At 43.3% G+C, this 132,036-nt stretch overlaps 3 protein-coding genes across 4 annotated transcripts; 2 read left to right on the forward strand and 1 right to left on the reverse strand.

The window, feature by feature from the left end:
- The first annotated feature begins 5,454 nt into the window (after positions 1 to 5,454).
- On the forward strand, positions 5,455 to 39,050 carry TTC13 (tetratricopeptide repeat domain 13). Of its 2 annotated transcripts, none has more exons than XM_056852391.1 (19): positions 5,455 to 5,523; positions 12,760 to 12,852; positions 14,470 to 14,586; positions 15,144 to 15,254; positions 16,292 to 16,374; positions 17,635 to 17,776; positions 18,209 to 18,383; positions 20,195 to 20,351; positions 20,877 to 21,007; positions 22,303 to 22,435; positions 23,419 to 23,511; positions 26,288 to 26,371; positions 28,301 to 28,385; positions 29,260 to 29,369; positions 30,794 to 30,929; positions 33,016 to 33,095; positions 34,853 to 34,931; positions 38,145 to 38,224; positions 38,911 to 39,050. In XM_056852391.1, the coding sequence occupies exons 2-19, from the start codon at positions 12,763 to 12,765 to the stop codon at positions 39,020 to 39,022; spliced, it is 1,998 nt and encodes a 665-aa protein (XP_056708369.1). In that variant the 5' UTR covers positions 5,455 to 5,523; positions 12,760 to 12,762; the 3' UTR covers positions 39,023 to 39,050. The 2 variants fall into 2 exon arrangements, with proteins under 2 accessions (XP_056708369.1, XP_056708368.1); XM_056852390.1 differs by lacking the exon at positions 5,455 to 5,523 and adding an exon at positions 9,848 to 9,892.
- Positions 39,051 to 44,974: 5,924 nt separating this feature from the next.
- On the forward strand, positions 44,975 to 69,221 carry C7H1orf198 (chromosome 7 C1orf198 homolog). Its single transcript, XM_056853271.1, has 4 exons — positions 44,975 to 45,322; positions 56,993 to 57,043; positions 66,550 to 67,095; positions 68,962 to 69,221. The coding sequence occupies exons 1-4, from the start codon at positions 44,975 to 44,977 to the stop codon at positions 69,016 to 69,018; spliced, it is 1,002 nt and encodes a 333-aa protein (XP_056709249.1). The 3' UTR covers positions 69,019 to 69,221.
- Positions 69,222 to 83,903: 14,682 nt separating this feature from the next.
- CAPN9 (calpain 9) lies at positions 83,904 to 121,442 on the reverse strand. The gene is made up of 20 exons (XM_056852331.1): positions 121,230 to 121,442; positions 114,870 to 114,939; positions 113,366 to 113,484; positions 111,624 to 111,757; positions 110,487 to 110,655; positions 108,049 to 108,132; positions 107,610 to 107,695; positions 106,316 to 106,393; positions 103,562 to 103,722; positions 102,399 to 102,556; positions 99,421 to 99,629; positions 95,869 to 95,905; positions 95,319 to 95,399; positions 93,416 to 93,473; positions 92,274 to 92,338; positions 91,208 to 91,276; positions 89,577 to 89,655; positions 88,754 to 88,870; positions 86,533 to 86,591; positions 83,904 to 83,959 (listed from the first exon to the last, which is right to left on the reverse strand). Exons 1-20 carry the CDS (start codon positions 121,440 to 121,442, stop codon positions 83,933 to 83,935), a joined length of 2,073 nt encoding a protein of 690 aa, XP_056708309.1. The 3' UTR covers positions 83,904 to 83,932.
- Positions 121,443 to 132,036: the final 10,594 nt, after the last annotated feature.

Below are 132,036 nucleotides of genomic sequence, written 5' to 3' on the forward strand. Positions count from 1 at the left end.
AAGAGAGGCGGGGGAAGGAGAAGCCGCAAAGCATCTCGGCGCTTGTAGTTTGGCAGCCGCGCGCTGAGCGGCCGCCGCCCGGGAAGCTGGAACTACAACTCCCAGAACGCAGCCCGGCCTCCCGCGCTCGGCCCTAACCGCGAGGAAGGGAGGAAGGGAGGGGGCGCAGGTGCGTCTGAGCGGTTCTGCGCAGGCGCGCTGGGAAGATGGCCCCTGCCGCCGCTTTTTGGGGCTCTTGGGCCAGCCTGGCGGCGCTGCTGGGGTCGGTGGTGCGGCCGGCGTGGGCTCTGACCGAGCAGTACCCGGCCTTGCCCCTGCTCCGGCACGAGCTGTACCGCCCTCAGGGCCAGGGGGGCCGAGGCTGCCCGGAGCTCTGGGGGGCCGACTGGGGTCAGGAACAGTATGCGGCCGCCGACTGTGGTGAGTGGCGGGAAGCAACAGCGAGGAGGAGATATTGTCGAAGGCTTTCACGGTCAGAGTTCCATCGGTTCTTGTGGGTTATCCGGGCTGGGTGACCGTGGTCTTGGTATTTTCTTTCCTGACGTGTCGCCAGCAGCTGTGGCAGGCATCTTCAGAGGAGTAACGCTGAAGGACGGTGCCTCTCAGTGTCAAGTGTGTAGGAAGAGTAAGATATAGTCAGAATGTCAAGTGTGTAGGAAGAGTAATATATAGTCAGAAAGGGGGTTGGGTTTGAGCTGAGTCATTGTCCTGCAAAAGTATCTAAGGTAATGTGCTGGAATTTCCTCATAGATCTATGTATCTATCTATGTATCTATCTATGTATCTATCTATCTATCTATCTATCTATCGATGTATCTATGTATGTATGTATCTATCTACGTATGTATGTATCTATCTATGTATGTATGTATCTATCTATGTATCTATCTATGTATGTATCTATCTATCTATCTATCTACCGTGTTTCCCCGAAAATAAGACATACCCATAAAATAAGCCGTAGCAGCATTTCTAAGCATTTGCTTAATATAAGCCATACCCCGAAAATAAGGCACCCCGGGGCTGGTGTGGAGAAGACCAGGAGGAGCCCAGCTGAGCAGATGCAGTCTCCCGCGGCTGCTTCAAAGGCCCGGCAACCAGCGCACCCGGGGCTGGGGTGGAAAAGACCAGGAGGAGCCCAGCTGAGCAGATGCAGTCTCCCGCGGCTGCTTCAAAGGCCCGGCAACCCGCGCACCCGGGGCTGGGGTGGAAAAGACCAGGAGGAGCCCAGCTCAGCAGATGCAGTCTCCCGCGGCTGCTTCAAAGGCCCGGCAACCAGCGCACCCGGGGCTGGGGTGGAAAAGACCAGGAGGAGCCCAGCTCAGCAGATGCAGTCTCCCGCAACCGCTTCAAAGGCCCGGTAACCAGTGTGCCTGGGCCTCTGGGGGCGGGACCGGAAGGGGGTGGTAAGGGGAGGACGGGAGCCGAGAGGGAGGACAGTTCTGGTTCCCTCGGAATAAGACATCCCCTGAAAATAAGCCATAGTGTGTCTTCTTGAGGAAAAATAAATATAAGACAGTGTCTTATTTTCGGGGAAACACGGTATGTATCTATCTATCTATGTATCTATCTATCTATGTATTGTGTTTTGTTTGAAAATTTATTAAAAATCTTTACCTTTGTTATTTTTTTTAATGTGCTAATCATTGTCCTGTAAGTATCAAGACAATGTGCTAATGAGGGTGTGGTATGTTAATATGGAATACAATGGTTCCATATTAACATAAAAAAGATACAATGGTTCCATATTAACATACCACACCCTCGTTAGCACATTATCTTGATACTTACAGGACAATGATACTTACAGGACAAAGTATCAAAGGTAATGTGCTAATCATTGTCCCGTAAGTATCAAGATAATGTGCTAATGAGAGTGTGGTATGTTAATATGGAATGCAATTGTTCCATATTAACATAAAAAGGATACAATGGTTCCATATTAACATACCACACCCTCGTTAGCACATTATCTTGATACTTACAGGACAATGATTAGCACATTACCTTTGATACTTTTTGCAGGACAATGATTCAGCTCAAACCCAACCCCTTTCTGACTATATATTACTCTTCCTACACGCTTGACACTGAGAGACACTGTCCCTCAGTGTTACTCCACTGAAGATGCCTGCCACAGCTGCTGGCGAAACATCAGGAAAGAAAATACCAAGACCACGGTCACACAGCCCAGATAACCTACAAGAACCAACAAGAAGGAGCCTGCCCAGCTTCCTCCTTCATGGTGCTGGCTAAGGGCCAGTGCGATGCATCCAGTAGAATATCTTTCCTGGGGTGCTGGTGTAGGGTTCCCCCATGGGAAAACGTGCAGCTGCCTTCTACTGAATCAGGCCCTTGGCCCATCAAAGTCAGTATTGTCTGCTCAGACCGGCAGCGGCTCTCCAGGGTCTCAGCCTAGAGGTCTTTCACATCACCTATTTGCCCAGTCCCTTGAACTGGGGATGCTGGGGATTGAACCTGGGGCCTTCTGCATGCCAAGCAGATGCTCTACCACTGAGCCATGGCCCTTTCTGTTCCTGGCACTCCATGTAGTCATTCCTTACGAGTGCCTGTATGCGAGAAGGCCCTGCAGCCAGGTGATGTAAACCATATTACAAAACCTAACCATCTGTTTAAATGCCACTATGTTTTGTACACATGTAGCTGCCTTATACTGAATCAGACTCTCGGTCCATCAAAGTCAGTACTGTCTGCTCAGACAGGCAGCAGCTCTCCGGGGTCTCAGGCTGAGGTCTTTCCCATCACCTACTTGCCCAGTTCCTTGAACTGGAGATGCCAGGGATTGAACCTGGGGCCTTCTGCATGCCAAGCAGATGCTCTAACCCTGAGCTACAGCCCCTCCCCTAAGCTCTCCAGGGTCTCAGACTGAGGTCTTTCACATCACCTACTTTGCCCAGTCCCTTTGACTGGAAGTGCCGGGGATTGAACCTGGAACCTTCTGCATGCCAAGCAGATGCTGTACCACTGAGCCATGGCCCCTCCCCAAATTATTGTATCGAACACATGAAGCTGTCTTCTACTGAATCATACCCTCAGTCCATCAAAGTCAGTTTTGTCTGCTCAGACCGGCAGCGGCTCTCCAGGGTCTCAGGCAGAAAAAGGTCTTTCGCATCACCTACTTGCCCAGTCCCTTTAACTGGAGGTGCCGGGGATTGAACCTGGGACCTTCTGCATGCCAAGCAGATGCTGTACCACTGAGCCATGGCCCCTCCCCAAATTATTGTATCGAACGCATGCAGCTGCCTTCTACTGAATCAGACCCTCGGTCCATCAAAGTCAATATTGTCTACTCAGACCGGCAGCGGCTCTCCAGGGTCTTAGGCGGAGAAAGGTCTTTCGCATCACCTACTTGCCTGGTCCCTTTAACTGGAGATTCCAGGGATTGAACCTTGGACCTTCTGCATGTCAAGCAGATGCTCTACAGATTGAGCCATGGCCCCTCCCCTAAGGAGAAGGAAGGCTTCCCAATCCCCAACAAGTAGAGGAAATTGTTAGGGGGAAACAGTGTGCATATTAAATGCTGTCAAGCAGCTTCTGACTCAGGGCGACCCTATGAATCCATGTCCTCCAAACCCTCTTATCTTTAACAGCCTTGCTCAGATCTTGCAAATTGAGGGCCCTGGCTTCCTTTATAGAGTCAATTCATTTCTTGTCAATCCTTCCTCTTTTCCTGCTGCCTTCAACTTTTCCTAGCTTGATTGTCTTTTTCGGTGACTCTTGTCTTCTCATAATGTGACCAAACTATGACAGCCTGAGTTTAGCCATTTTAGCTTCTAGGGTCAGTTCAGGCTTGATTTGATCTATAGTCCACTGATTTGGTTTTTTTGGCAGTCCACGGTATCCGAAACACTCTCCTCCAACACCACATTTCAGAGGAATCTACTTTCTTCCTAGGCTGAACTATTTTCCTTGATACATTAACTTTCTACATGCAGGTCATTTTAAATATAGGTCAACATTTAAACATGGAATAGCGCTCCCTCCTGCAGCTCTGTTCCGGGAAAAAGTCTTGATCACTTGACCCTGTCGATGGCTGAAGGACACTGAGTAGGGCTTGTAGTGGCGTCCTCTGGCTGTCTTCTGATTTTGAGAGAGCAGTTCCTATTGAGTTTATAGGTTCAGTTTACACAGAATTAAGAGATTAAATGTTTCCTGGGCTATACCACTTAAAGCTTCTTTGTAAAAGGCACTGTGCTCTCCCTCCCCCTTTTCTTCCTGCACATAGCCTATACCTGCACAGCCTGGATCTCTTGCCTTGCTGGTCCTCAGAAAGAACTGTTGGCTGGGAAAAGAATAACTGTTTTCATCAGATTGTAGTTGCTAAACCCCACTCCCTCACCTCAGAGGTCATCAGTAGGAAATGCTGCCTGGAGGGCAGTTGCCAAAAGGTAACACAATTGATGGTGAATTCAGGGAAGACAAGATAAGCTCCATTTCCTTTTGGATTTACCATTTAAGCTTAAAAATCACAACTGTTCTGTGTGTGTGTTGTGTGTTTGCCATCAAGTCACAGCAGACTTCTGGCGACCCCGTAGGCTTTTCAAGGCACGAGATGTTCAGAGGTGGTTTGCCATTGCCTGCCTCCACTTCACACCCCTGGTATTCCTTGGAGGTCTCCCATCCAAATACTTGCCAGGGTTGAGGCTGAAAATGTGTGACTGTCCCAAGGTCACCCAGCAAGTTTCCATGGCAGAATGGGGATTCGAACCTGGGTTTCCCATATCCTAGTCCGACTACTGCCTAACAATTGGCACGTAAAACTATCCTATTTTGGTCATCAAAATGTTTTTATACAAACACCTGACACAGTTTTATACCTATAATTTAGTGTAGTTTAGTCAGCTGTGTATAAAATTAAACATATCCGGGGTTTTCATACACTTCAGGGCTGCTGCAGATCAATTTTACTCTGCCCCATTTTGGATACCAACTGCCTTTGTTCCAACTGTTTACTGGGCTTGGAACTTGTACTGCAGAGTTCAAAACATCCAGCCTGAAAAGAACAATCTTTTTGTGCTTGCTCACTTAAAAATAATGTTGGTGATAGTTCAGGGTTTGGGTGGATATATATTTATTTTGTTAAAATGAGGACTGGTGCCCATAAATACTGATACAGAGCAAGCTGTGTGTAAGGTGCTGACTACAGATTGCAAAAGAAACACACTCTTTCCCCAGAAGGCTTAGTAGACTTTCAGAATTGAGCATCTTAAGTGCTAGTTTCCACTTAGAACCACCCCATTGTTACAATTTTAAGGAGACACTCAGTGTTTGAACAATTAGTCAGGAAATGTTGTTTCCATATCATTCGTTCTGTGAGTAGTATTATCTTCTACATTTTAAATTCTGATAAAGTGTAACTGTTTTAAGATTGAGCATACTGATTAATCATGGAAATGTTTCCTTTTAGATTCTTCTTTTTTGAACTTCCATGACTCAGACTGTGATCTACGAGGGTCTCCAGCTTGTGAATCCCTGCTTTCACTTAACACTGAAAAACTTTTGGTACGTTTTGTTTGTAAATAAAGGCTTGGATGCTGTGGAAAAATTCTGCTTATGGAAGGGGAAAACATGTACTGATTCCCCTATTCTGCTGTAGACTTCCCACTCCCGTTATGCTGTTCCGTAGAGTCCCCTGTCTTCTAGCATTAGCAGCATTTTGGGAATCCTGTGTGTTATTTTTGGGGTGCCTAGGTGTGTAGCCTCATCGGCTCTGCGACTAGAGGTGGATATAAAGCAAAATTCAACCATAGCTTGGTCTGTAACAATCAAGTTCCGGCTGTCCCTCTGTCTGGCTCCCTCTCAACTATGATGAACTGGCTTCGATCTGACTCCTATTCCAGTTCTTGGAGCTGATGTATAAACAAGAAACTTGCTGATCTGGGGATTTCTATGACTGTCAGAGCTAGGATTAAAGAATCCCTGTGTCATAGTAACAGAAAAGCTTTAGGAGCTGGACTGGCAAATGCTCATAGCTGATATCAAGTGAGTCTGCTCGCCTGTTGATCTGGGTTTTATTGCTTCATTTCCATTTTCCTACAATAAATATTTATCCTGCCTTATGTATGTGTGTGTAAAGTGCAGTCAAGTCGCATCCGACTTATGGCGACCCCTTTTTGGGGTTTTCATGGCAACAGACTACCAGAGGTGGTTTGCCAGTGCCTTCCTCTGCACAGCAACCCTGGTATTCTTTGGTGGTCTCCCATCCAAATACTAACCAGGGCTGACCCTGCTTAGCTTCTGAGATTTGACGAGATCAGGCTAGCCTGGGCCATCCAGGTCAGGGCATCCTGCCTTATGGTTCCTGCTTATTGTAGATTGCTCTCCTTAGCCCATTTTAACATGCTCCCTTTAGCAGAGCTAACTGGTAGATTTAGAGCAGAAGTTATGTCCCTGTGGAGCTCAGGTTTTTGAATCCATTACACATTTTTTTGTTTTCCTGCAAGATGTGTGCCAAGCAAAGAGCAATTATGCTACCTCTGCTTATGGCTTAACTATCCAGCCCGTTCTGTGACTAACACCCCATTCCAGGGGTGGGGGGAAGATCCATAGGAATGACCGTAGCATGACCGTTTAACCCGGGATAATGGGCACTTAAGCCGTCCCGGGTGGCACACATGCTGGCCCCAGGACGCCATCCCACCACGCAGGGTTCGGCCACCAGCACAGCCTCCTGCCGGCATTTTCCCAGCATATTTCCCCACACTGGGGGCCTGGGAGGCATTCTCGGGGTGGTTCCAGGTAAACTTTTGAATTTGAAATGTGTGCATCTGTTTATTGTATTTTTACGGAATGTCTGTATCAGGCATAGCCTGAGTAAGTCCAAGAAGCCATTGTCCTTTATGGACCATTTTATTGAGAATAAGCTGGAACTGGAATAAATTTTGGTTCTGGTGGGAGCAGAGATGCAATGACATTCCGTTTGCAGGGTATAAACCACTATTGAGTGCTTATGAATCAATATTGGGTTATCAATATAGTAGCAATTTTGCTGTGTTGCTGAGGATATTCATTTCGCTCGATGATGATGAAATTTGCCCTGTGAATTAGGTTAGGCTGAGAGTGTGTGACTGGCCCAAAGTCATCCAGCAAGCTTCCATTGTGAAGTGGGAGATTCGAACCTGGGTTTACCCAGATCCTAGTCGGACACTTTAATTTTGAACTTGCTCGTGCATCCCCAGACAGAGTTAAATGCTTCAAAGCCTATTTTACTTCAGTGGATTCAGAGGGGTATAATTCTGCTCAGAATATGCTGTGAATCTTAGTGGTGTGACTCTTATGAGTGTGCCTCACTAGCAGAGAACTCTTTCCTCTGGTAGAAAGATTCTTCCTGTGGTGCAAGTGAAAAAGGCGTGTTCTGCCAGAGGAAGGTTGGTATTAATGGAATGCGTTCAGTAGGAGAGGCTGCAATACTAAGCAGAGTTTACACCCTTTTAAGTGTGCTGGCGCCGATGGGTTTAGAAGGGTGTAACTCTGCTTCGGATTACTCCGTTAAATTTAGATCTCTTCCTGTTGAAATCGATGAAATGAACGTTGGCGAGATCGTGCGCTTATTGTTACTTTGGTGTTATCAGGGTTAACTTCTTGAATGTTTTACAGAGTCAAGCAAAATTGTTTGTGGAACAAAAAAGAGTTCCCTTTGCCACCGATGATGACAAGACAAATGAAGAGTTGGGTAAGATGTGTGTGATCTGTGCCTTTAAGTAGATTACCATGCCTGAGGAGCACTACAAGTTCTTCTGAAATGGGTGTATTAAGACTTATTAATGCTAAGTCACTTTTAATTACTGCAACGACTACCCACAGAACAGAGTTAGGTTGGGGGATCTTGACTTTTTTAAACTATTCTTTTTTTTGCTTTCTGTTCCTTTAACTTGGGCTGTCCATCTTAGTTATACACAGACTATCACACCTTTATTAAGAAATGTCTTAGTGTGAATTCACATGTGCTGCTTTAGATGTTTTAAACAAAAATTGACACAATTACCCACTTGGTGAAAAATAAATCTAGACCTGCACAGGTGAACCTACAGTTATTTCTTGTCTCTCCTTTGGCATTCCCCCAGCATTCATTACAGCTCATTTAAGGGTGCACCACTAATTCATTGCTGTCTCCATGTTATCCTCCCGAGCAGTTTTCTTTCCACAAACACTAGATTACTGCAAGTGTACTGCTTTCAACAGTTCATTTTAAAAACTTGTGCTTTAAGATGGATGTAAATGGGTCGTAGGAGTGGTTATATGTGTGCATGTTTAGAAGTGGCTTCTAGAATTTTGCTGGATAAATGTGTCATCTCTAGAACTCTCACGCTCTTTTTAAGGCATGGGTTTGTGTTGAAGCTCTTTCTTAGCGTTAGGGTAACTTACCTTGTAGCGGCTGGGAGGAGGCTTGCTATTAGATCCCATCAAGGGATCAAGCGCCACACACATTTCATTCTTAGATTCTGGATGAACAGGTTGTGGTGACAGTACCAACATTTATTACACCCATGATTTTTTGTAACTGAACAATATGTAAAGAGTTCAAAGGAGGAAATAACAAATAGCAGTTTTCCTCTGTGTTGGTTAGAGTACCATGATACTAAATTCTGGCTGCTTTGTAACCTCTAGTTCTGTTTGAGGGGAAGGCATTCTATGCCATAGTCTGTATTGGAAGTTTAATTTTTATTTTAAAACCAGCTTTGCTGGCTACCAGTTCAATCCTAAGGGGGGGGCAGAATGGGCTTAGGAACTGGTATGACCCCTGCCATGGCATTAGTGCCACTTGCACCGTGCAAATGACACCAACGCTGCACCTGGCCCCTACTGGAGTCAGGGAGTGGCTTGGTAGTGCCACACGTGGGCGCTGGCGCAGCTTCGGCAGCAGGACACCACAGATGCTCGTGCCGGCGCCAGAGGGGGCGTTCCTGGGGCGGGGCTGACACTAGTTGGCTCCCTAAGACTTTTTGCCTTGGGTATGCCCCCTTTTGCCAGCATAGACTTCCACCTGCAAAAATGGTGGCATCATCCCATGGAACTGCGTAGAGCAGTTCCATGGGGCTTGGGGGAATTTCCCAGTCGGCTTGCTCGCCGTGTTGCAGCAAACCAATCAGGAGATGGCCGCGCCAGAACTAGCCCCCCTTAGGATTGCACTGTAAATCAACAAAGAACCTTGTGGCACCTTAGGTTAACATATTGAGTCTGAGGCGATAAGGTGGAATAGAAATGTTACACATTGATAAATAAATGTATTGTGCCATAAACTTGTGCGCCAGAGCCCTCTAGATAGGTATCTGTCTCGTAAGTAGAAATGTGTGCTGTGGAGTAGTGGTCAGACCCAGATTCAAATCTCCATTCTGTGCACAAGCTCTGTAGGTGACGTTGGGTCCATCGCTCTCTCTCAGCTTCCCCTATCTCAGAGGGCTGTTGTAAAGAGAAAATGGGGCATGGGAAACCATGAATGCTCCTCCGAGTTGTTTGGAGGGAGGTTGGGGTAAAAATACACTAGATGGATACTAACTCTACAGGCCAGTGCCCATTAACAAAATGGTCTTTTAAAATGTACGCTGATGCAGACTACTCTTTACAGAGTACACATTACATATACTAAATATTGATGGCCACTGGAACTGTTTGTTGATTTTTAGCATTCAGTACTACTGTATAACAGGCTAGAAGGGTTGGGCCTTCTGGAAAGCAGACTTTAAATATTTACTGCTTTCAACTCTTCAAAGCTGTTCAGCAACTCTTTGTATGTGTGACAAATGTGAAATTCATGGAAGCTTGAAATTCAGATTCATTAACCCATAATGTTATTTTGGCAGCGGTTGCTTATGTATTGATTGGCAGTGGCCTTTATGATGAAGCTATACATCACTTCTCATCCATGCTTCAGGTAACTTTATACACCTTTTTATATAAACTTCCCTACTGAAATTTCCCGATGTAGGGTATTTGCCTTCTTGGGGAACAGAAACAGAAGGGGAAAGCTGCTTCACAATCCTCCATGACGCAAAACACAACAAGTGCACAGATTTAACAATTTTTTAAAAGAGGCATGGGTCTGTGGCAGATGCCGCTGGAAGAACGTTCTGTGGCAGAAAGAGAGATACACATGCAGCCAGAGTCTCTGAAATGGGGGGTGGGGAGAGCAGGTCAAGGAACTTTGTCAAGGCTGCTGAGACTTTTGGCCAGACTGCCGGGTGTGTGTGTGTTCAATGCAACATCATTGGTCATGGGGGGGGGGGGCAGTGGCTCAGTGGTAGAGTATCTGCTTGGCATCAAAAGGTCCCAGGTTCAGTCCCCGGCATCTCCAGTTAAAGGGACTAGGCAAGTAGGTGATGTGAAAGACCTCAGCCTGAGACCCCGGAGAGCCGCTGCCAGTCTGACTTTGATGGACCAAGGGTCTGATTCAGTAAAGGCAACTTCATGTGTTCTTTATGTGTTCATGAAAGGGGCCAAGAGTTACCTAAGTTTGAAAAAATTCCTTACGGGTGAACACTGGCTGCTTCTCATTCTGTGTGGTACAGTCCACTGTGTGCTAATGATTTAAGCATTAATGCATTGGAATATATTTTTGCGTATGAATAAACTGGATGAGATACAAGGCATAATAAACCAGTGGTCTGAAACTAGCAGTAACCTTCACAGTAGTAAATATGAAGGCTTCGGTCCAAGGACACACAGAGCCACTCGCGGATCTTTCCTGCCCAACTCCCTTCGCCCACCAACCCCCTGAGACCTCTGAAAAGCTGATGTTGGAGGTGGCAGGATCCATAGGGAGCTGCAGAAAGGTGGAGACCATGCCAGCTGCTTCTCCCATCTTGCTGTTCCCGCACAAAAATCCCCCAAGTGCTTTTCAAATGTGTGTGAAAGTTGAAGATATGCCTCCCCCTCCCTGGATCTTGGCTTGTATTGGGAATGAAGGCAATCTAGAATGTAGCATTCACTATTAACGGCTTGTGGGCACTGGAATCTTCTAATTGTATTGTGTTCGTAATAGGAACAGCCGGAGCTCATTAGCGCAATTTATGGAAGGGGGATAGCATATGGAAAGAAAGGACTTCATGTGAGTATCTTAACGTTTTTGAAATGGTACACAATAATTATATTGCTTGAGCTGCTCTTTACAGAGCACACGTTGCAAATACTAAATATTGATGCAGTAATGAAACTACACATTAACAGAACGCGTGCATTAGCAGATTAAATATGTAGCAAGAACTCAAACATTTAGCCTTTTTTTGTTCTGGTGCATCATGTAAATGACTGAGGCTGGTATCGAAATCCACATAGGTAGTTCAGCATTGATGGGAAATAATTGTTTGGAACTCTAAACTGGCAACCCCCCATTGAATATGTGTTTGCAAAGATTTAAGCATTCAAGGAAGAAACAATGAAGATTTTATAACCTTAGTGAAGGACTGGGGTTACTGTTTAATAGCTTCGCCTCTCAGCGGTTTTGTTGCCCCGGTCAGTGCCACAGTGAGTCATCTGAATTTCCTGGCCTGGTTGGGAAAGGGCAGCATAGAAATCTAATAAATAAAAATTATTAGTATTTTATTTACTTATTTATTGAATTTATATACCGCTCTATCCCGGCCAAGGCCGGGCTCAGAGCGGTTCATATCGCTAAAACATCCACTGAATAAAACAGTCAATACTGAGATAATATCTTATTTAAGAAGTTAAGGCGTGATGGATCTTTCATTAGCATGATATTAAATGATTGACTGCTAAACGATTTTGCTGTAGCTGTTTTGTTTTCCCCCCATAATTTTAATACTGCTAGGTATACTCGCCCTGAGCGAGGAAAGACCTGTTTCGGCCCTCATCAGGGCAGTGGGAGTCCCCTTGGGGAGAGCTAAGATACACCTAAGAAAGTAATTTTGGATTGATTCTAAACTGATAAGAATATCATCTTTCCAGCCCCATGCTTCCATAAAGGAGGTGTGGTACGACCTTGCTTTTGTATAGTTTTAGGACAGCGTCTATAAGAAAACCTCCCTTGGTGTAGAAAAAACATAAAATAGACCCCACTATCCTTAATGCAGAGGCCCTAGAGATGTTGCTAGGTGTGCATTCCAGTTTAGGGTCTCCTTGAATGTGACTCCTACAACAGTCGATACAAAAGTTACGCTGAAACGATAATTCCTAAATCTAAAACCTGGCTGGCGATTCATTCATAGTGCACAGGTTAGCAACCAGCCTGGGGGGAATGGTCAAGATCTCCAAGTTAAAGAGCACCAATAGAGGAAGGGGAAGGGAAGCCAACAACATTGTTGCCCTCCACCATAGGCCAGGCGTTTTTTTAACCATAGGCCTGGTTTTGTTTTTTAATTTTACAAAAAAAAAAAAAAGAGCACTGCTTAAAACAAAACAATGGTTTATTTTAACTGCGGTTAGTTTGTGGAAGCAGGATTCATCTCACAGGCAGCTGTCAAATCCAGATTTGCCTTAACAAGAGCTGCTTTTGTTGCCTTTTCTCTGTAGCCTGGGAGGGCGTTGCCAGAGAACAAGCCAGGATTAAACCAGGGTTCGCCCAAATTGTCTAAATTCACGCATCATGCAAAGCCATCACTTAAGACTAAATGTGGTTAATAAACCAGCTTCACATCCTAGCTTTATGGACCTTAACCATGTTTAATGGAGCGGCTTGCATTCAGACAATCTTCTAACCATAGTTAGCTTAACCAAGCTCTATTTTCTGTGATATCTGAAAGGTGCCAAAATTTACTGCTGCTTATATTTTCACTTTTTAAGGATATGAAAAATGCAGAGCTTGCTTTGTTTGAGCTGAGCAGAGTAATTACCCTGGCACCAGATCACCCAGAAGTATTTGAACAGCGAGCAGAGGTAACTATTTTTTCTTTTTAAAGGGGCTGGATTTCAGTACTTTATGCAGTTCTTTTTCACTTTTGCTAGAGTTCTTCTAAATACTTACTGCAATTTTTGTTGTTGAAAATTCTTGTCAAAACAGTATGCCTCCATTACTGAAAAGTCTGCATAATTGCAAGAAGAAACATGTACTTGCAATATTTGTAAAAACTTGATTTAAATTAAGATTTGATATACACAGATACATAGCCGTTGATTGATTAATGAATAATATTTTGCATTCCTGAAACCTGTTTAAGTAGATGTTTTGTGTAATTAATCGGATTAATATAAACTTGTTAAGGGTCCTATCTCGTAAAGAGGTAATTACCTCCTCTTTATGTGTGCTTGTTGTTTTATTTAAGGTTACCTGTAATAATTGGCTCAGTTAGAACTTTTATAAATTCTGCAGATGCATTGCCCACTATTTGACAGGAAAGATTAGATTAACTGTATAGCAGCAAATTTAGCACACTAGATTAATTATATCCATAGCAGCAAACTCAGTATGGTTTATTATATTTATTTGTCTTTCTATGTACTGTATTGTTTGTAGTTTTTTTTATTTGTATATTTTGTATTGTTTGTATTTTTCTGTATCTGACCTGGATGGCCCAGGCTAGCCTGATCTCGTCAGATCTCAGAAGCTAAGCAGGGTCAGCCCTGGTTAGTATTTGGATGGGAGACCACCAAGGAATACCAGGGTTGCTGTGCAGAGAAAGGCACTGGCAAGCCACCTCTGTTAGTCTGTTGCCATGAAAACCCCAAAAGGGTTGCCATAAGTCGGCTGCGACTTGACCGCACTTTACACTCTCAAAAAAGGTCATTAACATTTTAGGAGCCCCGTGACACAGAGTGGTAAGCTGAAGTACTGCAGTCCAAACTCCGCTCACGACCTGTGTTCGATCCCGACGGAAGTTGGTTTCAGGTAGCCAGCTCCAGGTTTCCAGTTGGTTTCAGGTAGCCAGCTCCAGGTTTCCATCCTTTCGAGGACGGTAAAATGAGGACCCAGCTTGCTGGGTGTAAAGGGAAGATGACTGGGGAAGGCACTGGCAAACCACCCCGTAAACAAAGTCTGCCTAGGAAACGTCGGGATGTGACGTCACCCCATGGGTCAGGAATGACCCGGTGCTTGCACAGGGGACCTTTACCTTTTTACTATTATATAATAAAATAAAAACATTTAAAAAGAAAGAAATATACCATTTCAGTATAGTCCCAAATATAACTTTATTTTGTTTGTGTACCACAATTGTAATCTGCCTCTCAGCTCAAAAAGCTTCCAGGGCAATTTGCAAACTAAATTTATTCAGACCACATGGTGTAATACACTAAAAGTTCCCACAAAATCATAAAAGCAACAGCAACCATAAACTGATACCTGGCCTTAGCATTCCTTTACCAGTTTATGTGATGAATATGGGATCATGTGCTCCAATGAATTTTTGTATGCAGTTTCTTCTCTACATAACAGTACCCTTGTTTAGTGTAAATATTGCACACAAATTCTCAATTGTTTGATTATTAGTACTGCAATTTGCAAGTTAAAACTGTGTTGAGAAATGAAGGATTACTTGTGTGTTCTTGGATTTACAGATACTGTCACCTTTGGGTCAAATTAGTGACGCGCTGGCTGACCTCACCAAAGCTATTCAGCTAAAACCTTCAGCACGACTCTACCGGCATAGAGGTACTCTTTACTTCATGTCTGAGGTTAGTTTTTAACTAGATGCCTTTAGGGAACTAGTTGATAGATATTAATTCTCAAAGCTGACATCTGAAAGAGAACTGAAAACTAAGCTGCATGCTAATATGTATATCCTTTGAGGTTTGCAAGGTAGATACTTCACTTCCTTCTGAAATGCCCCATCTCTAACACTGAGGCTGGCTTACAAAAGATATCTGGGAGGCTGCCTGAGAAATGAATCTGATATCTTTGATTGGGAGAATGCTGGGTGCTAAATATTTATAAAGGAAGGATATGAGGAAGTAACACTGGTGTATTTGAAAGAAATCAGTATTTCAGTGATGTGATACAAACATAATTTCAGCATTCTCATAAGGCACCATCTCAGTTAATTTCTAAGTATTGCTATTTCAGAAGTACAATTAATAACTGATACCCTTAGCAATTAAAACAGCTTATTTCCAGAGACCAGTTTTATGGTCAGGAAAGTATTATGTAATTGTAAGGTAATTAACCTAATCTTTATAATCTAGATGGACTGAGCAGGTTTCTCTTTCTGACGGAAGTTGTGTTTGTTCAATAGGACTATGCAACAGCCTATGAAGACTTCCAGAATTCCCTTGAGCTGAATAAAAACCAACCTATAACTGTGCTTTACAAAGGGCTGACATTTTTTCACAGAGGGCTGCTAAAGGTAACGATTTTGAAATATGACAAAGTTTTGAAGGGCTATAAGATGCCTCAGGGTTTTCTACTGCATGGGTTTGCCAGAATACTTAACGAGTTGGATCCAGTAGTAGATTTCCACTAAAAGGTTTTTGCTGAATCCCTCCACCAACTGCAGACTCACCCCTCAAGCTTTTCCTCAGCGATCCCTGTCCCTCAGGAGAAGCATTTGGGAGGGCCTTTTGGGCTGCAACAAGATGGGAGAGATGAAAAAGTCCCATTCTGACAATGGAAATCCTTTCCACTGGATCCAACCCAATGTTTCCATGAGTGAAGTCTGCTATGGCGTACGTACATATGGAGTTCCCTTGCGTTTAGTCCGTTTGTCTATTGAGCCATGTCTGCTCTGACTGGCAGCTCTGTAGAGTCTCATGGGAAGATCTTTCCTTCTGTGTTCAGTTTTAGCTCTCTGGCTGACAGATGCTATCAGTTTTCTTTTCCTTCATATATCACTGAGGGTGGGGAGAGCCAGGCTTGCTTAACTTCCTTGCATTAAAAACAGTGAGTCTTAAAAGTGACTTCACTTGGCAAAATTGTGCCAAGTATTTTTAATTCTGTTAGTTCTAACATAGTTGGGCAATGAGGATTCAAAAATGTTTGAAACCTCAGCAGTTCAAAATATCTCAGCAATGATGTCTCAGTTTGTATCTGAAATACTTCATGGTAACTTCAGTAGTTCAAATAATGGAACTTCTGTAACTTTTCAGTTTGCATTATTTTTTTTGAGTGTCTGGAATCCTTGATTAATATTTCATAGATATTGTTAGATAACATTGGAAGTCTTTCCCCTGGTAGTATTTGCCTATACAAGCCATACTTCACATCTTCCATTAAAATATTTACATGGAGTTGGATCCAGTGAAACCTTCCATAGAGTTGAGAATGACAGTGGCAGACAACTTAGAAGAAGGGAGTGTTTGGTTCCAAACATTATCATTCTAAAATCCCAGCAGGCATAATACATTAAAATTGAAACAATGTTAACTATTTGTGTTTTTTAAACAGGAAGCTATTGAATCGTTCAAAGAAGCCCTGAAGCAGAAAGCAGATTTCATAGATGCATATAAAAGTCTGGGGCAAGCCTATCGGTAAGCAACATCAAAACAGCTTTTTTTAAAGTATCACTGTTCAGCCCGAACAGCTTTTCAAAGTTATCATTGCTCAGCCCTTATTTTGCAAAGAACATAAAGCAATCCCAAGGTTGGAGCTTATTGGGAAGAGGGATTTTTCAACCAGACATTATGCTGATCTGCTGACAAGATTGGACGTCACAGCAATTTTTCTACCATATCTTGCAACGATTTAATGGGAAGAAAAGGTATCTGAAGAAGAATTTGGAATAATAATACTGGTTTGGGTCCTATGTAATCTTTCCGCTCACAGAAGGCACTTTCTCAATTTGGGGGTGGGGGGATAAGTCTCACCAATTCCTCCCTCACTGCAGTCTGATAGGCCCCGTGAAATCCTGTCCGTGGGAAGCACTAGACCTCCTGGAAATGTGTGTGAGGGGGTGAAATGAGGGGACTTCAGTGGGAAGTAAAAAAAATCTCCCTTTCACAAGTAAAAAACTTAGGATCTAACCCAATCCATTTAGCTAAAATAACCTGTTATCTTTCCTGTTCCCTACTTTTTAAGGTTCTTTTTAAAAATATATATAAATATTTTATTAGGTTTTTGTGTAATACATAGGAGGAAGGGGAAAAGGGGGTAAGGAACAGTTATCTTGACATGTCTTATTGGGTTAGCGTCTAGGACAGGTCTTCTCCGGTCTTGTTTTTTTCTTAGCAATCCAATTTCTATTCTAATCTAATTTCTGTTTTAAGTTCATTTCTTCTGTATAGTCATTATGTAATTCATAAAGATCAAACAATTATTCTAACGTTTCTCACTTTTAACTATTCTAACTTGTACCTTGAGTCACAATAATATGTCCTTTGTTTATATCTTAAATTCACAGTATATCTTTGGTAGAACAATTTCCATTTCTGTTCATGTTCTTCCGGTGGTTTCTTCTTCATCCAGTTAGAAAGTTTGGCCATGTCTGCATATTCATACATTTTTGTAATCCATTCATTTAAAGATGGTATTTTTTTTATCCTTCCAATATCCGGCATAGAGTGTACTTGCTGCAGTCATACTATATAAAAAGAGTTCTTTGTCTTTTTAAGATTCTTTAACTTTTTAAGGTTCTGAGCAACAGATGTGTGAATGAATCGCACATGCAGTATTGGCATTTTTGGTGAGGATACTGATTTTTACAGATTATGCTGACTGTCATTAATCTTAATTGCTTTGTTGAATGAAAATGTTGTTGCTTTTTGGTATTTATCACTTCATGGATACATCAGAGAACTTGGTAACTTTGAAGCTGCTACAGAAAACTTTCAGAAGGCTTTGATGCTAAACCCAAATCATGTCCAAACGATACAGCTCGGGGGAATGATGCTGTACCATCATGGTAGCCTAGAGGAGGCTCTGAAAAACTTTAAGGTAAGCACTGGTACAGTTACAGTACACTACAGTTATGACATGCATGCTAATAACTGGATGTTGCAGATGCATGCTCATATGTGCGTATATATATAGGATCTGACATTTACATTTTGGTTACATTCTTCTAAGCACAACTAGTTATATGACTAAATTTATCAGATATGCCCCTTGATGTGATTTAGCGTGATTTTCCTTATGCTGTCATAACTGGTGCTGAAAATACTTACCTGTGTTTGATTATAGAACATAATTAAGAATTATTTGAAGATTAGGCTTCATTGCAGAAATTAATGGGTGTTGATTAAAGTAACATTTTGGAAAAAGAATTCATTTTATTCATGTTCATGTTTTCCGATAAAGTTATATGAAGTGGTCTGTTATATGAAAATGTATGGCTGTGTTAGATCTATTTTTTTCCCAATATTTTAGAGATGCCTGCAGCTAGAACCATATAATGAAGTGTGCCAGTATATGAAAGGTCTGAATCATGTCTCTTTGGGACAATTTTATGAAGGAATTAAAGCTCAAACTAAAGTTATGTTAAATGATCCTCTTCCTGGTCAGAAAGCTAGTACAGAATACCTAAAAGTGAAATATCTCAGAGGTAAGTTGAAGCTGATTTTGGACTCAAAGTCTACATTGGACTCAAATCTGTATAAATGTAATCATCATACTAGAAAATTTTTAAAAAGAAACTTATACCACCTCTGTGTTGAGCAGTATGCAGCTTTTATAGGTATCCAGATCATACCACAATAAATTCTTGCACATAAATATAAAAAATTATATACACTTGTTTCAGAATAGAAATCTCATTACAAGAATTAATTGCTTGAATCTGGTTCGGTCCCCTGTACTTTTAAAACTCTACATACAATGGGCTGGATTTAAACTCCCTCTTCTGTAAGTGGAATGGCGTTTCCTGTCACACAAAGTTTCTGCTAATTCTGTCTTCCATGTCCCAAGCTCAGGAGTGGTTTTTTGAAAGACTGTAGTGGGAAGGGAGAGGTGGGAAAGATCTGTTCTGCTAACAGAACTCAATCAATCAATCTTTAATTTACAGTGATTTGATCAAATCAAAATAACATACCATCACCATAACACAATATTAATTGCTCAACAAATCCATAGATAAAAATTATCGACACCATCCCAATAAAATCCCATTTCTGAAATGGACCATATTCTAAATTCTAAAAGGTTTATCTAATAGCATTTACTATTTATGACTTACATCTTTCCGTGCCTTATATATAGCGACACAAAGTTCAGCCACACATCTTGAGATTAAAGGGTTACTATCTTCCAAAAGTCGTTGAGTACGAATTTCATCAGACAGACCCATATTGTTTTTTTTTAAAATTTCTTGGATAGTCTTGACTCTTATCTCATGATGGAGAGGACAATACAGTAAGGCATGCTCACTAGTCTCGATTTCCTCACCATTACATGGGCAAGTTCTTTCAGAGAAGGGGATTTTCCTATACCTGCCTTCTACGACAGCCAATGGCAAAGCTCCACACCTGGCTAACGTGAAAGCTCTTCTAAATTTATTCACCTCCAATGTTGTCAGATATGGGGCTGCCCTCATCAAATGCTTGGATTTCTGTGAGGCTATAAAACCAGGCTATCTTGCGAGGTCACGCTGCCTCTCAGTGTCTTCTACTTTTTGCCTATTTTTTTCTACTCTTTGCCTAACTGAATCTTCTAACAGAACTGTACTTGCAGTTCTTTGCCTCTAACACAATGTATAAGTCACACAAGTCTGCTTGTATGTTTGCATGGCTTAAATCTCTGTAGCAGTTGCTATGGTGAACAATGGGCTCACAGTCCAGTTTTTAAGAGGCAAGGTTGCAATATTTTTCTCCTGTTTCATTTTATAGGCTATCTTTGTGTGTTCTACAACACCCTTCTCTCTTTTTTGTTCCGGTTAGCTTTTTTCTCATTAAAGAGCAAATTTCTACAGATGTGTCCATTTGCACCATGATAAATTTTATGTGGTTTGCCTGGGAGAGAAGTATGCACTTCAGACAGGTCTTAGGAAATAGTCAGGTGTAATAGCAGTAGTAGCAAATCTTCACTGAAAAAGGCTACGCTAATGGCAGTAACTTCAGGACCATATAGTGCGATTTGTACTTGACGTTCCACAAAAACTTGTACTGCGTTAATGACTTAATAGTCCTTTCGCATGCAGGAAAAACAATCAGAAACGGCACATGCCACTGATAAGTGTGGATTGCACATCTTGGATATGATTCTCTGTAGGTGCTTTGGTTAGTGTTTAAGGAGAACTTCAGGATTATAAACGTTTAAAAAGTAAATCAAAATAGTAGATCATATGAAGAATATTCAGTCTGCAGGTCTTTTAATTTGCCTAACGGGCAAATACTTCAATAACATTTACTTCCTTCACAGAATATTCTCGCTATCTGCATGCACATCTTGATACCCCCCTTACAGAATACAACGTAGATATGGATCTTTCTGGAAAGTTTAAAGAACATTGGGCCAAAAATCTTCCTTTTCTCATAGATGACTATGAAGAACAGCCAGGGTTACAACCACATATAAAGTAAGTCATTTATTGCTTCTTTTAAGACTTGAGCATTTTTTTCTGCAAAAATTTAATAGTGACGCATAAGTGCTTGCTTTTCAACAATCAGCACGTGGCTCTTTGTATAAAATACCTCTGAATTGTTCATTGTGAGTAGCTGCAAATTTTGGGTGGGGACGTCATATCAAATGTGAGAAGTTTTCCAAATATTTTGAACCCTGCCCAGCCTTTGACAGAAACATAGTGGCTGTAACAGTATCTCCTATATTATGCATTTTTGTCATGATTATTTCAGTAAAAAACAGAGGTCCAAGGATATGACCAGGTGACTTATAAAAAGGCTGTACATTTGGAGTGTACCATTTAATCTTCTTGATAAGATTCAGCTGTGTTGCAAATGGCTGTGTGGAGACCCCATTGCCTCTGCAAAGGCATTTGCAGCAACGAGAACTTCGCAGAGAATTATCTCCGTGAGGAAGCTGCCTCCATTTCAGACTCTTTGGGGATCGCCTTGGTGTTTAATATTTTGCTTATGATTTTAAGGGATGTGCTTCGTCAGAAATTTGAAAACTGTAAACCCGAAATACAAGAGATGATATGTGTAGCTGATCATTTGGGTTCACTGATGCAGTACGAGACCCCGGGATTTCTTCCAAACAAGAGAATCCATAGAGGTATGCTGGAAAAAACATTACCCTATTTTTGCTTCCACCTTCAGGTAAATTTGCGAGACTGCAATTAATACAGAACTTTAAATAGTGCTGGTGGGCAGTTTTAAAACACTTCCTTAAAAAAATTAGGTCAGTCATTAAATAAAAATGCTCTCATTTTTGAAGCTGTCACATACTATAATATAGATCTTGCCACTGTGGTGGATGCCCTGGTAACATTTAGATTAGATTACTGGAATGCACACTGTGGTACTGCCCTTGAAAACTGTCGGAACACTATTGTTGGTACAGGGTTCTGCAGACAGAGTGTTGCCTGGAGTGGGTCGTAAGGACCATAGCCCTCCAGTCTTGATCCATCTGCATTGGCTTCCAGTTGGCTTCTGGGCTCTATTCAAGGTGCTGGTATTGACCTTTAAAGCCCTGTGCAGCCTGGGACCAACACACCTTAAGGACTGCATCTTCCCATATGGAGCTACCTGTGCACTCTGGTTATCTTCGGAGGCCCTGCGTTGGTTGCCTCCACCATCTGAAGCTAGATGGGTGGCAACCCGAAAAAGTGCCTTCTCAGTCATGGCACCAAAACTTTGGAACTCCCTCCCCAGCAAGATTCGTCTGTCTCCCTCTATGGATGTCTTTCACCCACAGGTGAAGACTTTTTTTTTTCTTTCGTCTGGCTTACCTCCAATAATAGTTACTAGCCTTCCTTCTAGTATTGTTTGTATTTTAATTGAATTATTTTATAATATTAACTGATTTTTAATTGCTTTAATGTTTTTGTGTTCACTGCCTTGTGGACCTTGATTGTGTAAAAAGGCGGCATAAAAAATATTTTTAAAATAATGGGTGAATAGTTTTTAAAAAGAGCCCCATGGTGTAGCATGGTAAGCTGCGGTACTGCAGTCCAAGCTCTGCTCACAACCTGAGTTCAATCCCTATGGAAGTTGGTTTCAGGTAGCCGGCTCAAGGTTGACTCAGCCTTCCATCCTTCCGAGGACGGTAAAACGAGTACCCAGCATGCTGGAGGTAAAGGGAAGATGACTGGGGAAGGCACTGGCAAGCCACCCCGTAAACAAAGTCTGCCTAGGAAACGTCGGGATGTGACGTCACCCCATGGGTCAGGAATGACCCGGTGCTTGCACAGGGGACCTTTACCTAGTTAAAATAAGCCTCTAATGATGATTGTAAACATCAGCCCTTATGCTGACTTGCCGCTGCCATTGTTATTATTATTGCCATTGTGCTTATTGCCCCAAAATACAAGTGGACATAACTAATAACATGCTGTGTTTGTTGTTCAGCAATGGGGCTGGCTGTGCTAGAAATAATGCAAGCAGTGCAGCGTACGTGGGTGAACTCGAAAGTCCGAATAAATGGAAAATCCAGGCTGATGCTGTGGAGAGATATGTTTGACATTGCTGTGAAATGGAGGAGGTAATCAAGGAGAAGAGAGGCTGAGTCTTTACGTTGTGGATTTGGTTACCTTAGCAAGGTGTACAGAGTTGAACTGTAGGCAGGTTTCATAAATACAGGCAAAAAGTACCAAGGCATTTGCGTATATAGATTTTTATAGTTCTGTCTCCTCACTTTTGCTGTGGATTCCATCTTGGATATGTGTCCGATGAAATGGACTCTGGTCCAGAAAGTCAACAGGAATGTTTAAGCTGCCACGAGGGTCTTTGTTGTTGTTTCTGTCTGTAGCAATGTACTAATATCCTTCTAGCATTTATCTTCTGCAAAATAATTTTTGATATTAAGGCCTATGTGAGCATTTAGTTAAAAATTCTTCTGAGGGAGACCCACATTTAGTTTTTGTTCGAATATCTTGATAATCCTGCTATTTTTAGCCATTTTAATAGCACATCCATTTTGTATTTGTTTTTATCCTATACTATTTAACTATGCAAATTTGCTTTCTTTGATAGTCTATGACTGCAAATAAATTATTGATATCTTGATATTAAGTCTTATGTGAGCATTTAGTTAAAAATTCTTCTGAAGGAGACCTGTGCTGCCCTCCTGCTGCTGGCCCCAGTTCCTCCCCTCTTATACTCCCCCCTTCTCAACCCTCCCATTTGTGCTTTTTTCCCGCAAACCCCCCTTGACCAATCCTTCTTTTTTTAAAAAAAACAATTTTTTAATGGTTGGTATGGCCTGCACATGCACTGAACGTTATAAGTTAGCATGTGTGTGTATGTAATCCTCTGTGTTTGTGTAGTGTGTGGGCGTGCAGATTTTCCTGCACACTGGGGATTACCTCAAGTTTGTAATAATTTCTTCCCTATCCTGAGGGTGGCCTTATTGTGTAGATTGTTTTGATACACATGGTGGGGGCCCTTTGGGGAATCATATATGTGATCATTTGAATCTATATAATTGTCAGATCCTTAACCGTGCTAATGCAATATCTCTTTTAGGATTGCTGACCCAGACCAGCCAGTACTATGGGTAGACCAAATGCCATCTCAAAGCCTTAGTAAAGGATTTAATAATCATATCAATTTAATCAGGTACGATGAAGTCTTTTTTGCATTGAGAGTTGTGCCAGAATCCTGGGCTAGTGCGTGGTGCAATATGTCTTGATGTTGCTGCGCGCCTGCTTTTGCTGGTGATTTTTAAAAATGTATTACAGCATGTTTCTTCCAGTGAGAACTTAGTGTTGTGTGTTTCTTTGAAAACAAAATATAGTCCGGGTTTTCCATTAGTTCTTTTAACAGCTATACTTGTACAGCTGTTCTGCTTTGTAGGCGAAATAAATATTCTCCATAGATCTGGGTTGTCTGATTTCACTATTGCCCTTCATTCCTTATTTGAAGTGGCTCTTCCTAAAATGCTAGCATGTGTCTCTAGAAGGTAACAATACATCTGGAGTGAGTGAATTCTGCGTTACAGTGTGCTTCATTACAAGAAGGCCCAGTGGTCCACAAAAGGGATCCAGCCATTATTGCATATACTCTCCTTTCCTATATTACAAAACGATGCATTGGAGTGCTCACTGAGACATGAAGGGAAAATGGCAGAAATGCCAATCACAGGGGTTTGCATTCAGGGGTTCATGTGGTCTTCCAAAAGAGTGCAGTTTTCCCCTATATTATGAGCTATGGAATCCTTGTTATGATCCATTACTTTTATTTCTGAAATTATTAAAATGTGTGAATAGAACACCTGTTGCAGGTAGAGAAGACCATATGCAGTTTTTCAGTGTATCCTTATGGACACAGTCCACCAAGTAAAAAACTTGCATCATGCTTGATCATCATGCTTGATCAGAACTTCCATGCAAGTACTGCTAATTACTGGTGATGATACTCCAGTGATGCAGTGATGCAGACAAGAATGCTCTGCAGAGCGGCATACATCTGTTCATATTGACAATCCCAGTGCCCCTTAGGGCAAGAAGATAGCATATAATTTTGATAAAATAAATATACATATTTATTTTACAAGCAATCTACTCAACTGCCTATATTTTACAAAAAGTACCTTTTTGGAGGTTTTTTGTGTTGTTGTTTTAGTTCTGCCTCTACCAAATGTGTCAGTTTTTCAAGCTGGTGATGTTTCTGCTCAACTGTCTTTGTTCTGTATCCAAATCCATTGTAAAAAAAATGAATTATTTGCACAGCAAATGGAAGATCTGAAGTCTGCTGGGTGTGCACAGATATAGGTTTTCAGTATCATTACAATGTTGTGCATGTGCAGATGTTCCTTAGTGGCTTTGGCCCTCACGGCATTGTAATAGCTTCAGCTACAAAGAGAGAGGTATTGCATTAATTTTAAATATAGTGAAATTAAGCTTACATTTGTGCCGAGTTACCCAGTGTTTGTGCCTTGAAACATGTCATCAGCATGTGTAACTGCAGGATGTACCATGAGGGAAAAGTATATAAAATTATCAACTTCCTTTCTTCTCTTAAAGCAACCCTTGTTTTTGGGCAAACTGTACCAGTGAATCTACCTTAAGAGCCCTATTTTCAGACTTCTTTTGGTAGCAATTCTTGATTGGGCACAGTAGTTTTGTTAAAACGAGTAGGGCAGTAAAATGTAACTGAACATAACAAACATAGGGAAATGGACCTCTAGGTGGATTACGTAATTAACCCCTGTGATTGACAACTATTATTGTCTTCTGGTATTTGCAGCTATAATGTTTGCTCTGTAAAATCTTGTTTTGTAGACTGGGAGAAGGGAGAGGACTTCAGCCAATGCAATAGCGGCATGTAGTTTCCCCATTGGGGTCGTGTATGGTTGGGGTATGAATGTGGTGTAGGGTTAGCAGGAGTCAAGACAGATCTGCTCATTTGCATTTGTTCAGTACCTTAATGTGCTTCCACTGACTTGAATGGTGGGACTGCAACATTATAAATGTGACGCTTCAGAAATATTGCTTCCAGCGGATACTGTTGTCAGTACTAGAATACTGTCAATGCACTTACTGTTCATTTATATATTTTGTCACTTCTAAATAGTAATAACAATTGCTGGCAATTCTTGTATGTATAAAAATGCACAAATTATGTGTTCAACCTTGCCACGTGGACCTCTAGCTGTAATATATGATGTAGTGGTTAAGAATGGTGGTTTGGAGCTGTGGAGTCTGATCTGGAGAACCGGTTTTGATTCCCCACTCTTCCACATGAGTGGCGGAGGCTAATCTGGTGAACTGGATTTGTTTCCCCACTCTTACACATGAAGCCAGCTGGGTGACCTTGGGCAAGTAATTCTCTCTCAGTCTCACCTACCTCACAGGGTGTCTGTTGTGGGGAGGGGAAGGGAAGGTGATTGTAAGCCGGTTTGATTCTCCCTTAAGTGGCAGAGAAAATCAGCATATAAAAACCCAACTCTTCTTTTTCTTCTGTAATAATGCTGTTAATAATCTACTAGGCAACGTTCAGTCTTGTTACTGTACTTTTCACATTCTAATTGTGCTAGTTTTTAGACCGTGTTCTGCAACATTCTGCAGAAACAAAAAATGATGAGCATTGATGCATGAAAGATAATTTTTCTACCATTACGTGCCATCACAGAGAAGTACCATGAATCATACATTGGGTTCCCAATTCACATGTGATAGCTAAGCCCAAAAGGCCTTACCAATGCTTAGCACAGAGGGAATGTGCTCAAACATGTCCAGAATCCTCTGCAGTGTTCAGCAGGCAAATTGGTGTTGAAATTGTTCCTTGAGAAAAGTTGAACTCCACTGACTTTCTATATAGAAATTGTGCATTTGTATTAACAATATGTAGATGCCAACTAATGTCCTGTTTTTAAACATTTTCTTATCTACAGGGGGCAGGTTATTAATATGAGATACTTTGACTATTTTGAAAAGATACTCCATTTTATAAAAGACAGAATCCTTGTTTATCATAGGTAAATATACTCTTCCTTCTCTTACATTAATAAAAGTATTTTTTTTAAAAAACCATCAAGCTAGGCACTGTATAGGCTTACATATTCTAAGATGATGAGACCCCCAAGGAGAGGAGGAAGGCACACAAAAAACGCTGAGGTATGAGGCTTGGGAGAAGAAAGATGCTTTCAGATGTTTAAAAAAGATGCAAGCAACGAGAGCATGGATGTTGGGAGGTAGTGAGTTCCAGAGGCAGGAGGCTCAGGCAGCATGAAATAGGCGTATCACCGCATTTGTTCAACTCAGTTTTTCGGAATACCACCACCACCACACGGTTTGCCCGTTTATACTTATTATTTGACAACTCATCTTTCTAGAGCCTTCTGTTTAGCTAGACTGAATGCTAACCCCTCTATGGTTATGCAGGGCAGAATTTTGAATATACCATACCCAGAAAGGACCTGTCCTTGCTCTTCTGGCTCTATCGATTCACTAGCTCATGCCCTCTTGGAATGCCGCTTTTATGAGGAACTTCGATCACGTTATATCTCTCCCCTTTTAACATATAAATCTAACGCCTCCGTGTCTGACATAATGCCTTTTTAATTAAGTGACAGGGATCCCAAGGCTACATTGTCAGTGGCAAGATTTATTTCAGTCCTTATATCCCTCAAACATTAGATTTACGCTGCTCAAGATCAATGGATCAAGGAGCTTCTAAGGGATAAAGGAAAGGAAATGAGGAGTAATCTCAGGTTGAATCAAGAAGAAGCTACCAGCAGAATAAAGTCAACAATGGCAAATGGAAAAGAAGTTTGGGCAGGGGGAACCAAAGAGTGAAGAGATTCAAAAAGCAGCCTAAACTGAGATGGAAGGCAGTGAAGGGAGTGTTAATAGAAGAGAAAATGTCCAAAGTGGGATGCAGCAAAAAACAAATGTGCAGCACTGTCACAAAGGTGGAAAGGGGGAAAAGGTGAAGCAGAGAGCAGAAAACCAGGAAGAAAATTGCAGCAGCAACGGAAGTAATAAACCAATGGTTTTGCAGTGGCAGGAGACAAAAAGGAATGCATTTTAGTTCTTTTAAAAGTTGGAAATGGCAAGTGGCTTGAATAAAAGACGAGAGGAGAATCAGAGAACTCCAAGGTTGAGAAGAAAACAGAATCATTATCCCAAGAGAGAGATAAGGTGATACATACACTGAAGGAGGACAAACCAATATTTGAGCTTTAAATAAGATAGCAAGAATAATCTAGTCAGAAATAGCGGCCAGACACGCAGAAATATTAGAAAAAAGAAGATAAAGATCTGGAGAAGTATAGTTGCAAGCCATCAGGATAGAAGGAAATGAAAAGAAGGCACAGCGGACCTTAGAGCAACTCCAGCTAGGAATTGCTGGAAATCATTATTGTTTATACGTGTGTATAATACGTTAATACATGTGTAAATGTATTCACCAGGACAGGTGAAAATTAAACAAAGAAATTCATGGCCCCATAAGAGCATTGTGATACCAAAGGCTGAAGATAAGGAAAGCAGCAGTGGAAAATTGATTAAGTGGTTTAGCAAGTAAAACATAATAGGAAATTGGAGAGCAGATTCCGTCTAATGGCAAGAAAGACATACTCAAAGGGACTGAATAGTAAATTGGTAGAAAGAAATTGAAACAGTAAGACTCTCAAGAGCTGTTTAAGGGAGTGGTGATAGATTACAGTGGGCAGCCATGTTTGTCTGTCTGTAGCAGCAGAAAAAAGCAAGAGTCCAGCAGCACCTTAAAGACTAACCAAAATTTCTGGCAGGGCATGAACTTTTGTGAGTCACAGCTCACTTCTTCAGTCAAGTCAAGTGTAAGTGCGTGTGTGTGTGTATGTAGTTTGCTATAATTAGGCATAAATAGCAAAATAGATTAAATGCATAATAAAAATGCATTCACCCTATTATCTAACTTCCAGTACTAATAATCACAAAGAGCTGGTAGAAGTTCGAGAAGCCTTGGACCAGGTACAAAAAGTAGAAGACCTTCTTCCAATCATGAAGGTAATTCCCCCCGCATGCAAGTACAATACTTGGCGAAGAACTGAGAAATTAAAAACTCTTCAGTTCAAAGTTTTTAATAGACTAAGAAAATAATTGCCATATTATAGAGGAGTTGAGGGCGGTGCTCCTTTCTAGTGGTGGGCCTCAGGAGGCTCTGTTGCCAGAGGTTTCAGACATGATGCTGGTTTGTGAGAGGAGAGGAAGAGCCTGTGCTGCCGCTCCTGCAGCGTAATGTCTGAAGCGGGACGCTTATCCTCTTGCAGAAGAAGGTACAAAGGGTGGAAAGAACACAGCTGAGGCTGCACATCTCATGATGGAGAGCTGTGATCTACTCTGCGCTTCTGATGTAAATATAATATAAATGCAGGTGCCCAAACTCTGTTGCCCAGACCCAATTAAGCAGATTTTAATTGGGGAGGTGGGGGGAGAGAAGTGGAGCATTCCATGCACGATAGCCTGCTGGCAATTCATATTTACCATACGACTGCTTAATTAAGAGTAAAATAATTAAGGCTATTAAAATGTAGAATACTGTTTTATGCGAGTATTTCTAGCATTTCTGTAGTGTGATACGTTTAAAACCAATTCTATTGGTCTGCTATTAAGTAAATGTACCACAGTCAAAGTTTAGAGCCCCTTATGGTGGCTGTCACCCAAAAAAGACAAATATTCCTTCCCCTTAAGAACCCCGGTGTCAGGTGAAATTCTCCTAGCAGTGAGAACATCTGTTGTATGTTTCCTGACATCAGAGGCCTTAATGGGAAAGAACATGTGTCCTTTTTGGACCCAGTGTCGGTAGCTATCTTAAATATATATTTTAGTAAGCCACAAAGGACAAAATATATCTTGTTTTCCATTTTTTTGTGTTTGAAAGCAGTTAAGCAGTAAAACGAGAGATGGGTTTACTGTCAACACCAAAGTCCCCAGCCTTAAAGATTCAGGACAAGAATATGATGGATTTACTATTACCATAACAGGAGATAAGTATGTTTATTTTTTATTGTTTGTCCTATACCTACATACCCTTAACAACTTACCAACCTTTATTATGATTAACACTTCAATAAATTAAAGCTGTTTCCAAAATTTCATTTTTTTTTCTTTTGGAAAGTATATCCTGTCCTTTAACTACTACTTTATTACTCATTCTAAAGCCATAAATCCCCCAACATCCTAGAGTGATTTTACTTCACAGCATATAGATTATACATATGCTGCTGTTTATACTGTCCCTGTAGGAAGCTTCTGTAGTATTAAAAAAAGGTAAAGGTCCCCTGTGCAAGCACCGGGTCATTCCTGGCACATGGGGTGACATCATATCCCGACATTTACTAGGCAGACTTTGTTTACGGGGTGGTTTGCCAGTGCTTTCCCCAGTCATCTTCCCTTTACCCCCAGCAAGCTGGGTACTCGTTTTACCAACCTTGGAAGGATGGAAGGCTGAGTCAACCTTGAGCCTGCTACCTGAAACCAACTTCTGTCAGGATCGAACTCAGGTTGTGAGCAGAGCTTTTGACTGCAGTACTGCAGCTTACCACTCCGTGCCACGGGGCTCTGTAGTATACCCAAAGATAATTTTGATGCCAGAGATTGCCTGCCAAACCTCTTAATTCCCTTGCTCAGCATAATCCTGTAAATATAACGACATTGTAGTAATTACACAGTAATGGAATTGGGTCATAGTAGGTTGGTTCCAAACTCGCCTTCCACGAGTGGAATTTCATTTGTACTCACACAAGGGCAAGTGACTCTTGCTAATTTCTCTCTTCCCGCTGTGTTCATTTGTTGCATCTTGTGCCGTTGCAGTTGGTTCCCTGCCTGACCTTCTGGAGCAGCGTTTCAGATGGTGTGGGAGGGGGTAAAGTGGGAAGGGAGGTGCAGAGAGAAGACGTTTCACGAGCAGAAGTCTGCTCGTGGTTCTTTGGATTCAACCCCATAGTTTTAATTCTTCAATTACTCTGTTACACATTTCCTCTTTCGAATGATCCCTGCTCAATGTACATGGAAACCTGTTAATGGCTACGAGTGCAAACACTGCTTCTGCCCAGGCTTTATGGTCTATATCAGTGGTTCTCAAACATTTGGGGCCACCGCCCCCTTGGTTCCACAAACTCAACCCCAGCACCCCCTATCCTATAAAAAGCATTATTCAAAATAGGGGCTTGCATGACCCACTAAAGAAGATAGTGGAATTCCAGTGGAATTGTGTGTGTGGGGTGGGGGAGACCTGCAGAAAGAGTTGTCTTGTTTTTAGCATTTGGAGTCTGAAGGGGAAAGTTCATTTTACGTTTCTTTCATTTCTGCATTTAACTGACAGTGGTTGGAATGAAATTTTAAAGAGACTGATCATTGTTTCTATAGCTATTTCATGCACATTTTGATATGAACATTCATACACATGTTTTTAGGGCTGGGAATACATTATTTTCACTGGAAACACAGACAACGGAGGAAAGAACGCAACTGTATCATGCAGAAATGGATGCTCTTTATAAAGACCTAACTGCCAAAGGAAAAATACTTGCTTTATCTGCCGAGCTTGGGGTAAGGTCTTCCATTCCTTGCTTATTTTTATTGTCTAGGATCCATGAGCCCGAGTGGGCTGTAGATTGTTTTTTCTCCAACTAATGTCCCTGTTCCACTTGGCAAGCTCTCCTTGATCTGTTACAAGGGCTCAGCTGATCAAAGCAAAAGAAGTAAAAAATTCCACCGGGCCAGCACAGGCCCCTTGTGTGAGCCAAAGTAGCTCCTGGATTCCAGTCATAATCTCTATATCCATTAAGTACATTCCTTATTAGCCAAGCCGGATTCCATCTCTAGAATGTGCTTTTAATACAGTGTTTCAGCTGTGACCTGTAATAGATCATATATTGCAAGCTGCTGTTCTGTTTTGTTGGTTCTGTAGAACCTTTTTTAACTCTACAGGATCAATGCATGAAGCCAGATTATACTGAGTTAAACCACTGGCCTGTCAAGATCAGTATTGTCTGCACTGATGGGCAGTGCCTCTTCCAGGGTCTCAGGCTGAGGTCTGCCTCATCACCAACTAGCTGGAGATGCTAGGGATTGAACCTGTGGCCTTGTTCAGCTTGCAAAGCAGATGCCTTCCACTCAGCCACAGCCCCCCCTTATATTTATTTGTTTCAGTTGAATTGATTTACATATGATTTAATGTCTTCTGTTTTGTTAGCTGTGTTGTGGGCCTGATACACTAAAATGCAGTTGTCTTTAAAAAAATATCACGTTCTTTGTTTCTACAAAGTACAGTGAGGAAAAAAAAGTATTTGATCCCCTGCTGAATTTGCCCATTTTCCCTCTGACTGTACTACAGCGTAGTGTGTTACCAACTGTTCCATGGTGACTATGGTCCCAGCTGCCCTGAGATCATTGACAAGTTCCCCCCGTGTAGTTCTGGGCTGCTTCATCACCGTTCTCATGATCATTGCAACTCCACGAGATGAGATCTTGCATGGAGCCCCAGACCGAGGGAGGTTGATAGTTATTTTGTGTTTCTTCCATTTGCGAATTATTGCACCAACTGTTGTCACCTTCTCACCAAGCTGCTTGGCAATAGTCTTGTAGCCCAGTCCATCCTTGTGCAGGTCTACAATCTTGTCCCTGACATCCTTGGACAGTTCTTTGATCTTGGTCATGGTGACTAGTTTGGAATCTGATGGATTGATTGCTTCTGTCAACAGGTGTCTTTTGTACAGGTACTGTAACGAGCTGGGATTACAGGTAAGGCCTCTTCCTTACAGGAAGTGCTTCTAATCTCAGCTCATTACATACAGTGAAGATACCAGGTAGCCTGACATCTGGCTGGTTGATAGGGGATCGAATCTGGCTGGTTGATAGGGGATCGAATCTGGCTGGTTGATAGGGGATCAAATCTGGCTGGTTGATAGGGGATCAACTACTTATTTCACTCATTTTAATGCACATCAATCTCTGACTTTTGTCTTCTGGGTTTCTGGGGTTTTTCTTGTTGTTATTCTGTCTCTCACAGCTACAATAGATCTACCATTAAAATTATGGACTGGTCATTTCTTCGTCAGAGGGCAAACGGGCAAATTCAGCAGGGGATCAAATACTTTCCCCCCTCACTGTATGTGATAAGGTTCTTGCCATGTTGCAGTGGTGTCCTTTCAATAAAGAATTATACTCACTGTGGAATACATTGTAATGAAAATGCCAGAAGTGTTTTGATAAATTCCATCCATCAGGTTTCATTTCCTTGATGTACAGTTTTAAATGACTCAAGGCTTGATAGCTATTTATTAAAAAAAAGAGAATGGGCAGAAATGAATAATACTTGTGTTTGTAATGTTTGTGTAAATTGGGTTTGAGCGTAAGAAGTAAAACTTAATATTACTATATAAAAATGGTACTGTTCTAATAGTGTTGAATTGATGACCTATTACAATTCGATATGATTTAGTTGCCGTTTCTAACATGGGCAGCAGAGAACTCTCGCTGGGATGTAGGTAAATATTTTAGAAATATCTAAAATTAGAAAATATCTCCAACTGTAACATGAATCTGTATCGCTGAATGTGAGCATTTTTTAAATTGCTTGCTTATGTGTGCGTTGCATTTTCTCAAGCTAAATACATGGTGTTATTTTGTTTAGGAGGCAGATGCTGTGTGCAATCTGATCCTGTCTCTTGTGTACTACTTCTATAACTTAATGCCTCTATCCAGAGGTTCCAGGTTAGTATCTTTCTTCCCATACCATAATTATATCCATGGCTAGTAACATTATACAGGTCTCTTAAGGGCTTGGTACAAATATGCATCACTCCAATGAACGGTGCTGCTAGCACCATGCCTTTCCTTTTATTTTAGGCTCATCTGACCAAAGGTCTTGAGCATAACGTACATAAGATAAAATAATTTTAACATGCGTGGTGTAGTGGTTAAGAACGGTGGTTTGGAGCGGTGGAGTCTGACCTGGAGAACCGGGTTTGATTCCCCACTCTTCCACATGGAGCTGCGGAGGCTAATCTGGTGAACTGGATTTGTTTCCCCACTCCTACACACGAAGCCAGCTGGGTGACCTTGGGCAAGTCATTCTAAGAACATAAGAAAGGCCCTGCTGGATCAGACCAAGGCCCATCAAGTCCAGCAGTCTGTTCACACAGTGGCCAACCAGGTGCCTCTAGGAAGCCACAAACAAGACGACTCTCAGCCTCACCTACCTCACAGGGTGTCTGTTGTGGGGAGGGGAAGAGAAGGTGATTCTAAGCCGGTCTGATTCTCCCTTAAGTGGCAGAGAAAGTCGGCATATAAAAACCAACTCTTCTTCTAAAATGTACAACAACAGTAACTTTAAATTGTTAAAATACTTGAAACACTTTAAAATTAAAATAACAATTACCAATATATGAGTTATTTTACATGCATAACAATAACTGCAATAATAATATCACTAGTTAACAATAGTTTAGCTTTGTTGTGCCTTTAAGGAGACTATTATTATCAGATATTTCGCAACACATTTGGTTATTTCTGGGTCAGCATTACCCAACAGAAATGGGACCACCCAAGAGTCAGCAGGAAGATGATATCTTGATAAAATGGGTGCAATTCAGGTGGCTCTGGGTATAGCCCATAGATCACAAAATAACAAAAGGTGATGTGTCAATTGCTCCTGATGTGCAGACACATAGCCTATCTGAAAATGGGATTTTATCAAACCAACAGCTCAGTTCAGCTGTCGGGAGGACATTCAGTCTTACGACCATAAAAACTCGCTTATGGCTGGGAATTGTAAGAAATCTTGAATATGAAGGGAGGGTGGTTGGTGGAAAAATTCCTAGAGCAGCAGAGGAGCACACTTGCCTTGCCCTACTCAATGTACTCACTTGGTCAAGGTCTTGTGCAGTACAAGCAACACCTGATCATGGATTAGATCCCACCAGTTTTTCCACTGGTGAAAAGGGAAGGGATTCCTTTTGACCACCAAAAAAGCTGTGTTTGAGATCGTAGGACCTGATTGGACAAAAGCCATGTGGAACATAGGTTATAGCGAGGAGGGGAGTTGGGAGAGATTGAATGCTGGTGTCTGACTGATGTGAATGAGAGTCTGGTTGAGGGACCACTGACCTTACTTGGGGGGGTGGAAGTCACATCTAATTTGGCCCATAGCCATCTCTCAAGGAAAAGATCACCAAGTGACCTGTATGTCAACACTTACCTTTCCTAGGTAGCTGAGTTTCCCACTGAATGTCAGTCTGAAATAGCGGGTTTAGTGAACTTCAGAGAATAAGCATAATACAGATTATGAATTTTCCAACAGCTGTGAAACATACACAGACTGTGCATACATTACTTCAGGACACTTACAATACAGACTCTCTTTAAAGATATCTGTTTAATCTTACCTGTCTAAACTGTAAGTAGTTTTCTCTGAAATTTCCAAATGTGCCAGTCCACTTGACGTGCATTTATTTTTTATTTGTTTTTAGTGTAGTGGCTTATTCAGTAATAATGGGAGCACTGATGGCAAGTGGAAAAGAAGTATCAGGAAAAATTCCTAAAGGAAAGGTATGATGTGTTTAACCCATGCCACATTAAACAAGGGCAGCTTGTAACACTCTTGTGTCACGCTTACATATAACATCTTCTATAAAATATATTGTGGAAGTGGTTTGGATGCATATATTGTAAACTTTCTGGTAGCAGTTAGGAAACTCCCACAATTTCTTCAAGGGAAGACATCTTTCCAATACCAAAATGAAATTCGGGAGCATTTCTGTTTGTGTGGCTCACAGCCTTAAGGAAATAAAACTGTCTGTATACAGGAATAGCGGTGTGTACTTCCAAGGGCTTGTTGCTGTTATGACTTTCTTAAATGAGGTCCCATTTCTCAGCCGATTTAATTCCCAAAGTGGCTTACAACAAAGCAATAAAAAAATACAATCGGTATCCAAATAGTTGAAATCCAAGGACAGCACCACATTTTGCATGCCCCAGGCTAGCAAGATGGTATTTACTTGCTTTTAAATAGCGGTGGTTGGGGAAAGGGTGTACTATGAGCGTCCTTTGAGTGGACTTTCCATAATCTTGGTGCTGCTTCTGAAAAGGCCCTGTTCTGTGTCGCCACCCACCATAATTCTGATGGTAGGGGTACATGGAGTAAGAGGTCCGAGGGAGTAATGCGTCAGAGGGTGACTGAAGTGTATTGTATGGTTAATATGGCAAGAGACAGATTTCTCAGATTTAAATGCATTTTCTTCTGAAATTATGCTATCACCTTGAGCATTTCACAGTTGTAGTGCTCTCCCTAATCTAACAAAGGACAGCTCTGAGGAAGGGAGGCTGAGGAATCTCCTATGGCAGTGGTCGGCAAACTCATTAGTCAACAGAGCCAAATATCAACAGTACAACGATTGAGATTTCTTTTGAGAGCCAAATTTCTTAAACTTAAACTATATAGGTAGGTACACTGTTTATTAACTTAATAAACGTTAATTAAAGTTTTAAGTCTTAATTAAACTATAGGTACACTGAATAAAACTTGATATCATACTTAATCTTATTTATTGACAAAAACTAAATTGTAAGTAATGTATCCATAAAATTAAATCATGACAATGACTGACAAACACTTAATGTGAACAATGGCCTTGCATCTCCTTGGAAAGTTTGGGTAAGTCAGGTTTGTATGTTGTTGTTTTTAATTTTAGGCACGATTCCAGGTTCTCATCAATAAGACGACTTCTCAATTTACTCTTGATAATCAACGTCCACCTGTCCTTCGCCCCCACCTGCAATACAGAAAGGGGGCGGCGGCAGCAGACCCTCTTCCAAGGCCCACAACCAGAGCCGCCACACACCCCACTGCAAATCAGGAGGCAATTTCTGCACTCAGCCTGCACAGGCCCGACCACCTCACCTCATGGGCGCCACTGCCTATAGCGCTGCCTTCCCCACCTCGAAGCATGGTGTCCGCTGCACCACTTCCCCCCCCCCAATTTTTGTGTTTTCTGAGGAGATTCTCCTGCTCCTTGCCCCCTACGCAAGGTCAACACCATTGGGCAATGGCAGCGGCAGGAACATAAAAGCTGTCCTGGACACTTCCTCTTGGAAGCGTCCCTCCGGCGTGCCTCCCCTTTCCCCTGGTCTCAAGGGGTCACCTTGAAGGCAGGGGGAGCAGACATTTTTAAAAAATATATAAGAACCCAAGAAAGGTGTAGTGGAAATCAGACCAAGGCCATTGATGCACGGGAGGTTTTGCCTTGGGATTTGCCGCTCTCCAGATGCACATCCCCCCCCCCCGAATTCTCAGATCTCAAAAAGAAGCCCCAGTGCAGAGTTTTGAGAATTGGGATGGGGGAAATGTGCATCTGGAGAGCGGCAGAGCCAAGGCAAAACCTCCCGTGCATCCAAGGCCCATCAAGCCCAGCCACCTGTTCACACAGTGGTCAACCAGGTGCCTCTAAGAAGCCCACAAGCAGGATATATATGCGTGTTTATTGATTTGGCTACCAGACCGGACTTTTTGCAGGCGCCTGGAGAGCTCCCATTGGGGCCGCCGAGGGAGCGCGCCCAGTTCCCAGGAGACGCCAGGGCAGCTCGGGAGCCTGCCCTGCTGCAGGGCTCACAGACGCCGCGTCTCTCTGTCTTGCAAAGGCCCGGGGTGGGGGGGGGGAGGGAGGGCTCCGGCTCGCCAGGGAGGAAGGCGAAGGTCTGGGCCGGCCTGGAGCAGGTGATCAGCTGCATCTCTCGGATCCGGACGCCAGAGGGAAGGGGAGAGGAGGCTCGGCTGGCGAAGCGGGCAGGGCGCTGGCTGCCGGCGCAGACCTTTGCACCCGGCTCGGCCAGCCGCAGCACCCCGGGGGCTGGAGAACCGACGACGCCTCCCCACGTCACCTGCCTTGCACGTGAGGAAACCAGGGCCTGATTGCGGATCCTGGGGGGGGGGCCTTCGGTTCAACGCCTCTGCCAGCACCGCACCGCCAAGCAGAGAGGGAGACCCGACGTCTGCGGCCCCATTCGCCCTCCTCCGAGGAGACCCCGCCGGTCCCAAGGACGGCGGCTCTCACCAGTCCCCCAGGCTATGAAAAATGACCCACCACCACTCGGAAAGAGCTCCGTCCTCCCCCTCCCCGCGGTTCATAACCCAGCTTCGACCCCAGCATCTCCCCCACCCCCAGCCAAAAAGGGCACTTTGCAAACTCCGGCTCAGACCCGAGGAGGCTCTGGCTATCAATCTCCGTCGCCGTCTCGTGTGCACACACTCAGTACTAGGGCGCTTTCTGCTTTCTTCCTCTCCTGGTACGGCAGAGCCGCACTCAAGGGGCCAAAGAGCCGCACGCGGCTCGGGAGCCGCGGTTTGCCGACCCCTGTCCTATGGGAAGGGTCAGCCCAGACGATGAAACAAGTAGCTGAATTCTGTGCTGCAGTATACAAGATCCACCAGACAAAGCAGGGGCTTGGCAATGTAATCTAAAATGGAAAATGTTATATTAATCTGAGGTTTGTAGCTAATTTATTTATGTTTTTAAGAATTATATATCCCATACTTTTAGATACTGTATCTTTTAATCCTACTTGGTAATTGATATGAATATTTTAATGGTTTTGCCGTATTAATACATCTGATTCTGACAGTTGTAGTGCTCTGTAGCAGCCCCATGTATGCAAAAGATGTCGGAGGTGTACAGGTCTTCCCCATACGTGGGTATACAACCACAGCCTTGAAGCTTAAGTTTAAATCCTTTTCTTTAAACGTTCAATTGTTGTTATGTGTTCCAGTTGGTTGATTTTGAAGCCATGACAACTCCTGATTCCGAAGCCTTCAGTAAAACGGCAAAAGATTGGCTGAATCTGAAAAGGTAACATTATTAATGTTGACTCAGTCTATTGTGCATCCTTTAAACGTTTTTACCGTCCACTGAGCAGTAATCACTATTATAAATATTTCAGGCTCATAGAAGTATTTTTCGCATTTATATTCACTGCAAAATATAGCCTTTGTACTTAAAACTTCCACCATCAAGAAACTATCCCAGTCAGTATTGAAGTGGAAAAAGCTGAGAAGTTGAGTCGGGGCACATGTTAGAGGAAGCATGTATGGAAGCTTACTGAGTGAGAGAAGGAAGAGGGCAATCTACATTAGAGTTCGCTTTTCGCAAAGTGAAAAACCCTTCACTGGAGTAAGACTTATTTCCTTGTAAGAAGGAGTTCTTCCTCCAATCAAAGCTTTTCTCACTGAGCAGAAGGAACCTTTCAGTCTCTCTGTGGTGCTCTGGAGTATAACCATTTCTATAGCTAGCTTCTTTCACTGATTATTGTGGTGATAGTATACAACTTAACACCACATATTGCGCAAAAACTTCACAGTACGAAATAATGAAGTAAACTCTTTACGAGTCTTAAGAAGATGCCATTATCTGATTCTCCAAACAAAACCTTAGATAAGTTCTAGATGAATATTGGAGCCTTTGGGGTACTCATCCAAAATATTTGAAGAAAATGTAGAAATGTTGTTTCTATTCATTTTTCTATTTTTCTTTTTCAGCATTTCACCTTCTTACAAAAGTCTTCCATCAGTATCGGAATCTTTTCCAACATTACGAACCATGCTTGAAGTCTTGAGTACAGATTCATCTCATTGCCTTAAAAGGCTTTAGGTGCTGTATAATTTCCGAATAAAAGAGCAATGATAACTTCTTCTTTTGTATGTTGTTTTTGAAAGGAAAGATTGTCTGAAAATTGAGGGGGGGTTGCTGATATTTCATAGCAATTAAACATATTAATTACTTTCTTTTGGGGACTGTGTATGAAAGGAAGCCTTGTCAATAACTGAGAATTGTTGGAGAGAATGTGGTGACCTGTTACATTCAATGCCTCTACTTCCTGATAGCTGGTGGTTAGCAGCCCAATTCTATGCAGGGTATGGTTTCCTTCTGTCAGGCGCATGAAACTCTGAGTTTGGACTTAGAGGCAGCAATCCTGTGCACACTTTATTATTTTACAAAATTTATATCTGGCCTTTCTGCCCTCATAAGGCCCACCAAGGTTGGCTAACAAATTAAAATATACATAATAAAATAACATTTTAAAACCATTACCCTCCCCCACAAAACATATCATTAAAACAATTAAAACCAGAACAAAACATGTAAGGCATAAAGACTATAAGTAAAACAATGGGCAAGGAAGGATGGATCATTGAGGGAATGCCAAACAAAACAAAATCTTCACCCACTGGCAGAAGATGGCAACAGAGCCAAACTAGATGTTACAGCATCCATAGGTCAGACCTATGGATGCTGTCACCATTTTAAAGCTGGCCTTGGGCCATTTAAAAATGCTGTACAGTGCTGTGGGACCAAGCATTCTTCTCCCCCCCCCCCCCGCCTGTCTTTTCAAGTAATGAAACAGCCCACGGTGGGTAGGGAGGAACAAGAGCCCCTCGTCCAACCATGCTGAAGGCCCGCTGGAGAAGTGTATTGAAGCAGCTGGATGGAAACAAGGAGGACTGTAAAGGATGGATTTTGTTTCAGGAAGTCAGTGAAGCAGACAGAGCAGGGTCAAGAGTAACTGACTATCTTAGTCAAGAACAATGAAGAGGAGGAAGTTTGACTTGCCCTGGATTTCTTCCCCCCATCCTTTATCAAAGCGAGCCAATAGCTAGCAGGCTGCATACACAGGCATTGCCAATAGCCGAACTGAAGCCTTTATTGGCATAAGTTGCCAATAGCCTGACAATGCAAGGGAGCTTGGGATGGCATCTGAGGATTCTGTTTGGCAATGGGACAAGAGGCAAGCAGCGGGCTGTCTGGAATTTACAGGCATTATGGCTTGTACCCAACCAACGGTACATGGAAAGCGCACAAAGTATTTCCACTCTAGTCTTGCTTCCAGCCCCTGGAATGACCATCCATAGGGTGGTAGAACCCATGCAGCTGTTCCTGCACAAACTGTGAGAAAACTCATCATCCCATGCATTATGGTTGGATATGGGTCTGTCCTCTATTATGGTCCTCTGGAAAATTAACCAGGCTTTGTGCAACAAACCGATTTAAACAACTACATTTTATTGTGATGTGTGATTACAGCCACTGACGAACAGACAGGGAAAGTCAAAGCAGTAACAAACCCAACTGGGTACATTATGATTATTGAGACTGTGTTGATGCCATGGGCAACCCTCCTCATTTGATGAAGAGAACTCTGCTTCCTCTCCCATCTCAGCAGCAGGGCCCTTGAATAGCAATTTCACTTCTCCATTAACTGAAGAGAGGAAGAAGAAGAGTTGGTTTTTCTATGCTGACTTTCTCTACCTTTTTAAAGTAGAATCAAACCGGTTTACAATTTCCTTCCCTTCACCTCCCCACAACAAGACACCTTGTGAGGTAGGTGGGGCTGAGAGAGTTCAGAGAGAACTGTGACTATCCCAAGGTCACCCAGCTGGCTTCATGTGTAGGAGTGGGGAATCAAACCCGATTCTCCAAATTAGAGTCCACCGCTCTTAACCACTGCACCACACTGGAAAGTAGATATATCCATGATAGGAAGAAGCACAAACATGCTCATTACATGGTAGGGCTTTTCCATTTTAGCTCAATAAATGTTCTGTTGCTCTTCAAGATCTTCCATACATTTCACTTAAATGTTATTTCCCAGGAAAAAGCACAGTGCCTTGTAACATGGAAAACTGGTTATTCCTATACTTGAGCCATTTCAGTCTCAGTGTAGAATCTGGTTGTATATCATATTTAAAACATTTTTATGCCACCTTTCCACCCAATCAGGGTCCCCAAGTTGGCAAACATTAAAACACTTGAACAATTAAAAAAACATTTTAAAAAACATTTAAACATTATAAAACAATTCAATAAAATATCCAATGCGATATTGGTTGTGATGTGAGTGGTCCTATGAAGTTTAAAAAGTTGTGTTTTTATTACAGATCAGATCATTTTTTGTTTTTAATGTATATGCCATAGCAAGAATGGAGACAATGAATGGTACTAAATATGGATCAATAATACAGATTAATTGTTTGAAAGACCATTTGTACTCTGCTTTTCCTCTTGCTTCAAGGCGGTTTACAGATTAAAACCAGATAAAATAAAGCCCCAAAATATGCCCTCCAAGAAAGATGCCTGCTGTTTATACCTCATCAAAAACCCTGGCAAACAAACCAGAGTTTCTGGTCCCCACTGCAAATATAACCACTTTATATTTAATAGGGGTTAAATAAAAATGTATTTTGACAATAACATCTAATGTTGATGTCTGTAACAATGCAACCCTAGACAAAATTACACCTTTCCAAGACCATGAATTTGAAGGGTGTTAGTCTGTTTAGGATTGCACTGTAAAATAAAACATATTCCTAGAACAGGAATACAACGGGTTATAAAGGGATAGAATAGATAATGGGCTAAATCTGCTATACTGACATGCCACAGAATCTGTGTTCATCTGAGATCTGCATATATTTGGAACTAGTGCTATAAATGCTTTCAATACTTTACAGCTTCTTTGAGCATAAAAGTAACATAGCCTGTTATATTTTGATTTGGAAATGCAACTTAGAGCAAAATAAAGCTGCCTGAAAAACTGCCACATCCGGTTGCCTAACCACCTCTTACATTCTGGTCTTAATTATTGGTTTCTGGATTGACTCTCTGCTAGAAACCTGTCGTCTTATACGTCACGTATGTCTAAAAGGGAGGGCTCAGCAGACTGTTCTAAAATACTTTTTTGCTACTTAGAGTTACCTCTCATTGTTTTCAACAGTTTGTTTGCTTTGTCAGAGCATGACTTTCTTGCCTCCCCGCTCCCACTACAGCCCACAATGCCCCCTGCTGCTTTTAGGGGGCAGAGGACTCCCATCAACAGAAGGGGAACATTTGGGCTGCAGCGGGAGGGGGAAAGGAGCACATTCTGCTCTGCGAGTGGACATGTTGTGCTGCATTCAAGCTTTACTAGCATGTAGCATCACCAAGCTAATTTGTTTTAAACCAAGGGTGTCACAGATAAGGCCCGCGGGCTGGGGCTGGCCCTTTGAGAGCCAGCGTGGTGTCGTGGTTTGGAGCGGTGGAATCTGATCTGGAGTACCGGGTTTGATTCCCCACTCCACGTGAGCAGTGGAGGCTAATCTGGTGAACTGGGTTGGTTTCCCCACTCCTACACACGAAGCCAGCTGGGTGACCTCGGGCTAGTCACAGTTCTCTCCGAACTCTCTCAGCCTCACCTACCTCATAGGGGTCTTTTATGCACGGCTGTTTCCCTAGCCGTTACCTCTCTGACACCTTCGGGTCTTGGTCTTGATTATGCATGCTGTTTCCGACCATCAGATATTGCCTCGCTCTCCCCCTGCGTTTCCCCACGTTTTCAGGGACCGGTTTTATCTCGGATTTGTAAATGTGGGCAAAACGGGTAGGGTTGCCAGGTCCCCACTCACCTTTGGCGGGAGGTTTCTGTAGAGCAGGGGTGGGGAACCTTTTTTCCGCCAAGGGCCATTTGGATATTTATAACATCATTCGCGGGACATACAAAATTATCAACTTAAAAATTAGTCGACCAAGCCCCAAGCAGGCAGCTGCCCCAGATGACCCCCACACACACACACGGGCAAGCAGACAGGCATCCAACCAGTGGCGCACTCGCCCACCTGGTGGCACAGGATGGTCTGTTGCACCAGCCAGGCGTAGCCATCCAGCCGCACATTGGAGTTGCTCCTGCTCTGCATGGTCGGGGCCAGATTCTACAGCCAGCTCCTGCTACCTCTGCCTGCAGGGATGAAATGAGGACACACTGGCTAAGAACTCACCCCCCCCCGTGCGTTCTGTCCCTGCCCCCTTTGTCGCCACTTTCAGCCCCAGCCCTCTTGTAGTACAGAGGGAATACGTTTCTCCATGGCCCAGGTGGGAAAGGGTTAACACAGTTTCTTGGGCGGTCCTAGCAGCTCCATAACTAACACTCTTCTGCAAGGGGTGAAAAGGGTTCCTTTTCTCAGCAAAACACACTCTGCCTTGAATAGAAGCTATTCCTGTCCACGGGAGGGGGTGAATCACCAGTCTTAGATCCTTCTGAGCTAGAGATCTGCCAGGATCCACAAAGGGCCGGACCAAATGATTTCACGGGCCTTAAACGGCCCCCGGGCCTGACGTTCCCCACCCCTGCTGTAGAGATTGTGTGTGTGTGCGCCACTCCGCACCCCCCCCCTTGCTGATTCCTCCCGCTCGGCTCCGTTCCTTGAAAGGAAGGAGAGTGAAGGGGAGGAGAAAGGAACTGGGGGCGGAGCCAGGGCCGGGGGCAGAGCCAAGGCCGGGGGGCGGAGCATCGGGCTGAAGAGAGGCGGGGAGCCCGGCTCAGTCCCCAGCACAAGAGCCGCAGGGAGGGAGAGAGGGAGGCGGTGGTGGCGGCGGCCCCTCTCCATGGCGTCGGCGATCGCGGCCTCCCGCACGGCTGTCCTGGGCGGCAAGGTTTTTTAAGAGAAGGAAAATACAAATTTTATATTTTAGTGATATAAATTTACTATATTTTATAGTATATAAATTTACTATATTTTAGTGATATAATATATAGATATAGTGATATAGTCACATGGTGAAGATATAGATATAGATATATATGATATAGTCACTATAAAGATATAGTGATGTATCTATAGATATAGTGGTATATATAGATATAGTGATATAGTCACATGGTGAAGATATATATATATAGTCACTATATAGATATAGTGATATATCTATAGATATAGTATATAGGTATAGTGATACAGTCACTATATAGATATAGTGATGTATCTATAGATATAGATATAGTGATATAGTCACATGGTGAAGATATATATATATAGTCACTATATAGATATAGTGATATATCTATAGATATAGTATATAGGTATAGTGATACAGTCACTATATAGATATAGTGATGTATCTATAGATATAGATATAGTGATATAGTCACATGGTGAAGATATATATATGATATAGTGATATAGTCACTATATAGATATAGTGATATATCTATAGATATAGTATATAGATATAGTGATACAGTCACTATATAGATATAGATATAGTGATGTATCTATAGATATATAGTGATATAGTCACATGGTGAAGATATATATATATATATATATATGATATAGTGATATAGTCACATAGTGAAGATATATATATATATATATATATATATATATATATATATATATATATATATATATATATATATATATATATATATATATATATATATATATAGTCACTATATAGATATAGATATAGTGGTATATGTAGATATAGTATATAGATATAGTGATATAGTCACATGGTGAAGGGAGAAACACTGGTGTGACAGCGCATGTGTAGAATACAGGAAATCTGTGCAATAGCAAGGCTATGCGATGGTTTTCCTACTGCGCGCCACTCCGCTGATTCCGCCCGCTGGGCTCCGTTCCTTGAAGGGGAGGAGAAAGGAACGGGGGGCGGAGCCAGGGCCGGGGGGCGGAGCGTCGTGCTGAAGGGAGGCGGGGAGCCCGGGCCCGTTCCCTCACAAGAGCCGGAGGGACGGAGAGAGGGAGGCGGTGCCGGCGGCGTCCCCTGCCCATGGCGTCCATGGCGGCGGCGATCGCGGCGTCCCGCACGGCGTCCCTGGGCGGCAACCGGCCGCTGGACGAGCGGGAGCGCAAGCGCTTCAGCTACTTCTCGTCGCTGAGCCCCATGGCGCGCAAGATCATGGCGGAGAAGGAGCGCATCCGCCAGCGCTACGGGCCCGACTGGGAGCGCCTGCCGCCCGCGCAGCAGGACGACCTCATCGACCGCGGCCTGGTGGAGCCCCGCGTCCAGGCCCGCTACGCCGCGCACCGCGGCGCCCCCGCCGCCCCCGCCCCCGCCGCCTGCTACCCCAGCCTCCGCCTCCACACCGGCCAGAAGGTGGTGCGCTTCGGCGACGAGGTGAGGCCGCGCCGCTGCGGCTCTTCGGCACATGCTCAGGGGGCGGGGGGCCTGGGGTTGGCCGCTCTGGGTGCAAATCTTCCCCCATCCGAATGCTCAAAGCTCTGCTTATTTTTAGCCATTTAAGCATGGGAGGTTTTGCCTTGGATTCGCTGCTCTCTAGGTGCACATTTCCCCCCATGCAGATGCTCAAAACTCTGCTTATTTTTGGTCATTTTAAGTATGGGAGGTTTTGCCTTGGATTTGCCGCTCTCTAGGTGCACATTTCCCCCCATCCAAATGCTCAAACCTCTGCTTATTTTTGGCCATTTATGCATGGGAGGTTTTGCCGCTCTCTAGATGCACATTTTCCCCATCCACATTCTCAAAACTCTGCTTATTTTTGGCCATTTAAGCATGGGAGGGGTTGCCTTGGATTTGCCGCTCTCTAGGTGCAAATTTTCTCCATCCACATTCTCAAAACTCTGCTTATTTTTGGCCATTTAAGCATGGGAGGTTTTGCCTTGGATTTGCCGCTCTCTTGGTGCACATTTTCCCCATCCACATTCTCAAAACTCAACAATAAGCCCCCCCATGCAGAGTATTGAGAATTCAGATGGGGAAAACATGCATCTAGAGAGCGGCAAATCCAAGGCAAAACCTCCCATGCGTTTTTGTTTTTAGATTCCCCCAATTAATTTCAGTAGGATGTGGGTTGCATAATTAACACAGATTCTGGACCCATTGGCCAGCCTGCTTTTTAGACACTGAGTTTATGCACGGGAGGTTCTGCCTTGGATTTGCCGCTCTCTAGATTTACATTTTCCCCATCCTGATTCTCCAAACTCAACAATAAGCCCCCATGCAGAGTTTTGAGAATTCGGATGGGGAAAATGTAAATCTAGAGAGCGGCAAATCCAAGGCAAAACCTCCCGTGCGTAAATGGCCAGAGCTTATTTTTTAGTTTTGAACATTCGAATGGGGAAAATGTAAATCTAGAGAGCAGCAAATCCGAGGCCAAACCTCCCATGTGTAAATGGCGCATTGAGCCGATGCGTTTCTGTGAAGCTCTCCTAGGATTGAGAGAGGGCAGGGAAAGGCACTTTCACACAGCCCAAATAATGCACTTTCAATCCACTTTCAATCCACTTTCAATCCACTTTGAAGGTGGATTTTACTGTGTGAACTGGTAAAATCCACTTGCAAATGATCGTTAAGGTGCAGTGAAAGTGGATTGAAAGTGCATTATTTGGGCTGTGTGAAAGCGCCCATAGTGTACTTTGGAGGATCAGGCGGTATAGAAAAATGGTTTTTCTTTACTTTGAGGCAGGATTCATGTGAAGGGCTGGTCAGAAATCGTTCTCGGTGCCAGTGCTTGGAGTCTATAGTAAGAAGAGATTAGGGTGTAAGCAGGTACAATGCCCGCTGTTCTCTGACCACGAAATTTGTAAGCGGTTCTGTGAGGGGTATTAATAAGGACTAATAAATGGTTTCCATTATAGAGAACAAGGGTAACGTCTTAGCAGGCTTGAGTCTTAGTATTCCTCACTGTTGAAATTCAGAGGCCAGGTTGAGGAGCGGGCTTCTGCTTGTGTACCTCGCACTGATTCTTGAGCTTAAGAATTTTTGCTTCTGCAGGTGCTGAAGCCAGTGGGATTTCCCAGTAGTCTGTAGTTGAAGATTATTAGCTGTGTCAATAATAATTGCCCCTGTTTTTTAATTGTTGATGAAGTGTGGTTTTGCTGCGGCATCTTTTCTCCCTCTCCCCTAATACTGGAACACGGGGTCATCTGCTAAGGCTGGAGAGCGGGAGATTCAAAACAGATAAAAGGAAATATTTTTTCACACAACGCATAGTTAATTTGTGGAACTCCCTGCCCCAGGATGTGGTGATGGCTGCCAGCTTGGAGGGCTTTAAGAGGGGAGTGGACATGATCATGGAGGATAGGGCTATCCATGGCTATTATTTAGAATGGATACTGGTCATGCTGCATACCTATTCTCTCTAGTATCAGAGGAGCATGCCTATTATTTTGGGTGCGGTGGAACACAGGCAGGATGGTGCTGCTGCACTCGTCTTGTTTGTGGCTTCCTAGAGGCACTTGGTTGGCCACTGTGTGAACAGACTGCTGGACTTGATGGGCCTTGACCTGATCCAGCAGGGCCTTTCTTATGTTATTGCGTGCATGCCGGCTGTAGCTGCCACTGGTAATAAGCACTGTCAAGACTCATGAAAGAAACTATTGCTCCACCATAAAAGAGAAGCTTTGAATGAGGTCATAATAAGAACAGGAAGCTGGCTGTCATTGTTGCATGTTCTTTATGTGTGCTTGCTACCAAATTCAGTACGTATTTAGGGCTGCCCTTGTAGCTTGTCTCTAGGAACACAGGCTAGATTTCCAGAAAGGTGCCATGATACGGTGGTATGGCCTAAAGTTATACCATGTAAGATGGGAGAACCATGTCTGCTCCCTCCGCTCCTCAATGGAATAGGTGGGATAAAGTTGGGGCGGATAAATAGGGGTGGCTGGTGGACTTACTGTGGCAGAAGGATCAAGCCGAGCAAGGAGATGCATGAAAGTATGCTGAGAAGTTGGCCTGCATGTTTATATTGTATTTAAAACCGCCTGTTGCTGAAGGATGGGGGGGTGGGAGGGAGAAGAATGTAAGGTGTTTTAGTGACAGTTTTTTTTTAGTGTACTGCATGAGATCAGCTCACTAAATACAGTTCACTGCATCGTCCATGAAGTCCCCTTAAAGTCCTGCACATGCCTAGGAGTTCATGGGAGGTACTTTGGTATGAAGCGGAAATACACAAGCATGTTGCTGTTGCCATAACTGAGGGGGCACAAATAATCACATTTATGTCACAATGGCAGGGATGCTCTAGGCTGATCTTGCATTGAACAGGGTTGGACTAGATGGCCTCTGTGGCTCCTTCCAACTCTATGATTCTGTGTTGTATGACAGCTATGGTGTCTGTGTGGCCGAGGACAGGTACATATGAGGTCGAAGTGACTGCAGGGCAACTGTAGCTGTGTTGAATTGGTTGTAAATATTTGTTTCAGTTCTGTTACCTTTGCCACCGTGATATATTGGGGAGTCCGCTTCATTAAGTCGCCGTTCTTTCCTTCCGCTGTATCTCCATCCATATGCATGGTACATGCCTTGCAGCTAAGCTGTTTACGTACGTTGCATAATTCATGTAGCTTTTAGAGTGCCACAGGACTCTGCCTCATTTGCTGCAATAAGCCAGCGTGGCTGAATACATTCAGAAGCATCAGAACGAGACACTCGTGAGTTTAACCTCAGATCCGCTTCAGATTTTGTTGGAAACGGATACTGAGAACTTTTCTAGCTGTCCAGATTCGCTGGAGATTGGAGGTGCATAGTGAAGATTCCTTGCAGTGCTGGGTATAGTCACAATGCCGGCTAGTCAGTGGCTTATTAGCTTGAGGAGTCATGGATGACTGAAAATGTTTAAAATACAGAATGGGAGTGAATATGAAACTTTTCCTTAGCTATGAGATCCTGGCTGCTTGAGAGCCAGTGTGGCGTAGTGGTTTGGAGCGGTGGAGTCTGACCTGGAGAACCGGGTTTGATTCCCCACTCCTCCACACGAGCTGCGGAGGCTAATCTGGTGAACTGGATTTGTTTCTCCGCTCCTACACACAAAGCCAGCTGGGTGACCTTGGGCTAGTCACAGCTCTTTCAGCCTCCCCCACCTCACAGGGTGTCTGTTGTGGGGAGGGGAAGGGAAGGTTTGAGTCTCCCTTAAGTGGAAGAGAAAGTCGGCATATAAAAACCAGGGAGCCTTATCTGTTGCTACCCATTTCACATTGAAGACTCTCAAGGCTCCCCTGACCATAGTGTTAAAAGCTTATGGTTACTGATGTTGTATCTCTCTCTCCTTCTCCCGCCATGGTGGCTTGGGAGGGGGGAATTTCTATTGAGGAAGTGTGGGGTGGGGAGGATTTAAATGCCCCCTTCGTTTAGTGCCAGGGTCCCATCACAATTCAGGCCCTAATCGATTCAGGCCCCCAACGGTTTCTTTTAAAGCACTGGTTCCCAACCAGGGGTCCGTGGACCCACAGGGGTCCGCGAGAACTAAATTAAGGTCTGCGAAACAAAGTTATAAACCCATATTAAATAATATTTTCAATTAAAAGTTCTCTATTATAAATATATATATATTCAAATATTATTCTAAGTTTAATGTTTAACTAACAGTTATGATTAAAGTTTATTTTCAAATTCTCTGAATTTTTATTTTGAACCTTGGGGTCCCTGCACCGAACAAAAAAGTCCTAGTGGTCCCTGGTCAAAAAAAGGTTGGGAACCACTGTTCTAAAGGGTGATCCAATCACAAATTTCCTGTGAGATGAACAGTCTTGCTTTTAGTAGGCTACTTTTGCAAATGTGCACGTGTAAGAGAACACAACTGCTACACATCTATCAGAACAGTAGCATGATTGTCTGTTTCAGAATTACAGAGCTGGTTATACTTGGTGTGTGGCAGATGTTTAGTAATATGAATTACAGCAAACATTGAAGAAAACATATCCAGCATGCCTAAAAAAATGCTAAGGGACAAAAGAAAACAACTCAATTAATCTAAAAGTTCAAGCGAGAAATAACATAATTTATAAAAAGAGCATGCTAACCGTTCATTTGTTTAGCAACAGATGGTAGGAAGTTATTTTCTAAAATTAGATTTGAGGAAACATTTACATTTGTCTCTAGGAGTCTGGCAGACCTTTCCACGCTTCTTCAGGGAAGCCTGGCTGCATAATACTATGAATATTCCAAATTCTGAATGTTTTTAAGAGACCTTCTCAAAATGTTGGTCAAGTTTTCCCCTTCTGCCATTGAGCCAGGAAAAATGAGCGTGTGGAAAAAGCAGTTTATTGGGGGTGACACAGAAGCGCGCTTAGCTTTGAGCTTTCAACAGTTGATGGCTATTTGCCGCAAAGCTGTTGGGGGGGGGGAACATCTGGATTTATACATCAATTGGAAAAACACCCGTGTTCTTTCCAGTATGTAGCACAGCTGGAAGGGTGCCAAAGTACATACTGAACACTAATTGGTGTTGCAGCAGGTCTTGTAATTGGGCTTCATTTCCATATGGAGGATTGAAATAATGCATGTAAATCAGGCACTGTTGTGTTGAGCCCTTGGCTTCAGTGACAGCCTTGCAGAGAAGCACACAGATATAAACACTTCAACAGCATTTTTGATTGGAAAGGGGAGACAGGCTCTATTTGAAGAGCTCTGTGGGTTTGAGCATGGACATTTTTCTTTGAACTGTAGCACCCCCACCCCACACACAAGCTGTATGACAGAGGGCTTTGGGACATCTTTTCAATCTCAAAAGATGTTTGTTGTGTGGCTGCTCTTTAAGAAACATCAGCTAACAGCCTGGCTGGACACGCAGAACAAATTCTTTGGAGCCTGGCCCTTCCTTTGTATAGCTTTCCTTCCTGACCTCCTGGAGGACAAAGTCTGACTGAAGGTATAAGAATTAGCAAGACTAATCAACTTTTAAACTTTGCTAAAATAAATATTATGGTTTGAATCTAGCCAACATTTTTCATTAAATCTTGCCCAGTTCTCATTAGAACCTCTGCGGGTCCCTTGATTCCCAGCATAGTCCTTTTGTTGGTCAAAGGGGGCTTCTGCCTCCCTTTTCCACTGTAATAAACTACTAATATTTCAAATACTGCACTATCAGAGTGTATAAGTATTTTACAGATATCTACTTTGTATCACTGCAATAATAATTGCAACCTGAAAAATATGTAACTGAGTGGAATAACTGGAGGAAGAAAATAACCATAATTATTTCCACCTTACATTTGCAATCCTGCGATTCCATTGGTCAGCCTAACATGGGATTATTGATAGAAAACACTGTGTTCGTTTGTTTTAGGATTTCCTATGCCTATATCGTTTATAATAAAGTAATTAACATTAGGTTGTTGATTGATCAACACTGGGTTTAGGCTGATAAATTCTTGACAGCATCACATCTTAAAAACGGGAATAAAAGCTACGTGTCAACAGCTGCTGTGGTGATCAGCTCTCTGTAAGGGCGGCTCCGTGAGTGACGTTGTTGACAGATGTGTCCGTTGACTGCAGAGTATACCTTGCCAAGTGCTTCACATGTGCTGTACTGGCACCGCACCTGGATCACAGATCCCCAGGTGCAGTGTGAAAGCGATCCTGGTGCAGATGTTTCAGCTTTCCAAACCAGAACTCTTGTATAAAGGAGCTTCTGTTTTCTCAGGGTATGATTGGAAAGAGGAAGCCAATAACAGATGGAGACGGGGGGATCCTCTCCCCCCCCCCCGTGACAGATTTTATTCCGAACAGCTTTATGCTAGCCAGCCGTATGCATGTAAAAATGGGATCTTCTATAATTGTGGAAATAATGGGTAAGAATGCTCAGCCTAAGAGTGGAGTCTTCCGTCAAATAAAGGCTGCTTCTGTGCTTAGCAGAACACAGAAGTAATTATTTTGCCAGTTCTCTCTTCTTGTTGCAGACCTCTGACCTCACCCCCGTACTCTTTCTGGAGGTCTCCCCCCTCCTCCATCTGGAACAGTCTTTGGGAAGTATTTTGAGCCGCTGCAAGAGAGGGAAGGGGGGAAGTCCTGCAGTCCAATTCTGCAGACATCAATCCCTTTCATCCACATGAGTTGCCAGTGGATCCAATCCAATCTTTTTAACATAATTAAAGACATACAAGTTCTGGATTTAACCATAACTGAAGGATTGCATTTAGGTAACCACAGTCACTGCTGGCAGTACTGTAACTGCTTCATTGCATTGCCAGAAGATACGGTAAATGTCTCCTCTGGTCATCTGGCAGGACCAAGTTACTGTTCCCACTTTTATTAGTTCCATGACGTATCTTTGCATAGCATTTTATAATTATTTACCTAATGTTTAATATATATTGTGAATTCTGAGCTTACTGAGAATTTTAAAAATGTGATCTTCATTAGTCAGTTGTACTTCGTCTGTGTAACTTTTATACAGTTGTGGTTGTTTCATGCCTTATACAGTATGGGATTTTTTGGCTATTATTTTACCGCCCATAAATGCCACTTCCTCTAGGGCTGCCTTTTTATTATTTATGCAAAAAATTATATCTCAGCAGCAAAGGCCCTCCCAACAGTGCGATCCTGGACTTCAGTCTAAGCCTGTTGGTTTCAGTGAACTTAGACCGGAGTAACTGTGCATAGGATTGTACCGCAACTTGCTTACAATTAAACTACTGCAGCCTAAAAACACAGATGTCTTAAAATAATTTTAAACCACTGCAGTTAACCACCCACGGTAAACTCTAAAACAGCACTGAAAGTTAAAACAGAAATGTCTTGCCTGTGAAAGCTAGCAAATGAGCAAACTAGGCGGACCTCCTCTGGTAGATTGCTTCGTGGAGAGCAACTGTTGATCGGTGCTGCAGAAAAGCCCTTTTAGATACCTTCCTCACCTCAGAAGAAGGTAGGGTTATTCAGAGAAGGTTGGAAAGAGGGGGCTATCAGTCTGTTTCTAGCAAGGTAAAAGAAAGGCCAGTGGCACATTTAAAGCCATCTTAGGCGCCTAAAACGACATAAAGGCTCACTTCTTCAGATTCCCTCTTAGGGGCAGGTTATAAGGAGGAGGAGAGTACAGAGGGTTAATTCTATTGTGAGACTTCGAAGGATAGATCCACTGATTGGGGAAAAGGAGAAATGAAGAGGTGTGAATCCAGTTCTAAAACCTCAAAGCGGGACCTCATTGTACATGTGAAACAGAATGAGCAAATTAGCACTTAGAGGTTTCTGTACAGTACGGTTTTCACTTGAGTTCTCTACCTGTTGAATGAATGAAGAGAAATGCAGTTTCAGGGAGGTGGGCATACTGTGGAAACTGAAGAAACAAGAGGTAACGCAACTGCACATGATAATCCAGTTTATCAATTGTATCTATTACAGTTAATAAACTGGATTATCATGTGCAGTTGTGCTACCTCTTATGTGGCTGGGGAGTGGAGTGGGTAAGAAATCCCTGTGGTGAATTTAACAATTGTTTGGTATATTTCTAGGATGCATTTCCTCATAATGTGAGTTCGAAACAGTTTACAAGAATGTGCTAGAATAAACCTTCAAACCACTTGTATCCCTCCAACAACTGATAGTACCTTAAAGCCATCACAGAGTATTGAGTTAGGTGCTGTGTAGACAGAAAGAGGCGCCTGTTCTCAGGGAAAGGCGAAACTTGCCAAAGAAGTAGTAAGGTTTGATTAAGAGAGGGCTGACTCATGTACAGTCAGGTCCGGAGCCAGTCATTTTTTGGCTAACTACTTGTGCCCCCCCCCCCATTCCTAACCAATTTTCAAAAACAGACATCTGGTAGAAAAATAAAAGCACAAAACTTTTTATAAGACATTATAATTAATTATGAAGGAGCCCCGTGATGCAGCGTGGAAAGCTGCAGTACTGCAGTCCAGGCTCTGCTCACGACCTGAGTTCAATCCCGACGGAAGTTGGTTTCAGGTAGCCGGCTCAAGGTTGACTCAGCCTTCCATCCTTCCGGCTCAAGGTTGACTCAGCCTTCCATCCTTCCGAGGTGGGTAAAATGAGTACCCAGCTTGCTGGGGGTAAAGGGAAGATGACTGGGGAAGGCACCGGCAAACCACCGCATAAACAAAGTCTGCCTAGTAAACGTCGGGATGTGACATCGCCCCATGGGTCAGGAATGACCCGGTGCTTGCACAGGGGACCTTTACCTTTATAATTAATTATATTCCATAGCACTGTTGTGGTACTTACCTTAAAATAAAAAATATATAAATTGTCAGTTGCGTTTTTTTTTCTTCCAATAAAAAAAACGGTTTTTAAAACTGTGCCCCTCGGGCCAGTTCTGCACCCCTCTGAGGTCAGCGCCCTAGGCGACCGCCTAGTTCGCCTAGGCCTAATGGTAGCGCTGGCCCTGTGTACAGTTCGCCTGTGCAGGTGTGCAAGTGTATTGAAAAGAACCCATGTACACTGTTGCACAAACCCTGTAAAGACTCTGCCTGAGAGGTTCACGTGCTTCGATTGGGAAATTTTGATAATTCACTGCAAATTTTAGTTTCCCAGTGATTGAGTGCTTGCACAATTACCATTCATGATGCTGCCTGCAGGTTTTTCCCCCTACTTGTTTGTAGTGACATCTGCATGGGTATGATTATGTATGTTACAGCAGTAAAAGGAGCTGGTATACAGAGTTTCAAAACCTTCCTGTCCCGTTCACCCAAGCACTTTCTTCCAGGTTTTCCTGGTAGCTCTGTAAGAAGTCTTCAGTTGCCAACAGAGAGATCTTTTGTGTTGATTTGGGTAACAGAGCAGTTATTCGGAGCTGACAGTCAGATCTTCTATGTCATTCACTGCCGGGGGGGAAAAAAGATGCCGCTGTCTCTGGCAATTTTAAAATGCGGATGCCTTTTTCCTAACATGGTGCCTCAATGTCTGTTGTAGTTTGATGCATACTTTTATGTATTTGATGCTTTACAGCTGGCTGCAGAGGTCAGCTCTGTCACTGGATTCTTGTTTCTGGATGGCATGAGTTCAAATGTTCGGAAACCGGCAGCGAGGGACTCATCTCCTTAAATATGCAGCAGGCCTCAGTCCTGGCGTCCCCTTGGGAGCAGCGTTCTGCTTCTTACATGTTGGAAGCAAAAGTTCTATTTTGATCACTTAAGCAACCCCAAAGCATTTATTCTAAACTGTTCTTCAATGTTTATCAGAGTATTTAAAGCAGGGCTATTTCAATTTTTTGGGTCACATTATGAGAAGACAAGAGTCATTAGAAAAGACAGTCACGCTAGGAAAAGTTGAGGGCAGCAGGAAAAGAGGAAGACCCAATAAGAGATGGATTGACTCAATAAAGGAAGCCACAGCCCTCAGTTTGCAGGATCTGAGCAAGGCTGTCAAAGACAGGACATAGATTTGTAGGGTCACCATGAGTCGGAAGCGACTTGACGGCACTTAACACACACACACATTTCCATTTTCCTGATCCCTGAAGGGATGCATAACACTGCTAGCCTACTGTTAGCGCTGTTAGTTTTACCAGTCTAAGGGGAGGGGGCGTGGCTCAGTGGTAGAGCATTTGCATGGCGTGCAGGAGGTCCCAGGTTCAATCCCTAGCATCTCCAGTTAAAGGGACTAGGCAAGTAGATGATGTGAAGGACCTCCGCCTGAGAGCCTGGAGAGCCGCTGCTGTGTGAGTAGACAATGCTGACTTTGATGGACCGAGGGTCTGATTCAGTATAACGCAGCTTCATGTGTATACTGAAAAGACCACATAACCTGGAACAGTCTAGTAAGGGATGCATTCACACATTGCTGGATATTGCACTACTGTTACACTAGAGCAGTCATTTGCAGCTGGATTGTGTTGTCCACACAAGAAAATCCAGGTGTAGATAATTGTTATAGTGCAGTGATACAACAGTATCCAACAACGTGTGGATGCAGCCATGCTTCAAGTATGGACTAAGTGAAAATGTTAAAGGTGAACAGATATGTGATCCCTGTAGCTGCCCTAGCTTTTCAAAATCCCCTCTCCCTGAAGAGATGCCAAAGCTTGAGCTTCACTGTCTTCCTGAATAGGAGTAAGTAATCTTGATTCAAATTAATCATTGGCCAGTGATAGGGCAAAATGAGCATTTAGTACTTGGAGCTTTAAGATTAACATCTCATTATCCACATCAAGCCTTCAGGGTTGGTGCAAACTGCAAAATCAAATAGGGTGCTTCTGGGAAGCTTTCTGAGGGATTTGTCACATCTTTAGGGTCAAGTTCAGATAGAGGATGTTCTTCTGCAGATCTCAGGGATTCCAGGAGCATAATAGAGCTAACAGAAGTAGCTAACAACATTTTCAATACTGTGTGTGTGTGAAGTGCCGTGAAGTCGTAGCCGACTTATGACGACCCCTTTTTGGGGTTTTCATGGCAAGAGACTAACGGAGGTGGTTTGCCAGTGCCTTCCTCTGTACAGCTACCCTGGTATTCCTTGGTGGTCTCCCATCCAAATACTAACCAGGGCTGACCCTGCTTAGCTTCTGAGATCTGACGAGATCAGGCTAGCCTGGGCCATCCAGGTCAGGGCTTTCCATCCCTTTGTTCCCGTTAATCCATCAAAACTAGTGGTGCTAGAGAAGGGGAGATAATTTTGTGCTGTTCTGTCATTTAAGCCACAGAAGGTCATACCCACATTTTAGTTTTTTGGTGTTTTTTTTTTTTGGAGCTCGCCTATGGGTGATAAATGAGCCCCGAATAGCCCTGATAGGGCTATGTTTAGGCTAAAAACAAAGGAGGCGGTAGAATGTTTTACTTATTAATTCAGCAGATCTTGAAAGAGTCTTTGAAACTGGAATGCATCAACTTTTAATATCCTTATGCAGAGAGAAATCCCACATTAAGGGTATGAAGTGTTATTGAGCGATACAGAAAACTGTTAGGAATAATTTTATTCAGAAGATGAATATATAAAACTTGTGTTTGATTCAGGGATTTCAGCGTACATTAAATTGTGGATTTGTTGGTTGAGGTGGCGTGAGGGCTCTTCTTTTCCAGATGTTGCATCTTAGTTACATGTCTGAATGTTTTTGTGTTCAGAAGTGTGCATGCTAACTTGTGCATAATTTCCATTTCATTTCAGGATATAACCTGGCAAGATGAACACTCGGCTCCTTTCTCCTGGGAAACCACGGTAATTTTGCAAATCAATTTTATTCTTCCTGGTTGTTGTTATTTTACCTTGGGATTTTTAATGAGTGTAATTGGTAAAAACCGGTTTCCACTTCATTTATACCGAAGCCAGATTATACCATTATTTCAGTTGAGAAAGGATTCACAGTAGAGGGCAACTCCTTTCTGCCTGTTCCATGGTGGTAATATTGTATGAGGTTCTTTTTTGGGAACGTGCATTTTTGCAAATTCCCACTACCACCTTGGTAGGGAGCCCAAGTGACCCCTGGTAAGCCCCGGCAGTTGAAGAAGTTGCATTGCTAATATGCGCAGGACCAGGAAAAAAACTGCACTTCCCCCATGTGCATGACATCCCCCCTGCTCTGACTGTGATCTTTCCAAAATATCATAATAAAGTAAGTTTAGGGAAGGTTACAGAAAAACCTGGAAAGCGCATGAATGCACCATGTTGCTGTGTGGAAGCCAGCAGAAAAACCTGCTGTGCATTAGCATTCAGGCTGGACCAAAACCCTAGCGTGGAAGCGACCAAAGACAGAAGCAGTTTTGTTCTGGTTTTCAGTGCTCCGTTGTCCTCGTTGGCTTTGTCTGAAGAGGCAGCATCTTGATTTGACTTCAGAAACATTTATTTTTTTTTATTTTAGGGATCTTTTAATAAACAAATGGAGGATTCTCTGCTGACTTTGTGTTTTCTTTACCCCGCTCATACCTCAGTGGTTGTGTAATAGTCTGGAACGTAATGTTCTCAGTCAATTCAGTCAGCCAGGGGTTCTTATTTTCTGTCACTGAGCTGGTCTTTGGCTTCTTGGTTTATTAGCTTATGCTTAATATATATGTATTAAGCATAATATATTTGTTTGACAAACTCATTCTACAAGTTTTGTTTCAGTAGCTTACCAGTTTGTTCTTTTTTTCTTTTGTTTAGAAGTTGCCAAGACAAACAGCTTGTTTTGGCCGTGCATGCTATGTATTTAATGAAATACCGCGCATTCTCCACGAGTGAATAAGATATAAAAAGAACTCTGCAGTTCTTGTGGTCTTCTCCATTTTTAGTACAGGCTTGGTGAGTTTGATGCGTTGTGATGAGGACAGCCTTGAATGAGGACAGCCTTGGGGGTTTTGCACTCTTCTGGTTCTCTTTGCCACCAGGGTAGCCTTGGGCAGCACAGAGAGCCCTAAGTGAAGCTGCCAAAGGGCCTCTCTGGGAGAGCCAAGACGCGGCTTTCATGAGCTTCCTTCTAGCCTGAGTGCAAATGGCCATTTCTCAGGCTAGAAGAGAAACGGAGGCCAAGACAGACAGTGGGGGTAGTGCGCAAGCAGAATGTAACTGGCAGTGGCACCAGAAAGAAAGTCACAGACTACCAGCATTGCCAATATGGAGTTTGGAAACCTTTCTGAAATGTCTTTTTAGCTAATGCAAAGTTTTAGTCAAGAGCAGGGGTGTCTAACTCAGTTACGAGGGCTGGATATGACATAAATGTCACTAGGCCAGGCCTCCACAGCCCAGATTGAGAGTGTGTGGGGGGTGGGCTGCCTCGGCTGGCTCGCGGGACGGATAAGAGCTCTCAAGGGGCCGGATCCGGCTGTTGGGCCTTATGTCTGACACCCCTGATCTAAAGTATGAGTGTCAAACATACGGCCCGTGGGCTGAATCCGGCCCCTTGAGAGTTCTTACCTGGCCCGCAAGCCAACCAAGGTAGCTACCCCCTTCCACTCCTGAGGTGTCAATAATCAAAGATGGTTAAATAAAAGAAAATACTGTAAGAGTGTTATTGTTTTTAAGCATGTTTGTATTTTAAGTAAAAATGAAGTAAAAAAATAATATCATTAATTGGTTTTGCCTGTGCCTACTATAAAGTTTCTATCTCCGATCCCTGGCATTAAATTTTATGGAACACATGGCCCGGCCCAACCAAGTAACATTTATATCACATCCGGCCCTCGTAATGAGTTTGACACCCCTGGTCTAGAGTGTCCTTTCTTCTAGAACAGAGTTTCCCAAACTTTTTGAGACATGGAGCACAAGGAGATGTTTCGCGGAGCACCAAGTGCTCCTTGGAGCACAGTCTGGGAACCTCTGTTCTAGAATGTTTTGTGACTACAATGAAACCTGAGGTGTGTGTCTCATACATTTCCCCCCCAAATGTTGTCTTTTTTTTCCTGATGAGGCCTTGAAATGAAAATGTGGAAGGCACAACCCATAGAAAGATCCCATTTGACTCTCTTCTTTCCTACGCCATTCCCTGCTTTTAGGATTAAATTAGGGGGATGGTTACAGCACAGTGACGATGAGATTGAGTCCAGTTTGAGTCGTACCTCTCTCATGAACTCACTCAGCCCTCTTAGAAAAGCCAGTCTCTTCTCGGTCAGCTCCCCGCCCCCATCTACAATATAGGGTTGATGAGAACTGACCTTGGCTGTGCCATGCAACAGTATCTCTCTGGAAGGAATGCGGACGCGATAAAAGCTACTTGCATCACAGAGATTAGGCTAAAATTACTCTGGTGGCTGCTGCTGTGGGTTCAGAGAATATTATAAAACTGGGTGGAATGAAATAATCTTGTTAAACTGTTTACCGACCAGAAATAATCTTGTTAAACTGTTTACCAACTATGAATAAGAAACTTCTTGATGTATTCCTCCATATGGTAACATTAGCAAAGATAAATTTTGCCAGATGCTGGAAAGGAGCGAACTCTCCAAGCTTTTAAATAGTTGGTTTGTCAAAGTAAGAGATCTATGTGTTGATTGAATGAACTTACTATCAAAATAACAAAAACATCAGGGGAATTAGATAGAATATGGAATCCCACTATATCCAGGATGGAGAACACGCTTAAAAGTTTAGATTCGGTGGTGGTTCGTAAAGAGAGTGATTATTTAGAAAGTTATGTTTTATAGGTTTTATAAGTACTGCTTGATATTTGTTAAGAAGGTTGTTTTTTTAATGTTGTATTATGGTAAGTTTTATATATAGATAGATATAAAATAAAACTGTGCGGAATGTGAGAGGAAAGGATTGTATTGTTAATAGAAACAAATTTTTATAAAGGGCAGAAAAATTTAATTATTTCAGGACTAAGTAATGTAACGTTTGTGGCCTTTCTCTGGTTTGGTTATCTGGCTAAAGTTTCCCTGGCTTGCAGAAACCCATATTTCCACTGCATGGACTAGATATTCTATGGGCCAGGTATTCCAACAGAAGAATCAAATCAAATCACACCTTTATTTGGCATAAACCAACAGAAGAATCTTCGCAGGCCGGATTTATCCTTCAAGCATTGCATCTCCTCCCCCTGCCCAAATGCATAGCGAGAAATTGGATATGCAGTTTGTGTCGGACACAATGACTTTCAGATATTGTAGACTGAATATTCTGCAGGAGCAATCCTCCTCCATTTGTTTCAGTAGGCGTTGCTCTGACAGAGTCCATTGCAATCTAAATTAATCTTATTACCTTGCTGTGGGATTCTCCCCCTTTCTCTAAAGCCATAGCTGGCCCATAAATGACTTAATACCCCATAGAGCGTTGACTAAATGCTAGAGCATTGCAGGAGACATGCTGATGTCACTTCTGGTTGAGCTGGAAGTAGTATCAGTGCATTGGGATGCTGGAGACCCCCCATTTTTCTCCCCCTGCCCAGCTAAGCAGTGATAGAAAGGCCGACTGGGGTCCCTGCACCCAGTGGGAACATGGGAGCCCTACACTGTGGATGGAGTTTTGGGACTTCAGTAGCTTCAAAAAACATGCACATCACCTCCTTGCATGTGACATACAGAATGGTTTAACTCTGATGGGGGGAACACCACCACCCCAGAAGTAGCCCAAGTGGGTAGAAAGGGGGAATAAAACACAAACACAGAAGCCACCCAAGGGGGGGAGTGCACTGTTTTACTCCCTTCCCTTCATTTATTTTCTTTCTTTGTTGCTGGCTCATTCTTTCTTCTGCCCCCCTCCCCATCCCCACTGCTGAGACCCTGCATGTGGAAGCCAAGCGCTTCTTCTCAAGCCAGGGCAGGAAATAAAACAGAAGTGTTTGTGCTGCACCTTTGTTGGCTGCTGGATGGGAGAAGAGATGCCTGAACAGGAAGTACAGGGTTTTACTTCCTGCTCCAGCATCCCTCCTTCTCTCTCCAGCAGCCAACTGGGTGCAGGACAAACCCAAACACTTTATTACAGCCTTGCCAGAAAAATACATATGCTCATATACATACTATATGCTGATACAACATAATCCTTCTTCCTGGAAACTCAGTCCAAAATAGTCTGAATACATAATTACACAACTGATGGACGCCCTTTTGAGGTTAATCCTTATCCTCTTTAGGAATACTCTTAGATTGACGAATTTTAATCGCTGGTGCACAGAACCTGGCTGTGGAGGATGTAACCTGCTTGTTTTCCCCCAATAACAACATCTGCATTAGATCTGCTTGTGGTAACCCTGTGACACCTTTTATTAGGGGAAAAATGAGCTGGAGACGAGCCTCAATATACCAGGGACAACCAAATAAAACATGTGCCACTGATTCCAGCTCCCCTGTCCCACAGGGGCATAGTCTCTCTGATACTGGTATCTTAAAATGACCCTCCAACATAGCCGAAGGGAGAGCCTGGACACGTGCTAAAGTAAATGCTCTCCTGTGGCTTCCTACTTCCAACTGAAACGGATAGGATGCTGAGGCTACTTTGTACCTATTATTCTCTGATGATACGAAGGCCGGACACATCCTCCTGTCTTTCTATGTCCCAGATCCTCTGTTTAATTAGACTTTTAGCCTGTTCGTATCCCATCTGAGACATGACCTGTGGGTCCAGTCCTATTCCAGCCAGCTTCCTAAAGACTGCCTGTAGCCATGCCGATTTGAAATTATCCTTTAGAATCAGGGCGGAAAATCCCACGGGGTTGGTGGTAATTTTAAGACACATTAAGATAGAGGCCAGGCTCACTCTGGCCTCCACCCTCATCATCCCCGTCTCCAGGTGGATGTTAGCGTTTGACACAGAACTAGGGACTTGGAGGGCTGTTCTTAGAAATTTAGACTGTACCCTTTCTAGAGGTGCAAATTGTGATGGAGGGGCACCCAGCCATGACCCAGGGTGCAGGACAAGCAAGTCGAGCGCTTCTCTGCTTTACTCCTTAGGAACATAAGAAGAGCCCTGCTGGATCAGACCATTGGTCCATCTGGTCGAGCCTCCTGTCTCACACAGTGGCCGGACAGTTACTCTGGAGGGCCAATAATAGGGCATAGAGGCGAAGGCCTCCCCCTGCATGTTGCCTCCTGGTATTCAGAGGTTTACTGCCTCTGGATATGGAAAGGTTCCCTTTACTCACCATGGCTACTAGCCTATCCTCTGTCTAATCCTCTGTGTGCCTGTATAATCTTCCCATCTTCCTTTAGCAAATATTTCATTCCTTGGTCATCCAAAGGCTCAACTGTCTCTGTTCTGCTTCCTCCTCTGGATATATTTAAAGAAATGCTCATTGTTTGTCTTGAAGCTTTTAACAATCCACTCCTGAAATTCTCTATTTGCTTATGTAATTACATATTAACTTCTTCTGCCAGACCCTGTGCTCCGTTCTGTTCAGTTCATTGAGGCAGACCTTCCAGTTTTTTAAGAAATAGCATTTTTTGCCTTTTATGGCTTCCTTGACTTGGGTCATTAACCATACAGGCATCCTTTTAGATTTGGCAGTACCTTTCTAAACTTGGGATTGCATTCTATCTGGGCTTCAGTTAGTGTGGTTTTACATAGTTTCCAAGCATCTTCTATGGGACCGACTCTTGAGTTTGCCTTGTAGCTTCCTCCTCACTAGCCTGTTCATTTTTTGTAAAGTTCCCTCTTTTGAAACCAGACGTTACAGTTTTGGATTTTAGGGTAACTTTCCACTAACGTGAATGCTGAATTTAATAGCATTGTGGTCCCTGTTCTCATCTAGTGCAACAACATTGACATATTGTACCATTTCTTGACCCCTGCTCAGAACCAGGTCCAAGATCACTACCCTTCTGTTCCAATGCACATTTATGAGGTCTAGGAATATCATTTCTACAGTATGATTAGAGCACATGTTGTCCCAGTCAATGTGAGGGTAGTTGAAGCTACTTAGTACCACATTATCTGCTTTAGTCACCTCCCTTATTTCCTTCATAGTGAGATTAGCCTCAAAGATTTGGTCAGGTAAGTGATAGTACACCTCCACTTTTAAGTAACAGTTAGGGCCTAGTATCTCCACTCATCACAGTTCTGTCAGGGGATTCATGTCTAGCTCAGAGGTTCCCAAATTTTTTGAGTTATGGAGCACTTTTCAGGAGAGAAATTTGTCAAGGAGCACTAATTTTCACCTAGCACCTATATACTAAACCGAATGACAGTATATTTTTCTTTCCAGTCTCGGAGCACAGTTTGGGAACCTCTGGTCTAGCTTATTCCCCTTCTTGCCCTCTTTGATATACAACACCACACTTCCCCCAACACATCCCTCCCTGCCCTGTCTATAGATCTTATACCCAGGGATGACTATCTCACATTTCCCCATTCCACCATGTTTCTTAAACACCCTCTGTATCAATATTGTCATTTAGTACCAAGCACTGCAGCTCCTCCATCTTGGCTTGGAGGCTTCTAGCACTGGCATATAGACATCTATAATGTGTTTCCCTCTCCAGCAGCCCTCACCTCCCTCGGCCCCTTTGTTGCCATATATAGTCCTCCTTCACTATCCTACTCTCAACTCCCAAGGGATTACCTTGGTTTTGAGGAGAAGTACTTGGCTTCCTGCTGCTGAGCCCTGGTTGCTGCTGGGGTGATGGTGATGTGCTAGGCAGGGAGTAAAATGTTGCCCCTGTCACTCAGCTGATCCGGGTGCCCCAGCCCTCCCTGCTTGGGCTCCTTCTTCTCCCACCGTCCTGTTGATTGGAGCAACGCGCCCTCCATGCCCCAGCCTTCCTTCCTGGCATGTGCCACAGCTATTGTCATCGGGCACTGTGGGGCCCAGCAGGCAACTCTTTGAGGAACCCTGGGTTAGAGTATCAGACTTGGATTCAGATCCCTGCTGAGCCATGAAGCTCGCTGGGTGACCTTAGGTTAGGTTGAGAGAGTGACAAGCCGACCTCGCAGGATTGTTGTGGGGGTCAAATTAGTGTGGGAGTACCATATATATTGCTGTGAGCTCTTTGGGGGATAAAAATCCCTCTGTCAGCTCAACTTGTAAAACCATTGGATGGCAAGGTGTTCTGTCCCAGTGGCCAACCATTACCTGGGTACTTGAACTGGGAAGGGAGATGGTCATGACATTATGGACCAAAGCCACCTTTTGCCCCCCCCCCCCCAATCCATGCAGATCAGCTACAGAATGGATCAAACTGAGAATGGTTTGCCCTTCTCAGTGTGCCCGAAATGGCACCGTTCCTACCTAGAAAACCATTAGGTTAAGTGTAAGTTGCAGCATGAAACGCCAATTAAACTGAAAGAAAAACAGTTTCATCATTATTCAGTCAACTTGCAGGTTTTGCCACTTCGAAACTGGATAAACCAGACTTCCTGCATCCTCTGGGCTGAGTGACACATCCGCACACCAGCCTGCTCTTGGTAGCAGCGTGTTCAAAGCAGCAGGCCTTTCAAAACAACAATAGCAACTGGTGCAGTCATCTTTTCCGGGTGCCATAGTAAGGCAAGTGCTGCCCCTTGAAGAAAGCTGGTTTCTGCTGAGGACAGGCTGATGCGCTAGCAGCTTTTCCTCCTGCTCTTGGGGAAAGTGTGTGTCTGGGGGGAGCCAGTCCTGCGAGCCTTTCTTCCACCACCCCTTCCCCTGGCCCCTCCGATTACATTGGCAAATGTGGTGTTGAACCAAAACGTTTGCCTTTGGTCCTAAGACTTTACAGATCAGTGGCATGGATCTTCTCAAGCTGCTTTAAATTCAATTTAATTCTGTTGTTGTTGTTGTTGCAAGCTTGGGATTGACAGAATTGCAATGCCTCCATGATCGGCTCACTTATTATGAAGATGATGAAATATAGCCTGATGTTCCGATTTGCTTGAGGCCTGAATTGCACAGTACGCACTGCCAAGCCCAACTCTCCTAGCAGAAGGAAAAGCTGGGGTATGCATGAACACATGAAGCTGCCTTCTACTGAATCAGACCCTTGGTCCATCAAAGTCAGTATTGTCTACTCAGACCGGCAGCAGCTCTCCAGGGTCTCAGGCAGGGTCTCAGGGTTTCACATCACCTACTCGCCTAGTCCTTTTAACTGGAGATGCCGGGGATTGAACCTGGGACCTTCTGCATGCCAAGCCGATGCTCACTACTGAGCCACAGCTTGGGAGTGCAAGATGTGACCCCATCTAAGAAAGCATTCAATTTCTGTTTTTTAAATATGTTTTTATTTAAAATTTCCATTAACATACAAACAAACTTACATCCGTTCACAAACATACAGTATAAGCCATCATTCAGGGAGTATATTTTGTATTAAAACTATTGTCTAAGGCTTTCACTGTCAGAGTTCATTGGTTCTTGTAGGTTATCCGGGCTGTGTGACCGTGGTCTTGGTATTTTCTTTCCTGACGTTTCGCCAGCAGCTGTGGCAGGCATCTTCAGAGGAGTAACACTGAAGGACAGTGTCAGTGTCGAGTGTAGGAAGAGTAATATATAGTCAGAAAGGGGTTGGGTTTGAGATGATACTTTTTGCAGGACAATGACTCATCTCAAACCCAACCCCTTTCTGACTATATATTACTCTTCCTACACACTTGACACTGAGAGACACTGTCCTTCAGTGTTACTCCTCTATATTTTGTATTATTTGCTAAAATCTTACTAATCATTTGTTTAATCAAAATTCAGCTAAACTCCTTTATTATTATTCCCACTGCTTCCCAAACTATACTCATACTTAATGTTTTGTACTTTCCAGACTGTTTTTGTCTCGTGTTGTGTTATGATTTCCTTTGTGAATTGATGCTGTATACCTCTGATAAACTTTATCAATTCTTTAAAGTAAATGAAACCTGTTGAATCTTTCACCCCAAGTTAACCTAAGCCCTGTATACCTGAAGAAGGGACCTGTGACTCACGAAAGCTCATACCCTTCCAGAAATTTTGTTAGTCTTTAAGGTGCTACTGGACTCTTGCTCTTTTCCCCTGTGTAGGTATATAGGTATATTTTAGCTTCTTCCCTCAGGGCTAGCAGAATGAGTGATGCCCCAAAGAAGCAATTGCACTGCAAATCTACATAAATCGCACAATTAATGTAGGTTGTACAATTCCCTTTTTCTAGGCTCAGATATTGTTTATTCTAAAACATCAAAATTGTGTGCCAATGACATACCCCTTCCGGCAGATGTTAGGCCACAAGCCTTAGTCACCAGTGGCCTTGGCACAGTCCATGAAATGTGCCCTCCTTATCAGCTCTCCTTGGAAATCCTACAGCCCCCCTCTGAAATGTTCTAATTACTTTGCCCGTATGATGAGATTTGAAGTTGCCTTGCTTTTAATCCCCCAACAGAGTCAGATGGAGTTCAGTATTGCTTCTCTGTCGATACAAGAACCGGGCGGAGCGTCGTCACAGAACGAACAGAAGCAGCCGGTCAAAATGGCCCCAGGCCCCCAGATCCCCAAACCTTCCCAAGGTGGTAAAACAATAATCTCCGACGGGTTCATACCAGCCAGGAAAGAGGACGAGGCCTCCTTCTGGAAGATAAATGCTGAGCGCTCCAAGTTTGAAGGGGAACAGTCCGAATTCTGTTCTCTGACCCCTAGCCAGATCAAATCCATGGAGAAAGGAGAGAAGAGCCTCCAGCCTTATTACAGGCAAGAATCCGGTCCAAAGGAGGCATCTAAAGCAGAGAAGCCTAACGTCATGAAGCCTGAAAAATTGATCGCTCCCTTTCTTGCTACTACGTCTGTGGAATGGGAGAAACCTCAACCTGCCCTGCCTTCAGTTAGTACCAGTCAAGCCCTTCCCGGACCAAAGGAAAAACCATCATCTCCTGGGACAAAAAGTGAAGCAGCTGATAGCGGTTTCCTTTCAGACTTGCAGACACTTGGTCAGGTAAAGGCCAGTATTTATCCCTTGCCTAATATACATGAGTGGTGTGCAATCCCTCTACCCCTGCCCCAGTTTAATGGAGTTATGCAAGAAGATTAGGCATTCTGTGGAATGCTAAACCCTAACTGAGTTTCTTTTCTCTTGATCCGGAGATCGAACAAATAACTTTGGCCATTGCATTAATGCTAATGAGCCATCACTTTCTGGAGAGGGTGTTTTTTTAAATCCCATCACCTGTTTAAATGGCCTGGCACCCTGCACCCTCTGACCTAAACAGAATTTGAATGGACTTCAACAGAAGCTGCCTGTGTGTGAGTTTTAGCTGTGAAAGGCCTGAATGCAGAGGCTCTGGTGTGGTGCTTTGCATATGCAGGGGCTTCACCACAGGTGCTTGTCCATGTGCCAACCACATGTGTATCTGATATGTAAAGGGTGAGGATTCAATCATTATGTAATTACATTGCATGTATAAATGACAATCCGCCCGGAGGCCTGTGGCAATTAAGAATTTCCACTAGGCAATTGGGCGGAGAAGCTTTTTACCCGAACTCAGAAGTTTGTCCTTCCTGGCCTGGTTGTGCCACAGATGGCTTCCGTTCACTGCCTGCGTGCTGCCGTTAGGGGCGAGCGGTGTGATCCGCAGATTATGGTAACCGGTGGGAATGTGGAGCAGGCTATGGCTGGAAAGCATCTGATGCAGCCACCTTGCTGAAGCTGAGCAGGTCTGAGAGCCAAACGAGAGGCATTGGTTTTAACAGAGGTGGGTCCGGGTTCCCTGCAGCCACACAACAGCTGTGGGAGAGGGCTTTTACAAAATGAAGGCCGTCCTGTTTGGGCTCGTTACATATCCTCATCATACCCACCTATGCACCATTTGTTAATAAACATCATTATCACAGGATACATTTTAAACACCTAAATCTCTATACATTAACTATAATTAATAGTGTTTAAAATTTAAGCTACCTTCTGTCTAACCCAACTCTTTATGAATGTCTAGTTTGGCCCTGAGTCTGGTCAGTGGCTCTGTAAGCCATCTCGAGGGTCCACGGGATATAAATGTGATAAGAAAAGATGTTAGGAACACAAAGAAGTATCAGTGTCCTCCTTGTTGGACATTACGTGCTAACTTTCATCACCAGCATTGAAGTCTTGGTTGTCCCAGTGATTATATGTGTAGATTCCTGATTCAGAAGAGCCACAGCTGGCGCTGAGTGTATTTGTGTACCCAGGAATACGTTGTGCCCTCCTACGGATCCCTCAGTGGATCATCTTGACAGGAACATAGCTAGGAAGAATTTCTTAATCTGGTTTTAGTTTCAAGGTAGGTATCAGTACGGCTGCCCTGACCCAGATAGTCCAGTCTAGCCTGATCTCGTCAGATCTCAGAAGCTAAGCAGGGCTGACCCTGGCAAGTATTTGGATGGGAGACCTCCAAGGGATACCAGGGTCGTGACACGGAGACAGGCAATGGCAAACCACCTCAGAACATTTCTTGCCTTGAAAACCCCATGATGGGGTGCTATAAGTCAGCTGTGACTCGACAGCCAAAAAATAAAATAAAAATGAGTATGGCTATTCATGTTAAATATTAAGTTCTGGAGAAAGATGGGGAAGAAAGGAAGACTACAAAGGTATAATTCACCTGGAAAGTCTCCCAGACATTTTGTACAGGAGCATGGTCAATCTGCCATTGGTTCTCCTGAACAGGTTCACCCAGTAGAAAAGATGTAGTAGTGTATATTTAATATACTGTAGTAGTTATGTATACTGATTTGTAATTTTGTTATATTCAAGCGTTCATCTCTCTCTGGCTAGCGTTCCTATGCTTTTAATAATTTACATTGTCTAAAACTTGTCTCTTTGCAGAACAATGCAAGCAATGTTATCTTGAAGACGGGATTTGATTTTCTAGACAACTGGTAAAGAAGAGCCAAATAACTTCAAATCAGTTTTGTGGGGAGAGAGAAGAAGCCTCTCTCTCCTTCTCTTCTTTGTTTTGTTACAGGCTTTTATGTGTTCTTTAGAAACCAATTATAATTTTCCAGCTCTTTTAAATGTTGCCTTTGTATTAACACTTTTTGTAAAATCAGATGGATATTTGTATTTTGAAATGGTCCAGTGTTAGTGTGGGGTGTATGTTTTCGTTTTTACAATCCTGCAAAATTATTAGCCATGATGAGGATGGACAGAAGCCATTTCCTAATCATTGCTTATGTGTTAAGGACAAGGAGGGGAACCTGGCTTGGGAGAAATGTTGAAGCCTCTTAACAGAGGCACCTGTTCTCATTCTGATGTTAGTGAATAACAGCTAACTTGGCTACACCAAGAAATTACAACACAGAGAAAAAGTGTTATGGATAGTAAACAATTGAAGCACAAAATTCAAAATACCAAAATTCATCACTGTCTCTTTGGAATAAATCATAAAGAAAATAAGGCTGCAAATTTTTTAAGAAAATATTTTTGTATTGGTACGTTTAGTTTGGCTTATTTCTATTGCAGCTGACTCGTCTGTGGGATCTTTGGCAGTGGGAATATATTTTGAAATGGGAAGACTTTGCCAAAGGGGGGTATTCAAAGCTGTACTGTAACTGCATTTGAATAATTCACTGAAACTAAAATTGGGGGGGGGCAGTCATGGGAAAAAATAATGAAATATGGGATGTAGCCAGTCATGTATAGGCTAAAATTGCTTGATAAAAGTAACTTTGTGTGGAGAACAGAACCTCAGTGGATGATTGTACCAGTCTATAGGGGTGTAGATCACCTTATTATATCAGTGTACTTTATTTACATTGAAGCATTATGGGAATGCTTTCTAAAAACTTTAATAAAAAATTGTTTCTTTTCAAGACAGGATTATATAACTTCTGGTGCTACTTCCCTTCATGGGAATAGAATTCCCAGGTGTCTCACACCCTACCTGATGTGGTAGGTTTTTATCTTCAGGGGGGCTTGCCGCTTTTTTAAAACGTGAGAGTATTAAACATAGTGTTGCCCACTTGCAGCTTGAGTTGGTCCCGTTCATCATACCACTTTGTGATTCTACCGCCTCCGTTTGCCTCCTCCGTAGACCAGAACTCGTTCCTCTATGGTGTTAAAATGCGTGAATAGAAAAGTTGTGTTGGTTGCATTGCCATTTCAGACGTTCATTGTGGTTCCTATCCTGCCTCTGCTCTGCCCCATTATCCTTTAAGCCTTAATTCCCAGCAGCACAAAGATGGTCATCTGTCCAGTCCAATACCTGACTGACTTTCTCCTTAACCTCAAGAACTGGATTTACAAAATATTGGTCCCTTGAATCCTGAAGGAGCTTCTGCAACCTCAGATTGGGTTGTGTACCTTTAGGACAAAAAGCCAAATGCACACCTTTTCTTTGCATTTTAATCATTCCACACTGTTCTAACGTCAGTTACTACCAGCCTTCTCTAGATAGGCCGAAACAAGCATTCATTTTCCATTGTGTGGCAGCATAAGGCCTCTGTCAACGGTGATCTTAAAATCAAAAGAATGAGGTTGCTTCTGCATAAGTAACCTCTTACTCTGCTCTTTAATTATCTATTTTCTGTATATTCAGTCAGTTGCTGTCTTACATAACCTACAGTCAAATAATAGTGTTGAAAAACTTAGCCGGCTCGTGTATAAGAGTCTACCTTTAAATCTTAACCTTTATTCTAAACAATGGTGTATACGTTATCATAGATGGAAGTAAGATGTGGGGGAAGCGGTAAAGAAAATGCAAAGAAAATGTGGCTTCTGGGAGCTGTTTTACACTTTGTGCCATAACACGCATATGGGCATTTGCTGTATTAAACATTGAAGTAGGAAGTGTGTGGCACGGTATTTGTAACATTGGTGATGGATGATCGGACCCCCCCTAGCATGTAACTAAGCTGCAAAAAACAGCTATGTGCCACTAATAGTAACCTGTGCTGTGACGCTGTGAAAGGGGGGGGGGAGTAATTCATTAAAAATGGCCATCCTGGGCTTCTTTAAAGTCTCTGTAGGGGGGAAAGATGCGTAACCATATTGTGCCTATCTTTTTCTCTTGTGCTGACTTGCATTCTCTCCCTCTCCCCCCCTCTTCCCTCCTTAGGACTTAGAGCAGGCCCAGTGTGGGGATTTTCTATCAGGGTGGTGGTGTGTGGGGATAGACTGTTGCCGAAAGCACCTTCCCAGCATTGTAGCCCAATCCACATTGGGGTCCCACCCCAGCTCCTTTCAACAACTACATTTCATGTCGGAAGATCCAGTTGTTCCTCTCCAGTGTCAAATGTATTGTGCCCCTCAGATAGGTTTGATTATTTGCCGTGGGGGCCACAGTGTGCTGTGCATCTCCTCTTCCTATTTTACATGTTTGCCATAGCAAACACTGTGGTTTCTTGCAGCACTGGCATTCAAGTTTGAATTGGCTCCTGGGTGCCAGGAGCTATCATTTTGTTTAAAATGCTAACATTGCAACACTTTCTGGAATCATTTGAGCTATCAAAAGGGAAACAAACTAAAGAGATGCTTGCTACAATTCAAGAATGCATCCAAAGTTCTGATGGCCATAGATGATCGTCTTGTTGACCACCAAGTTTAGGGTTTTGCAGGTCACTTTAATATACAAGACAGGCAAAACTGTTTGCTATTTTAAAAAGCAACAAATAGAAAAGCAAAAGCTCGAGCACAAGTTTTACGAGCATATTGATATTTCTGATTTGCACTTTTGGGGTCATTTGAAAGGGAGTCTTTGCAATCTTGTTAAAGCCAAGTGACGTTGTGTGAATTTTCCGACTCAGGTTCCAGTTTTCCTTAGCTGGAGCATCAAATTAATAGCTTCAGTTTTAATAAATGGTGTAACTTTCCATCCTGTTTAGCTCACAAGAGGACCCTTGACTCAGTTGCTGACTCTTGATTTTTCCACGCAGAAGGTCCCAGGTTCAATTCCTGGTGTCTCCTGCTAAAGAAGCTTGGGTAGAAGATGCTGGGAATGGCTGTTTTCTGCCTGAGGCCTTGGAGAAGTGCTGCCACTCAGAACAGGGAAGACTTAGCTAGGTGGACCAGTGGTCTGACTTAGTATAGAGCAACTTTGTATGCTGTCATATGGGAGACTGTTCGGCCCATTCTGTGCTTTTACAAATGGAACCTGGTGGGTTTTGCATCTCTGGGTTGTCCTTTGGGGTTGTCATTTTACTCACTTCGAGTACAAGCTTATTACTTCCCTATTGCACAACTCCCATTCACGTCAGCAAGGCCTGCGCAGGAGCATACAAATTTGCCAACAATGTATGCTGCAGCATTCATCCCATTCGGACTTCCTTTTTAGGGCTTTGAAAGCTAAATCTGACGCTTCTCCTTTCGTTAGGTATGTTTTTTATTGAAGTTCATACTCAAAATTGTACTTGGTCACATTTTATATCAAATAATTACTTAATAAAGTTCACCTGATGTAGACCAGTTTCGCCTTCTTTTTCTTGGACCTGATTGTCATGTTAACACTTCGTTATATCAGTTGCTCCTTGTAAAGGTTGGCTTTCAGTGGACTCTTAAGTGAGTTTCGATACAGATAAGTATTCTTAGGGTTGCAACCAAAGTCCATCTGGGCATACGTGGTTAAGTCTGGTGGAACGGTAGGAAAGTGCCCAGAGTTCTGCCATGCCTCCCACTAGAATACCTTCCCACTCTTTGTGAAGTAAGTTGAGAACAATTTCCCCCTCACACACATTCCAAAAGATAACATGGAATATTGCTACCAAATGTGTTTGATGTGACACATGTAAACTTCCTTACTTAGAAAGGAAAACGGAGGCTGTAGTAAGCTAGAAATACTGGAGACAATTTGAGGAGAAATGGGGTTGCATGCAAGTAACACTTCAGTAGTCAGCAGTACAGAGAGCAACATTTCATTACATATCAACCCACATAACCCAGCAATACCAATACCCAATTCCGGCAGCCACCTAGTAGATGCTCCCATGGAGCAGTGTGTGTCTCGGAGAATAGAAAGACAGGAGGAGAAGTAAACTGAGGAGAGACAGGGTAGGGATGGGTGGAAAACGTATTGCCTATCCTTTTAAAGCAGGGAATCATTTGGGTTGGCTTAGTTCCTTTTACCCTCAAACATGCACATCATCTTAAGGCTTGTAGGTCTGAGGGAGGGTGCTTGGCAGAGAAGGGAGGAGGGAAAGCCAAGTGAGCAAGGCAGCAAAAATTTCAGGCAGTAAATCCGGCGAAGGAAACCTAGAGTGGATCTGTGTCTGATCAGCCTGTCGGAACTTGGGAGATATGCGAGTGTGCTGGTGCGTGTGCCAATTGATGCTGAATTCCACAATTTAATCACTTATTGAGTAATGAGCTGTTTCCTCTTCTCTGTCCTGAATCTATTGCTCTTCAACTTCATTGGGAGCCTCAAAGTTGTAGCAGTTTGGGAGAAGAGTCTCTTTCTAGTCTGTGTTATTTTATATATCTCTTCTTTCCATTCTGTGTTATTTTATATATCTCTAATGTGACCTTCTCCCCGATTATCTTTTTCTAAACCGAAAACGCCCGGACTCTTCAGCCTTTCCTCATAGGAAAGATGCTTGAACTCCTTAAATCATCTTCATTTCCCTCTTCTGCACTCTTTCCTGCTGTGCTATATGTTTGTTAGATGCACCCAACTGAACTGGAAACGGACTGGCCATGGCCGAAGGGAATGAAGACACCTGTTGCTGAGACTATAGCTCTCGGTACTTGATTGCATCAAAATATACAATGTAATGGTGGTCATGCTAGTTAGCTGGCTCTTCTAAAAGATTGAATACCTTGGCACGCAGGGGGATCAGATTAGATTATGCAGAGTGTCTAGTCCCACCAGTCCACCTCTGCTCTTGCCTAGTGATTTCTGTAAAATCTAGCAGATCGTTCTGGATCTGGCAAACATAGTTGGGCCAATAAAAAAAAAGGCAAGGAGTGATGTCAACAAAATCAAGGCATGTTGGTCTTGGCAACCATCACAAGTATCTGGGGCGGGGGGGTCAGTAATGCCATATAGTTATTCTCCATCTCTAGGTTAGAGCTTTACTAGTTCTTGCAAAACAGCCTCAATAGGAGAATTAAGCCAACACTTCTTCATGTCTCTTTGCATCACACTAATGGGTTTTGTTTGTGCACAGAGCAAGGACAGGGACATTTCTAGAGCTAGGTTTTATATGCATACATTTCCAATCGTTGTGCAGAAAAAAAGTGCAAGAGTCCAGTAGCACCTTAAAGACCAATAAAAATTCTGGCTGGGTATGAGCTTTTGGGAGCCACAGCTCACTTCAGAAAGCTCATACCCTGCCAGAATTTTTGTTAATCTTTAAGGTGCTATTGGACTCTTGCTCTTTTCTGCTGCTCGTGACAGACTAACACGGCTACCCATCGTGATCAATCATTGTGTGAAAAGGATGGCCTTTTCATCCTATTTCTACTTCATCACAATCACACGTGATAATGTGCATTTTCCTTATTCACATCCTTTATTCCCTGCCTTTCTTGCTGAGACTCCAGATGTTTTACAAAGTTTTAACAATGCAATAATGAACAGTGTAATAAACAATGCAATAAAACCGGATCACAAAAATTAGAAACTGTAAAGTTAATGTAATGTCATGAAATAATAGAATAAAAATAGAATGATACAGTGCAATAAAAACTGTTTCTTTCAACCTTATTAGTTGTGTTAAAAAAAAAAAAAGCCCCTTGAACAGTTTGGTTTTATGCATGCTGCAAAATTGTAGACTTATGGGAGCCTTCCTGGTCTCTTCAAGCAGGCCATTCCTCCAGGCGGGGACCAACAGAGAAAGCCCAGGTAATGAGAAAGGGATGGCACCTTCTTTAATGAATCTCAGTAATACTCTTTTACTGTTTTATAATTCACAGTGGAGGGATACACACACACACACCCCTTCTCACGCATCTCCATGAAAGAGCAGGCAACACTACTCCCACTCTGAGCCTGCTAGTGAACAACTCTGTACAATCATGTATGTTTGCAACGAAAATCTGTTAACTTACTTGGCTAATTGGATAACTTTGCCAGGTGGTTCTCTTCAGGGAATCTTCACATCTAATGGGTTATTCCCAACAGTTAATTCAGATTATAGTGCTCAATCGCCCTGTAGTTCAGTCTGCAAGATGTCTGCTAGTTGCACAAACTTCTCATTTATATTCACAGTTGAGGTGTGTTCTTGGTGGTTGTCATTTTTTTAAGCCAGTTACACATGTGTGTTCTCATACTACTCCCCCCTTCCACCAGTACTTCCCTTCCACATCTGTTTCGGCCACTTTCTTTGAGTACATAAAATATTTAAATTTCACAGTGAGCAATATATAGATATGAGGTGTCTCCTTGCGTTCAGTGTGTGTTAACAGAAAAGGTAGGCAAACTGTCCAGACAGGGAATAATTGGGCATGTGTGTTCTCATAATTCTTTGCCTTGGTCCTCCTTTTGTGCCACACAAAAACCAACCTATGAAACAAGTCTCACCGTAACTTAATCTTCAGTACACTGGGTGAGTATTCTGAGTTATATTCGTTTATTTATTATTATTTGTTCATTTGTATGCACCTTTCTCAATGGGGACCAAGGTGGCTCACATAATTCCCTTCTTCTCTTTATCCTCACCACAACTCTGGGAGGTGGATTTAGGCTGAGAATGTGTGAGTGGCCCAAGGTTACCATTATTGGGCCACTAACATTGTTGGTTTTAAATTGTTAGTGAACATAAGAAAGGCCCTGCTGGATCAGACCAAGGCCCATCAAGTCCAGCAGTCTGTTCACACAGTGGCCAACCAGGTGCCTTTAGGAAGCCACAAACAAGACGAGTGCAGCAGCACCATCCCGCCCGTGTTCCACCGCACCCAAAGTAATAGGCATTCTCCTCTGATACTAGAGAGAATAGGTATGCAGCATGACTAGTATCCATTCTAACTAACAGCCATGAATACTCCTCTCCTCCATGAACATGTCCACTCCCCTCTTAAAGCCCTCCAAGCTGGCAGCCATCACCACATCCTGGGGCAGGGAGTTCCACAAATTAACTATGCGTTGTGTGAAAAAATACTTCCTTTTATCTGTTTTGAATCTCTCACCCTCCAGCTTTCGCAGATGACCCCGTGTTCTAGTATTGTGGAAGAGGGAGAAAAACATCTCCCTGTCCACTCTCTCCAAAACCATGCATAATTTTATAGACCTCTATCATGTCTCCCCTTAGCCGCCTTCTTTCCAAGCTAAACAGCCCTAAGCGTCTTAACCGCTCCCCATAGGACAGTTGCTCTAGTCCCCTGATCATTTTGGTTGGTCTTTTCTGCACCTTCTCAAGCTCTGTAATATCCTTTTTTCAGCGTGGTGACCAGAACTGTACACAGTATTCCAAGTGTGGTCTCACCATAGGTTTGTACAAGGGCAGTATGAGAGCAGCAGTTATAGTGATATAGATAGAGTGATATAGTCACATGGTGAAGGGAGAAACACTGGTGGTATAGTGTATGTGTTGAATGCAGAAAATTTGTTAAATATAAAGGCTATGCTAGTTTCATTGAAGAACTCTCTTTCCTACAGAGGCAGGGGCTGTCCTCCTCACACACACCCCAAGCTACAGCCCTGCAACCCCCAGCCTTGGATGAAACTTGTAAATTTTCTGCTCTAGAATCTAGGCCTATAAAGTTTTCAAGCACAAACACAAAGTTTGCCTAACTTTAAAACAAGCTGGATCTTCTCCAACTTCCATAAATAGAATTGGCTCGTTCTTTTCTTCAGACTATTATACAAACTCTTAACCACAAATCCACCTCTGTGCAATCCAACAAAAATAACTTTCCTGGTCAAACGGATCAAATCACTATAAATTTCAGCCAAGAAAACCCAGACAGCATACAGCTCACTTCAGGAGGAGACAGAATGGAGTTTTATTTGTCAGTTCAAATTTGTTGGCGTCTTATTCTGTAGTGATTATTAAAACAGAATCTCTCAGATCTGTGGAGCCAGTTGCATTATGTAACTACAGGGTAATTCCAGTTTAAACATATATATGGAATTATAAGATGATCTTGGTTGAAGTTCAGCAAGTCCTAGCCCTCCTGATCTCCATACACTCCAGCATTTTACAGCTAAAAGAGGGGACAGACTGAACCCTTGCCTAGGGTTGCCAACCTCCAGGTACTAGCTGGAGATCTCCTGCTATTACAACTGATCTCCAGCCAATAGTGATCAGTTCCCCTGGAGAAAATGGCCACTTTGGCAATTGGACTCTACGCCATTGAAGTCCCTCCCTTCCCCAAACCCCGCCCTCCTCAGCCTCTGCCCCAAAAATCTCCAGGTATTTCCCAATCTGGAGCTGGCAACCTTACCCATGCATGGAAAAAAAAAAAAGGGGAATAAAACCCAACCTGAAAACAAGCTGGGTACCCAAGTTTGGGTAGAAAATATATATATATAAATATATATAAATACTGAAAATATAATTTATTTGAAGCGCTATGTAAAGGTTAAAAATATTTAAAAACATTGAAATAGCTATTAATGTGATGGGGCTCCAGAGGAATTTTGGAAAGAGAACTAAAATTTGGAATACTTGGAAATGGGTTGTTTGAGCAGATTATAGCATATACTTATGCATCCAGAATACTATCAAGAATACATATAATACTAAATGCTACAATGCACAGTACATGCATTAAGAAGTAAGGATGCTATTGCAGGCCTAATTGAAGACTCTCTGCAGCTTGTTCTTTGAATAAGGATGGGGAAGGATCATGTCCATAGTCAACACCCCTTCTCTATTTTGTTTTTCTTAGTCATCTTCTTAAAATGAAAGAATGAACAGCTACCACTACGGGAATCACACTTCTTGAAACAAGCATCACACATTTCTGCTTCCCAGTGGGTTGCAGGACAGGTCACATAAATAATAATTAAATGGAGTAAGGATTGGAATAATCTTAGTTCAGTCAAATAGCCAACAGCATCCAAAACTGTACTTCTGCCAAGCAATTAAGCTTGCATGATTGAAAAAACATTTTGTGGGTTTGTTTTATATTTCTTTTTCTTTCTTTTCTTTTCTTGTTTTCTTTTCTTTTTTCTTTTCTTTTTTGCTGCTCAGCAGTTTTAGAAAGCTTTTTCAAATTTTTAGATCATTTTGCAAATCCAACAAGAACACATTTGCATCACCCTTCAGGGAAACTGTCAGCCAGAAGTGAATTGAAAACTGTTAACATATTTTTTTAAAAGAAGGGCTAAAATGTGAAAGAACTGGTTTTAGAACAGGAAAACCAATTCTATTTTAGTAATACATGGAGTCATTTAATACAATAGAAATCTGTGTTTGCTTCTACTTTTAATTAGACAGATGTGTAGCTATCTGTCTTTCACTGATCCAAGGAGATTGAAGAATAACTGTGCATTTCATTTTGGGCTCTGTGGGTGTGGGTGTGAGACATTTTAGCCTTCTTCCTTCGAGGGCCAAACTTAGCTGTTCTAAGCATAGACATTTCCACAGGGTCAAAAGAAAAAGAGAATTGTTCCCAAGATATACCTCGCCGTCACTGGTTGCTGCAGATAAGGTTAGCCAAGGAGCATTCGTTATATACGATGGTTCAAAACAGCAAATCCAGTGCCAAGAAATCTCGCCTTTTTAGCAACAAAGAGATTTTTCAAAATGCTACAACTTTGCTAGCTTTTCATGTACCTCCAATGTTATTTTGTGACCCTGACAGCTGAATTATTTATTATTACAAAATTCAGATCACTTTTCAATGAACAAAGGAGGTAAAAGAGGAGATAAGGAGGTATAGGGCAAGTAGTAAGCAGGAAAATATGTGACAGGAGTTAAGGCTTCCTTCTCCCCTGCAAAATGGGAGCCCTTTTCAGACTGGCAGCCTTTATGTGAACTGTAATTGAGAGTTTCATGCCAAGGTTTGGGTCTGTGAACCTTTAGGTTTTGAATTTGAATAGAAAAAAATACCATGTGAATCTCAGATTACATTGTGAATGTCAGACACGCATTTAAATTGCCGGATCCCCCACAATATGCACCAATGTGCCCCCTGAAAGCCTCCGACTCTTGGGCTTATTATGCTGAACATGTCCCTTCAAACACATTTGAACCAGCCACATGTGCGGCATAGTCTGTTGGAGGGGTTTTCTAAATAATAACGGTTTCAGAATTGAGCATAGGAGAGGCATTTGCAGCACTCATGAGCATTCAAGGTAGCGTAGATTCGATATTCCCATTTACAAAGCCAACTGAAGTAAGAGCTACTTTAATCCTCTCGTGTTAAAATGCACTCCTGCTGTGGGGAAACACCCCTGTAGGGGTTAGCAAGACATTTTCAAGGAAGATTACATTTATTGTTCCTCCGTCCTTTCCCTTGTACCTTTCTCTCTTTTTCTTTTGGCTTGCCTCCTCATTTCGCATGCTTTCTTTCACAAGAAATTGGGATTCCCACCATCATGACACTGATGACAGAAGTTTGGAGAACCCTTGAGATGTAGTTTGACGCCACACAGTAAAACAGAAGGTAACTGTCTTAACCACTGGATTATACTAGCATCGGTAAAAGCCAACAGAAGTTCACAGTGTATTGGAATCAACACAGCTGCTGGGCATGCAGCCTGAAAATAGCCTTTGTGAGCCAAAGATGGAGGATGTACAGTTATTACAAATAAGATACGAAGCAATGTTTTTGTATGGAAACTGATCTTTCAAAGGGTGTATATGTTTGTGTGTGTGTGAGAGAGAGTGAGAGAGAGAGAGAACGAATGCATGAACACACCATCTCTCTAAAAGGCCCTCCTGCGCAACCTTAGAGTGATATTTTCATATTTTCCAGATACCGGAAATTTCAAGCATATAAAAGCTTCTTTCTCAGCCAAGGAAGGGGAGCTGTGTTAAAAAGGCGCGATCAAAAACAGGTGCGAGCCTGCCTGCCTGAATGAAAGAGTCATGGTTTATTTGGGATAAGTCTTTGGTGGTGGAGGGGAGAGATTGTCTATTCCGTGGGGGGAAACAATGAGCGTGATTTTAGATTTGGCATTTTAAACGAGAGAAATTCAGAATTATGGCTCCCGCGGTAAATTTTAGCTGGGCCTTTAAACTGTTTTCAAAAATACTTGAATTTGTCATCTGAGCGAAGTGTGCTTTGGAACCAGTCAATGTGTCTGCCTCTTGCATGGAAGCTGTCTTGATCAGCTAAAAACAGACAGGACACTGTCTTCATGGAACAGTTAGATTTGATTTCAGTAGCCCCTTCGAGACCAACAAGAGTTTCTAAGATGCTACCGGACTCAAACAGAACTATGCTACGGCAGACCAACATGGCTGAAATTCTCTGAAACTGTCTTACTGAAAAGTACTTCAACCACCTTGCTTTAGGCAGCTATTTGTGTGTTTTTGAGGGGTAGGGTTGCCAACCTCCAGGTGGTGTCGCGACAATATTGCACTTGGACCACAGTATAGGAAGTTAATCAAACATATGTAGTCGCTATGGCTTAAGAAAATTATTATTATATATACAAAAAAACCAACAACACAATTTCTCTTACAAGTGTATAGTAATTTTTCTTGAGTATAATCTGGTTTTGTTACTTCACAAAAACCTTATATTTTATGTTTTACACTTTCTCTATGGCAACAACAAATAATTAGAACCATATACAACCAAAAAGTAAAGATAATTCAGGACCATATACAACCAAGGTGTATATGACCATACAAAGCAAGCAATCCCCCCCCCCCCTTACACAGTCATTTCTTTTTCAAAGCAATGATGTTTTGGGCTTCCTTGAGAAAACGGAATGGCTCCAACCAGTCCATCAGAAATTCTCCATTTGCTATAAGTAGGATTGTCAACCTCCGGGTGGTGGCTGGAGACCTACCACTATTACAACTGATCGCCAGGCGACCAAGATCAGTTCCCCAAGAAAAAATGGTTGCTTTAGAAGGTAGACTGCATGGCATTATACCCCAAACCCCACTCTCCTCAGGCTCCACCCCTAAAAGCTCCGGGTATTTTCCAACCTGGAGCTGGCAACTGGGGGGGGGGCGGTCTGGCAGATGCTCTCTCACTGCAATGCATTGAACACATAACTAAGGCTGTTACCGCACTAGGTATTCCCAGCGATGTATCAAGAGTTTGGAAATGTTATTAAAAACATCGCTTTAAAAGGGTTTTTGGATACTACAGCTAAAAAATGGTTGGAAGACGTCTTCACAGCTAAAGGGGCCAAAGTGCGAACAGTATTTTTTATAACAGTTTCAAACTCTTAATACATCACTGTGAATACATAGAAAGTGCGAACAGTATTTTTTATAACATTTCCAAACTCTTAATACATCGCTGGGAATACCTAGTGCGGTAGCAGCCAGAGCTTTGCACACTAGACATAAGTTACTGTGAGCGTGGTGTAGTGGTTAAGAGCGGTGGTTTGGAGTGGTGGAGTCCGATCTGGAGAACCGGGTTTGATTCCCCACTCCTCCACATGAGCTGTGGAGGCTAATCTGAAGCCAGCTGGGTGACCTTGGGCTAGTCACGGCTCCCTCGGCCTCACCTACCTCACAGGGTGTCTGTTGTGGGGAGGGGAAGGGATGGTGATTGTAAGCCGGTTTGATTCTCCCTTAAGTGGCAGAGAAAGTCGGCATATAAAAACCAACTCTTCTTCTTCTTCTTTTCAGACTCCATCACTAACTTAATATACTCCCTGCCATAATGCTCCTTTGTTTCTGGGATGATGGGTGTAAAGCATCAACTAAGAATGTGCCCAGAATCCTTTGTAATAAGGTGGAGGGTGGATAACGTGCACATCCAGTGCAGAAATCGGTAGTACCACAAGACAGGAAATCCAAATTTGGTGCCACAGTAAGTTATGATGTAGGTAAGCCCCAAATGAGTTTGGCTTGCTGAACCTTAAAACTTTAATACAGTTTTTCCAAGGATAACCAACTTCTTGCAAACATTTGTAATCAAAATCTCAGCATAAGTGTATTTCATGTGTCAAGCCTGGTTTGTTTGCTTTGTCCTTGACAATGTAGCACCAGAACTTTCAGTTCATTTTAACCCCAGGATAAGTGTGTGATCCCATCTAGCCAACCACATCAACATATGGAAGCTATGATTCTGACAAGACCTGTTAATCTGACCTCTTTTCTATTTCAGTCCCATTTCTTGTCCTCTGGGAAATTAATCGGATCAGCATTTCAAATCCACTCCTTTGTGGCACCAGGCAATCTGTTTTCAAACTAAAAATTGACTCAGGAAGGACAATTATCTATTTGTAATCTGTGTTTCACAGGTCAATCAATCAAAGCACAAAGGTTATTATGAAGTATTCCAAGGTTTCCAGTTTCATCTCTGGGAGCCTCATTTATGCAGGATAGAGAAAAATGCCACAAATGGTGAAGTTGCTGCAAAGAAGACAATGCCACGGCAATGCTGATTATGGAGTTCATATTTCACTCGGCTGTGAAGCTGAGTGCAGCTTTTAATAATCCACTTGATGGATTTTTATGGACATTGCACTTTCTATTTTCTGGGAATCAAGCTGTCAAAAATTCTTTCACCATGCATTTCTCACCTTTGGATAACAAAATATGGGAAGAAGGAGAGATTGGGACTGCAATCTGGGTGAGACATTCTTTTTTAACAGGGGCTTGGAATGCAAATTCTTATTTCCCATCTCAGTGAATTCCATGGAAATCTGTGCTCAGTGGCTGTGCTCAGGCCCCAGTCTTCCCAGATCACAGACATGGAATTTAGATGAGTTGAATTTCGATGCATTATTATGTTGTGCTTTCTGTAAAGAAGCATAATGCATCTTTGGAGGTCAGATGGAAGCCCCAACGCACAGTGTATGCTAGGTTGAAGAAAAAAACAGGCCCTACACTGACAAGTAAGGGTAGCTGAGGTAACAAACACAAGCCAGGTGCAATGAGAGGTCTACATATCTGATGAATCAAGAATTAAATCTCCCTTTCTACTTTTATGGGCAGCAGGAAGGGAAGGTAGACTTATAGGTAAGGTTGCCAGCTCCTGGTTGGGAAATACCTGGAGATTTGGGGGTGGAGCCTGAGGAGGGCGGGGTTTGGAGAGGGGAGACTTCAATGCCATAAAGTCCAATTGTCAAAGCGGCCATTTTTTCCTGGGGAACTGATCTCTGTCACCTGGAGATCAGTTGTAATAGCGGGAGCTCTCCAGCCACCACCTGGAGGTTGACAATCCTACTTATAGCAAATGCAGAATTTCTGATGGACTGGTTGGAGCCATTCCATTTTCTCCAGGAAGCCCAAAACATCATTGCTTTGAAAAAGAAATGACTGTGTAAGGGGGGGGGGGAATTGCTTGCTTTGTATGGTCTATTTTTTCATTCCACCAGTGTCAGTCCACGGGCCACCAATGACAGTCTGATTCCCCAGTTTACTGAGCTGGATTATAAAAACACGTGTGCACATGTGGAAAAAACAAAATGAGGATGCAATGGGAAGTTCTAGTGTGAGGCAACTTTATTGGGAATTAAAATAATGTTTCATAAAAATGGCAGTGATTATTTGCAACTCCTCATTTCATGTGATGTAAATGGTAGATTAGACTATTCTACTACAAATTCATATTTGCTGTGTGGTATATATAAATAAGTTACATACCTATCAATATTTATTTCCCCCCTTAAACTATATCGTTATGTGGTCAGGGTGAATATAAGAAAGGATGGCAGATAAAAGAATTCCCCATTTTCAATGACCCGTTAAAAAATCCAAGCTTTAGATCTTCATTTGAGAGACATCTGCAGGGAAAGCTCAGCAGAAACTATCTTCACGGAAAGCCAGACTGGACTTTGTCAGATGTTCATAGTCAAGTTGATAAACTAAAAGAGAGCGAGAGAGAAAGACCACACGTTACAGTCCATAAGCCCAATTCATCACTGACTGAAGACTCTTCATATTCTGACAGTGTGCTACAGTGTGTTGTAATCACATAGTCTACTCTCTTTAGCAGCAGTTAGTTCTGCACAGAAGTTCAAAAATGAAGGCTAAGCAGAAGCTGTGGTACTGGTTATTATCAGAAGGGGCTCCAGTTATATTTAAAAAGGTAAAGGTCCCCTGTGCAAGCACCGGGTCATTCCTGACCCATGGGGTGACGTCACATCCCAACGTTTCCAAGACAGACTTTGTTTGTGGAGTGGTTTGCCAGTGCCTTCCCCATTCATCTTTCCTTTACCCCCAGCAGGTCCTCATTTGACCGACCTCCGAAGGATGGAAGGCTGAGTCAACCTTGAGCAGGCTACCTGAAACCAACTTTCGTCGGGATTGAACGCAGGTCATGAGCAGAGCTTTTGACTGCAGTACCGCAGCTTGACACTCTGCACCACGGTTATATTAGGTAGGGCTTTAATGTTATGAGGTACAATTCCCCTCCCAGTTTCAGTAAGCAAGAAAATTCTAGTTGACCATATTGGCATTGCATTATACCTATATGCAGAACATATAATTAGGAAAGCTGGATTAGATTTAGATGAAGGTTGGAGTGAAAATTGAAGGGAGGAACATTAACAATTTGAGATATGCCGATGATACAACATTACTGCCAGAAAATAGCGAAGACTTGAAACGACTACTGCGGAAAGTTAAAAGTGCCAAAGCAGGACTACAGTTGAACATCAAGAAGACAAAAGTAATGACTACAGGAAAAGTACACAACTTTAAGGTTGACAATGAGGAAATTGAAATTGTTGAAGACTTTCTATTCCTTGTTTCCATCATCAACCAAAAGGAAGAGTGCAGCCAAGAAATCAAAAGGAGATTGAGACTGGGAAGGGCAGCCATGAAGGAGCTAGAAAAGATTCTGAAGTGTAAGGATGTGTCAATGGCCACCAAGATTAAGTTAATTCATGCCGTTGTATTCCCTATTACTATGTATATGGGTGAAAGCTGGACAATGAAGAAGGTGACAGGAAGAAAGTAGACTCCTTTGAAATGTGGTGTTAGAGGAGAGTGTTATGTGTACCATGGACTGCCAAAAAAAATCAGTGAGTTATAGATCAAATCAGGCCTGAACTGACCCTAGAAGCTAAAATGACTAAACTGAAGTTATCGTATTTTGGTCACGTTATGAGAAAGCAAGAGTCACTAGAAAAGACAGTCATGCTAGGAAAGGTTGAGGGCAGCAGGAAAAGAGGAAGACCCAACAAGAGATGGGTGGACTCAATAAAGGAAGCCACAGCCCTCAATTTGCAAGACCTGAGCAAAGCTGTCAGAGATAGGACATTTTGGAGGACACTGATTCATAGGGTCGCCATGAGTTGGAAGCGACTTGACGTCACTTAACACACACACATTATACCTATGGATTATTGATGGTGCAACCAGGAGCCAAGGTCTTCCCTGAAAAGTTACTTCTTGCCCTCTCCTGCACAGCATTAGTGGTGGCACTGAAGGTTGCCAAAGATGGACTTGCCATGCAAATTTACAGCCCAACTTCCAGGTTTAATTTTTATACATGTAGAACTCTAATCTCAGTTAGCCTTTTTTTTTGGGGGGGGGAAGGTTGTTTTGTTCTGGAATACACATGCCTCTGTACAAATAATGTGAAACAAATTCTGAAGTGAGAAGAAATCTTCCCAAAATAAGGGGCAGATGGTAAACCCTGAGGGGGAAAGTCATTTATTTATAGTGAAGCTAAAGAAGTCCACAGTCTCCCTGCACCTATGCAAAAGTATATTTGAATTAGCTCAGACTTCTTCACTGAATTGCAACTGTGTAAATTAAGGTGATATCAAATAATTTAACTGATTATGTGAGGGTGCAGAAGGCACACAACTGTTCCAGTTCCTTATTCAAATCCTCCTTGCAATACTGTTTTTTGTGGGGGGACCCAAAAAGGAGCCAGAGGTGCCAGAACCGGTGTTTTGACCGGGCACCATTGTATGTCTTCTTGCAGAGGACAGTCTCTGGAATATAAGGATGTATAATGTGGGGTGGTCCAAAGATTGTTTTGGGGTGCAGCTGGGCCCCAGTGTCTGTATGTGCATTGGTCCTGGGGGCAACCCACTTGGGAGCAGCTGGCGTAAGACCCGAACTTTGGACCAGGATCCAGCATGCACCCTCTCGGAGAGAAAAGTGTATGACGTGTGGTGGTCCAATCCTTATTTTAGGGTGCAGAGCTTTTAAATTGACCTCAATATCATTCAGGAACTAGGAAATGTGAATAAGGAACTGGGAATAGGGAATGGACTGGGAACTTCAGCATCCTGAGAACAAACCTGTTTGATAACTTTTACCCCCTTGCATTAGTAGTAAAATGTGCCCATAAAAAGTGAACTGCAAGTAGAAAAGATAAAAGAGAAGTGAAGAATCACGTTGAGAATGCTAAACTCAAATGTTTATCCTTTACAAACTTTCTAGTTAAGTACATTTTGAGTTTATGCTTTTTTATACTTACCTCGCTGATATTCAGATTAATGAAGTCTCTGCTTTTTGAGCTTAAGGCTTGAAATACCCCTGCAAGAAAAACGAGAATGTGACAAGTAGCTTCTGTCCTAATTTCATTTATGCCCAAACGCCCAGGATCTGTTGCAGTAAATGTCAGACACATAGAGAATGGTGACTTTTACTAACAGTTCTTGAGATTTGAGCAGTCTCGGAGGAAATGACAGAGATGTTTGTGTCAGCTTTTGACATCACCCATAACGTAAATAAGGGTGACATTTGAACATTCACTGAAAGCACTCATTTGAACATTGGGGGGGGGGGGTTTGCTGGTGATTCTTATGACACTTACTTTCAGGCTTCTTCCAATCTTAAGAATGGCAGATATATGCAAATAACTTAGGTAAACTGCTGAAACTGACTGCAAAATCTCCATGTGCTACCTTTCTACAGAGTAAGCTATTACCAGACTGTCAAAAATAAACATACTGTATTTTCTGGCGTATAAGACTACTTTTTAACCCAGGAAAATCTTCTCAAAAGTCGGGGGTCGTCTTATACGCCGGATGCTGAATTCCGAGCCGGACTGGAGAATCTGCCTGGGGAGCCGCCTCCGCTCTGTCCCTGTCCGGCAGAGGAGGGAGGGGAGGCGAGCCCAGCGAGGGCGCTCACTGCCCAGCTCAGAGTCGGGGCCAGGCGCGCCGGGGTGCACGGAGGGAAGTGCTCGGCTGTGCTCCAGCGGCAGCGCAAGGCAAGCATGCGGTTGGCTGGCCGGCTGGCCGGGGCTGGGGTGGCCACTCTCTTCTCCCGGCACAGGGTGTTTTGGCTGCCGCCTAGCACACCCAACATGCCCCCTTTCCTCCCCGGCCTCCGCTTCAGCTTCTGTCTTTATGGGCTTCCCCCCCCTCCAAACCCTCCTTTAGCCCCGCCCTCCATGGGCCGTCGGCTCAGTCCTCCCCTCGCCTTTAGCCTCGCCCTTCTCGAGGGCCCTTACTCTCGGCCCCGTCCCCCTCTTCTTCCCCGCTCCCTTCTCCCCTCGCCGACTCCCCCTGAGAGCCACGTCCCGCCGCTCCGGGTCGGCACACACTCTTCCATGCCGGGAGGTCGGCCCCCGGCCTCCTCCTGTTCCTCCCGCCAGCCCCGCCTCCCGGAGCGCTGCCAGCTCGTCCAGCCGCCCTCGCCCCCTCTTTCTCCCGCCCCGGTAAGTGGTGTTGTTTCCCCGGGGGTTGAGCCGCCCCAGGAGGACCAGGGGTGGCCGCGGGGTTGGGGCGCAGTCCCGAGGGCCGGCCCCAGGCCGCGGACTCGGGACAATCCCAAACTCTATATTTTAACTGTAAAAATGGGGGGTCGTCTTATACGCCCAGTCGTCTTGTATGCCGGAAAATACGGTACTTAGTTTCAAATGAGTGGTGAAGTTATGACATAGGACAGTAACTGTGCGATCTGAAGCGAAGTTATAGTTTGCTAGACTTAGAAGGGTGTAACTCTGTTTAGGCTTGCACTATGAATCTCACAAGTGCAGAACATTTAGCAAAAGAGTGCGGCTAGAATCTTGTATGCCTCATATTGGAAAAGTCCCAAGATCCCAACAATGAACGAGTGGATTTACAAATTACTTGATTTTGCTTCCATGTCAAAACTAACCTATTTGATAAAAAGACACTCATTGGATGACTTCAGGAGCAAATGGCAACCACTATATAATAAATATGCTTCATCACTGAATTCTGTCAATTGTTTTTAGAGTATTAACTAGATACATAAAATACAAAGATGATACATTTAGCTTTAGTTTTTAACAGAGGATATCTATATTATTACTAGGGAAATTATTAGTATGTACTTATGAAATATCTATAAAAATGAAGTATAACATATCTTATTGTAAAAAAGAGAAATAATTCTGGGCATTAATAGTCAGTCTCAGAAATTACAGGGTGTACTTCAAGTTAAATTGATTTCAGATATATGTTTGGAGTGTACTGACTAAACGTGGACACAGAAATATAATCTTTCCCCTTTTTCCCTATTCCTTTTTCTTTCTGTACCCCGAAAAATTAAATAAAATATATTAAAGAAACGTTTAGCAAAAGAGTGACCGCTTATTACGGACAAAACCAAGGCAATCAGAAGCACAAAAATAACACACACTGTCTGACCATCATGTGCTAACGGGAGCTGTGTGAAAAGAATGTCAAAGAGAACTAATGAAGGCTCTGTGATAGGATACTCACGGCATGCATTTTCTAGACGAATGAGACAGTTTAAGAAGTCATCGAATTCAATCTGGTATTGATCATCAGAGTATCTAAGAACCATCAGCTGAAGCAGGTAATTATTGAGCTGAAAACCTTAAAAAAGAGAGAAGTATGAGTTTCCTCTGCAACTTTCTGCCACTGCTCTTCTTCTAGCCAGCGTCTTCAGATTTTATTCAGTTCTCAGATGTGAAGCACGCCTGGTTGGTTGGGGCCCATTGCTCAGGTTGGTTGGGGCCCATTGCCCATTTTTAAAGCATCATGAACTGCCTTATACTGAATCAGACCCTTGGTCCATCAAAGTCAGCACTGTCCACTCAGACCGGCAGCGGCTCTCCAGGATCCCAGGCAGGGGTCCTCCACATCACCCACCCGCCTAATCCCTTCAACTAGAGATGCTGGGGATTGAACCCGGGACCTTCCGAATGCCAAGCAGATGCTCCACCCCTGAGTCACAGCCATCATGCTTGCAGTAAGCAGACTGTGTCACTGACTATCCATGAGCAGCAACTGCCAGTTGGCACCGACCTACGCCAATGTGGTATGGAGAACTGGCGGCATCCGCTCGTTTCACGTGAGCAAGACGACCTACTTCCCTCAAGTTAGATGCTACCAGTGGCCTCAAGCCCAGCGGCTGAGCAGACTGGAAGGCCACCGCAGCTCATTCCTCCCCACTGCCTCCCCCCCCCCAGACTCTTTCTGAGAGCACCCCTGTCTCTCTGCATCTTTCCCTGCCTCAGGCAACCATCTTGGATCACCAAGTGCCTTGAGGAAAAAAAGAGAACAACATCAAATTCTGTACCTGCTGCTTTTAAAGCAAGGCGAAGTTCATAGGAAGACATGGTGCCAGAATGATCAGAATCAAAATGAAGGAAGATGCCCTGCGTGGAAAAAGGTATAGGCAGTTCAGCAAACAGGAAATATATATACACTATTAAGCATTTGGACTATTCTGTCTGTTTAGATGTCTTTTTTCAGAAATTATGATTTTACAAAAATCATATAAAGAACTCTGATCTGCTTTGTATTGGGCTTGTTCTGGGTAAGAGTATATGAAGTCCCTCGTTTTATTAAGTTTAGAGGTACGAAGTCCCTCCTTTTATTAAGTTTAGAAGTGCAAGGGATAGCAGAGTATGCAACATCTGTGGTGTGCCTTTGGAACCGATAGGGCTTTTCCCCAAACAGTCTAGGGTTACCAACTGAAAGTTCACTGTCAGGTAACGGAGCCACACTCATTCCTCTCCTGAAAAATGGACTCCATTCACACATAAGGTTTATCATAAGGAGAAGGATCCTTGGAAATCCTTGGCTTGAGCATTCTTTCCTGTTTCGTCCTCCCCTCACATGAAGTTCAGAAACGGAAGATGGCCTGATTTGTGGTGGTAGAAAGTGCCATCAAGACACTTGGCAAACTTATGGCAACCCCATAGCATTTTCAAGGCAAGAGATGAAGAGAGGTAGTTTGCCATTGCCTGCCGTTGCGTAGCAATTCTGGACTTCCTTGGTGGTCTCCCATCCAAGAACTAACCAGGACTGACCCTGTTAAGCTTTTGAGATCTGATGAGAATGGGCTAGCCTGGGCTATCCAGGTCAGGGCAGGTCAAACCATGTCCCGGTTTGTAGCAAATAATAATTTAGCATTGTCTTAACCATGGTTTCTTTCTTGCCTGCAAATTCAGATTCTAAACCAGGTTTAAATCCTGGTAGGAGGCAAGGCAACAGCCGTATTAAACACCAGCTATCTAATTGGTCCTGGGGCAGGAGAAGTGGTGGTGATGGTGGTCAGTAGTCGGCCCTTCTACTGCAGAAAGGAAGACAACAGAAGCATGGTCCTGTGTTTGCTGAAGAAAAGCAGCACTGAGGTCAAGAGAAAAAGTTAGTGACCCATCAGGGGAAAGCTATTAGTGAACCCCTACCGAGGAAGCAGATGTCTTCAGGGGTCACTCAACTCTTGCAAGAATTCAGAGAAGATATCCAAGTGCTCCTTGACACATAGCCTCATGTGCTTGCACATTGTTAAGTGGCTATGTGATTTCCAATCCCATTTGCTGCTTTAAGCACCAGAGATAAGCAAAAGAAACACTTAGCAAGAGTGTTTTCTCCGAATCCTGAGCCAGCAGTTTCTATTTGTACTAACAGAAACATATTCTGTTCAAGGTTTATTTTGCTTGGCCTCCTTCTAAGGAACATTTCTGATGTTCCTTATCTCAGCCATAGTCTCTTACCCTAGGAAAAATGTTAATGTTCTCTGTAAACTGTTGCGGTTTGGGTTCTAGAAAACAAAGAATGCTTCCGAGAAAGAACAAGTTGCTTCAGTACCACATATCAAATTAAAGTGCTATGCTTCTTTTACAAGGTTACTGCTATATAGCTGCTTCTGAAATAAACTCTCATCTTTGCTTTATCAATTGTTTTCTTAGGCTATAAACTTACAATCCACTTCTTCAGTTTGTCCCAGAAAACTTTGAACTCGTTGAATTCCAGTTTCCCATTGCCACTAGACTGATAACAGTCCCCGTTAAGGAAAAATACTAGTTATGTGAAATACCAGTCATGTAAAATATAAGGGTCACTGGTATGTGTGTGTGTGTGGGGGAAAGGTGTTTGTGAATTTCCTGCATTTTGCAGGGGGTTGGACTAGACAACCCTGGTGGTCCCTTCCAACTCTATGATTCTACTATATACAGCCTACATTTTATGACCCAATGCCACTCTAGTTGCTGTGACCAGCACTGGTTCCTCTGCAGTTAGGGTTGCCAGCTCTGGATTGGGAAATGCCTGGAGATTTTGGGGGTGGAGCCTGAGGAGGGCAAGGTTTGGAGAGGGGAGGGACTTCAACGCCATTGAGTCCAATTGTCAAAGTGGCCATTTTCTCCAGGTGAACTGATCTCTATTGGCTGGAGTTCAGTTGTAATAGCGGGAGACCTCCAGCCACCACCTGGAGGCTGGCAACCCCATCTGCAAATACAAATCCATGAGGCCAGCCTGTGAGGCCAACTTAACAACATACATGGAGTGAGGTGGAGGCTTCCTGTTGAGTTCCCCTTGCAATGTGCTTTGACTCCTTTATTACGGAGAAGAGTAGCATAGAATAAAGGCTATATTCCCACATACAGTGAGTGAAAATAAGCAGTAAAAACCCCACTTCCATTATTGTAAACCATTTACATTTTCAGTCGTTGCTTGTAAACGCAGTTATAGCAGAATGAAAATTTGATAACGGAAGTGTCAGAAACCTGAGCTAGGCCTGAATCCATAAAGCTCCCAGCCTCCAGAAGACACTTTTGCATGTGGTTTGTGACTGGGATTTATTTCTTTATTCATTTCTGTACATTTGTATAATAAAAGCTGGAAAGACATTAAGATATCACTACCTTTCAGTCTTCTCCCAACACAGATATACGGGTACTTACTATTGAATTCATATTGAGGTTGGGAAAGCACAGACTTTGTATCAGTTTGCCCCATAGAAGTTCTTAGTCACTACTTGAAAGGATACATCCATTAAAGAAATGATGTTTCTACATGAGAGGAGAGCTATTTTCTTGAATTTGATGTTCTTTGCTGCAAAGGAATCATCACCACCACAATAAATAAAAATCAATTTTTACCTGCTCACCTTTGTAATATCTCTGTAGAGTACCCCCTCCCCCAGCCAAAGTGGAAATGTCTGGAATTTCCCTGGGCATAACAAATTTTTTTGGGGTGGTGCCACAAAAGAGAGACGTGATGGCTACAGAGGACATGTGGCTTCTGTGATGATTACCTACATGCCAAGTAAATAATTCAAAAACCAAGAAATTATTGATTTATTACAAGAAAACGTTAAATTAAATTTAAGACGTTTAAACGTTTTTTTCTTCCTTTTAAGTTCAGTTTATGCTGAGGCTTGGAGGATGAAATATGTTTTAGTGAGTTTTAAGATGTTTAAATGTTCAGGATGAATGACAGAAACTTTTAAAGTTCAGATCATGCAAAGGCTCGGAGGTTGAAATATGTTTTACCTTTTTCCCCTTTCCCCCCTTTTTTCTTTCCTGTAGCCCTATGTATAATATAATATATATATATATATATATAATATATATATTCGCCATGTTCTCCCCTGGTAGTGGGATCATCTCGCAGAGGCCGAATTAGTATTAAAGATTGCCACAGCTGCACTGAGCCCCCAGCAGATATCCACATAATCAGGACGTTTTGATGATTAGACGGTAAAGCGTTGGATTTTTTTTCCACTCCGATGCTACCTTGCTATGTTAATGGCATGAATTGCTATGGCATCCTCAAGTCTGTTGAGGCAGAGCACTTGGATTTCTGCCATGGAGGGCGAAAGCAGATTAAATATTTGCAGAGCAGTGAGACCAGTTTTGAAGCACTTTCAACTGAATTAGGCCGCGAGGCATTGCAATCTTGATGGCTAGGGTTGCCAGCTCTGGGTTGGGAAATACCTGGAGATATGGGGGGGCGGAGCCTGAGGAGGGCGGGTTTGGAGAGGGGAGGGACTTCAATGCCATAGAGTCCAATTGCCAAAGTGGCCATTTTCTCCAGGGGTACTGATTTCTACCACCTGGAGATCAGTTGCGATAGTGGGAGATCTCCAGCCACCACCTGGAGTTTGGCAACCCTAATGTGGTCACTTACTTTTTTCTAACACAGCATTGAGGACATATTCAAGTTCTTCAGCACTTATCTCCATATCCTACAGGTGAAGAAATAAATGTAGCTTTCATATTTATATGTTCCACATGAGAGCTACTTTTCATTATTTATGTTTTAAATACATTTTAAAACATTCTCCCCCTTTCCAAATTTTCTCTAGGTGACTGTGAATCAGACCCTTGGTCCATCAAAGTCAGTATTGTCTACTTAGAGTGGCAGGGTCTCAGGCAGGGGTCTTTCACATCACCTACTTGCCTAGTACCTTTAACTGGAGATGCTGGGGATTGAACCTGGGACCTTCTGCATGCCAAGCTAATGAGCCACAGCCTATCCCCTCCTCTTCTGAGGGAGGCTATTCCAGAGAACCTGAGAAGTCACCAAAAATGCTCTTTTCTGTATTCCTAGACACCCTCGCCTCCCAAAGAGAGGGAACTTTAATGACAGGGAGAGAGAGGAGCTTTCTGAGAGATGTGAGTTCCAAGCCAGCATCCAGAATTGGGCCTGACAGCTTCCTGGCAGTCAATGCAGTTGGAGCAGAACTGGACAGGCAGTAATGCCACCCATTTTCAGTTTTCAAGGATGCTCCTTCAAGGCAGGAAAGAACATATCAACTCACAGAATTATTTCCAGGACAGTAAAGTCTAACCACGCTAGCAACATACTATATGTATGTGCCAACAAATCTTGCATATAGTTTATACTATATGCATGTGCCAACAAATCTTATATATAGTTTAAAAACAAGGATCTGTTGTCTCTTCTCAGTCATTAGCTAAGCTACTGTGATGCATAAGGTTGCCAGGTCCTTCTTCATCACCGGCGGGAGATTTTGGGGGCAGAACCTAAGGAGGGAAGAGATTGGGGAGGGGAGGGACTTCAATGCCATAGAGTCCAATTGCCAAAGCGGCCATTTTCTCCAGGTGAAACAATCTCTATTGGCTGGAGATCAGTTGTAATAGCAGAAGATCTCTAGCTAGTACCTGGAGGTTGTCAACCCTAGTGATGCAATGAAACTGTCAACAACAAAATGTGACATCTTTATAAGGGAAGTAGAAGGCATTATGGATCAGAGAAAAGATTTTCACAAGGTGTACCACCCGATGCAGAGAAAAGATTTTCACAAGGTGTACCAGCAGGTGCAGGCTGTAGTTGGCATTTGGATAAAGAGGCAGGGAAGAATGTCCTGGAATTCTCTCATGCGCACACTGGACAGGCAAACGATACAAGATGTCATGCTGGGGATCATGGTACATGCATAGACAACCTCACCTAATTCTCCGTGTGGGATGGAAGTAGTAAGGAGCAGAATTAGGTGAGGTTAATTGGAAGGGCTGGGTGGGTGCAACTCACTATCTCCTGCTGAGCTTCAGGTAACAAAAATATGACACAGCCAGGAATGGCCATGCCTACAAAACAGGGATCTCATGACATCTAGGGTTTCAATAATATACTGCAATTAACTAAGAGGATGCCTACATTTCCATTTTCATCTATACTTTAGAATCAGAAAAAAAAATTCCCCAAACACATAACCGTCAATCTTCAGATTCTCACATGGAAAGATAACTTGGAAGCAGGCTCCTGAATGAGGCTTTGTGCCCTGAACAGATGGTTTGCACGTCAACTTCCACAGTGCTAATCCCATGGATGGGGGAGGGGAAAGGGTACATAGATTCAGTAGCAGCAATCCCATTCCAGCAAGAAGCACCATGCATTGAACTATGGGGATTGGTCATGAGTTTGTTGTGATTTATGTACCATGTCTACCACGTGGACTGCATCTACCAGGTGATGTAAGTATCAGAGCAACTGGGTTGCACTTACTAGTCATCTGGAGTTCTGTTTAGGATGCGACGTTTCTTTTAGTTTATTTCTAAGTAATTACCTGCCCTGCAATCTGTTTGAACAATGCTCGGAACTGTTTCTCTTCTTCAGTTTCTTCTGGTGTTGGTGTTGGTTTAGGAAGCTAAAATGACCCAAAAATAATTAAGGGAGAAAAACAACAACAACATTTAAGATTTGTATTTTCAGTTGCAATTGTCAGACATTCTTTTTCATTGGGATTGTCATGAACATAAGCCCTATTCAAATCTTCTTATTGGGTATGAAATGGGTAGGGGGGGGTCTCTTTTTTGACCTTCCATTAATGTTAGAATGATATAAAAGTGTTCCATTGCTGGTTAAAAAAAAAAACCTGAAAAAAACTTGGGGACATGGCATGGCTGCTGCCAGAGGACTGGGGCCAGGAAACTGCAGGGAGCCTGCCATGTAGAAGCCCCCTTGACAATGAGCTATCTTAACAGCTGCAGCAGCAGCTGGGAACCCCACAAGCTTGTTCCCATGTGGGAAACCTCATAGACTTATTTGATCTTACTAAAATAAATGAGGTGATTATGCTCATTTGCCCACTCATTCATTTAACTTTGATGACATACCTCTGGTAGATCGATGTCAACATTTCCATCCATTTCCCTATGAGAAACAAAGAGGAATCCAGTAAAAGTTTAAAATCCAGAACTAGTTAAGTGTGCCTAAGGCCCAGTTCTTAGATTATGCAAGGTGTGGTTACAGCTTCATGGCACCCTCTTCCAGCATATGAAAGAATGTTATCAATCAAGCAGGAACACTTAAGAAAAACCATGGTAAAATTCAGATGCTAGAACAGAATGGTGACATTAACCTGGTTATTTTTTCACAATCCCCAAACTCTCATGTGAGTTCTATATTCTTATATTACAAGTAGGGTTGCCAACCTCCAGGTACTAAACCCCAAAGCACACAGAAAACCATATAAGCATATCACAATCAATCTCTTAATGTACCAATTATCATAGAAACATACAATTTACCATACCCATACAATTTACCATACACAATGTCAATTACAACAACAATAATAACATCATTCCAAAGTGCATAACAAGGTAAGTCAAGTAGGTACAACCATAGCAATATAGCTAACAATGTCTTTTCTGTTCACATCTTGGATTAAAAGGTTTGAAGTCCCAGGTAAGGCACAAAGTTGAAGAGGAAGACAGCTGTTTCAGTTCTTAATTTTTCATCAGTTTCCCTTCAGGCATCTACAACTTCATATGCACTACTTCTCCTTCCTTCAAATACAATTCCAATTTCAATTAATTCTGGACATTATGCCTCTTGCCATGACAGGCTAGTTGAGCTTTGTTCATTGCTTCTCTAAGTTCCCCTCAATAGCTGGAGATCTCCTGCTATTACAACTGGTCTCCAGCCAATAGAGATCAGTTCACCTGGAGAAAATGGCCGTTTTGGCAATTGGACTCTATGGCATTGAAGTCCCTCCCCTTTCCAAGCCCCACCCTCCTCAGGATCCACCCCAAAAACCTCCCACCAGTGGCGAAGAGGGACCTGGCAACCCTAATTACTAGGGAAGTAGAGAATGGAAGAACAATGATGAGCCTAAGTCACATTTAACTAGTTGGGGCTGAAGAGAGTAGTTATGCACTGAGTATTCACTAAATTCAATAGTAGGTAAGTAGATCCAACTTGGTCTGAATCCAGCTCAGCTTCAATTCTATACTCATTCACACAGTTAAAACTCATGGAAAACAATCTGAATTAAGTAAAGGGATTTGGGCAGAAAACTTGATTTAGTCAAGCTGCTCATCTGGGGAGAAATGCGGAGTCAAAGGTTGGAAGAAGGTCCCTTTCATTACCAAAAACTTGTCTAATTGTTCCTGTTAGTACGTATTTGGTGCATGGGCCTCATGGATTTAAAAAAGGATGAAAAGTTAATACAGATGATTTTTTCCCCTTGAGCTGTATCATACCTATTGATTATACATTTAGATAGTGGATGCAGAACAAGACATCTATAGACTTAATAAGCACAAACCTCTGATCAACAAATATTTTAACAGAAGGGCATTTTAAATGTGTAAGTAGAAGGCGGGAGTCCAAATCCTTGGACAGTAAACAGCTAACACAGCAGCAAACAGGATTTTGCCTCTTACTGGCATGACTCACTTGATACATTACTAGGAGTGACATGCTTGTTGATGCTATGTGGCTGATCCCATGTGTCTCTCAGTCTGCATCTTTCACCCTCGGCGGGGGGGGGGGTGATTACATGGTTGCCTACAACATTAATGAAACATGAGTGCCATTAGCGATGTACATAACCATGCAATCCACCCATGTCACGAGGATGGAAATTGCAGATGATAATGGGAGCTATGTTTATATCTATAATGAAAATGCCTGCAATATCCTCTGAATATATGAAACTGCCTTATACTGAGTCAGAGCTTTGATCCATCTGGCCCAATATGTACTTTAACTGGCAGCAGCTTTTTTAAAAAAATAATTATTTTATTTTATTTTTAAAAGAATAAATGAGTGAAAATAAAAGAAAAGGGATAGGGTGGAAATAGGGCATTACAATAATGCATCAAAATATTACATCTACTGTTCAGTTATATAGAAGAAAAAGTATAAAAACTGGGTGGGAATATGTCTTTTATCCCAATTTAACCTCTAACATTCTAAAATGTGATATATTTATTCTCTGTTTCTATTATACTAAACAAAAATACTTTTAAAAACACATTTTAATATTATCCATATTGAACTTCCTATAACTTATGCTGTTTTCACATAAACACAATAAGGCCTCCAATTTAGAAACAATTCTTCTCTAGGTCTTTTGTTTACTCAATTAGTTAGTTTTGCCATGACAGCATATTCTGCCAATTTATTCTTCTGTGTTGAGACCTTCATCCGATTTCCATTTCATTGCTAGTACCATTCTGGTAGCTGTGACCATATATCTATACAATTCCTTTTCCAATGTTGCTGGTGTTATCCCAAGTAGCATGTACTTGGCAGCAGCTGTTAAGGGTACCAGAACTCTTCCTTAGCTGTATGCCCAGATAGCCTTTTTACTGCAGATATCATGACCCACCCTAAACATATAATGAGCAATCTATACTTCCAGGGCATCCCTGTGCCCTGCTAAATTGTCTGTTATCGGTGGAGTGGTGTGGTGTATATTTTCATCTCCAAGTAATGGAACTCTGTTTCATGTAGTCAGTTTTTGATAGACATACTTGAAATTCCATCCTGGGGGGCTGGGCTGATTCTCTGATTTATCAGTTAGGGATTGGCAAATGTTTGCTGTTTCATTTCTTTCTATGTTAGTTTATATGTTTAGCCATGATTTCAGTTCTCCAGTTTTGCTGTTGGCTTTGTAGACTTAATTGTATTGTGTATGGTTTTTATATGTAATATCATTGCGGAATGTATGTTATGAGGTTCTTAACTTACGTCTTATTTATATTGAACACATGAAGCTGCCTTATACTGAATCAGACTCTTGGTCCATCAAAGTAAGTATTGTCTACTCAGACTGGCAGCAGCTCTCCAGGGTCTCAGGTAGAGGTCTTTCACATCACCTAGTCCTTTTAACTGGAGATGCCAGGGATTGAACCTGGGACCTTCTGCATGCCAAGCAGATGGTTACCACTGAACCACGGCCCCTCCCCTATGTATGATAACTACTGTTGAAAGTCGACCTGAGCCCACCCTGAGTTGAGAAACGGCGGAGTATAAACTGGATTAAATAAATAAATATGTGGGAGCAGCCCTAAGATAATGGTAATTGTATCACTCCAGGTAATACATGGAGCAGGCTTCAGTCCTCAATAATGTACATTGTTCACAGAATGCAAGCAATAGTATGGACAGAGAAGGAAACTGGAATGCATCAGTGAGAGGAAGAGCATTCTTTTCACATGCCTCAGTCTCAGTTTCTCCTTCCCTCCAAACTGTTAACAAGTTCAGAAGGGAAGGTGAAAGAGAATCGGAGCTAGCAAACTAGAAAGTACTTTTCACCTATGGGGTTCCAGCTGCTAACTTCTACCAAAGATTTTTTAGTGAATGGTGGTTACATATGCATACCTGTCTTTTGACAACGTCCTTCTAGTCAGGATATTTTACATGGTAATACTTACTTAGTAACAGCTTTCTTCTCAGAAAATATTCTTAGGCAGAAGTCGGCCTCCTGATGTGGCTCAAATGTAGTTGGAACAACAATGTAATCCCCAGGTGGCAATTTGAATCGGTCAGAGACTTCCCTTACGTTTATATAAGTTTTGCTCCTGGCTTTGGATGCATGGTAGCGGAAAAAATCTTTTGTCAGATGTTCATTATTACTAGGGCTCTGCAATAGGATTAAAAAAAACACATTCATAATTTGTTAGAGATTCGATGCAATGCCGATTCCCTTCTCATTTCCTTTATTTGTGAATTTTCATACATTTGCTTAGTGCTTCTTTGTACAAAAGAAGTACAAATACTCATGTATACGTTTGCACCCCTCAGGTCTTGGGAGAGCCCCCCCACAAGGTGGTGGTACTTAGTACCAATGAGTACCACTACTGAAAGCCCTGCATTTGCCTTAAGTGCAGCAAAATGAATACCAGACACAAAGTCCAAAGATATGTAAAAGAAGATTCAATACTTATGGCGCCATCTGGGTTTCTGGCCTTCCTCCAGCCTAAGCAGCCTTCCTCCAACTTAAGAAGTTCTTTTGCTGCACATGTCCCCCAGTGGTGGTGGGGGGGGGCTATTTGAGGCTGGGGAAATGGTGTATATATGTGTGTTTGGGGGGGTTGTTAAGCAGTCCTGTACCATTGTTCCAATCTAAGTCAGGACATTCTGTGGCTGTCATTGACTTTAAAAATGCATTGAAAATTTGACTGCAGATTTGCCAGTGGTTGGTCTGGTTTGATTTTAGGAAGACGGCAAAGAATCCCTGGTTCAGCTCTTCCCTTAAGGTTGCCAATCGCCAGGTGATGGAATCAATATAAAGTTAGCCTGTTGGCATGTGAACTAGCCACTAAGCAGTCCATGTGTGAGTATTATCTTTTATATATATTAATGTACAATAACCCTGTTGTCAAATGAACTTTTTATATCCAAAAATGTTTAAAATATACTTAATATGTTAAAATAATTTGCTGTTAAAAATCTTCTACGGTAAAAAAAATTTGGGGGGGGCAGACTACATGTTACATAGTAGTCCTTCTGTTATGTTCCCTTAATATACAGCTTATTCTGAGGAAGATTAATCATCGAAACAGGAAGATTACCGGATCCCTGTATTCCTACACTCTTGATACAGGTCAAGGGAACTCTACAGCAGCTCTTTATGTCCAAGAATTCATGCTACATAGCAAAGTGGATAGCCTTGCAGGTACCTTTATCAGTTTCACACTGTGAACTAAAAGGATTATACTTCTTGGACATTTTGTATTTTTGTACTTTTGTATTTCATAGATGACTGTATTTGTATACAAGCTGTCTTGTTACATGTGTTGGCACCTTGCTGCACTTTCTTGATACATTTATAACAACGCTCACCCTTGCATATTACTTGTTGTTTGGCCATTCTGTTGTTCTTTAACTACAACCTCCAGGTGATAGCTGGAGATCTCCCGCTATTACAACTGATCTTCAGGGGACAAAGATCAGTTCCCCTGGAGGAAATGGCCGCTTTGGCAATTGGACTCTATGGCATTGAAGTCCCTCCTCTCTCCAAACCCCGCCCTCCTCAGGCTCCGCCCCCAAAATCTCCAGGTATTTCCCAACCCGGAGCTGGCAACCCTTACCACAGATTCACAGGATTGCCTCAGTAAGCCATTGATATCTAAGCCTCCTGAAGTACGGGAGTAATAATGCTGACCTCCATTAAAGGTTGTTGTAAGGAGCATTAAAATAATGTATGTGATGTACATTGAACACTCAGGTCAAGTGCACTGCTGAGTACATTGCTCAGTCCAATTCAGCATCACAGTGACAGGAACTGCACCGCTAGTCTCAAGGCCCGAATTGATCTCAAAGTAATGTGGTGCCACCAATGTCCAAGACATTTCAACATTTAAATGTTTTCCTTGCATCAGCATGAAGAGCAGCCAGAGACAGGAGCCATACCCCGACCGGCGTAGAGAGCCTCAGGAGCTGTCTTTCTAAGCAGGATCCTGGTTCAGCAAGCAGAGACAGTAGGGTAGCCAACCTCCAGGTCGTGACTGGAGATCTCCCACTATTACAACTGATCTCCAGCCGGTAGAGATCAGTCCACCTGGAGAAAATGGCCGCTTTGGCCATTGGACTATGGCATTGAAGTCCTTCCCCTCTCCAAACCCCACCCTCCTCAAGCTCCGCCCCAAAATCTCCAGGTATTTCGCAACCCAGAGCTGGCAACCCTAAGAGACAGTAGTTGAAATGATAATATATCCAGGAATAGGGTTGCCAACCTCCAGGTACTAGCTGGAGATCTCCTGCTATTACTACTGATCTCTAGCCAATAGAGATCAATTCACCTGGAGAAAATGGCTGCTTTGGCAATTGGCACTGAAGACTAGACATTGAAGACTAGGGTTGCCATGTCCCTCTTGGCAACCGGCGTGAGGTTTTTGGGGCGGAGCTTGAGGAGGCCGGTGTTTGGAGAGGGGAGGGACTTCAATGCTGGAGAAGGACATGCAGGCAGATAGGGTGCATGCAGGGGTGAGAGTGGAAAGGAGGACATTAGGAGGGCCCTGTTGGTGGGCAGAAGGGGGCCCCTGGGCACTGTATGCCCAGGGCCCCCTAAGACCAGCCTTGGCACTAGGGTTGCCAACCTCCAGGTCGGGGCCTGGAGATCTCCCAATATTACAATTGATCTCCAGGCAACAGAGATCAGTTTCCCTGGAGAAAATGGCTGCTTTGGAGGGTGGATTCTATGGCATTGTACCCTGCTGAAGTCCCTCCCCCTCCCCAAACCCCACCCTCTCTAGGCTCCACCCCCTCAAAGCTCCGGGTATTTCCCAATCCAGAGCTGGCAACTCTTCCTAGTGCCCAGTAGTTATCACCAGGCCAGATTTCCCCCCCTGCGAAGAACCTGGAACAGCTTTGCCAGGGCTAATACTCAGAGTGCGGTAGAGAAAAATACCTCGTAGATGGCATATCCTATTGTTAACATCCCGGCTCCCAGCTTCTTGAGTTTGCGGCGGTCTTTTTGCATCAGAGCTGCTATAAACGTGCATTCATCTTGACCATCATCCTTTTCTGTCAGCTGGAGCTTGAACTGTGGATTTGTCCAAAAGGTTTCTGAAAAGCAGACAGCAGAAAAGAAGGAAGCATTGCTCCCTAAGCACTGGACTACTTTCATGAAAGGACTCAAACCACCATAGTATCTTTCCAGCGTTAGCAGCCTATGAAGACTCCCATATTTCCTCAGACTCCTACATTCTCTTTGAAGTCGGCTGAATGAGGACATTCTGAGACCCCGTCTACACATTACAAAGCCTTTGTTGGGGAATGACACAAGGATCACATGTGCAATGGGGAGTTTTGTGCTTCCCAGATGCACACTGTCTCTTTTCGATTTGCAACCACAGCCCAAAGGGAGGAGTGGCTTGTGTCCCCCTCCCCTGTACTTGTGCATCCTCAGACTGTCTCATACGTCTGCTATTGGCTCTGTTGTAAAAATCACATTACTCACATGGCTACACATAAGTTTCAAAAACCACCCACTGCACATGTAGGATTGCCAGCTTGGGTTGGGAAATGCCTGGAGATTTTGGGGGTGGAGCTTCGAGAGAGTAGGGTTGGGGGGAAGGGACCTCTGCAGGAGGGTTGCCAGCTCCAGGTTGGGAAATACCTGAAGATATTGGGGGTAGAGCCTGAGAAGGGTGGGATTTGGAGAGGGGAGGTTGGATAAGAGTCTCAAGGGGAGAGAACACTGTTCCTATCAACACAGGAGCAAGCTAGATAGCTGCCAGTGTTGATCCCTGAGGAAGACGTGGGTTGAAATGGGCTTATCCAGATCCCTGTAGTACTGCCGGTTTTTTTGGTGATGCCCATCATTCGCAGCACCCAGGGACTTCAATGCCATAGAGTCCAATTGCCAAAGCAGCCATTTTCTCCAGGTGAACTAAGCTCTATTGGCTGGAGATCAGTTGAATTAGCAGATCTCCAGCTAGTACCTGGAGATTGGCAACTCTAGATGACACCGTTGCTGTGTTAGGCTAGAAAGTGATGGGGCAGGAGTGAAGACTTATAGGTATCGCTTCTGGACTGTTCCCCAAGAGTATAAAAAGTCTATGTGCCCACCTATAAAGTTTCTGCATCCTCCAGCAGTGGCCCCCCTGACCCAGCTGCCTTGATGGACTGTCACCTCCCACTTATGGGTCGCATTGTCATCCAGGGCATCAGGCGTGAGGTTGCAGATCTCCACTTTGTCAAAATGGGATAGGAAATCCTCAAACTTCATCCTGTGTAAGGGGGAAAGAGTCATCACATTATGGACTTCTGATCCCCAAGCAAACGTTATCCCCCAAACCTCTAAGCTCACGATCATAGTAATCAGTTGGAATCTTCAGCTTTGTGATCAAGTGCAAAACAGTCGAGAACGAGCTGTGATCCAGAAAGCCCCCCAGGTGAATATTTGCCTCCACCTCACTAGGCAGCCTTTAGAAAAGCCTCTCTCACTGGTATCAGCTCCCTATCTCATGGGGATAATTACATACTGTGAGGGTAATATCAAGATAATGTGCATAAAGCACTTTCAGTACCGAAGTTGCTATGTGAATTGTAGTTATGGTTATTAGTGTACAGTCCAGATCATGGCATGGATGAAAATCGCCATCATTTTAGTTTAGGACTCAGCAGCTAAAATGGAAGCAATTTACAGCAGTGCCATTATTATCAGGCCATACAATCTAACAATGATAGCATAATCTATATATGTAGCTCAGTGAGAATGTGTGTTTTCCCCTTCCAGGACTAATTAGTCTGAAATAAAATCCATCATCTGGTACTTCCTGGTCAGCAGGGTGAATTAGAACCATCACTCCACACGGTAAGAAGGTTGATTAATGTGAATAACGCATAGTATATTTAGTTTATCACCCTTCAGTGCTTCCAATATAGATGGCTAAATCATTCTAAAAGAGGTCACTCAATATTTATGGGAATGATCTGAAAATATGGGATCTCTATTTTCTGAATTAAATTGGAATGTTTTCACAATCACTAACACTTTTGCATCAACACTTTTTTTTTTTTTACAAAAAATACCTTTTAGAGGATATAAAACACACCCTTTCATTATATTCTTTCACTAAAGCAAGTGAAATGGCTTAGCAGTTTGCACCCAGTGTCCTCAACAACGTTCCTTACAAGGCACAAATCCCTACCAAGGCGGCATCTACAAGGGTGGCGCGAGAGCAAAGTCCCTGCCACGGCAGTAGCAGCAAACAATTCAGGAACAGGCAGGAATGGCATCTACATGTCCCATCCCTGTGCAGCCTGCTGCTGTCACCACTACCCCCCCATACCCATCACATCTGTGCAAAAGTGCAGCTGCAATAACAATCCCTCTGAACCCCCCCTTTCCCACTGTGGTGCAGAACCCCCTGTTCCCTGCTGAGCCTAAAAGCAGCAGAAGAAAAAGAGCTGGTTTTTATATGCTGACTTTCTCTGCCTTTTAAGGAGAATCAAACCAGCTTACAATCACTTTCCCTCCCCCTCCCCACAACCGACACCCTGTGAGGTGGGTGGGGCTGAGAGAGCTCTAAGAGAACTATGACTGGCCCAAGGTCACCCAGCAGGCGTCATGTGGAGGAGTGGGGAATCAAACCCAGTTCTCCAGATTAGAGTCCACCGCTGTTGACCACTACAGGACACTAGCTGGAAAAGGGGGAATGGCATATGGCAGTGAGTCGCTTCATGTTATTTTGAACGCAGATCCTCGTTCCACCTCCCTCGCCATGATGCGTGTCAAAGGGAAGCCGCCCTGAGCCAGGCTTTGCCTGGAAAGGGTGGGGTACAAATCCAATAAAAATCAAAAGCAGGACTAAGTCCACTGGCCCCCCTCTCTCCTATACAAGTCAACCACAAAATGAACATAGCACTGTATGTGTGTAAGCGCCTCATGATGTTTCTGATGTACCTCTGTGCTAATATTCAGTATGTACATAGGATGTTATGCCCACATTTGGGTCAGGGCACATAGGTGGAGGAGAGGAAGGCCAGCATACTCAGATGTGTGGGGCCCTTGTTACTGTTCTCCCTCTATGTGTATTGAATATGGAGCCCAGAGGTGTCATGAGAGGCCCTCCCAAACCTAGGGCTGGCTCTGCTTAACACAGTCACGGTCTCCTTTACGTCTTTCAGCAGATACCAAGTGTTCTGGCCAACAAATCTGATAATTTAAAATCAAATAAAAAGAAAATATACTTTAAAGAAAGAGGATACTGACAAGTAGGATTGCCAGCTCACGGCTGGGAAATACCTGGAGATTTTGGGGGTGGAGCCTGAGGAGGGCAGGGTTTGGAGAGGGGAGGGACTTCAATGCCATAGAGTCCAGTGGCCAAAGTGGCCATTTTCTCCAGGCGAACTGATCTCTATCGGCTGCAGATCAGTTGTAATAGCAGGAGATCTCCAGCCACCACCTGGAGGTTGAGCAAGCCAAAATCAACACCTCTGCACTAATACCAAAGGTAAGGAAGGTAGTGCAGGAATCTCAGGCAATAATTAGTACAACTCAAACTGGTGAAACATCAAGGTGTATTCAGTGCATATAAAAGCCACCACCTGGAGGTTAGCAACCCTACCGACAGGGCGGTCCTAAACAGCGTCACACCCTTCTGTGTCCATTGACTTCAGTGTGCAACTCCGCTTAGGACTGCAGTGTAAATGTGGTAAAAACGATCGGCTATAGAGAATGTAAAATAAAGCATTTGAATATTTCGTTTGTATTATGCCTGTCTTCTGCTTCGGCTAAAGCAATCATCTAAAGCTAATCAACAGCTCTGATTTATTCTTGCTAATGCATTTCACATTTTAATCAGCATGTTCATTTACCAAAACTCTCCATCATCTAGCGCTGTCTGATGCAAACGCCTTTGCTCTGATGGGCTGACGGAACGCCATTCGGGGGAACTTGGAAGAGAAAAAGGCAATACTCGTTAATGTTTTTAGAACTTCAGTTTGCTAAGAGATCCCAGCATCTCACATTAGACTCTGTTACATTTTGCATAGTTCCGTTCTCTCACTGGCAAACTTTCACCAAGAGCAGCAGGACTAATAGTAGACCTAAACATCTGCATGTTTAAAAAGCATCACACAGTAGGCAAAATTGCAAAGATATAAAATCAATTAACAAGATGTTTGCACTTAACCAAATAAATTCATAGAAGTAGAGCTTTGGACACATGAATCCTCCATCAAGCTAGACCTGGACAATGGTATTATGGGTACCTTTTAAAATCACGACTGCATGCAAAAATCAACAGGTCATGCAAAAATCAGACAGTTCTCTTACTAATGTGTTTGGTGCAGATTTATAAACGATTGATGCAAATTATCCACGGGCCTATTAGAAGAATAATTGCTGGAAGGCTTAAAATACTGCATTAATTTACAATTTATCTTATATTGCACCGATGGTACCTTCTATACATAACACAGGAAAAACTATTTTCAAGGTGTATTGCCTTCGGTACTTCTCCAAAAACCTCTCAAAGTTCTCTGATTAGACTCTTACACAAATCTTCACAAATGTATTTATTCCTGCCTCCTTCAGCAGCCCAAAACACACCCTGAAATCCTGCTGCTGGGAGACAATATTTCTCATAGAATCATAGAGTTGGAAGGGGCCATACAGGCCATCTAGTCCAATCCCTTGCTCAATGCAGGATCACCTAGAGCATCCCTGACAAGTGTTCATCCAGCCATCCAGCAGCTGCTTGTAGACTGCCAGTGAGGGGGAGCTAACCACCTTTCAAGGCAGCCGAACTCTTACAGTAAATCCTCCCCCCAATATCCAGCGGGTACCTTTCCACCTGTAATTTAAACCCATTATTGAGAGTCTTATCCTCTACTGCCAACAGGAATAGCTCCCTGCCCTCCTCTAAGGGACAGCCTTTCAAATACTTAAAAGAGAGCGATCTTATTTCCCTGGTTTCAATTTCAAAAATGTATATAACGTTTCCATTTTTCCCCAAATATTATTTAAAAAAACTCCCCTTCATTTAAGACAGTGAATTAGCTTTCACACCCATTCCTGGATATTTTATAACAGTTTCAACATTTAGTAATTATATCTTGTGTTTTATAATGTGTGTGTGTGTGTGTTCTTGGAACATAAAATACTAACTTGTCACTCCATGCACCGTTCCATTCTACTTGTCCCCATGGATTTCTAACTCGAATAAGCTTAACCTTACAACCTTGATAGTTTACCTACGAACAGAAGCAAGCAAAAGAAAGAGAGATTTAAAAATTACATATAAGAAAACGTCTGTGTTCTACATACTCAAAGCAGATCTCTAAGCTTTATGAGTGAGCATCATGGGTCATAGGCTACTGAATCTCATTTTGGATACAACAAGATGATCTCCCCAATACGGACACTCTGTGTTGTCTACCTCTTGTATCTCAGCAGTTTTACAGAATTCTGTATAACAGGCATGACTAATCATGGGGTGGGGGGAGATAAAAAAGCTTGACACTCAAAAACATGCTTCTCCCTTCCCTCCTGTTCAACCTTTACTCCTCAAGGGGAATCACAGTTTTTGTAAAAAAAAGCCTCTTACCTCATCAATACCAGTTAGAGAATATGCATGGCCCTTTATAAGACCATATGGGGTTCGAGCTTCTAACTCAGCAGCGCTGCTAGTCTGAAACATGGAAATGTATATTTTAAAATTTGTGCCTTATCGAAACAACATTATATAGGTTCGATCCTATGACTGCTTGTCCAGAAGATTACAGTGGCAGATCTTTCATACCCTTTCTCACTGCACTAGGGATGCCAGCCTCCAGGTGGGACCAGGGGATCCCCCAGAATTATAGCTTACCTCCAGAGTAGAGATCAGCTCTCCTGGAGAAAATGGATCTTTTGGAGGGTGGTCTCTGTGGCATTGCACCCCACTGAGCTCCCTGTCCTTCCCAAGCTCCATCCCCAAATCTCCAGGAGTTTCCCAACCTGGATCTGGGAACCCTATCTTCCCCATCACCCTCCAGGAGCCAAGGGGGAACTGGCAACCCTACATCCCACAGAAACCCTCTGCAACTCCTGAAAAGCATTACCCCTTCCTCGTTTTTTGTGCCGATGGAGCCCTTGTTCTGCAATGGTTCCTGTATCAAGTCTTCCCTCGACACAAGAATGGGGAGGGGAGGGTTTTTCCCGATTCCCATTCCTCACTGCAGTTTGCCCCCTGTGCCAGTTGGCTTTCTATCCACAGGGATCCGCAACTGAGTGTGACTTTCACTTGCACAAGCTTAGGATCCAACCCATTCGTATTGACATGCAGGAATGGCCAACAGCATTAGAAGCTGGCTTAGAAATGTGAAATGTAAAACCTCATAATGTAACCAAGAGGTAACACATAGACTGTAATATTCAATTGTAGGTTTATTCCTTGACAACAAAGGGCATGGCAATTTCCCCCAAAAAAGACTTGCATCGTTTTCAGAAGATTTGGGGGCGTTGGTCAAATTCCTTGAGAGGTGTCCTGATGTGGCATAATGATGGGGGGTGGGGGGGTGGGAGAAATCCTGCTCCAAATCCTAAATTCAAAAGGGCATTATGGACTAACCGGTTTACAACTTAACCACCCTCTCCAGATTTCTATGATGCCCAAATCGGCAGGATACAAATGCAGTCACTTGTGGGGCAGATACCCAGGGGTGGTTTTAAATGCGGACGGTAATGTCAAGGTGACTGTAGAAACTGCAATGAGCCCTTGCAGAGGAGGCAGTTGCTTAGCTATAAAAGGACCGTAAAGGATTTAAAGTTCAGTTACATGCAGAGTTACTCCAGCCTAAGCGCATTGGTTTCATATAAGATCAGGCTGCATCTCTCATTTTTGCTACCCTTTCAGATACAAGATGCCCTAAGCAGCTGTAATCTTACTATACCCTTACAACAAAGTAATTCTGTGTTTAATGAACTATAGCAATCTAGAACTTGACAAATAGATATAACGTTCTTTGAGCAGTCCTGTTGATGGCAGCATTAGGAGAAACATCAGTAGGAAATAACAGTGGTTATACGAATGAGATAGAAAACTTACTCAGCTCCACAGATGACCCTAAAATATAGCCTGCAGATCACATAAAGTTGCCCCCCCTTTAAAACTAGTTCAGCCCAAAGCCCTAGCACTGAGACAGTAATAGGGTTGCCAACTCCTGGTTCAGAAATTCCTGGAGATTTGGGGGTGAAGGCTGGGGAGGTTGGGGTTTGGGGAAGGGCGGGGGGCCTCGACAGGGTATACTGCCATACAGTTCACCCTCCAAAGCAGCCATTTTCTCCAGGAGAAGTGATATTTGTAGTCTGGCGATCAGTTGTAATTCCAGGAGGCTGGCAGCCCTACTAGCAAGCTAAGCCCTGTGGGTCAAGATCCAGCCACATCATTATTTCTTAGAATTATATATAACATTAGGAAAAGTCAGGAAAAATGCATATGATTGTCTCTGGACACACATGGAGTTTTTGGTGGCTCAAGTCCTGGCCAAGTGGAAGCACCAGAGACAATGGTCTGGAGAGTGCTGGATTGAAAGAAGGGGACCCAATCTCCTATGCATGGAGAGGCATGAAGAAGCTCCTGTCTACCTCCATATATCCATGTTGCTTCCACAGATCCATGTGGGTGCTCAGTGTTTGGGTCAGGCATACACAAGTGCAGATTGAAATCAGTTTTACAACTGGTACATGCATACATATAATTTGAAGTGTAAGCTCCCACAAGGATGTTTAGAAGTTGAATAGGTGCATTCTGTGGGAGGACTGGTGAGTCATGACTGCACTTCCCATCAAATGTAGAGGAATGTGTTGCCTTCATGTCATCTGATCTCGTCCTTAGTATCACAGCATCATTCAGTACATATCACCAGCACACCCGTCTCTGTCCAGTCTCATATTTTTTTGAGAAAGCGATGGGATTTGGTAATTTAGGCAAATTGTGTACTGCAATAATGCAATCTGCATCTCGGCGCACAAAATCCAAGAAAAACTCAAACTTTTACTTACATCAATAGAACAGCCCACCATCGAACCCCTCTTAAGAGCCTTTTCTAAGATTTCAGGGAAGTTTTCTGGAGCCTTTTTAACTTCATACATTTCTCCAACTCCTCCTGTAAAATCTTCCATGGCTTCTATTGTACTTCCACCTTTTAGAGCTTCATAACTTCCGTTCAACCTGATTAACAGTGACAATTTAAATATCATGCCATAAAACAAGATTCATTTGGCTAAGGGCTCATCTTCATAATATGGACAGTGGTAGAAGCAACCCACCCAACTCACCTCCTGAGAAAGTCTATGACTGCTTCCCTTGACTTTCTTCCTTTGCCAATACAGGATACAGGATCCTCCAGATATGCTTTTAAATCCCCCTTTAGAGTAAACCCAGAGGCAAAGGCACAGCCAAAGACCAACTTGCCTGACACTGTTACTCCCACCATTTCGAAACTTGTCAAACTTGGTACCAGAGTCAGACCAAGCAAGAAGTGGTCAATGCATGGTGCCTCCAATGTAATGATCATCCAGGGCCTCAGGTATGTGGTAGGAATTATTGCATCTTTCCATTTTCTTCAGTCTCCCATACTTTACTTTCTTTTGCATTTGTTCTCACGTCCCAATTTTTTAAATTAAGAAACTTTGACCTTCTGGAATCTCTCACAGTCTCATAATGCTTTCCCCTCCTAAGCTACTTCTTGATGTTCCCCTGTTCACTAATACCTGATCTCTTGCCCTCCTATAAGCCTTTGGGTGTGGAACTATGTCATTGCTATGTTCTAATCAGGGCTTGGCACACTATGGGTGATAAACAAGGAAGTTAAGTGGAAGCAGGAGCAATAGAGTTGATTTATTTGAAAGCTTATCAGTTGCCTTTTCTGGAGGAACAATACTGACCAAGGCAAAGGGTCATAAAACATCAATAATGCAAAATGAAAAGAACTCCCTCCTAAGAGATCACAGAATAGTAGCAGCAGAGCTAAAATGGCATGTCTTGAGATCATCTGATCCACCTCCTTGAAGAAACTTTTAAATGGACACGCACATTGTTCTATCACAAAAGTGTTTAGATAACAGTAAAATACAAGTGGACATAGCTGGGAAACTGAAAAGAGTGTCACTCTAGATCACACCTTCTACGTGGCTTACTTGGCATAGGCTTTTTCCAGTAGCGCACTCCAGAATTCATTGTGGTCAGCTGAGTGTAGGAAAACCAAACGATCTTTGAAGGTGGGCAATCGGTCATCAATAACAATATCCAACCACTCATTGTGCTGCCAAAACTGTTTGGTAAAAGGTAAAACGGGGAATAACAGGATAGCTTTTTATTCTGAGTCCCCTTCCTATCACAGAGTTACATGGCACACTTTTACTTAGTACGGAACACAGTCATATTGGAGACAGTCTCTGTAGCTTCCTTCTAGGCTGGACGTTGCCAAGAAAAACCACTGTGGTTACTCTCACTCTTTGGGACATCATTTATAGATACTGTACATCGTTTTATCGGTAAAATAAATATGGCAGACAAAGAAAAATTAACAGGCTTGTGTCCTGGGTGTGATTCTCTGTTTTGTTTATTAAAATGCTACCTGGCTCAGTTAAAAATAATTCCTGAGATTGGGAGTGAACAAAGCAGGGCTGATCCCCCCCTCCACACACACACACACACTTATCCTCTTAAAGGCACGAAACCCTGTTTTCCATCTGTGAGTGACTGCCGATGGAAAGATGCAATGAAAATGAACCTGGCAGTGTTTTTTCTGTTCTTATAACCCCTGAACTGAGCTAGCTTGAAACAAATTGGTTAGGGTGTGTGTGTGTTTTCCGGACCCATCTCTGCTTTGGCTGTGAAATGACCACATGGTTAATTACAAATGCAAGAATCCCACTGTAGGGGTTGCAGGACTGGTGACATATTTCAAAGAACCCACTACAGCTAATTACAAAGCAGCACCGTCAGGGGGGAGGGACTCAGAAGCTCCGTATTTTGCTGGGGATGACTAATTGAGGGCAAGCTACTCCTGGAAGATCTTCGGGGCAAAAAGACCCCATGAATAACAGTTTTTAGAATTCCAATTAGAAAGATGCGTAATGGCCAAAGAATCAGATGTGCTACTGTAATGCCATAAAACATAATTTTACAGGGCCAACTTTTCCACTCAATTTTATGCAGTTGTCCTCATTACTACAGCCCCTGAACAACATGGCTATTGTACATGCAGGCCCCATGATCCTCAGCATAGCCTTTCTAGGCAATCAAGGGAAACATTGTTAAGCTTACCAACGTTTAAAGACTCAATGAGTTAAAACATTTCATTATTTATTTATTTACTTATTATTCAAGAAAACATTTCCCTCTTATTTTATTTATTTATTTATTTGATTTTTATTCCTCCCTTTCCCAACTGGAGTCCGGTTCAGGGTGGCTAACTACAGTTAAAATATACAATATAAATATATTGTATATAATTTTATATGATTTTATATAAAATATAAAATTAAAAGCACCAATTTGTGAACGTTTTCCTTATGACATTTGGCCATTAACAAGGTTGCCAAGTGCCCAGTGGTGGTGGGTAAAATCCCACCGATCCACCGGGCTGCCTGCCGGCCAGCTGATAGCCAGCGGGCACTGCATGCACTCGCGTGCATAGGCGCGCATTTGTCACTTTTGGGTAAACCTTAGAGTTTTAGCCGAGACTGCTAGAGCATCCCCAGCACTTCCGGGTAAACCTGGAAGTGACGTAGACGCGTCGTGTGGGGTGCATGCGCGCGTCACGCCAGGCGCGTGAGTGCATCGCGTGCCGCAGCCACAGCCCCAGAAAGCTCCCGCTGGTGGAGCTACGGGGCCTGGCAAGCCTAGTCATTAAGAACTACAAGAATCATCTTACCTGAAAATGAAAGATTCCAGCATAACCTGGTCCAAAATCCTGATCCTGTGGCACAACTCTGGCTAGTGTGTTTTCATTAAGGGTAAGAGATGCTATGGCAGCTAATAACCAACAGTCACCTGAAAATCAAGAAGAACAAGAACATAAGAATGTGAGAACATCAGACCAGTGGTCCACCCAGTCCAGCATCCTGTCTTACACAGTGGCCAACCAGTTATGGAGGGCCAACAAACAGGGCATAGCGTAGGGTTTCCAGGTCCCCCCTCTCCTCCGGCGGGAGGCTTTGGGGGCAGAGCTCGGGGATCGCGTGCACTACTTCTGTGTGGACCTTCTTCACTCACCTGGGGAGTCGATTTGGTGGCCCGGGTGGGGAGCGGGGCTGGGCTGGCCAGCTAAGCGTCGGGGTGGCTGGGCGCAGTGGCGGGAGCATCCTGGGGCTGGCAGGCCGCGGGGAAGCCGCTGCGGCATTTGTCCTTCCCTGCGGCGGAGTGGTGCCCAACACGTGTGGGGGCTGGGGCAGGGCTCTGCCGCACCTGTGCTGTCCTCCTGCACTTCCTTGGCCCCGCTCAAGTTCCGTGCTGCAGCATGCACGCACGAGTGTACGTTTGCCAGCCGACCCTCAGCTGGTCGGCGGGCAGAGGGGTAAATGGCCAGGGGTTTGCCCACCACCACTGGGCACCTGGCAGCCCTAGCATAGAGGCCAAAGCCTTCCTTGATTATGCCTCCTGGTAATAGTATCCAGAGGTTTACTGCCTCTGAATGTGGAGGTTCCCTTTAGTAACTATGGCAAGTAGCCACTGATAAACAAGCCACAAATTAGTCTTGCCATCTGGTCCAAACAATCAGAATGATTTCTAATTCAGACTTGAAAAATGGAGATAAATTCACACATAGGGTTGCCAACCTCCAGGTACTAGCTGGAGATCTCCTGCTATTACAGCTGATCTCCAGCTGATAGAGATCAGTTCACCTGGATCATATGGCCACTTTGGCAATTGGACTCTATGGCATTGAAGTCCCTCCCCTCTCACCACCCTCCTCAGGCTCCGCTCCAAAAACCTCCCGTTGGTGGCAAAGAGGGACCTGGTAACCCTATTCACCCATCATCCCACAAAGGACAATTCCTATTAAACCTTCCTTGCCTGAACCTCCTGATCATCCAGTTTAATTTATTTAACATGGCCCCTTCTCTAGAGTGGGTTACAATGGAAGCAAAAAGAAAATGTAGGAAACAAAGTTTTAAATATACAAACCAGACTCCAAAACAGATGGAATATATTTTATGGTTTTATTCAGAACTTTTATATGCTGCCTTTCTATCAGAATGTTGAAGGGAGTTCACACAATAACAATACAACATAGAGAGAAACACAGATTACAACAAAAAAAAGTTAAATGCTAAGATGGTAGGAAAGTTTGCATGTCAAGGTAACGTTATTTAAATAATATCCCAATTTATCCAGAGAGCGTAGAGCTATAACCTTGTCAATGGAAAAACACTTACCAAGATCTCCTTGACAAATGTCAGTTCTTGTGGCGCCTCCGACAATAAACTGTGGCTCTTTAACAATTTCCTGCCATAATGTTATAGAGAAAAGGGTAAGTACCCTGAACAGAATACATTGCACTATGACACTGCTGGAACGTTGTGTCTGCTTTGTCCAGAGGGAAGCCTGGGCCTGGGCAATTACCAGACATTAATGTCTGACATGCCCTGGCCTTTTTAATTTTAATTCACTAACCCCTATCTACTATGAAAGTTTGGCATGGCCAAGAGTTGAAGATAAGTCCTTTGTTGTATCTCCTGCAGATACCATTTTCTGCTACAGTGGTAAATACAGTGCCCACTTCCCAAATTACCGAAGTATCAGAGAATGCATTTGTATATATAATAGTAGCTCTGTCAAATTATTAAAGAATGTTGATGTTATTAATTTCTGCCTTCTGGCCGGTTAGTCAATTGAGTGACCAAATTTAAATTGTGTTCCATATAATAGAACCTCTGTGCAGTTGCCTTTCTGAGGATTTTGAAGGAAGCATGGGACACAATTTAATACATTAAAACATGTTATTTCGTTGTAATAAAAATGATAATAAAAAAATGGGGTTCATTTCCACCCAGGTTAATGTGACTCTTTGCTTAATCCCAGGTGTTACGTTGTGTGGAAAAGAAAGAATATGCTCTCGCTATTTCCATGATCATTTCCCTGTCAGGTAGATTACCAGTTTCCTTCACCTTAAAAACTCAACACCAACAGAGAACTAACAAAGCTGAGAGAAAGATCCGGTCTTTGCTTGCTCGTCTGTCTAGTTGCAGAGTGTTTTACCATGAGGAAAATCAACATCAGTCTTGTGACACCTTAACATGAGAAAGCATTCCAAATCCTGATCCTCTACTAGCAGACTTAAAGTGGTGCAGTCCCTAGGTGTGGGCTGCTGTTATTAGGGTTGCCAGGTGGTAGCCAGCAAGTCCTGTGAGGAATTGGGGTGGGGGCAGAGCCTGGCACACTGGTAGGGTGGCCAGGTCCCTCATTGCAACCAGCGGGAGGTTTTTGGGGCGGAGCCTGAGGAAGGCAGGGTTTGGGGAGGGGAGGGACTTCAATGCCATAGAGCCCAGTTGCCAAAGCAGCCATATTCTCCAGGTGAACTGATCTCTATTGGCTGCAGATCAGTTGTAATAGCCGGAGATCTCCAGCTAGTATCAACAGACTGCACAAAGGCTGTTGTGCGCAGAGAAGCCCATCCAAACCTCTGGGTGTGCCAGGTACAAAATTGCTAGGAGCCTTTTGTCTATTTGACTAATATACTACATTTATTGTAGGAAATCCATTTCTGGATAGGATAAAGTATAGTTGCCTGTCTATTCTAACTAACTAGGATGGATGGAGATCCAGGACATGCGTCCTTCCCTCATGGTTAGGGTTGCCAGGTCCCTCTCCGCCACCGGCGGGAGATTTTTGGGGTGGAGCCTAAGGAGGGCGGGGTTTGGAGAGGGGAGGGATGCCATAGAGTTCAATTGCCAAAGCGGCCATTTTTCTCCAAGTGATCTGATCTCTGTCGGCTGGAGATCAGTTGTATTATCAGGAGATCTCCTGCTACTACCTGGCAGTTGGCAACCCTACTCATGGTGGCAAGATGGAGAAGAGTGCCAGTGTGTGTGAGGAGGTGGGGAAGAAACAGGAAGGAAGGAAGTTTCCCTAAGGGTAGCAACCTACACATCAAAGGGATAGGTCAGAGCAGTCGAGAAAGGATGCCCCAGTGTCCTGTCCCCTCTATCTCTCTGACTCACTAGTCTTGTCCCGCTCTGGAGTCTGAGGTTAAGAGACAGCGCAAAGTCCTTCACTTCCAACAGTACCTGGTGGTTGGCAATCCTACATGCTGGCATTGTATCACTATAAAAGGAAACCATTTTACATGTCACAATAGTTAAGTTCCAACGCTGAGAAGAGATAAGCCCATCTGATCCTGGGCCTCAGCCTTGGGTAAGCAGAGAGGGAGGAGCACGAAAAGCTCCCTGATTTAAAGGCCAAGTTATGTTCCTCCAGGAGGAAACCACCAGCCAGTAGAGCAAAACTGGGTGATAAGAAGGCCAATCACATCTACCCAGCAGGTGATACCGAGAAATACTCACTGGCAGTAGAGGCAATTAATGGAAGCTGCAAGGTTTGCTCTAGCTGTGTATCATGCATATGAGGCAGAGACCTGGCCTTCCCACCCCCACCACCCCATCCCTGGCACTTCACTGCTTCAAAGGAAACGTCGAGGAGGGCAGGGTGACTCAGCTGCATTCCTGCAGCACGGTCCCTTTTCAGGGGAAGAACATTGCTTTGGTTGGTGTGTCACGGTTAGGGAGGAACAAAGGCAACAGGCAAGTCAAACCAACTGAACAAAGGCAAGTTCATCGTGGGCGCCACCTGCTTGTTTAACACGCTGCGGTCATGTTCAGCTTGTTAACTGCACTAAACAGCATAAAAGCAGTTATTTGGGTAGCACAGAAGATCCAGAGGAAGAAAAGAGTTCTCCTGGAACAGAACACATTCCTGTAGTCTAACATGTATACCCAGAGAATGCAGTATGCTGCTTGTAGCATGGAGGGTGTTAAACATTACACTGTGCATATTTTATGTTTGGTCAAAGGACCGTAATAAACAATTTATTTGTTATATTCCCTGTGCAAAAAGAAAAGAAAAATATGATTGTGTAGAACAGGGGTTCCCAAAGTGGGCAGTACTGCCCTCTGGGGGGCAGTGGGATTACCTAGGGGGGCACTAAGAGGCAAAGGGGTAGCAGGGGGGCGCTAGAGGTGGGCCCCTCAAACTATGTTGTTGGACAGGGTAGGGGCTGAGTTTGTGAAACCGAGGGGGCGATGGCCCGAAAAGTTTGGGAACCACTGGTGTAGAATCTGTCCCAATGGGCGAAAATGCATGGTCGCTTTAGCCTCCTTTATTCCTTGTTTCAGCCAAGATTCAGCCAGGATCGAACGCATGTGTTTTCACCGAATGTGCGTTAGATCCTGGCTGAATCCTGGCTGAAACAGGGAATAAAGGAGGCTAAAGCGACTGTGCGTTTTCGCCCAATAAAAGTTGAATTTTTCAACCTTGCAAATAAAGCACATTCTGTGTCGCCTTGGAGAATACAAATATCCAGGGTCTGCGGTTGTATGATTCAGGGGGATCCAAAACTTGTTTTGGTATATAGCTTTCCGCATTTCTTATCCTTCATTTCTCCTGAGGGCACCACATTTTGGAGCGGTTAGCACTAAAACCAGGTTTTCAACTAGGAAAACCTAGGTTCTCTTGCACGGCAGATCTCCCTAAGTCTGGGGTTGTATAACTTGGGGCAATCCAAAGCTGATTTTGAGGCTCAAAGTGCCATCAGTATTTGTGGCTGGATTCATGAATAAGGAGTTGGGAATAAGGAACTGGCAACCAACTTCAGAAATATGTTTAGGTTGGTGGTTACACTTTGTGAAGTGAGATCCACTTCTAAAATAACTCTCTCTTTTTTCAGAATGCACTTTCAAAGCAGTTCTGCACTACTTCCTCCCCTCCAACCTAAAATATATTTTAATTTTCATATTGTTCATATTTCACATATATTTCATATATATACTGAGCATCAACCTGTATTTTTGTGTCCATTTGAGAGGCAAACTCAAATTTGCCATCGAGGAGAGGAGGGACCTGGCAACTCTATAGACTAGGCAGCATTGAATGTTCAATCTTAGCATAAAGCATCATAACACCTTAATTTTTAGGTTATCTTCATCCATGTCACATTTTTGAACGCATGTGTTATTATCCTTTTTTGTTCGATAATTATGTAAAAATGACCATGCGAATTGGCCCGAAATTCAAAAAGAAAAACTAGGCAAATATTTCACAGTTTGTGCTGACATCTGCCCTCCATTTTTGATGCAAGCCAAAGAAATAGACAGGAAGCATGCACACACACCCTGCACACTTTAAGAAACACTGAACCACTGCGATGCCACAGAACATGCTGCATAATTCACCCATGGATTGTTAGGGTTGCCAACCTCCAGGTACTAGCTGGAGATCTCCTGCTATTACAACTTATCTCCAGCGGAGAGAGATCAGTTCCCCTGGAGAAAATGGCTGCTTCAGCAATTGGACTCTCTGGCATTGAAGTCCCTCCCCTCCCCAAACCCCACCCTCCTCAGGCCGGTCCCCAAAATCTTCAGGTATTTCCCAACCTGGAGCTGACAACCCTATGGATTGTATGGTGTGGCGTTTGGGAGTTTTGTTTCCTACGCTTTAATATTTGTCACACTTGCAGGATATCCACAACCCAGAACTAAAATAGATCAATGCAGGTATTTTGTAGCTGAAAGGAAAAAACTCATGTAGAGAGACAGGAACATTTAGAATAGATGAGCATTTAGGATGGCTAAGTGAGTGCTCTGTTTAGCTGCTTATGCTGTGACATCACAATAGTCCAGTGAAATATCCTTTCTGTGGAATCACATGTCTACTGTGTTTTCCTAAATGGTCACTCTCCATTCAAGTGAAGCAAAAGATACAGCATCTGTCTGTTGTCTAGAATCAGTGCATGGAACGAGCTTTAAAGATGTCAAATAAAGGCTTTTCTTATAACTTGCATGCTGGTCTCATACAAAGCAATAAGAAAAAATATACAAGAATATACCAACATATATCTCCCATCATGCACTCTTATGATTTTTTGGGTGTTCCTGTTGGGGTTATTGATTTTTCCTCCGAAAGGAAGTGAAAATAATAGGCTATAGATAACTATTTCTAGTATAATTCATCATTGTGCCAAGCTTTGATTTCCCCGTGGGGCATTATATGGAAAAAGAAATGTTCAGAGCATTGGTTTGATAGAGAGTTATGAAAGAAGCATAAGAAGAATAACTGACCTCATAACATGAAAATATGATTGATAATCAAGGAAAAATAAAAAGAAATTTGGCAAAATATCAAAGAAGAATATTCAAATGGTGACAAGATTAAAGGTACATGCAGCTGCAGAGGGAGGCCAACGAAGAAGGAAGACAGATTTTGAACAATTAATAGTCACAAATACAGGACATTTATTAGAAAAAAATGTACAAACTTCTATTGCAATGTGATACTGAAACAGAGCAGGTTAAAGATTGCATGATAAAATGGATGCAAAATTTTGGAGGAAACATATATATGAAGCAATAGGAGGATCCGTGGACTAAATAAATCAAGTTTCTAGAATGTCAGACGTTAAGAGAGAATTGGTATGAAATGTCTTATAGATGGTATATTTCACCCAAAGATATAGCAAAAACTACTAGCAGTTATAGTGGGAACTGCTGGAAATGTCAAAACATGGATGCATCCTTCTATCATATGTGGTGGTGATGCAAGAAAGCAAGAAAACATTGGATAGAGATCCATGATGAAATGCAAAGGATTTTAAAAATTAAGTTTGTGATGGGCCCCAAAGGTATGTTATTAAATATATCACCAAATAATATCCTGAAAATATATAATGAACTATTCAAATATATGGTGACGGTGGCTAGAATAATATTTGCAGCAAAATGGAAAGCAGATAAATGCCCAAGTCTAACTGACTGAAGAACAACTTAGCTGAATATGCCGTCATGGCAAAACTAACATCTTCCATACCTAAAAGACCAATATCAGAATTTAAGGGAAAATGTATATGGCTGGAAGCTTAGTTGAGAATTAAAGCAAAACAAAAAGAGAGAAATGTTTCATAAGAAATTCTTCTGTTAAGCAAAAGCAGAGGGAAATAAGATTAAGATGTATTGTGAAAGTAATGCAATGTCATTTGGTATAGAAGTGAATTCTTAGAAATGTAAGTAATAAGTTGTACATATAGTTGTCAAACCCAGCTGAAGACACTTTAGCAAAAAACATTCTAGACAGTATCCATTCCTCCGCAAAAAGTTGTAGGGATGCAGAAAAGTCCACAAAAGCTTAGGAGGGAGTAGATCCTGTTTTCATGCATAAAAGATCTTGATCCTCCTTTCGTCTTTTACCTCCCTTTCCCACAGCAGCTTTCTGTGATCCCTGAAAACGCATTGCTGGACTTCGGGGGTCTCCCAGGGACCAAAAGCCACCGGGCTTGCTGAGCTGCAGTGAGGACGGGAAATCAGGCAAAGTCACACCCCCACACCGCCACACAAAATTATTCTAGCGCTGGTGGGCAGTTTGGTGGAGGAAGCACAGCCGAGCTAGAGTTCCATTTGGGGCAACAGCAAAGTGCCGCCGAGATCTGCTAACCCCCCCTTCTGTAAATTTAAATAAATAAATAGCCACCTATCTGATTCGCCACAACTTTGTACATGATGAGATTAACAGAAAAAGGCATTTATGCTCACCCCAGGCCTTTTCCACACAAAGGGGACGGGAGGCTTCTCACTGAAGAAAAGCGAAGAGTCCTTGGCTGGGAAGTCACCGTCCTCAAAGAGGATCCTTTTCTGCTGGCATTCCAGCTTTAGCTCCTTGTACGACTGGCCAGTGGAGTGCGTGGAGCGGGCACTTTGTGGCCCAGGGGGAACTTGTGGATGGGAATCCTGGTAGGTGTAAGGCATTGCTTTCCTCTTACCTGTGGCAGGGAGCTAAGACGGGGAAAGCAAAACGCTAGGGGGAGAAACTCTAAAACTCACAAACTGCGGGAGATGCACTCAAATTGGTCCTTACAGTAAGCAAGCAATCGGGGAAGTGGGGAAAAAACAACCCTCTAGGCAGTAAGCCCCTCCTCTTTTGCACCTTTCTGGCTGGCAGGTTGACAGTCCCGTTTATCCGAAACAATAAAAGAAAGGAACACCCTGAGAACAAACAGAAAAGAAAACTAGTTTGGCCTCTTCAGGTGCTCCAGCAGTTCAACGTCTGCCCTCTGGTATGTTAACTCAGAAACTGCAGCGTTGAGCGCAGAGAATATTCTGTACTGACCACGAACCTCGGTGCACCCAGAAAGAGACATTGGGCACTCCCAAACCCGTTCCTTTGTGTCCCAGTGATAAGCGGAGGGTGTGAAAGCTATGTCAATCCATTCGCTGGCTGGCTGACTTTGAGAAACGTTATTGGGCATGATATCTGGAACATAAGAAAGAAATGTGAAATGAAGGAGTGGGAGGAGATTTTTACTATTTCCCTGTTACAATGAAAGATCATCTTTGGGTCAGTTAACATATTAGAAGGCCCACAGGTGTCTGCCACAGGTCCTGTTGACCAAACATACTCTGAAAGTTTGTAGCTTAATTCCCAGGTTGGGCAAGACTGATTCAAACTGAGGCTGTGGCTTTTAAGAAGAGGGGCCTTACGGGGCTTGCTTCACAAACACAGGGCTGGAAGGAAATGATGCGGTATGCCTGTCCCAAATGATGCCCCCTGGTTATGCTGTCCTCCACCAATCCTGTACAACTGACTCAGGGGAGGTGTGGCTGTTATCCTCCGTGGGTCCTTCAACTTCTGCAGACTTCCAGTGCAAACTATTACTGGCTTTGACTGTATGCTTCTTACTCTAGGGACAAAAGGCAGATTAGGCATTCTTCTTGTCTACCGGCCCCCTAGTTCCCCAGTGGGCACACTTCATGATAGGGTTGCCAGGTCCCTCCTCTCCTCCGGCGGGAGGCTGACTCACGCGCATCACTTGCAGTTTAGAACCGGAAGTGCCACCTCGCAAAGGGCCTTTACCTCTTAGTTTGAGTGGTAAAGCGGCCTTTTATCACTCAAACTAAGAGGTATAAGGCCCCTCGCGAGGCAGAACCTATGGTTCTAAACCGGAAGTGACACGCACGGTATGCACATGCGTGTGCACGTTTGCCCGCCCACCCTCAGGTGGTCGGCGGGCAGAGGGATAATTGCCGGGGGGTTGCCCACCACCAGCGGGCACCTGGCAACCCTACTTCACGAGTTAGCAGAGGCACCGTCGGATGTTGTACTGGAGACTCCTAGACTGATTGTTCCATGGGACTTTAGTATCCATGCTAAGGATACCTCACCAGCCTAGGATTTTACAGTATCTTTGACTGCCTTGGACCTCTATCAAATTGGGTTGGGCCCAACACACGAGAGAGGTCACACATTGGATTTAACCTTTTGCACTAAGCAACTGAGGGATGGCCTGGTTTGGGAATTAGAGTTTTGATCTGAAGCATGGTCTGACCACTACCTACTTAAAGTCAAGGTAAATGTGGCTCCAACACTCCACATGAGAGGTGGCCTGGTTAAAACGGTCCACCCATGGTGGCTCATGAATCCTACACATGCCCAGCGGAGGCTTCAATTGGAACATGAAGCTCCTTGAAACTATCAACAAAGTTGCCCCTCTACGACCACTCCAGTCCCTGGAGAGTAAACCAGCCCCCCGTTTACTATGGAACTGGGCAACTTGACAAGGGCTGAGAGACATCTAGAATAATGCTGGTGGTAAACATGTACTCAATCTGATAGATTACGCTTTAGAGCCCATTGGAAGAACTATGAAGCAGTGGTGATGGTGGCAACGAAATATTACTACTCTGCAACCATAGCATCAGCTAGCTCACAGCCACCCCAGTTGTTCAAAGTAACTCAGCAACTGCTAACATGAAAATCTGAACCTTTATTGTTTCAGGAAGAGACAATTAGCTATGGTACTTTTTGCCAGTTTTTTTGCTGATAAAATATCGAGAATACGCTCTGACCTGGATGTCAATTATAACATAAGCACATCAGGAGTCAGGACTAATGCACCACCCGGTCTACTCATGGATCATTTTGCCCCAGTTTCTGATGGATGTTGACAAGACCCTGGGATCTCCTGGCTTTCCAAAACCTATGCAAACTGAATTATTCAAAAGGATTTTTCTATGCAGGCAATAGGCTTGCAACTGCACTAAATGATTCACAAAGTTACTTAGAAAAATTATGAAGGAGCATACTTCTGTGTATAGCTTATTGAAACTAAGATCCTGCTATGGAATTTAATGTGTCATGTTAATACGTATGCTTTGCTTCACTTCTGTTTTTAGACTTTTGGTTGGTTCTATAACCCTAATTCTATTGCATTGTTTATTGAATGTCCCATCCGTCGATTGTATTGACTCACTCCCTTAAGTGGTAGAGAAAGTCGGCATATAAACTCCTCCTCCTCCTCCTTCTCTTTCTTCTTCTTCTTCTTCTTCTTCTTGTTGTTGTTGTTGTTGTTGTTGTTATTAACATGGTAGTGGAAGCACTTGAACCTCCAGAGAATCTGCATTTTCCTTTACAACAGAAGTTTCCTGGTTGAAAATAACCAGCAGCTTTGTCCTTTCCTTTTTTTTTCTTTTCGGAAGTTTCAGTTATACACTATCTGTTACCTATCCCTACTTCTTCTGTGATACATCTATCAATCATATGTTTATCTTATCTTTTTTCCAAGGAGTTAATAGACCATTTCCAGTAAAGGGATTTTGCCCTGTATGGCCCCATTTTTGGAAGGAGTTTTCACACAACTTCCTACTCATTCTGACCATGACTTGTGGGGATTCTATAACTTTTCTCTTTGAGCTGAGCAAAAAGCAAGCAAACAAAAACCTTTGACCCAGCTCAAAGGGGAAACTGCAGGGTGACAGCAGGCGGAGTGTCTATTTGAACACTGTTCCTACACCCATTGTTTAGTGGGTGTAACATTCTTCTTCCACAACTTCACTCACTCAAGAGTCCTTACCACCCTCCACACCTTGTCACGCAGGTAGAGTAACCAACCCCCAGTTGGGAAATTCCTGGAGATTTGGGGATGGAGCCTGGGGAAGGCAGGGTTTGGGGAGGCCAGGAGGGTATAATGCTCCACCCTCCAAAGTAGTCATTGTCTCAAGGGGAACTGATATTTGTAGTTTGGAAACAAATTGTAATTCCAGAAGATCTTCAGGCCCCACCTGGTACAGAATTACAGGTAGATCAGGCAGTACATAGTTCATCACCTGTCTTGCCTCTTTTAAAATATAGAGAGAACCACGATCATTTTACATACCTCTCTCTGTAAGAGGCACCACCAGAAATGGCGCCCCTTAATAATCACCCCTCAATCAGACACTGCAAATATATAGATGATGGATGGATGGATGGATGGATGGATGGATGGATGGATGGATGGATGGATGGATGGATGGACAGATGGACAGACAGACAGACAGACAGACAGACAGACAGATAGATAGATAGATAGATAGATAGATAGATAGATAGATAGATTAATGGATGGATGGATGGATGGAGGATGGATGGAGGATGGATGGATGGATAGATGGATAGATGAATGGATAGATAGATAGATGAATGGATAGATAGATAGATAGATAGATATAGACAGACACAGTATATATGCACTGAGTTCTTAGCTTGCATGTGTATGTGTGCTTCTTTCCTTGAGATTATATCCAGCCCACAGAGTTAACCAAACCAAATATTAACTTTCATTTATAATGTAATAACATAACATTGGAGAAAATCAGGCAGAGGTTACAAAGTTTCTTTTCAAGTGAGCTTTTGAACTATTTCCCTTTTCAGGCATTTGGGATTCTTCATTGCAAGTTGGCCTTTTTTCCAGTAAGCATTAAGCTGTGGTTCTGCCACACATTTCATTCAGCCAGTCTCACTCGCAACTGAGCTAAGGGCTATTTTCAACGGCACATCTCACCAATGTTTTATTTTATTTATACTCCGCTGTTTCCCAACCAGTTCAGGCTCAAGGCGCATCCATTCCATCAGCTCTCACTGGCTGCTCTTAGGGAGAGGCAGAACCCAACCTGTCCATCACGATGTGCTTCCCCTAACCCAGCTGAGCCACAGTGCTTTGAGCATAAGAATTCCCCTGTGAAGGAGGCAAAGTGCGTGGAGATGCCCAGTACAGCGGGATGTACAATTGTAGCCAACCTTGCCTGCCTCCCTTCTCATTCTGCTGCTTCTACAGCTCGGGAGACGTTTCCTGCCCCTGTGAGGAAAGGGTGCCAGTGTGGCAGAGTGGGGGAAAGGGTTGGAGCAAAGCAGGGGTGGGGAATGTCAGGCCCGGGGGCCATTTAAAGCCCGCAAAATCATTTGGTCTGGCCCTTTGTGGGTCCTGGCAGATCTCTAGCTCAGAGGGATCTAAGACTGGTGATCCACCCCCTCCCGCGGACAGGAATAGCCTCTGTAAAGGCAGATGTGAGTTTGTTTTGCTGCAAAAAGGAACCTTTCCCCCCCTTTGCCGAAGAGTCGTTAGTTATGGAGCTGCTAGGACTGCCCAAGAAACTGTGTTAACCCTTTCCCACCTGGGCCATGGAGAAACATATTCCCTCTGTACTACAAGAGGGCTGGGGGTGGAAGTGGCAACAATGGAGGGGTTAAAGGAGGCAGGGCCAGAATGCACGCATGGGGGGGGGGCGTTCTTAGCCAGTGTGTCCTCATTTCATTCCTGCAGGCGGAGGTAGCAGGAGCCGGCTGTAGAATCCGGCCCCGACTATGCGGAGCAGGAGCAACTTCGATGTGCGGCTGGATGGCTGCGCCCGGCTGGTGCAACAGACCATCCTGTGCCACCAGGTGGGCGAGTGCGCCACCGGTTGGATGCCTGCCTGCTTGCCCTTGCTGGGATGTGTCATCTGGGGCAGCTGACTGCTTGGGGCTTGGTCGGCTAATTTTTAAACTGATAATTTTGTATGGCCCACGAATGATGTTATACATATCCAAATGGCCCTTGGCGGAAAAAAGGTTTCCCGCCCCTGCCTTAGAGGAACAATGGGGTATAGATTAGCTAATTTTTAAACTCAAATTAACAGCAAGCACCTATATTAGATTTTATATAATTTTTTATATAAAAATTCAAACATACAAGAAAAACTCTTTTCAAACAGCAGGGCAACAACCACATGTCCCAATTTTATGCAGGGCAGAATACAGGCAAAGCAATCTACAACATTTACAGTTCATGCCCACAAGGAGGCAGACTCGTCTAAGAAGAAGGAATCAAATCCATTATGGATCCATATCAGAGCAAACTCAACTTTTTCATCTATGACTGTATTAGGGCGTACACATATATGAATCCATGTATGGTTGTGAGTGGGCTTGTGTGTGTATGTGAAAGATAATCTAATTCTTCACAGTATCAATTACTCTGCTTAATTTTTCACACTGTCCAAACTCAATACTAAGTTTATTCTGTGCCTTTGGGTCCCTGACGTGCCCTATTTTTGTCAACTTTCTCATTGGGTTTAATGCCGTTTTGCTTATTCCCCATTCCCTTTGCTATTTACACTGAGCGACTGTGGTTGATACTACTGTTAAATTCTTCCTGTGTTCCCAGTTCATACGAACTTCTAGGGACTGCAGGATTTTGTTTCCTTTGAATGAGGGAAGGCATTTGAACTGTGGCATCTTCGTAATATTTCCTTTATAGCAAATAGAGCATATGCAAGTGCAAACAGGTGGTTCTATAAAGGTGGTCCCTTAGGGAGCAACTTAGGTAGCCATCTTCAACTGGAAATTTTCAGCATTCTCTCTTTGTGTGTGAGTGTGTGTGTGTGTGTGTCCCTCTCTTTCTTTCTCGCTTTTCATGGTGGCCACTTTCTCTTCATTCAAAACTCCAGCTGTTGTTTCTTGCCCACATCTGCTCCCTCCCCTGAGCTAGACAGTTGTTACCTCCTCCGAGCTCTGATCCCCCACTTATTGGCAGCTATTTCCTAGCCATTGGCTACTAGTTCCTAGTCAGAAAATTTCCAAAAATTTTCCTCAGCCAGCAATTTGTCTAAAAAACGATTGGGTGGCTAGCAGTCGTAACCATACACAAATAGGCAGCCCTTGGTCTGATGTTAGACAGGAATCCACCAGGGCTGCCAAGAGCCACTATGGGTCCCCGGACAAGGATTCCACCCATAGTGGAATAAAGCTAGGAGACAGTATTTTCCACCAGCTACAGGATAATTGTGGGATTTATTTTTTGACTCATCAGAAAATAACACTGGCCACCAACCCAAGAAAGATTATGGAAGTTGCAGCGCCAAAAAGGAAGGGAACTGGAAGACCCTGAACCAGGTTATCTTCACAATAGGCAACATGTAATAAGAGAGCTTTTATGCAACCTGTCATGTATCTTTAATGCTTAGATCCCCAATCCACACTCTCAGCCAGGGTCATTGTGAGGAGAAAATGGAGGAGAAAAGAACAATATAGCTTTGGGTCCCCACTGGTGAGAAAGATGGAGCATGACATTGTTATAAATCTAATTTTGCATACAGTTCACACACAAAACAAAGTATAGTAGACTTTATAAAGGGGTATTAGATCTTCCATCAACACATTAATAACGGTAATAGCCCAGTGCCCTGAACTGGGAGTTCTAACTTCTGCTCCACATGTATAACCACTAAAACAGATTAATGTTTAATTACAATGTGTGTAAAGGGTAGTGGAGGAGGGAAGCGTTCTTTTACTTCTTTGTGAGATCATGGGGAAATATTAACATGCCATTCTGTTCATAATATTAACAAAAGTTTGCTACTATACTATATCTCGTAGTGGACGGACGCTGGCGGCGGGGCTGCGGAGCCCCGGCTGCTCCCTCGGTTGGTGGCGGGCGTCGCTTCCGCCGGCGTGGCCTCCTCGACGGCCACAGTGAGGGTTACGCCACTCCTGGCGATGAGACGGCGCTGCACTTTCTCACTCTGGAGGCCGAAAACGAACCTGTCGAGGAGTGTGTCGTCGAGGTCCTTGAACTCGCAGAACCGGGCCAACTGGCGAAGGGCGGCGAGGAACGCAGCGGCGGATTCCCCCGGCTCCTGGTCCCACAGGTAGAATGGCCGACGGCGAGCGAGGCGCGTGGGCGTGGGCATAAAATGGTTTCCCAGAGCGGTCATTATGTCCTTGATTGGCGCCTCGATCCCCTTAGCGGGTGCCAGCAGGGATTGAGCGAGCTGGAACATTTTGGCCCCGCATACGCTGAGGAACGTGAACCGCATCTTGTCCTCATCGTCAATGTCGTTGGCCTTGAGGAAACAGGTAACGCGGTCTGCGTAGCTCTCCCAGTTGCTAGGGACGGTGGGGTTGAATTCTTCCAGCGAGCCCCGGGTGGCCATGTCAGCGAAGTGAAGCGTCTCAGGTGTGTCGAGTGAGTTCAGCAAGGCGAGCCGGATTGCCTACTGGGCACTGCGAAGTCACGGAGAATCACAGGAGATTCCAGCGAGAGTGATTTCGGTAGCAACCCGGATCGCCTACCAGCCATCGTCGCCACTGTTAAGTCCGCGTGGGGAGGACACACGAGGTCGAGACGGAGTTCCAACAACAACGCAGCTTTATTGATTTCAGCAATGAACAGAACTGAACTGGAAACAGAACGACCTGGCCCTGCTTATATGTCCCCCTGGTCACCTGCGGCCACGCCCCCCCAATCCGTGATAGGGGGAAGACAACCCCGGGTACCAATGGCGTGTCCTGGCTTAGGGCCAATAGCATTTGCCCGCGATGGCCGGCGGTGGCCAATAGGGCATGCAGGCTTAGGAGCCTTCGTCAGAGACTCAAGCTCCTAAGGTTCCTCCTGCAGATCCACCCAACTATGTACATACATAACAAATCACCTAGCCTTTTACCTGATGGCCTTTCACTAGGGAGAAATATCTCCAGATAGGTTTTTTCAACTGTAAGAGAAAGAGTTCTTTTCCCCGCTACTTTTAGATCATTACTGTGCTACAAATGCATAATGTAGGTGTAGGCTAGTAAATTTACAGAGCAAACCTAAGCAGGTCTACTGAGAGGGAAGTCCCATATTATTCCATGGGGCTTACTCCCAGGAAAGTGTTCTTAAGATAGGGGCTTGTGTACAATACTGATGTATAGTCATGTTTATAAGCCCCCATAGACCATTCTCCATAAATCAGCCATCTATGACTTAATTTTTGCTTTACTTTGAGACATTAGATATTGAAATAAGTAATTTATGGAGCTGTCAAGGAATCATTATTGACCTGGATTTGTACGGTGATGTCTCTATGAAATCAAATGCAATTCTAAGATGGACTCATATGATCCATAGCTTAGGTAAATTTATTTGTGGCAATAGGTCATTGTGTGAGCTCTGCAGATAGATTTTCGTCATTGGGCAGACGTTCTCCAAGTAGAATACACCTTTACAAGCTTTCTGCCCTCAGGGTTATGTTTATTCAACAACTGCCCTGCTGGATCTGACCAAAGGTCCTATTTTTATTCAAGCATTCTGTTTCTTTCCCACAGTAACTGGACGGATGCTTCTGGAAAGCTTCCAAATAGGGTAGGAAAACAGCTATCTTTGGTGGCTTTCCCCCTGTATCTGGTGCTCACTGATCATGAAGATTCTGTTAGCTACCTAACAGCTGTTGATAGACCTACCCTTCATAGATCTGTTAAAAGAACATGAGAAACATATTTATTTAGACATATATTCAGCCTGTCCTAGATATTTGGGCATTTGTTTGTGTGTGTTAAGTGCCGTCAAGTCACTTCCGACTCATGGCGACCCTATGAATGAAAGTCCTCCAAAATGTCCTATCTTTGACAGCCTTGCTCAGATTTTGCAAATTGAAGGCTGTGGCTTCCTTTATAGAGTCTCTTGTTGGGTCTTCCTCTTTTCCTTGGGCATTTACCATAAGCTGATTTAAATATCTAACCAATGTAAGCCCCTTCCATTCCAGAGATATAAGACAAAGCTGGCTGGGAAATGAATAAGCGATATTTTCTTTTTCAGGGACAGATCAGTACTGTTGGACACCACGACCCAAATAAGGTATCAAACTATTTTAATCAAAACAACATTTTGATATTTGCTTTTATAAATAATTGTTCATGTTTTGCTGTGTATCTGAATGCAGGAAAAATCGGCTTTGCACAAATAGTATGTTCTCCTCTTGTGTGAAATATGTCAATTTTGTACACTTATGGGAACTCATTGCTACTCACAGCTTCCTCTTCATGTCTTTACTAGACATTTGGCATGATCTTCACACATGGATTTGCCTACAGTTATGTTGGGAAAATGTTACTTGGTCAAGTATACACTTAGCTTCACACTTCACTGTAGCCAATTGTAGCTTTCTGGTGAATTGATATGATATAGCCTTTGAAACATAAGTTTGTCATTTTCTTACATTTCATTTTCAAGGGGGGTGAGGTAATGAGGAACTGAACAGTATTTCAGTAATAGAGCATTAAGCTACTTTGGTATGTTTTGTGGGGTTTCTCTAGGGCAGCCCCTAAGTTATCAGACAGCAAGTCCGTTTTGACATTTAACTCTTTCTGTCAGCTTTGTTTTGAAATTCCTTTGTAAAATACAAGCATAAAGCACAACCCCTCCCAATTTACTCCCAAGTAATCCTGTAAGTGCTGAGTGCTTTTCTCCTCTGCAGCACATTTTGAGTTCCCTGAGTGTGTATTCAAGCTGGGGTATGATCTGTGACAGTCCCTTCAATGGCATTCTATGGACCACTCATTAACACATGAGCTAGCAAGGCTACTAAGAGATGGACTAGATGGCCTGTAACGGCCCCTTCCAGCTCTATGATTCCATGATTGTTAGAGAAGAAGATGAAGACAAACAAGAAGAAGAGTTGGTTTTTATATGCCGACTTTCTCTACCACTTAAGGGAGAATCAAACCTGCTCACAATCGCCTTCCCTCCCCACAACAGACACCCTGTGAGGTAGGTGGGGGCTGAGAGAGCTCTAAGAGAGCTGTGACTAGCCCAAGGCCACCCAGCTGACTTCATGTGGAGGAGTGGGGAAACTAACCCAGTTCACCGGATTATCATCCACCGCTCATGTGGAGGGGTGGGGAATCAAACCTGGTTCTCCAGATGAGAATCCACTTCTCCAAACCACAGCTCTTAACCACTATACCATGCTGGCTCTCTTTGGATCCTCTAATGGCAATATGGTTGAGGAAAACCATGGGGAAAGCATGATTGTTCCATATCAAATTTCCTGCCTTGAGCAAAGCTGATTCTATGACCTTAGGCAATTCATGACAGGCAGTTCATGAGAGGGAGGGCATCTTGGGCATCTTCTGTAGGGGGCACTGGGTGTGTATGTGGGAGGTAGTTGGGAAATTCCTGCATTGTGCAGGGGGTTGGACTAGATGACCCTGGTGGTCCCAACTCTATGATTCTAAGACATCTGGATTCCACACAAGTACCAACTGTGGATTTATTGTAAAGGGGAAATCCTT

The sequence above is a fragment of the Euleptes europaea genome, chromosome 7 (assembly GCF_029931775.1).
Source record: "Euleptes europaea isolate rEulEur1 chromosome 7, rEulEur1.hap1, whole genome shotgun sequence".
Lineage (NCBI taxonomy): Eukaryota > Metazoa > Chordata > Lepidosauria > Squamata > Sphaerodactylidae > Euleptes > Euleptes europaea.

Coding starts and splice junctions, on each gene's coding strand:
- TTC13 (XM_056852390.1), top strand. Junction 12,853..14,469: donor TATTTGAACAGCGAGCAGAG/GTAACTATTTTT, acceptor TTGGATTTACAG/ATACTGTCACCTTTGGGTCA. Junction 14,587..15,143: donor CTCTTTACTTCATGTCTGAG/GTTAGTTTTTAA, acceptor TTTGTTCAATAG/GACTATGCAACAGCCTATGA.
- C7H1orf198 (XM_056853271.1), top strand. CDS start 44,975: ATGGCGTCCATGGCGGCGGCGATCGCGGCGTCCCGCACGGCGTCCCTG. Junction 45,323..56,992: donor TGGTGCGCTTCGGCGACGAG/GTGAGGCCGCGC, acceptor ATTTCATTTCAG/GATATAACCTGGCAAGATGA. Junction 67,096..68,961: donor ACTTGCAGACACTTGGTCAG/GTAAAGGCCAGT, acceptor GTCTCTTTGCAG/AACAATGCAAGCAATGTTAT.
- CAPN9 (XM_056852331.1), bottom strand. CDS start 121,442: ATGCCTTACACCTACCAGGATTCCCATCCACAAGTTCCCCCTGGGCCA. Junction 108,133..110,486: donor TGGTGGGCTGTTCTATTGAT/GTAAGTAAAAGT, acceptor TCCATGTTTCAG/ACTAGCAGCGCTGCTGAGTT. Junction 89,656..91,207: donor ACAAACTGAAGAAGTGGATT/GTAAGTTTATAG, acceptor TTTTCCACGCAG/GGCATCTTCCTTCATTTTGA.